This window comes from Lactuca serriola, chromosome 9 (assembly GCF_051521515.1).
Source record: "Lactuca serriola cultivar US96UC23 chromosome 9, Lser_US96UC23_V15, whole genome shotgun sequence".
Taxonomy (NCBI): Eukaryota; Viridiplantae; Streptophyta; class Magnoliopsida; order Asterales; family Asteraceae; genus Lactuca; species Lactuca serriola.
Genome location: NC_136416.1, coordinates 156,319,802 through 156,463,980, shown reverse-complemented (window position 1 = coordinate 156,463,980; position 144,179 = coordinate 156,319,802). Strand labels below are relative to the sequence as shown.

General features: G+C 38.7%; 4 protein-coding genes and 1 pseudogene across 4 annotated transcripts; 3 read left to right on the top strand and 2 right to left on the bottom strand.

Moving 5' to 3' along the window:
* Positions 1-6,296: 6,296 nt before the first annotated feature.
* LOC145076185 (uncharacterized) lies at positions 6,297-8,291 on the top strand (annotated as a pseudogene).
* Positions 8,292-76,210: 67,919 nt separating this feature from the next.
* Positions 76,211-78,308, top strand: LOC145074386 (putative amino acid permease 7). Its single transcript, XM_079020772.1, has 6 exons — positions 76,211-76,373; positions 76,462-76,789; positions 76,888-77,102; positions 77,208-77,341; positions 77,434-77,661; positions 77,780-78,308. The coding sequence occupies exons 1-6, from the start codon at positions 76,301-76,303 to the stop codon at positions 78,179-78,181; spliced, it is 1,380 nt and encodes a 459-aa protein (XP_078876898.1). The 5' UTR covers positions 76,211-76,300; the 3' UTR covers positions 78,182-78,308.
* A 12,590-nt stretch (positions 78,309-90,898) lies between these two features.
* Positions 90,899-93,795, top strand: LOC145072686 (putative amino acid permease 7). The gene is made up of 8 exons (XM_079019151.1): positions 90,899-91,282; positions 91,392-91,454; positions 91,550-91,783; positions 91,898-91,991; positions 92,074-92,288; positions 92,373-92,506; positions 92,907-93,134; positions 93,330-93,795. The coding sequence occupies exons 1-8, from the start codon at positions 91,207-91,209 to the stop codon at positions 93,729-93,731; spliced, it is 1,446 nt and encodes a 481-aa protein (XP_078875277.1). The 5' UTR covers positions 90,899-91,206; the 3' UTR covers positions 93,732-93,795.
* Positions 93,747-103,186, bottom strand: PA200 (proteasome activating protein 200). The gene is made up of 34 exons (XM_079019150.1): positions 102,786-103,186; positions 102,048-102,150; positions 101,870-101,982; positions 101,587-101,709; positions 101,407-101,508; positions 101,164-101,329; positions 100,948-101,064; positions 100,781-100,848; positions 100,561-100,662; positions 100,249-100,465; positions 99,933-100,166; positions 99,715-99,842; positions 99,525-99,642; positions 99,217-99,435; positions 98,988-99,143; positions 98,826-98,902; positions 98,523-98,731; positions 98,228-98,435; positions 98,051-98,130; positions 97,853-97,970; positions 97,598-97,768; positions 97,302-97,470; positions 97,167-97,210; positions 97,040-97,082; positions 96,798-96,940; positions 95,697-96,681; positions 95,342-95,605; positions 95,161-95,256; positions 94,884-95,062; positions 94,723-94,804; positions 94,498-94,622; positions 94,318-94,410; positions 94,063-94,216; positions 93,747-93,951 (listed from the first exon to the last, which is right to left on the bottom strand). Exons 1-34 carry the CDS (start codon positions 102,944-102,946, stop codon positions 93,910-93,912), a joined length of 5,409 nt encoding a protein of 1,802 aa, XP_078875276.1. The 5' UTR covers positions 102,947-103,186; the 3' UTR covers positions 93,747-93,909.
* A 15,077-nt stretch (positions 103,187-118,263) lies between these two features.
* LOC145074156 (uncharacterized) lies at positions 118,264-124,149 on the bottom strand. Its single transcript, XM_079020567.1, has 2 exons — positions 123,008-124,149; positions 118,264-118,314 (listed from the first exon to the last, which is right to left on the bottom strand). Exons 1-2 carry the CDS (start codon positions 124,110-124,112, stop codon positions 118,280-118,282), a joined length of 1,140 nt encoding a protein of 379 aa, XP_078876693.1. The 5' UTR covers positions 124,113-124,149; the 3' UTR covers positions 118,264-118,279.
* Between the last annotated feature and the right edge of the window lie 20,030 nt (positions 124,150-144,179).

The window sequence follows — 144,179 nt, the reverse complement described above, 5'->3', positions numbered from 1 at the left end:
TTTAAAAACATCAATGCATCATCTCATTAAAAACTACAAATTTCCTCATAAAGCAATAAACTCATCAGCTCATTAAAGTGAATTTCTACATCTCAATATGAACTTCAACACAAAAACTTGCATATTGTTCAAAATGTGAGGTAATCTTCAACTTAAATATTCATTAAATCTCAGAGTGTTTATAAATAAGCTCAACAAATTATACATATCACATTTCAAGCAGAGTTAGAATCATAAAACTTGAAGTTAAATCCTCACCCTTGATTGCTCCATTCACCAATTCAATTTTACCCCCAATAATATAAACTTATAATAAATGGATGGTGTAGAGTTGTGCCTTTCAAAAAATAATTGCTCGTATCTGTATGCTCAATAAAATATTGCATGTGTCAATTTTTAAATTAGATGTTAGAAAGTTCTCAAACCTACGAGCTACTTTTATTCACGATTAAAAACACAATATGTGAACAAACCAACAAAAAAACCAATTGTTTTGATTAAAAACACAAAATGCATACCTTGCTTATTATAGATTATTGAACTTCGATATTATATTGACAACATAAGACTTTCATTTACACCAAAACAGAGAATAAAGGATCACTAATTAGACAAAAGAAGTATTTTGTTTTCGTTTATGATATTTGTTTTTCTTATAGAAGTAAGTATTTATAGGCTAACTACATTTGTGTGAAAGGAATTTCAAAAGTCAAATTAAATCCTATAAGTTGAATAGTCTTTGAAGTTTCAAATGAATGAGATTCATTACTTTGAAGGTGAAATGTGTGGAGGTTTCAAATGCATGAGGTGTTGGCAAATTTTTGTGGGGGTTTCAAATGCATGAGATTCACGGAAAAATGCTAGCTTTATAAGTATGTATGATATTTGATTAGAATTTATTTATTTTGGTGTTACTGCTACTAGATATTCCGGTGTCTGGCGACAAAGAGGGGTGTCAAGGTTACGAGAAAAATTCAACATAATGCAGAAATTAAAAAAAAAAATGTAACGAGTCATATGAACATGGTATGTTTCTCATGTTTACCATTTATCTTTGATTCCTTCAATGAAAAAAAAAATCCATGCATGAGACATCTTTTATACTTATTTTTTCCCACTGGAATCTTCACCTCTAAATATAAGATAGAGTAAATTACAAAAATGGCATTGTGGTTTGTTTAATTTACAGTTCTAGTCCAATCTTTCAAAAATTGACAGATCGTGTCCCAATGGTTTTAAAAAATTGCAACATTCATCCCTGATTCATATAAAAAGACTATATTATCCTTCGTGTTTGTTTTTTCTCTAAGACTACCAAATATTACCATCCTTCCCCCATTTTAATTCCCCTTATTCTATATTATCATCGTTCATCTCTGCTACATGTTTACCATTTATTTCTACCACATTTCTATCGTTTCTTTCTAATGCATCAATGCTTTTGCTTACACCCATCATTTTCCACTCAACACATTCATAGACAACTTGCGGTGGTGGTGCCAATTAACACTATCATTACTAAATTCTCTAAAACTCAATAAAAATGATGGATTTTTTGCTTGTTTTTGTTCATCACAAATTTTGTTGTGAGAAATTTGATTGATCTTGTCAACTATGGTTTTTGGTACTTTTTTTCTTTCATCATTAGAACTAAAATTTGTTAAAACAAAATCCCCACTTTCTTCGTTCAAGATAGATTAAGGTAACATGTTGTTGTGGATTGAAGATCAAATTCACGCATGTCTAAACAGACTCTCCTGGTTGTTTTCGTTGAGTTTAGAAACTTCCTTTTTTATGATTAATGCAGTGACGAAAAACAACCGGTGATAGATTTATTGAGATTGATTTCAATTTTAGTTCTAGAGATTGATTTCAATAGATATTTATTTATCCTAAACAAAATCACCCAAAGAACTGGAGATCTATTTCAACCTTTGTCCAACCCATCTATAAAAATTTAAAATTTTCACAAGATCTCCATCTTCTTCCTTGTGAATCTAACATAAGATGAACATTTTTCTATCAAGAAGCACTATGTTTTTTAGCTACCTGTTATTGGCAACAATCAGATTGATATGGTGCAGTTGAAATAATAAAAATGGTTAGAAATCGGCGATAAAGATGACCAATTGTGGTGTGTAACAACTAAAATTTTAGACCAAAATTTTCTATTTTTAATTTATCAAAATAAAGTTTCACAAACCAAGTCATCATACACATAATTATCAAAACAACCATTATCACAAAATATCCGAGTTTCTGAAACTGTCCCAGTAATAAATCTCCCAAAGAGTGTGTACAATCAGACCTTCGCCTTCTCGCAATCCTCAGTAGTACCTGAAACACATGAATCAACAACTACAAGCAAGAAGCTTAGTGAGTTCCTCAAGATACCACATACAACACAACATACATAAACAACTATGGGTTATCATCAACCATGGGAACTATCAACAGTCCCATTGGGCAACAACACATCCTATGGGTTATCAGCAACCCTGGAGACTATCCACATTCTCAGTCACAGATAAACAACAAAATAAAGAATAATAGTTAGACCCACCGGGACATCACAAATACAACTATTCTACCACACCTGTAAGAATAAGTGAGGAGACTCACCTGATACTAACGACAAGTAAATCTCACACCCGAACTATCGGAACTAGACTCTGTCTGAAAAAGATGCACAATGAGGAAAGGTTTCTATGTAACATCCGAGATCTTGAAGAGGAATTGTTGAGAATAACCCTATTTTTGGGTCAACTCAACGAGTTGGAGGGACCAACTCGACGTGTTGAAGATGGAAGAATCACGGGAATTAAATGAACCAACTTGACGAGTTGAGGAGCCTTAACTCGGCGAGTTGGCAGATGGGAAGGAAACCCTAATATTTAGGGTCTTGCACCCTATTTAAAGGCCTTAAGTCCTTTTCCTAGCCTCCTTATCACCCTCAATTGTTATTAAAACCCTAAAACGAGTTGTAGCCTCCATTGTCAAGTTTTTGAGCCTTGGAAGGAAGTTTGGTGTTCATATTATGCATTGTGAAGGAATTAAGAAGATCTTGAAGTTTCTAGCTTGGAGAAGTAAGTCTTGGATCCATAATCACTCCATTTCTTGCAGTCACTTTAAGTTATCAAGTTCATACCTTGATTTGTAGATGATTAGATCTCCTCATTTTGGGTTTTGTGGTGTTTTGGCCTCTTTTTGGGGATGATGATGGAGTGAAGTCATTTATGTTGGATAAGGTGTCTAAGTCAATAACTATATTTAGTATGTACTTGACCCGATTTGGCATGGTCCATTTGGGTTGCATGGCATCATAACAATTGGATAGACAAAATGAGAATAAGGACACTTATGGTTTGTTAATATATTATAAGTTCTAATATATTAATATGAAATCATATTATTTAATTAGCATTGATCAAGAATTAATTTGGAATTAATTTTGTGATCAAAAAGAGACTAATTAAATATATGGGGATTGATTTGTAAATCATTCATTCTTATATAGTGGGCTTATGGTCCATGATTCAATAGATTGGGCTAGGACCCATTGGGTGCTCCATAGATGCTCCATCGAGGTTATAACCCATGGATCATGGGGGAAATGAAAAGCCATGTACATTAGGGTTTACATGTTGTAACCCTACCTGTGACACACTATATAAGCAACCTCATATGGAGCAAAATCAGCACGAAGACAAGAACAAGGAGGGCTAGCCGATTTTGAGTGAAAGTGTTATTTTCTCAAGTTATTCCAAGAGTTATGGTGTTGTGTGAAACATTTGAGGCATCACATTTGGGGTTCTAGGCTCACAAGGTCTTAAGGAATCCAAGCTACAAGAAAGGTATGTCATTCTACTAGTTTTTATATTACAATTACCCCATGTCATGCTAGTTAGGATGAAAACATTGGAAAAATCAAATTTGCATGAATATTAGAGAAAACATAGATCCAAGGTTTCTAGGGTTGCATGTACACCATATGAGTGTTAGAATGCTCGAAACCCATCAGTGGTATTCGAGCATAGGCTTGTTTTCTTTGTATTTGATGATAAAACCTGTTTTTGATGGTGTAATGATTATGCTAATCCATTTTCAATGGTTATTATCAAATTTTCAAGTTTTATATATGTTTATATGATTCTTGAAATAGTTGATATGAATGTTCATGCTTATGAGTTTTAGTAAGATCATAGGAATTATTTGCAAATTGTTTGATGATGTAATTCTTGATCTAAATGATATTGATGGAGTCCATAATTTGTCCTCAAGTTATGGATTTCACTACTAGAAAAATAGCCTTTTACGACGCACGAACCATGACACACAGTGATTTATGATACGCAAAGGTGAGTGTCTAAAAAATAATGTCATCTCTTCCAAAATTTAAAGGATTTCAGATGCGCATTTTTGCGTGCCCTAAAATTAGCGTCTAAACAAAAAAAAAAAAACACGGAGGGCACCTGCGTGTCGTCTACGACTGTCGCTTTATAAATTTTAATAGAACACGTGCGTTCCATCCGGGGAAAATGAAATCCCAAAAACTTAAAATCCCCGCCTTCCTTTTTTTTTCTCCCTCCACTTTAATTTCCATAGTAGCTAGGGCTTTTTTCAAGAACTTGCCCCGATTATGCCCTCCTGTACTGCTCGTTCTCTCTTCAACTTCGCTTTCTCTCCTTCTCACTTTGATAAACCCTTTCTCTTCTTCTCAGTTCTCGACGTCGACAGCTTCTCCCACCTCCGACGTTTCTCTTGGTGTTGGAGCCTCCCACCTCTGACCTCCATCTAGCCCCGCCCCACCGTCCAACGCTTTCCAGCGTCACCCAGCCGATGGAGCCCCTCATCTCCGACAATCTCACCTCGCCTGCCCTTGCCAGCAACATTAGGTTTGGTGACCTTAGGGTCATTGCTTTTACTACTCAAATTTACAAGCCCTATATCTTATTAAGGTATGTTTTTCTTGATTCTAACTTCTCATACCCATCTTCAGCTACTAACAAACTACACCCACGACCTTTCTTTCTCTAAACAAAAATCTCCCAGCCTTACTCTACAAGCTCTCTTCCTCTATATCTCTCTCTAAACCTAACACTCCTCGACCATCTTCCCATGATTACTAAGAAACAACACACAGAATGAACCGATTCAATACTTTCAGTCATATTCTTTACAAAAGAACCTCAAATTTTACATGAACTTGGTTTCAATAGTTTCATTCATACCATAATCAGTGTTCAGAAAGGAAAGATGAACCGATTAAGAATACAGAAAAAGTGATGTCTCCTACCAGGGTCCAACCTTGAGATCGAGGGAGTTCTTTAGGGAAATCACATATAATCGATGCCTAAGGAATTCGTCGTCAATGACAGCTGGAAAACGACAATGGCGGTGAAAGATTAGGAGTATGAGAATCGCTTTCATTATCTTCAAAGATTTCGTTAGTCGTCTTTTCTCATTTTTATTTCTCATCTCAAAAATCTATGTTTGTATGTCTATATTAGGGTTTTATTTTGCGTGTTATTCAACCCCACTCTTGCTCTTTATCCACTCAGGTAAGCTACAGTTTTATTGCAAAAACTACTATGTGTTTAGTACGTAAAATCTTTTGATCATTTGTTTTTGGTGGAGTTTAAAATTTAGAAATCATGTCTTGAGTTGCTGGAATTCTCTTTACCCATAGTGCTTTGGCTTAATATTGATATTTGATTGTGCTATTTGACCATATACCATCACAGGTTTTCATAGGTTCACTAATGTGTGATCAGATAATGAAAGAGTTTTAGAGGCTACAGTTGTTTAAATAGTTCATACAATGGGCTGATGTGTGCTATTATAGAAAGAAATAGACATCAATATTGAGTAATTGATTAGCTTATGGTGAGGATGTTAAAACATGAAATAAAACCTGATAAATCTAGTGCATCATCTGTCCACATAAATAAATAAGTTCTTGTGTCTTCTTAGCTTAAATATAAATAAGTATCAATCTCTTTTCATGACATATACAGTTTCTTTTTACAGGTATAACAAAATGTCTGGAAGGAATCGAATGCCATGGGGCCCACGTGAGGGCCCAATACACCAGGCCCATGGTCCCCTCCCCAAATTACCTGTTGTGAAAGGGAATTAACTATTGTGAAAGATGAGATTCATATATTAGGTTAAATCATCCCCTTATTATATGCTGAAAAAGATGCAAGAGCCTTTGTGTTGGTTGTTATCTTTTCCTGTAAAATTAAGACAACTCTTTTTCAATCTTACACTTCAGAAGCTTAAGTACAATAGACATGAGGTGAAATTGACATAAGCATATATATATATATATATATATATATATATATATATATATATATATATATATATATATATATATATATATTCCTTTGTGTTGGTTGTTATCTTTTCCTGTAATGAAGTTGTTTGGAAAATATTGGTTTTAGAAATATAATTATTTTTCCTGTTCTATGACGTATAAGTACACCCATACTAAAATAATATTAATATTTTTTTATTGTTGTTTAAAAAGCCGTAGGAGAGGTTTTAGATGGGATGAAGCCAACCTTGGTGAAATTGAAGCAAATAAACATGTAAGACAGAAAATCACAGAACCCAAAGCTCCATATCATCCTATGATGCATGATACTGATGGTATTATACATATCCCACATTCCATTAAATTTAAATTAATTATTAATTTGTTATGTAAATTAATTCAAGTGTTGTTGACTATTTGTAGGATCTTTATCTCCTATTGGGGGCTCTGATAGTTTCCTTGAAGGAGATGATAACAGCAACATCAGACTGAATGCTGATGCAATTCGTTCAACACTGAATGAGATGGCATCTTCTAGTAGCAATAGTAACTCCCATTCTGGATGGACATCTTAAGATGATGAAGATGAAGCAGATGTCATGGATCATGATCTAGGTTCTTCCTACTTCCTTCATCTTCACCCTTTTGCTTTTCTTTTATTCAAAAAAAATTAAAATTAAACTGATGATATGATGAGGGTTCAGATGATGAAGGTGGGAAGAGTGCAAGAAGCTTTAGGGAGAAAAGAAAGGCGCACTATGATGAATATCGCAAAGTGAAAGAGTTATAGAAGAAGGAATCAATGAAAAAGGATGATGAAAAGCAATCCATTGTTGATGGTGTGGGAGATATAAATATCAGTATGCACTACAAAAGATAAGGACACGCAAACATGTTCTTTATTTCTCATCTTATTGGATTTATTTATAAAATCATTATTAAGTTATCTGATGAGCTTATTTTGTACATCATAATGCAATTCACATATGAAATTCGAGAGGGTAGGAGAAAACGGGTTCTCTCGGCTGCAGGGAGTTTGGATGCCGCGGGAGATTGTGATCTGGATTGTGATGAAGATACTAACAGCTCTGTGTTTCCCTTATGTGTTGTCACGAGGGGTATTTACGGTATTTTGTTACCTGTTGGTGGTGAACTCGGGTGTTTACAGGTTTGCATGGGTGGGGTGTATGACATTTAGTATGGTAATCGGTAAAAGGTAAAAGGTAAAAGTGAGTCGGCATTATATCATATCATATTATCATATATTGATATGTTATCATATATGAGTGGCTATTTGATCAATGTCAATTGACACAAATATATAAAAGTGGGCTCACTCTATTTTGATCTTTTTTACTCAATTGTCACATTACGTTTGGCCCAAAGTGAGTAGGCTTCAACAAATATTAATTTTTGTTTTTGTTTTATATTTGGGACAATGTTATTAAATATTATTTGTATTTTTGTATTCCCATGTTATTAGGTCCAAACCATGGATATTTGAATTTGTTGATTTTGGAGGTGAAATGAGACGAGATATATTTGCGTGTTTTCCAATCGGGTGACACTGAATTGGGTTTGTCATCAAAGTAAGGTTTGATTTAATCTCTTCAATCCTTAACACATTGATATGTCATATGTTAAAGTTGACTCAATCAGTTCTTGTTTTTGTTGTAAATTGTAAATTGTAATTCAGGGGATTCTTGGTCCATGTGCATCACTTGAGAAGGTTCATATAGTATTTTAAATAATGTTGACTCTTTGTTGACTTATTGTTGTTTTTTGTGCAGAAATGTGCTTTATGTTCTGATACTAGTATTGGTCAAGGGGGTACTATTACATGGAAGGTGCTTCAATACACACTTGCTTACTCCATTGTACACAAACTAAGGAAATAGGAAAACACACAATGGAAATTGGAAAGCGAATGAAAATGACAAGTGATTTTGTGTTGTGTTTACAGGGTTGATGAAAGCGAATAGCTCTCGAGTTAGAATTGGAAAAGAAAGCTCAAGCCGAAAGAGATAAGATGCTGAAAATGCAAGTGTTGTATTCTTCATTTCAATTGTTAGTATGAAACATAAAGTAGATTAGATGAATGCAAATTTATATATTGTAAGAAATAGAATTGTATGACATTAAAGTTTATTCAATGGATTGTATTTTTTTGTATATGGTATTTTATTTCTATTATGACACATTAAATGCAAATTTAATTTAAAAATTAATAAATATATAAATATATATTTTTTTAAATATTTAAATTTACGATACGCAAAAATGTGTGTCATCTTCATTTATGACATGGCCTTTCTTGACAGAGGCTTTCTTGATACGCATTGCATGTCATTAACACGCGCGTCGTAAGGTTACGACACGCGAATGCGTGTCGTCTTCCTTTATGACAGGGCCTTCCTTGATACGCATTGCGTGTCGTAAACGCGCGTCGTAATTGCACGTCGTAAATGAGCGTCGTAAATGCGCGTCGTCTCTCTTTATGACAGGGCCTTCCTTGACGCACATTTGCGCGTCGTCTGAGCCTTTTACGACGCGAAATGAGCGTCGTAAAAGGCTGTTTTTCTAGTAGTGTTTCCAAAAGTCATTTCTTTAAAGAGTCATTAAAGAACCATAGGTTACATAAAATGAAGAGTCTTCATTTTAATAAACCACTAAACTCATAAGTTATGAAGTTGAAAAGTTTTGAAGAGTTTCAAAACTTGCCCTCAAGTTTTGGAATTTGTAAAGTCACTTGAGAAAACCTTAATTCCAAACCCTAGAGTTTTAAAAGTTAAAATTCAACCCTTATACTTTATAGTATTATAAGTTAATATATATATATATATATATATATATATATATATATATATATATATATATATATATATATATATATATATATATATATAAGAGCAAGTCAGTTTTCCCGTTAGTAGGCCTCATTCACGAAGCCAGTCTATAAAAGGGGGGGGGGGGATAAGGTTGTTGCTTATAAAATGGCAGCTTAATGGGTGTCTACTCTCACCCACCGCTTCCTTGACTGGTGGAGGATCGTTGGCCGAACGGGTAAGACAAGGACTATAATTCTCATTAAAAGTATAATGATAAATATAAAGTAACTAAACTTTTTTTTTTTAAATTCCCATTCTTAGTTACTTTAGGAAAATGTGAAATTGGTGCTAACCGATGACATTATACTTTGTACCTTACCAAGTCGTTGGTGGAGCGTGTGTGGGTAAGCGGCACACCAACATGGACTAGTAAGAGTGGAAAAGGGTGACTTAATGTTTATCATAGATTGGTGGAGTGCGTATGGGTAACCAGCACACTGATTAGGTGATAAAGATTAAGGATACCAAGTTAATTTGCATGGTTATTCACACCTTGTTTGTGATCCTCGGCATCCCAGTCACAAAATTGAGAGGGCACAATCGAGATTTAAACATGCCATTGAAAAGTTCAATGAATCTCAAAAGAACCTAGGAGTTTCAATCCAATTAAAACTTAATACCTATTTCGTTTTTCTGATGGAAATTGGTAAATCGTCATTCACCTACATTCAAATCTTTTATAGCTTGGATTACGACATCCCTCTTCCAAGTTATAAAGTATTGTGTTTGGTCGTAGACTTAATATCACATTTGGGTGTCTTATTAAGGGTCCAATATCTAATCTAAACTTGTCTTTCTTCTTTTCAGATGTCATCCAACAATGCTGCTTCTAGCTCAAAACCTACCGACTCCTTCTCTCTCATGAACCTTTGTGGGAGAGTCATCTTTGATGGTTCAAAATTTAATGATTGGATCAGGAACATCAAGATGGTTATACGTTACGAGGACAAGGAATATGTCCTAGACAAGGAGCTAAAATAAATTGATGAGTCTACTGCTACTCCTGAGGAGATCGCCGACTTTAGGGCACATGAGAGAGATGCTACCAAAGTGGCATGTATCATGTTGGCCACAATGACAGCTAAACTCCAGAAGTTCTATAAGGACTTTTATCCTTTTGAGATGCACATGGACTTGATAGACCACTACCATTAAAGTGCTCGTCAAGAGAGGTATGAAATCATCTCTTCCATGATAACAACCTGAATGAAGGATGGTGAATCCATCACGGGCCACATGCAGAAAATGCAAAGTTTTGTGGACCGTTTGCTGAAGTTGAATGTGAACTTCCCCGAGGAGTTGAATGTGAAATTAACGATAAAGAAGTATTGTTAATTTCCCTCTACTTTTTGTTATGATTAGTTCCGAAGACCTATCACATGAACAAAGAGGAGTTCACACTCAACAAGTTTCAAGGACTTTTGAAGACCGCCAAAACTGGTCTCAAAGGTAAATCGATTGTTACTGCTCCTACTCTTAACACCGCCCCTGTTCTGGAAATCGGGCAAAGTAGAGGGAAGAAGAGGAAGACCCCTTCGAAGGGTACCAAGGGAAAGTCTCTTGATGTATCCTCTTTAAGTGGAACCAAAGGTTTTTTTGTTACTCCTTCTTTCGACCCAAGTAGAAACGAAACGAAACTGCCCCAAGTACCTGCAAGATGTTAAGGATGGGAAGGTTAAATCTATCCATGCAGGTATTTACACTATGTTGTCTAATAACTCACCGCATACTAATTCTTGGGTCCTTGATACAGGTTGTGGTGTTCATATATGTTCTGATTTGCAGGGCCTAAGAAGAAGTGAGGATGTGGAGTACGGAAAGATAAACTTGATCATGGGGAATAGGAAAGCTTCACCTGTCACCAAGATTGGAGTTTATTCTTTGTTGCTAAGTAGTGGGTTAGTGTTAGATTTGAATAAGTGTTGTTACTGGTCCAAAATGGCGAGAAATATTATTTCTTTTCACGGTTTGTACAAACAAGGATTTACTTTTTCATTTGATAATGAATGTGGTGGTAATAATGCTTTTTATAATAATGTTCTTTATTTTAAAGCATTACCTTGTGATGGTGTATATGAAACTGTGTCGGTTGTAAATAACTTAGGAAATAATGTGTTACATATCGATTCTTCCACTAGTTTGGATAAAGCATCCTTGTGGCATTGTCGTCTTCGACATGTTAACAAGAAACACATGGGCCAACTCCAGAAGGCTGGAGTCTTGGAGTCATTTGACTTAAGGTCAGATGATAGTTGCGAATCTTGTTTACTTGGAAAAATGACTAAGTCACCCTTCACTGGTACTTGTCCTAGGGGTGAAGGTTTGTTGGACCTCATACACACAGATGTGTGTGGACCATTCAGAACCGCCACAAGGGATGCTAATCGCTTCTATGTGACTTTTTACTGATGATTACAGTAGATTTGGTTATGTATACTTAATTGTCACACCCCCGAACCAGACGGCGGAAACGTCCGAGGGCTATTGTGACTCGATTGAATACCATCACAATGAATATACATGAAACATAACATCATACAATACCAAGCATTGGAATATTACAACTGGTAGTGTTTACATTCAGTACATTGATCCATAATATTACATGCTCAAAAGTAAATTGTTCGGTACTAATTAAAACGACAGCAAGACATTACTGAGTACATTTTTCCTTTTCGGTTTACCTGTACCTGAGAATACAAGTATTTTGAAAAACGTCAACATATGAAATGTTGGTGAGTTCATAAGTAATGTTTGAAAATATAGTGGTTTGTATTGTTTTGAAAATCACCAGAAAATCCGATATTTTCTGAAAAGAACTTAGTATAAAAAGTGTGAAGATCCGTAAGTATGCTTGTTTGTTTCTATAAATGTAAAAGTACGATTTGTAAAACTCGGTATGTAACTCGTAGGTGTATTAATTGAAAACCCTAGGAAAACCTGATGTTATCCTAATACTTTGCATCAAATGATTTATGTCTTGTTATTTCGTTACGACAGGTGTATTCGTTGAGTCCCGGTGACGTTGGATTAATTATGGATTGTGAATTGTTATAAACACACATTAATGAAAATGACTAGTTTACAACCATACAAACGATTCCCTTAGGTGTCGCTCGCACTATTCACTTAATCCAAACACTCGGACTTCATGTAGCCCCACAACCGAGGAGGAAAAGAGGGTGCGAAGCCCCGATATTTTCCGTAAGTCGTTCAAGGCTATCGTGAATGCGAAGGGCCCTTAGCCCGACTCGCATTTGGTGAATTCTCGACTTTACTAGCAGCACCAGAGGGCCCTTGGGGTCCAACAGCACAAAGCCTGTAAAAGTCCTTTTACACGAAATTAGGTCATATAAGACCCAACTACATGTAAGCGAGTTTCCTTCAGGCCTAAAGATCATGTCATTGGGCTAGCTAGGCCCAACAAACACGATTTGAAACTTTTGGGCCCAAAGATGGTGTATCGATGTCTGGTGTATTCTCACGTGTGTATTGACTTCCCCAAATTTCCGCGTGTGTATTGAAGTTTCGTCGTGTTAGTAATTTCGGATTCATTATTGATTCGAGACCGAATCAATTCGTTTGATAACGATTTTTGGTGTTGAAGGTGTATTATAATTTGCCGATAGTCGAGGTGCTAGTATTTCATCATGACGGATTTATTGTTTAAAACATTAGGAGGTTTCATTATTGCAGCCCCTTTCTTTTGGATAATTTACACATTTAACCCTTTGTATAAAATAAGTTTCTATTTTAGTCCTCAAACCATTTTTCTTGACACTTTAGTATCAAAACTTGTAGAAAAGTTATTTTTCAGCCCAAAGTTATTTGAAAAACAGTTTTAGTCCACCAAATGAAATTTTTCTCGACTGAAACCCTTATGTTCGTAGTTTTTACACTTTTGGCCCAAAATAGAAAATTTTTGCATTTTTGGTCCCTTTTAAATATGAAAAGCATATTTAACCCTTGAAATGGACTTGGAGCACTAGTAGTCCCCTGTTTTACAGAAAATCACAGTTTCAGCCCCTCTAATTTGAAAATCTCGCATATTAGGCTTTATTGGGCCGAAAAATTCATTTTTGGCCCATTATGCTTAAAAATTTCACATTTAATCCTTCAAAGAGAATATTTCCAGAAAAATACCTTATTGAAACTGTTTTGACTCATTTCATCCATCAGAATTTGTATTTTGTCATTTTGGGCCCTTTATCCTTATATTTTTAACATTTTGAGCCCCAAAATGGGATTTTTAGCCCAATGAGTTCATATTAGCCAACTTGGTTATTTTTCTAGAAATGATTTGTGTGTAATAATATGTTTAACACTTGTTTCATACATCCTAATGCAAATCTTGATTTTAAGGACTTTTTGACTAGTTTCAACACCATAATCACATAAGAACATGTAAACAAACATAGAAATCATACAAAGCATACATTTACTCATAGATCTACACATTTGCTTGTATTCCCCCCCACCCCCACAAAACTTATAAAAACCGAAAAATAGGGGGTATGAAGCTCACCTTTGGGTGTGGTTTCGGTTTTGGAGGAGAATGGAAGAAGTTTGATGTTGTTTTCGGCCCTAGCAACACCTTGATGATGATCTCAAACTTGAGGGGATTCTAAGGGTATGATTACCACAAATGTTTAAGAGAAGGGATCTAATCATGAGAAAAGAGTTATAAAATCCTTGGATATGTATAACTTACCAAGAAGTGATGATATTTTCTTGAAATCCTCTTAATGCACAAGCAAAATTTTGAGATTTTGAAGTGGGAAGGAGGAGAATATTTGAGAGAGTTTGGAAGAGTTTTGATGTTGTGTGTGTGTGGGGGATCGGCCGAGAATCAAGAAGGAATGAGAGAAGAGAGAAGTATGAAAGGATGGTGCATGGAAGTCCCTTGGATAATTGTGAGGTGTCACTCACAAAGTCAACCCCCTCTTCTTTTGGGCTTGGGCTGAGAATGGGGAGGGTGAGAGGAGATTTTTGGGCTTTTGCCCTTAAGCCCATGTTATAGCTAGGTTGGATGATTTTTGGCCTAAAAAAATATAAATATGATTTTTATGACCCATTAGGTTATATTAGGTTAATTATGGTCCAAAATGGTTCATATAGTTAATCTATCTCTGTCTAGGCCCAATATGGCCCAAAATATTGAGTTAAATGGAATTGGGTCCAATTAGAGCCCATTTAAAGGTTCTAATCCCATGATAGTCAAATTGGAAGCTTATTGGTCCAATGGGTCCAATAAGGAAGTCCTAGCCCAAAATAGACCTAATAAGAACTTCTAGGGTTTCCAATTGCTTGTTGACTATTTGTAGTACTTGTATGGTGTATTGGATTGAAGTTTTGTTGTCATAGAGTAAGCATCATACATGCTCTTAAGTTTTTGATTCTACATTTTACTTGAGTGTAGTGATTACAAGACACAAAATTTCTAGTTGTGACATTAATCAAGCATAAGTCAAAAAATTTTGAAAAGTTCAAAGAGTTTAAACAGGAAGCAGAGAATCAGCTGGGCAGGAACATTAAGATGCTCTGATCCGATCGAGGAGGAGAGTATCTTAGCACAGAGTTCCTTGACTATCTTAAGGAATGTGGAATTGTTTCACAATTGACACCTCCCAGAACACCGCAACTTAATGGTGTGGCTGAGAGGCGCAATCGAACCTTGTTAGACATGGTTCGTTCCATGATGAGTCAAGCTTCGTTACCAATCTCATTCTGGGGGTATGCCTTAGAGACTGCCGCCCATATCCTAAATCTAGTCCCTACCAATAAGGTTGCCAAAACACCTCACGAGATGTGGACTGCGAAAGTTCCCAATTTAGACCACATCAAGATTTGGGGTTGCGAGGCTTTCGTGAGACGTGAGAGTCACGAAAAGATTGAACCTCGTAATGAGCGGTGTGTTTTCATCAGCTACCCACAAAAATCCTTTGGTTATCTCTTCTACAGACCCAGTGAGAATGTGGTCTTTGTGGCAAGAAGAGGGGTCTTGAGAGAGAGAGAGAGAGAGAGAGAGAGAGAATTTATAAGCCAAGGAAACTGTGGGAGGTAAATTGACCTTGAAGAACTTCAAGAGTCAAGCGGTGAAGGAACCTCAAATCCTAGAAATCAACCTGAGGAGGAAACTCTTGTTGATGAGTTCGTACCTCTGAGGCGTTCCACAAGAGTTAGGAATCCACCTAAGCATTACTATGGTTTTCATATTATTGCGGAAGGTGATGCATTTATCAGTGATAATACACTGGTAAATTTGGATTAGCCTAACTACTTTAAGGAAGCCATGGCAGGCCCTAAGTCCGCCAAATGGAAGGAGGCCATGAACAATGAGATTCAGTCCACGTATGACAATCAAGTTTGGAACTTGGTTGACAATGTACCGGGCCGTAAGACGGTCGGGTGCAAATGGATCTTCAAGAAGAAGACCGACATGGATGGGAAAGTGCATACTTATAAAGCCCGACTGGTTGCGAAGGGATTTACTCAAACCCTGGGAGTTGACTATGATGAGACCTTCTCACCAGTAGTGAAAATTAAGTCTATTAGGGTTATGCTAGCCATAGCTGCATTTCATGATTATGAAATATGGCAAATGGATGTCAAAACCGCTTTCCTTAATGGAAAGTCGGCTAAGGATGTTTACATGAGTTAGTCAGAGGGTTTTGTCGATGCAAAGCACCATAATAGAGAGTGTGTAAGCTTGAGAAATCCATCTATGGGTTGAAACAAGTATATCGCAGATGGAATCTTTGTTTCGATGAGAAAGTCAAAGAGTTTGGTTTTTCGAGGAGCGAAGATGAGTCTTGTGTATATGTTAAGGCTAGTGGGACTATAGTTAGCTTTTTGGTATTGTATACTACTCAGAGGAAATGACATCCCAACCTTGCAGGAGGTTGAATCCTGGCTTAGGAAGTGTTTCGCTATGAAGGTCCTTGGAGAAGCTGTCTATATCCTAGGGATAAGAATATTGAGAGACAAGAGTAAGAGACTAATTGGACTTAGTCAAAGTACCTACTTGGATAAGGTGTTGAAAAGGTTCAGTATGCAGGATTCCAAGAAAGGTGACTTACCAATCCAGAGTTGAGTAAGACTCAGAGCCCGAGCACAGAGGCTGAGATAGCTGAGATGATTCGAGTACCATATGCTTCCGTTGTAGGCTCGATCATGTATGCTATGACTTGTACTCCCCCTGATGTGGCTTTTTCTTTGAGCATGGTCAGTAGATACCAAGGGAATCGAGGAAAGGCTCACTTGACTGCGATGATGAATAATCTCAAGTACCTACGGAGGACTAAGGACTAGGTCCTTACCCTTGGTGGGAGAGATAACTTGAGAGTTGTGGGTTATAGTGACGCTAGCTTCCAGACTGATAGGGATAATTTCTGCTCTCATTCGGGCTGGGTCTTTACCCTAAACGGAGGAGCGATTACTTGGAAAAGTTCCAAGAAGGAAATAGAAGTTGATTCAACTTGCGAATCAGAGTACATAGCAGCAAACGAGGCGTAAAAGGAGGCTATATGGCTAAAGAACTTCATTGGAGACCTTGGAGTTGTACCAGCTATTAAGGAGCCTATGGAGATTTTCTGTGATAATGAGGGTGCAGTTGCCTTAGCTAAGGAACCAAGGGATCACGGCAGATCTAGGCACATCGATAGAAAATACCATTTCATTAGACATCGGATAGAAGAAGGACTCATCGTGGTAAAGAGGGTATCATTGGATGAGAACCCAACAGATCCCCTCACGAAGGGACTATGTAGGGTTAAGCATTTGCAGCATGCGAGGCGCATCGGGCTGAAGGACGATATCAGTTTTACATATTAGATAGCTATATCTGAAACTTGTAAAATGTAATTGACATTTGATGATTAAATAAAGGTTGTTGTTTATTTATAAGTAAAGTGTTGCAATCTTGTGTCAATTGGTTACTATTGTTTCAATTTTGCATGTTTTGACTTCCAGAATAATTACTTTATTCAAACTCTCCACAGTCAGTCATATTTTGTAAGTAGGTATGAATAAACACTGTCATGCATTGGGCTTGTAGATGTCCAAGGTGTTAGACATAGCAAAAGTTGCTACAACATTCATGAGTGCTCATAAGTTCTGAGTATTGGATTCAACCCACGCTCACTTGTATCACTTCATGGAATTTATCTCGAGTGATCGTGAGATGGCAATATCATATAAGTCTTCAAACCTAGAGATATGAGTTGTTGATTATGAGTTGGTTGTGCATTGATTGTACGAAAACGCATCGGTAACTCGATGTTATAAAACATGCTTTTGTGTATGATTCAACAAGTAGTTAGTACAAGCATATGAGTCGAAGTGTATTTGTTCCTTCTAGTCCTTGGAGGATCAGAAGCGATATCTGGGCCCCTCGATGATTTTGTTTTGACCTATGTATTGGTCCCGATCAGAACCAAATTGATGTGTTCAGTTTAGTTCTATGTCAAAGAAATCGGAAATCGGGAAACAAACTGGTGGACAATAAGTACGACATTGTTCCATGTATTTTCCGGATGTTATCTAGAACAGAGGATTATATGATCATTATCTTAAATGGCGCATCATGTTAGTTCCGTGAGACTTTGAAAGAGCTATGATTGCTGGTCGGTTCTGGAAGTCATACCTGTAACTATAGTTATTAGACTTATCCAAGTGGGAGACTGTTGGATAAGGTGTCTAAGTCAATAACTATATTTAGTATGTACTTGACCCGATTTGGCATGGTCCATTTGGGTTGCATGGCATCATAACAATTGGATAGACAAAATGAGAATAAGGACACTTATGGTTTGTTAATATATTATAAATTCTAATATATTAATATGAAATCATATTATTTAATTAGTATTAATCAAGAATTAATTTGGAATTAATTTTGTGATCAAAAAGAGACTAATTAAATATATGGGGATTGATTTGTAAATCATTCATTCTTATATAGTGGGCTTATGGTCCATGATTCACTAGATTGGGCTAGGACCCATTGGGTGCTCCATGGATGCTCCATGGAGGTTAAAACCCATGGATCATGAGGGAAATGAAAAGCCATGTACATTAGGGTTTACATGGTGTAACCCTACATGTGACACATTTTATAAGCAACCTCATATGGAGCAAAATCGGCACTAAGACAAGAAGAAGGAGGGCTAGCCTATTTTGAGTGAAAGTGTTCTTTTCTCAAGTTATTCCAAGAGTTGTGGTGTTGTGTGAAACATTTGAGGCATCACATTTGGGGTGCTAGGCTCACAAGGTGTTAAGGAATCCAAGCTACAAGAAAGGTATGTCATTCTACTAGTTTTTATATTACAAGTACCCCATGCCATGCTAGTTAGGATGAGAACCTTGGAAAAATCAAATTTGCATGAATATTAGAGAAAACATAGATCCAAGGTTTCTAGGATTACATGTACACCATAGGAGTGTTAGAATTCTTGAAACCCATCAATTTAAGGGGTTGTTCTTTTAGATCTGAGTTGGTTTTCATATCCTTGAGCAAAAAGGTGCAAACTTTATGAGGATTTTGGTTTCATGCATGCATTAAGTCAATTATTAAGTCCATTCTAAGCTTAAGAGCTTCATTTAGATATGCATGAACGTAAAGTTGGCACCTTTATGTGGTCTTCCAGCTCAAGGAAGTCAGATCTATGTTTTGGAGTCATGTCCTCAAGGATTAAGTGCTTAATGTATTAAGATGTGGGTTCTGGTGAACTCGACGAGTTGGCTCGGTTTTCCTCGAAATTTTCAGATTGATAGAGGAACTTGGCGAGTTTGTTGGTCAAATCGGAGAGTTGACTTGGTTTTTCCTGATCTATGCAGATTGATGGAGAAACACGATGAGTTGAAGGACAACTCAACGAGTTGGCTCAACTTGGACCGTTGACTTTGACTTTCGATTTTTGTATTTGACCAAGTTTGTCCCAAGGGGTACTTGAAGTAATCTGAATTGTAATAAGGAAAACTATGGGCTTAGGATAAGGCCCATATGGGGTTGGACCCAATTTGGAAAATTAGGCAATAAGTGGGCCTTTATGGATCTTTTGGTTTTGGGCCTCAATTTTGGTTCATGTTGGGTCTGGGGTAAAATGGTCATTTTACCCCAAGTAAGGATTATGGATTATAGTTTGGGACCCAATTGCTAATTGGGTGCATTGTTGGTATTGATAGCTTGGGAAGCCGGTAGGGCAACAACTAATGATTTCTTTCAGTGAGTTTCCGCATTTGAGGTGAATCTCTTCATTGTTCTATGGGTTGAAGGCACCAATGCCGACCCATTTGGTTTATGTATGGTAGGAAGACCCGGGGGTGACCCTTGGCCTTTTGTATAAAAGACTAGGAGGCGGCTCCTGGCAATTTGTATGAAAGACCAGAGTTTGAACTTTGGCAAATGTTAGTTAAGTAGTTGTAGATTGTATGCTAGTTGTCTCTATGATACTTGGATGAAGGACCAGGAGGTGGCTCCTGGCACTTGTCTGTAAGACCTAGGATTGTGGCCCCCAGCTTGGCAAAAAAGACCATGAGGTGGATCGTGGCATAATGCAAATACTATGGTTGGCACATACCACTCTTATTGATTATGTTTATGCATGATATCTATGGCTTATTATTATGAATGTTATGTAAGGCTCGTTTGACATGTATGGTATGTGGTATTTGGGGAACTCACTAAGATTCGTGCTTACAGTTTTGTTAATGGTTTCATGTATTTCTGATTTGGGGAACTCACTCCTTCTTCTTTAGCCTCCTTCAACAATACACACCAAAATCACATAGTAAGCTCCCAAAGTCACACGCATAACTTAGACTCGGGATTAGGGTTTGAGGTGTAACGCCTAGTTTCTGAGGTACATTAATTAATATTATAATTTGAATTGTGTTGAGGTGACTCGAAGAGTTGGTGCTTAGACTCGTCGAGTCAGGTCGCGAATGGGTGACGTAGAAGAATGATTAGACTCGACAAGTCAGGGGAGTGCACTCGCCGAGTCAGAGCTGGCGAAAGAAACCCTAATTTCTCAGGTTTAGGACCTATTTAAGGACCCTTATAGCCACCATTTGCGGCTACCAGACCCTTGAGAGAAACCCTTAGAGTGCTTGAGCGTTTGTGAGAGGGAAGAAGCCATTATTTAATCTTTGTGTGTTGGTTTTGCAAGAAGAAGGTGGTTCCAGCTTAGAGGAGGCCAAGGAGGTTGCATACCGGTGGATCTCAAGCAAAGAACATCATCCTTGAGGTAGTATATTGATCCTTTTTCTGTTTTGTTGAAGAATCCATGGATCTAGGGTTTTCTATACCCTTTATGGGATGAGTTGTTGGAAATATGGTCCTTTATCATGTTTAGGCTTTGGATCTGGACCCATAGTAGTCCAGAGAGCCTTATCCATCTTGCTTTATGATGAGTTATGGAAGAAATGGACTTAGGATGTTGTATTTGGGGCTAATTCTTCAAGTAGAGTTATTTGGACGTTGCATGAGTATCAAGTTCGAACCTTTACGTTTTTATTGAGCTTAGGAAGGTCGGATCTATGGATTAGAGGAACAGATATGACCTCAGAAGGCCATTTGAGTTCGAGCATGGAATGAACTCGCCGAGTCCATGAGTAGACTCAACGAGTCGGACCGGGTTGTCCTGTGACTCACAGTTGGTGACTCGCTGAGTTGGGGGAGTGACTCGGTGATTCAGTTGGGATTTAGGGGACTTGAGTTCATGTCTGAACTCGCCGAGTCAGTGCCTGACTCGACGAGTTGGGTCAAAGGGTGGCCATTGACCAACGTTGACCAGAGTTGACTTGTGTTGACTTAAGGGCTTTAGTCAAACTAAGTCGAGGAGGTATTAATTAGAGATGTATTTATGCTATAGGAGGAAGCTAGGTCGGAAGATTGAGCGCGAGTGATCATCCGACATCTTCGAGGTGAGTCTTCTCACTATACCTTACCCGATGGGGTAATTATGTGTGACCGGAAGGTCTTATGTGTATGATGAATATGTGATGTATGTTGTATATGTAATATGTTATGATATGAGTATGATGATGTGGACCGGAAGGTCAGGATGATGTGGACCGGAAGGTCAACAGAGTATGGACCGGAAGGTCAATAGAGTTATGGGAAGGAAATCCCTTGAGACACTTGGATCGGAAGATCCCATAGAGTTATGGCCTGGAAAGGCGTATGTGTTGTACGCGGTATTTTGGGGAACTCACTAAGCATTTATGCTTACCATTTGCGTGTTATGTGTTTCAGGTACCAGTGATGATCGCGGGAAGGCGCCGACATGATCAGTACACACTTGCAGTGGAGATGTTTTGAGATTCTGGGGATTGTGATTTGTACTTACGTTCTGTGAAAAACAATTGATACACGTTTTTGAGAATTGTGATTGGAGTATTTTTATTAATTTAAAATGAAAAATTGTTTTGAAATTTCACAGTGTTACAAGTTGGTATCAGAGCCTTAGTTTGAGGGATTCAGATTCATCTTTGGGTGTATTTGAACTCAAACTGAGGATTTGAGAAAGTTTTCATTAATAAACAATTTTTCCTAAAAGAATAAAAAGGAATTGAGGAGACAGAAGAAAGTAGTGTGTACGATCAGCCAGCGCCCGAACGGTGATTTCCCAAATTTACCCTTACATTATGTGTTATGAGATATGTTGTAATGTGTTATGCATGCTAGAGTAGGCTAGGTATTTATATTAGGACTAGAGTGGCATGATTTGTGATGCCTTAGCCTAGGAAGATTTCTGCTGCTATGAGATGCTTGGGAGTAAATAGGTAGCCATGAGGTGCTAGGAGGATCTACCGAAGGGTAGCTTATGTGTGGCAAGAGATAGAGTACTTGTGACTTGGGATCCTTGGAGGGTGACTTGGAATGAATAACGATACAGTATGGAAAGTAGTATAGGGCCCGTACTACTGGAAACACCATATCAGTGTGCAGTCCAAGTAGGAATCCTTGGGATACTAGGAAACAGGTAGGGTTGAGTTATCGAGTGCGAGCACGCTCGAGCGAGTCCCTGATATTTTTATGTTGTATTTCAGAGACATCATGGTTGGGACACGCCACAGACCGGGGACTAGTGAGGGAGGCATGAGCGATGAGGAGCTCTGCTATATGATTCATGATGAGGTGGCTGCGACCATCCGAGATGAGATACCAGAGATGTTCGGGTCTATCAAGACCACGTTGATTGAGACCTTTGATGAGCGGTACGCCGCTCTTACTGATGTTGTTGTTGCTGCGGCTACCGTAGCCGTCGCTGCTGCCAGGCCGCAGGGAGGTGACTCGTTGCTATATCGGGAGTTCAGCAATATGAAGCCACCGAAGTTTGATTGGATGCAGGATCCGATTGTTGCGATGAGATGGATATCTGATATCGAGGGATGCTTCTACACCTGTTCGTGTCCAGAGCATCTGAGGGTTTGGTTTGCACTGAACCAGCTTCGCTTGGGAGCGAAGGATTGGTGGAAATTTGTGACGACACATCTCACTTCGGCGGAGATCTCAGCAGTGACCTGGGAGAGGTTCACCACTATGTTTACAGACGAGTATGTTCCCCCGGTGGAAAGGGAATGGTTGGCCCAGGAGTTCTTTACCCTCAAACAGGGTATTGATTCAGTTACTGTGATCACCAGGAAGTTTCATGAGAGGGCGATGTTCAGCCTTGAGCACGTGTCATCTGAGCAGGCACGCATGAGCCGGTACTTAAGCATTCTGAGGAGGGATATTCGGGAGTTTGTGGCGAACTCGACTTACCGAACATTTGCCGAGCTCCAGGAAAATGCATGGAAAAGGGAGATTGATCTGGATACTCAAATCAGGGAGGAGGCCGAGTCACAGAGGGTGGAGAGGCGGCCGTCATAGTCTCAACCGGCAGCCAAGCGGGCAAAGCCCGCCGATTCGAGAGCTGGAGGCCAGAAGGGACGCACTTGCGAAAAGTGCGGCAAGGGACATGAGGGGGTCTATCGATCAGGTGCTTGCTACAAATGTGGCAAGGAAGGGCATATAGCCAAGGATTTCCCCAAGGGATTCATGGTTTGTTTTCATTGCGATCAGACGGGCCACCCGAAGGCTGAGTGCCTGCAGCTGCGGGGGACATCGCAGGGGGCACAGCAGGGATCTGCCCCTGCCGCTGTGCGAGTTACTGAGGCTCAGCCGGTGAAGGCCGAGGCACTGAAGGCTCGCGGGAGAGCCTTCCAATTGATAGCGGAGGAGGTCCGCACAACGCCCAACGTCGTGGCTGGTATGTATTCCGTTATTATTTTTTATGTTGAGATTTTGTGTTTATATTATGATATGCGTACTTACTTTCCTTGTGAATTCTGTACCTGCATTGGTGTTGTTTGAATCGGGTGCGAGTCGGTCGTTTGTGTCATTAGCATTCAGTAGACACATCAATATCCAGCGAGAGGCGATGAGTCGACCTCTACGAGTTTCTATAGCTGACGAGTGAGCAGTTTATGCCATGGACGTGATTCAAGGGTGTGTACTTAAGATCTTCGGCGTTGGGTTTCCAATAGATCTAGTCCCGATTTCGATGGGGGGTGTATGTGTTATCGTGGGCATGGATTGGTTGAGCCAATTTGGGGCTGTGATAGACTGCGAGCAGCAATTGGTGACGATTCGAGATCCTAGTGAGGGAGTGCTGACAGTCTATGGCGAGGGAACTTGAAGCGGGTCAGCATTCTATTCGGCTGCCAGAGCGAGGCAGAGTTTGCAGCAGGGCTGCAAGGAGTTTGTAGCTTATGTGATGGATACCCGGGAGGCCGCGGGGAGGCCAAGTTTAGTTGATAATGTTCCAATAGTGTGAGAGTTCCTGGATGTATTTCTCGAGGAGTTGATGGGTGTGCCTCCCAAGAGGCAGGTGGAGTTTCACATTGATTTGGTTCCGGGGGCAGCGCCTTATCGCCTTGCACCGCCAGAGATGCAGGAGTTATCCTCACAGCTTCAGGAGCTGTTGGGGAAAGGGTTTATTTGACCGAGCAGCTCGCCTTGGGGAGCGCCGATCCTTTTTGTCAAGAAAAAGGATGGTTCGCACCGAATGTGCATCGACTATCGGGAGCTGAACAAGTTAACAGTCAAGAACCGTTATACGTTGCCGAGGATTGATGATTTGTTCGATCAGCTTCAAGGTGCATCTTGGTTTTCCAAGAAAGACTTGAGGTCTGGATATCACCAGATGAGGGTGCGTGATGAGGATATCCAGAAGACGGAGTTCAGGACGCGATATGGTCACTATGAGTTTGTGGTGATGCCTTTTCGGCTCACCAATGCACCAGCAGCATTCATGGATCTCATGAACAGGGTATGCCGGCCGATGTTGGATCGATCGGTGATCATGTTTATTGATGATATTCTAGTGTATTCTAGATCCCGAGAGCAGCATGAGGAGCATTTGAGGGAGATCCTTAAGGTATTGAGGTCAAAGAGGCTTTAAGCCAAATTCTCGAAGTGTGATTTTTGGTTACGAGAGGTCCAGCTCGTAGGGCATCTTGTTAATAAAAATGGGATATTGGTCGACCCAGCCAAGATTGAGGCGGTGATGAGTTGGGAAGTGTCGAAGTCCGCCACGAAGATCAGGAGTTTTTTGGGGTTGGCTGGTTATTATCAGAGATTCATCCAGTATTTCTCCAAGATTGCAGTGCCACTCACTAGGTTCACCCGGAAGGGTGTTGCTTTCTCATGGGGTCTGGAGCAGCAGACCTCGTTTGAGACTCTTCATAGGAAGTTGTACGAAGCCTCGGTGTTATCCCTTCCAGAGGGAGTTGAGGATTTTGTGGTATACTGCGATGCATCGATATCAGGGTTGGGTGCAGTGCTTATGCAGAGGGGGCATGTGATAGCATATGCATCGAGGCAGCTGAAGCCTCATGAGGCGAGGTATCCCACTCACGATCTGGAGTTGGGAGCGGTGGTGTTCGCTCTCAAGATCTGGCGCCACTATTTGTATGGGGTTCAGTGTACCATTTACACGAACCACAAGAGTTTGAAGTATTTGATGGATCAACCCAACCTGAATATGCGGCAGAGGAGATGGTTAGATGTGGTGAAGGATTACAAATGTAAGATCCTGTACCACCCGGGCAAGGCGAATGTGGTAGCCGATGCCCTGGGTCGTAGGGCAGAGAGTGCCCCGATACAAGGCATGTGTAAGAGAATGACCGTGATGGCTCCGGTGTTAGATACCATTCGTGAGGCCCAGGCAGAGGCTGTGAGACCAGAGAACCGAAAGAAGGAGCGAGTGATTGGGTAGGTATCTGAGTTTTTGACTGATAGCCGAGGGCTTATGACTTTTCATGGTCAGATTTAAGTGCCGTTTATAGGCGGGGCACGTAGTGTTTTGATGGAGGAGGCACATAGATCGAGATTCTCGATCCATCCCAGGGCCACTAAGATGTATTTGGATCTGAAGAGAGATTATTGGTGGCCTTTTATGAAGAGAGATGTTGCATGGGTTGTAGAGAGGTGCTTGACCTGTCGTCAGGTTAAGGCCGAGCACTAGCGTCCGCATGGCAAGTTGCAGCCACTTGAGGTTCCCCAGTGGAAGTGGGAACAGATTTCTATGGATTTCATCACCAAACTGCCAAGAACCCCAAGGGGTGTCGATGCAATTTGGGTGATTTTGGATCGATTGACGAAGAGTGCTCACTTCCTTCCTATCAGTGAGAGCTCTTCTGCAGAGAAGTTGGCAGAGATATATGTGAGGGAGGTGGTGTCTCGGCATGGGGTGCCGATCTCGATTGTGTCAGATCGAGATGTACGTTTTACTTCCAGGTTCTGGAAGAAGTTTCATGAGGAGTTGGGTATGAAATTGCATTTCAGCACTGCTTGTCACCCTCAGACCGACGGTCACAGTGAGCGGACTATCCAGACACTCGAGGACATGCTACGGGCATGTGTATTAGACTTTGGAGAAAGTTGGGATACACATATGCCTTTGGCTGAGTTTTCCTATAACAACAGCCACCATTCGAGCATCGGTATGCCTCCCTTCGAGCTGTTGTATGGAAGGAGGTGTCGGACTCCCATTTTTTGGGGAGAGGTAGGGCAGCGTGTGATGGGTAGTATAGAGATAGTGCTCCAGACGACTGAGTAGATTCAGCAGGACAGGCAGAGGTTGCTGACGGCTCAGAGTCGCTAGAAGAGCTTCGCGGATAGGCGTCGCTCAGAGCTCGAGTTTCAGATTGGTGATTTCGTTCTCCTGAAGGTATCACCTTAAGAAGGTGTGATTCGATTCAGGAAGAGAGGCAAGTTTGGGCCACGATATATCGGTCCATTCATGGTGACAACTAGGGTGGGAAGAGTAGTGTATCGTTTGGAGCTACCTCCCGAGCTAAGTCAGATTCATGATACCATCCACGTCTCTCAGTTGAGGAAGTGTATCGCCGATGAGTCAGAAGTGGTTCCATTAGAGGACGTTCTGGTGGATGCGAGCCTGAACTATGTTGAGAGGCCGATTGCGATCCGAGATAGGAGGACCAAGGTTCTGAGGAACAAGGAGGTGTCCCTTGTTCAGGTCCAGTGGCAACATCGGAAGGGGTTCGAGCTGACGTGGGAGCCGGAGTTACAGATGCGGGAGCAATATCCAGAGTTGTTTGCAGAGCGAGACTTCGGGGGCGAAGTCTGGTTCTAGTGGGGGAGAATTGTAACGCCCGGTTTCTCAGGTACATTAATTAATATTATAATTTGAATTGTGTTGAGGTGACTCGACGAGTTGGTGCTTAGACTCGACGAGTTGGTGCTTAGACTCGTCGAGTCAAGTCGCGAATGGGTGACGTGGAAAATGATTAGACTCGATGAGTCAGGGGAATGCACTCGCCGAGTCAGAGCTGGCGAAAGAAACCCTAATTTCTCGGGTTTGGGACCTATTTAAGGACCCTTATAGCCACCATTTGCGGCTACCAGATCCTTGAGAGAAACCCTTAGAGTGCTAGAGCGTTTGTGAGAGGGAAGAAGCCATTATTTGATCTTTGTGGGTTGGTTTTGCAAGAAGAAGGTGGTTCCTGCTTAGAGGAGGCCAAGGAGGTTGCATACCGGTGGATCTCAAGCAAAGAACATCATCCTTGAGGTGGTATATCGACCTTTTTCTGTTTTGTTGAAGAATCCATGGATCTAGGGTTTTCTATACCCTTTATGGGGATGATTTGTTGGAAATATGGTCCTTTATCATGTTTAGGCTTCGAATATGGACCCATAGTGGTCCAGAGAGTCTTATCCATCTTGCTTTATGATGAGTTATGGAAGAAATGGACTTAGGATGTTGTATTTGGGGCTAATTCTTCAAGTAGAGTTATTTGGACGTTGCATGAGTATCAAGTTCGAACCTTTACGTGCTTATTCAGCTTAGGAAGGTCAGATCTATGGATTAGAGGAACAGATCTGACATCAGAAGGCCATTTGAGTTCGATCATGGAATCAACTCGCCGAGTCCATGAGTAGACTCGACGAGTCGGACCGGGTTGTCCCGTGACTCACAGCTGGTGACTCGCCGAGTTGGGGGAGTGACTCAGTGATTCAGTTGGGATTTAGGGGACTTGAGTTCACGTCTGAACTCGCCGATTCAGTGCCTGACTCGACGAGTTGGGTCAAAGGGTGACCATTGACCAACGTTGACCAGAGTTAACTTGTGTTGACTTAAGGGCTTTAGTCAAACTAAGTCGAGGAGGTATTAATTAGAGATGTATTTATGCTATAGGAGGAAGCTAGGTCGGAAGATTGAGCGCGAGTGATCATCCGACATCTTCGAGGTGAGTCTTCTCACTATACCTTACCCAATGGGGTAATTATGTGTGACCGGAAGGTCTTATGTGTATGATGAATATGTGATGTATGTTGTATATGTAATATGTTATGATATGAGTATGATGATGTGGACTGGAAGGTCAGGATTATGTGGACCGGAAGGTCAACAGAGTTATGGGATGGAAATCCCCTGAGACACTTGGATCGAAAGATCCCATAGAGTTATGGCCTGGAAAGGCGTATGTGCTGTACGCAGTATTTTGGGGAACTCACTAAGAATTTATGCTTACCGTTTGCGTGTTATGTGTTTCAGGTACCATTGATGATCGCGGGAAGGCGCCGACATGATCAGTACACACTTGCAGTGGAAATGTTTTGAGATTCTGGGGATTGTGATTTGTACTTACGTTCTGTGAAAAACAATTGATACATGTTTTTGAGAATTGTGATTGGAGTATTTTTATTAATTTAAAATGAAAAATTGTTTTGAAATTTCACGGTGTTACATGAGGAGGGCATGGTGGCTGATAAGGATAGTCCAAAAGAGATATAAGGTTGTTTAAATAAGGAGCAACCCTTAAAATTATGCTTTAATGACTGGGCTAGTACACTCGACGTACATCACGTACGCCCAACGTACTAGCAGAACATCCGCGATTTCCACATTACACGAGTACGTTGCGCGGACCCTCAATTACACCCCGCGGACGACCAAAATGCGAAGCTTTTTCCACAAGGGACCATATGTGCAACTTTTGATAAAGTTAAGATATAAAATAATAAAACCTGATATTCATATGTTACAATCCCCTCCCCCTCCCCCCCAATTAGAATTAGACTTCTCCCTCGAAGTCATCCTCAGGAAACAATTCAGGATAGGTCTCACTCATCTCGGACTCGGGTTTCCACGTCCACTCCGAGCCTTTCCGATGTTGCCACTGAACTTTGACCAAGTTCACTACCTTGTTCCTCAAGTTCTTCACTCTTTGATCTAGAATTGTCACGGCCTTCTCAACGTAGTTCAGATGATCGTCGAGCTTAATGTCCTCCAAAGGGACCACAACTGTCTCGTCAGCTATACATTTCCTCAGCTGGGAAACATGGAAGGTATCATGAATCTGTCTCAACTCCTGGTCCAACACAACCGAAGTTGGCACTCCATGCCAAGCCACCACCACACGGACATAAATCTCAGCCAACTTCTCTACAGAAGAGCTCTCGCTAATGGCTAGAAAGTGAGAACACTTCATCAAACGATCCACTATCGCCCAGATAGCGTCAACACCCCTCGCCGTCATCGGAAACTTAATAATAAAATCCATGGTGATCTTCTTCCACTTCCATAGGGGAATATCTAAGGGCTGCAATTTTCCATGAGGGCGTTGGTGCTCGGCCTTGACCTTCCAGCAGATCAAATGTCGCTCTACAAACCAAGCCACATCTCTCTCTTCATACATGGCCACTAATAACTATGCTTCAGGTCGAGATGCGTCTTGGTAGCCCCTGGATGATTGCAAAATCTCAAATTGTGGGCCTCCTCCATTAAAATCCGTCAGGCCCCAACCGCATACGGTACCCATACCCGCCCATGAAGAGTCAAAAGCCCTCGGCTGTCGATATTAAAGGATGAAATATGGCCGATCACCTGCTCACTTTTCCGATTTTCTTCTTTTATGGCCTCCGACTGCGCTTCTTTGATAATCTCTAAAATTGGGGTCATCACATTCATCCTCATGCACACATCCCGAATCGGGGCACTCACCGCCCTCCGACTCAATGCGTCGGGCACTATATTGGCCTTGCCCGGGTGATACAAAATCTCACAATCGTAGTATTTCACTACATACAACCGCCTCCTTTGCCTCATATTCAGGTTAGGCTGATCCATAATATATCATAGGATCTTATGGTCCGTGTAGATGGTACACCGAACACCATAGAGATAGTGGCGCAAAATCTTGAGGGTGAAAACCATCACCCCCAAATCCAAATCATGTGTGGGATACTTCGCTTTGTGAGGCTTCAGTTACCTCGAAGCGTATGCAATCACGTGCCCCCTCTGCATCAACACAACACCCACCGCTGCAATGGATGCATCATAGTAGACTATGAAGTCGTCAACTCCATTAGGGAGGGCAAGTATCGGCGCCTCACACAGTCTCTGGCGAAGAGTCTCAAATGATGCCTGTTGCTCAGGCCCCCAACTAAACACAACATCCTTCCTTGTCAACCTGGTGAGAGGAAGATCAATCTTGTAGAAATCTCTAATGAATCTCCAATAATACCCTGCTAACCCGAGGAAGCTCCGAATGTCAGATGGAGATATCGGCACTTCCCACCGCACCAACACCTCTATCTTGACTGGGTCGACCAAGATACCGTCCTTGTTAACAAGGTGTCCTAGAAACTGAACCTCGCGCAACCATAAGTCACACATGGAGAACTTGGTGTAGAGCCTATCTATCCTCAAAAACCAAAGAATCTCGCGTAAATGCTCCTCATTTTTCTCTTTGGTCCTCGAATAGGCCAGAATTCCATCGATGAAAATGATCACCGATTGATCCAACATAGGTTTGCACACCCGATTCATGAGACCCATGAATGACGTCGGTACATTAATGAGCCTAAAAGGCATCACCACGAACTCGTAATGCCCATAGCGAGTTTGGAATGATGTCTTCTGAATATCCTCCTCTCGCACCCTCATCTGATGGAAGCCAGACCTCAAATTGATCTTGGAAAACAAAGATGCCCCTGAAGCTAGTCAAAAATATCATCAAACCTCGACAACGAGTAACGGTTTTTCACCTCATCTTGTTCAACTCCCAGTAATCGATACACATACGGTTTGAACCGTCCTTCCTTCTGACGAAAAGGATCGGTGCTCCCCAAGGAGAACTACTCGGCCGGATAAACCCTTTTCCTAATAGCTCTTGTAGCTGAGAGGATAAGTCCTACATCTTAGGAGGTGCAAGACGGTATGGTGCCTTGGTAATCGGCACCGCACCCTGAATTAGATCGATTTGAAACTCCACTTGCCTCATAGGAGGCACATCCGGTAACTCCTTGGGATAAACATCAGGAAAATAACGTACCATAGGAACATAAAAAATGGAAGTAGATCCTTTCTCCTCAACCTGAGTATCCACTACATATGCCAGATAACCCATATACCCATTCTACAAACTCTGTCTTGCCCTGGTGACAGAATAGAAGGTTGATCCCGACCTAATACTGTCACTGTAGATAGTCATCACTTCCCTACTAGGGTATCGAATTGTCACCCTCTGATGCTCACATTCAATCAGGGCCCAAATCAGCTCGACCAATATATACCCACGATCACAAAGAAATCTCCCATCGTAATAGGGATAAGATCTATCGGATAACCAAAACCGAAGATCACTAACACACAACCCCGTTAGATATCAGTAGCAGAGATCGGATGCTGATCAAGTATAGGGACTCTCAAGGGCTTTCTCAAAGTCTCTCTCGCGATACTAAAACAATGATAAAAGGATGATGACAAAAAAGATCGGCTCGCACCCGAGTTAAACAACACAAGCGCAGACACATAATTTACAAGAAAAGTACCCACACAATCAATAATATAAGCAACATAAATAAATCAACAGAATAATAAAAAACACATACCAGCCATGACATATGGATCTACCCGAGCCTCCTCTACTGTCAACTAAAATGCTCTCCCTTTAGCCCTTGGTGCCTCGGCCTTCCCTTGCCAGCCATCAATAATACAAAAGGTCACGGGGATCGGAGTCTGAACTGACCTGGGTGCAAGGTGAGGACACTCGACCCTCATGTGACCCATCTGGTTTCAATTGAAGCAAACCCGAAATCCCTTAGAGAAATCCTTAGCCAAATTCCCCTCCTTGCCACACAAGTAGCAATCCGATCCTAACTGATAGGGTCCCTCATATCCCTTGCCTTACTTTCTGCAAGTACGAACCTTCTGGCCTCCATCTCTCTGATCAGCAGGCTTGGGACACTTAATTGCGACTGCGACTGTACAGGCCTCCTATCATTCACTTGGGTCTCCATCTCCTCCCTAGCATGGGTCTTCAACTCAATCTCTCTCCTCCTAGTGTTGGTCTATAGCTCAGCTAATGTTCGATATATAGTTTTCGCCACAAACTCACGGATATCCCTCCTTAGAATGCTCAAATATTGACTCACGTGTGCCTACTCCGTGGACACGTGCTCAGGGAAAAACAAGGCCCCTCATGAAACATCTTGGTGATCTCAGTCATCGTCTCTGTCTTCTACTTGAGAGACAGGAACTCCTGGACCAATATTTACCCCTCAACCATGGGTACAAAATCATCCTTGAACATCTCAGTAAACCTCTCCCAAGTCACCACAGAATGCTTTGCAAAAGTATAATCGGCTATCACAAACTTCCACCAATCCTTCACTCCCAAGCGAAGCAGGTTAAGCGCGAAACGAACCCTCAAATTCTCTGGACAGGAGCAAGTGTAAAAACATCACTCGACATCAGAGATCCATCTCATAGTAGCAATCGGATCCTGGGTCCCATCAATGTAACATCCCAAAAATTCAACAAATTTAAAACTTTTCAAAACAACCGTTTTTACTACTAGAGGTGTTACAAAACCTTTGTTCTCCAAACCATTATTTAAAATCAGCGTCTCCTAATATCAAATCAGTTGAAAACCAAGGGTGTTTCTGGTCACGCCTTCGCCTTGCCATGGTCCACTGAAGTACCTGAAACTATAAACCAAATCTGTAAGCACGAAGCTTAGTGAGTTTTCCCTTAAAATACCATCGGACAAACATATAACATATACACTAGCATGCTCAAATACTCATGCCTGGTCCAATCAACCTCGCGCTAGAATACCAGGCATGTCTACGATGGGCCAAGTCATCCTTAGGATGGAATACCCTCACGTCATAAACAATTTGGTCCAATCAACCATCGGGTTGGATTACCAAACATGTCGGGCCCAATCAACCATCGGGTTGAAATACCCTCGGTCTATTGACTGAAGCACAAAGCAGTCCAGTCTCACCACATACCATACAATAACATCGGGTCCAATCAACCATCAGGTTGGAATACCCAATGCCCCTCGACCATCAGGTTGGAATGCCAATACACAACAGGTCATGTCATCCTCAGGATGGAATACCCTCCAACCCACTCAACCATCAGGTTGGAATGCCCCTGGTCTGTTGGCTCACACACAAAGTAGTAAAATCTCAACCACCAACCAACATATAATCAATCAACTGACAATCGGGCAGATCTACATATCACTAAGTGTAGCATCATCCTATATACTAGGATATCGATCTAACAGAGCACAATAGAACAATAACTTACTATCACATAATAGAATATCTAATCCAATAGGCTAGCCTTGGTGTCTTCGACTCCTAAGTACAGTGAGAAAGGCTCACCTCAATTTTCTGATACTCAAATGCCTGCCCAAGTTGCTGAACCTGTGACATCCCCAATTTCACGGCCAGAAAAGACCGATTTGTTTATGCTTTGTTTTATAAATCAGAGTAATCATTTAAAGAAAACGGTTGCGGAATTTGTTCCCAAAACAAAATATGATAAGAATTTATCAAAGCATTTCTTTAAAGAAACGTATTTTCATTATTTAACAAAATCTCGGGATATCATGTTCAATACAGACCAAAATCTGGTGAGCATATAGGGTTTTCAACCCACAATGTTATATCATATATATGTATATAATTTCACTATATACAAGCAACTCTTATCCCACCCCATCGATCCTCACAACAACACGATCTAAACTCTCGTATCTAAAATTTTCCTCTTTACCAGATCCCTACTCACGGATCTAAAACTAACCTTTTCACCTGATCCTTACTCACGGATCTAAAACTACCTGATCCATACTCATGGATCTAAAACTAACCTCCTGATCTGATCCATACTCCCGGATCAATAATTGTACCCAATCAATACTCCCAAAATAGGGACAATTAACTATACCTTAATCTTGATCTGATCCATACTCCCGGATCAATAACTGTGCCCAATCCATACTCCCGGACTAGGGACAATTAAATTAGTCTTAATCCATACTCCCGGACTAATAACAACTTATCTCTTTACCTGATCCATACTCCCGGATCTAAAACTAACCTCTTAGTCTAATCCATACTCACGGATCTAAAACTAGCCTCTTGATCTGATCTCTACTCACGTATCTAAACTAATCTCTTGATCTGATCCATACTCACGGATCTCATCTACCCATGTCCTACCCAACATATTTGTAGTTACAAAATACATATACAGTTTAACTCATTAAAACCTATATAGTTCATGCATTCCACTAACATCTCAAATAAACAACAATATCTAAACACATAGCACGTATTTCATAGCAAATACTTAATATTTATGTGTTAGAAGAAAGTGACCACACACTCACCTGATCAGAAGATGATCGGACAAAACTATGGCTTGCAAAAGTAGTATTCTTCGGTGAAACCGGGATCACTTCACACACCGGGTTTCTCGCGGGCAGAGCTTCGGGTCAGAAACTCTTTTCTTCTTGGGATCTTCGGACTTCAGGACTTGCTTCGGGTCTCGGGATGATATCTGGGCTTTGGGGGTACTACTTTGCACATAAATCGAGGAAATATGGGTGAGAGAGAAGAGATTTGGCAACCACAAACAGCTGCCCCTTCAAATCTATTTTAGGGCAAAATTTGCCCTTGCCACGTCGTGGCACCTTTTCCACGTCGTGGGCTTGGTCGTCACTGCATGCGTCATCGCAAGTTGCGTTTGGGGGATTCCAGGAGGCATCAGAAGACTTGCCATGTCGTGGCACTGCTTGCCACGTCGTGGTATCTGACAGTTTTGGGGTTTCGCGCCCCGAACTTCAGAAATTCATAACTTTCGCATATGAACTCCGTTTTCGACGTTCTTTATATCGACGCGTAGTTGAGATTATGCTCTACAACTCTCGTTTAGACTCCGTTGGATAATTTTGACTTTATTTTTAATATATTATAAATATATTACTTATATATTATTTTTTGTAGTCCAGGACAGGAAAACTCCGTTCGAAATTCATAACTCCTTCATCTGAACTCCGTTTTCGTCTGTCTTTTTGTAGTTGGACTACTATCGACGAGATCTTCGACTCTTGTTTAGATTGTTTCGGCTAAAAAACCTCTGGATCTCAAATCGAGTATTCAGCGTCGTGCCGATTCTATCGCGAAACTTTGGCAAGTCATAACTTCTTCGTTATAACTCGGATTTCAGCGTTCTTTATATCTTTGGAATCCTTATCACGACCACTACAACTTAGTTAAGATTATCCACCATAAATAATCTTCTACCAAAAAGTCATTTTTGACGATTGTCATCTCTAAATTGACTAGCCCTGATCTACGGGTGTTACAGAACCGGGTATCCTCATGCTAACTAACAAATACAATCTTAATCAATAATTATCCCGATAATCCAAAATGCATGGCCCAATCCATAATCCAACTTCGTAAAGGGTAAAAGACCTTTCTAACCTTTTCCATACTTGGCCCGAAACTGGGGCCTAGTACGACATCTCAAACACCATCCAAAATACCCTTGGTCACACTTCGTCAAAAAGTCAATGGTCAACAGGCCCTCATGACGTGACCATCTATGGCCCACGCCGTGAGCTGCTATAGGACAAAATAATAGAGGCTACAAACCTCACGACATGACATGCATCTTCCTCACATCGTGAGATCCGTCTGTACGCCATTTTGGTCCAAAAACCTCTTAATCTGTTAAGCTACCAATTCATCTTTTCCAAAAGGCTTCCTAACACTCCTAGGGTCATAAACGTGCAAGATACAAAAGAATGGGTAGCACCGCTATCAAACATAACAACAGCGGGCTCGGAATCTAGCAAATAAGTGCCTGATTTACCACATACAATCATGTAAACAATTCTAACTACCATTTATTAAATAATGCTAGGAGGGAAAAGAAAAAAAATTACCTGCCACTGTCGCGATAATCACCGGCTCATCCGCAGTCATCTGGTGAGCACGACCTCGTGTCACCATAGTGAGTCCCTTAGAAGACGATGCAATTGCAGGATTTGTACCCCCACCTCCTTTACCAGCCTTCAACTTCGGGCATTCGGGCTTCTTGTGTCCTGTGTCATTGCAGTGATAGCAGACGGGAGCAGCAGAAGTAATCTGAGGAACTGCACTCACAGGGGGAGCCCTACAATTCTTCCAATGATGCCCTAGCTTTTTGCAGTTGTAGCATATCAACGGATTTTTCTCGCCCGGACCTGAAGACGCCCTGTACTCATACCTTGACTTACCACCCTGCTTTTGCTTTTTCTGGGCATCTCCGGATGTCTTGGAGGAGGTGTCATTGGCCTTCCTCTTGGACTGGGTTTGCAACTCGATTTCCCTCCTCCTCATTGCATCCATGATCGCGGATAAAGTCGGGAACTCCTGCATGCTAACGAATTCTCGAATCTCGGTACGTAGAATGGCAGTGTATCGGCTGACCAACCAGGCCTCGTTCCTAGCAAACGAGGGACAAAAAGATAGCATCTCCAAGAACTTGGCGTTCAAGCCGCTAACAGACACGACAGTTTGCTGTAAGGCCATGAACTCTTGCTACATCCGCTGCTGCTCCACCTTAGGCACATAATGTGCCTCGAACCTCTCCACGAATTGGGCCCAATAAATGGCCCTCACTTCTTCTTCGTTTAATAGAGCGGTGATGGTGTTCCACCATGTCTTTCCCCATTTTCGCAGCTAATTCAAGGCGATCACAACTTAGTACTGGTCCAGACACCCAACAGTCATGAAGGCGCCCTCAACATCTGACACCCAGTGCTTAGCAGCAACTGGGTTAGATTCACCGTTCCAAAGAGGAGGGCTACACTTGGTGAACTTCTCGAAGTAGTATGTCGAATCCCGAACGGGCGGAGCCGGTAACGCTCCCTCGGGAATAGCTGCGAGGTGCTCATCCAGAAGAGCATTGACCTGGTTGATTATGTCATTGGTCACACCCAGGATTAGTTCGTTGAAAGCTTTATTGAATTCCTCAGCGACAATATTCCTAACTTGCTCCATTTGGAGCTGATTAAGTCGAGCAGGCGGAGCCATCTATATCCGTAGAAGGAGGAAAATATTTAGAAATAATTCAGCCTAGATATTTCTAGGAAGACGAAACACTTAGCTTGCCGAAAATTTTTCAACCTTTCCCCAACCCGAAACCGGCACCGATGTTTCAAATACTAGGGGCCCTTCTACTACCTTGCACACAAGTTCCAATTTCACATTCGCGTCTAGTTTCAAAATTTCCAGCTCGCTCTAGCCGTTAATTTTACAACTCTCTCACATGTTAACATTAAATAAGTGTGTAATCTAACATTTTAAGACTAGTAGAATGCAATTCATAGTCAACAATTTAACATAAACATTTAACATAAGAAATAAGGCTTACTTGGCTAGCCGACTGGCACACCGCGACATCTTCCACTACTAGTCTTCAGAAATTTTGAAAAATCCTTTAAAAAGAAAATAAACTCTTATAGAGCCTCAAATTTGAGTCTAGAACATCCACAAGAATGCCTAGTTCCCTCAAACCTGGCTCTGATACCAACTTGTGACACCCAAATTTTTGCAAAAATTTTAAACTTTTAAACCCATCTTAAATTCAATTAAAACAACTGAAATAGTCATAACATAATCCATCTACTTAATAATCATATAAAATAAGTGCGGAAGAAATAATAATAATAAGGTCCCAACAAAGATAACTAGTAGCGATGACCCGGTGCTCCTTGTCAAGCCTTAGCCTCTTTAATCTTAACACCTGAAAAGTTATAAGGGAAACCGTAAGCACAAAGCTTAGTGAATTCAAACACAGACATTGTACTAACATTCATATTTACTAACCCTAATCCATTTTCCAATTATAGTTGTATAATAAGGGCAAAGAACGAATCAACACCAACAATACAAGAAGGACTTGTAGGTTTGAGTCGCACCGGGAAGATCCCATATCACTTGGCCCTAATCACCGCACCTCACGATGAGTATTACGTTGGTGATCTTACCTACCCACCGCACCGGTAAATCCGTATCCTTTGGTGGTGTCCCCATATCCATGATTAGTTACATACAGTTTACATGTACGAATTAAAACAATACTTATATAGCATGCTTTTATAATAAATTCAAATAATCACACACGAGCTAACTAGCAAACACAATCATCAATACAACGGTGTGAGAGAACTCACCTTGAGTGAGTAGTAAGGATAGCTAACAATCAAATAATGCTACCAAGCTTGAGCAAACTTCAAAACCTCACCTAAGAAGGACTAAAGGTTAGGAAGGAGAAGTAATGAAGCTATGAGTTGAGAAAAGAGTAATCACAACAAGGTCTCTAAAACAGACCTGTTGTTCAAAACGGATTTACTCCAAAATCTAAAACAGAAACATAGCTTCAACTAAATTTTATAGGAAACTATGATTGCTCAGGATTCCACAACTATAAACAAATCATTCTAACTCCAAAAGATGAATTAAATATGAATTTTACAAAATGGTGTATCACTTCCGTCTCCAACAATACAGTCAAGTGATGTTGGCCAATTCTACCCAACTTGTGAGTATAATTCGTCCAAACCAAAATTAAGAGACGTAAAGGACATACAAATGAAAGTCTCAGATTTGGAATTGAATGAAAAGCATCTCCCAAACTCCAGATATAAAATTCACATTGTGGACAATCACAGCACTAGCAAAAGCTGGTGACTGCTCACTGATCTGGAGTGTGGATCCATTCTAACCAATTTATAATTGGAAATAACACACCATTTGCTCCAGATCTTAAATTCATAATATAAGGAACATATATATAGAAACTTGGAATCACTCTGGATCCTTTTCCAAGCCTTAGAAAGGATGAAAACAAAATGACATATCAGAATAGACCCGGATCAGACCTAACAGCAAAGATGCCATCTTTCCCATAGATAAAGTCCTTATCAGTGAGTTTGGCCTTATTTAGAAAGTTAGCCAACTAAATTTGTGAACTTTTGGAACAGGTTTGGGGTCCGTTTGAGTTCTAGAGCTCAATATATGAGTTTTACAAAATGACTACAGATCTGATGGAAAACAGAATCGTAGCCACCTGTGATTCCTTTTTGGATTATCCATCCTTCTCCCTTTGAAACACCTTTTAAGATGTGTTCATCATCCCAATTTAGTCCCCATGATCATGGTGGTACTAAAAAGGGTTAGGTATCATTAGGATTTCATTTTGCCACAAGATTGTAATAATAATCAACATGAAAATGAACATAAAGCACATAAAATCACCATTCTCCCTTTTAGGGTTTCCATGATCTTTTGCCACATGTAATCCCCTAGATCCATCATCCACTTGATATGATGTATAACATACAATTACAAATCAAATAAGAAGGAGAAAAAGTGAAGATGAAATCATAAAACTAGAACAAGGTTATGAATCAAGTTGTAAGAAATGATAAGGAGGTTCATACCAATATGAATCAAGGCTGGAAATGAACAAGAATTAAGCTCCAAACAACAGCCCCTTGGCTTCTCTTGATCCCAAAGAGAGAGAGAGGACGATTTGAGAGAGAGAGAGAGAGAGGGTTTAGAGTGTTTTTCTTGTATGTGTTCCAAATGAATCAATTAACACATTAAGTACTATTTACTAGATGGACTTTGCAAATAGGCCCATAGCCCATGGACTTCAATAAAAGGAGTTTACAAGATGATCAAAAGAGTCCAATAACATAATAAATCAGACATTGGTTAAATAAATTAACCCAAGGTTACAAGGATAATTAAAATAAAATAACCAAACATACCGAGAAAAACCGGGGCGTTACAACTCTCCCCCACTAAGAACGAACTTCGTCCTCGAAGTCAACGCCTAGAAACAGATCCGGATAATGAGCCCGCATCTCGCATTTCGGTTCCCAAGTCCATTCCAAACCCTTCCTATGTTGCCACTGCACCTTAACCAAGATTATAGTCTTTTTGCGGAGAGCTTTCGCCTGTCGTTCTAAAATAGCGATTGGTTTCTCAACATAATTGAGACGCTCATCAATCTGTATGTCCTCCAGTGGTATCACAACGGTCTCATCAACAACGCATTTTTGTAACTGAGACACGTGGAACGTATTATGAATTAGACTAAGCTCATCAGGCAGCTCTAAACGGTAAGCCACCTTTCCCGCACAGGCTATGACCTTGTAGGGTCCAATGAATCGGGGTCCGAGCTTTCCCCACTTACGAAATTGAATCACACCTTTCCAGGGGGAGACTTTAAGCAACACATAATCTCCCACCTGGAACTCAAGATTGGAGCGTCTTTTGTCGGCATAACTTTTCTGAAGAATGCTCGATGTGACCAAATGATCCCGAATCACTTGGATTTTCTCCGTAGTCCGTAGCACGATATCGGTACTCCCAAGTACCCTCTGCCCATCCTCGCCCCAACAAACGGGCGTCCTGCACTTCCTCCCGTACAAAGTTTCATACGGAGGCATTTTAATGCTCGAGTGATAGCTGTTGTTATAAGAAAACTCAGCTAGATGTAGATTGTCATCCCAACTACCCCCAAAATCAATCGCACATGCCCTAAGCATGTCTTCCAAGGTCTGAATCGTCCGTTCACTCTGCCTGTCTGTCTGCGGATGGAAGGTGGTGCTAAAATGTAATCGTGTGCCCAACTCCTCTTGAAACTTCCTCCAGAACCGAGAAGTAAATCTGGTGTCCCGATCGGAGATGATAGAAACGGGCACCCCATGTAATGAGACAATCTCCCGAATAAAGATCTCGGCTAATTTCTCCGCCGATGAGCTCTCCTTTATAGCCAGAAAGTGAGCACTCTTAGTCAAACGATCAACAATCACCCATATTGTATCGGCTCCTTGGGCAGTTCTAGGAAGTTTTGTAATGAAGTCCATGGTTAGATGCTCCCATTTCCATTCAGGAATCTCCAATGGTTGCAACTTCCCATGCGGTTTCTGGTGTTCCGCCTTGACCTTCCGACAGGTCATACATTCTTCCACAAATCGAGCCACGTCATTCTTCATTCCATGCCACGAGTAAGCCTCATAAAGGTCCCGATACATTTTAGTAGCACCAGGATGGATAGAAAATTTTGACTTATGAGACTCATCCATTAGGGTTTTCTGAATTCCCCCGGTATATGGAACCCAAACCCTACCGTAGCGAGTCAGCAAACCCCGCCCGTCTCATTCCATCTTAGGCAAATCTTTCCCAATCTTCTCACGCCTGAGGTTTTCCTCCAGTATTGCTGTCTTTTGGGCGTCTCGGATTAGATCTAACAAAGACGACACCATCGTGATCCGGAGACACTTAGCTCTAATCGGTTCGGCAGATTGTTTACGACTGAGAGCATCAGCTACCACATTAGCTTTACCGGGGTGGTAGTGAATTTCACAATCATAATCTTTTACCACATCCAACCATCTGATCTGCCTCATGCTCAAATCCTGATGCTCGAAAAATATTTCAGACTCTTATGGTCAGTGTATATGATAAACTTCACTCCATAGAGATAGTGTCTCCAAATCTTAAGAGCGAAAACAACAGCCCCAAGCTCCAAATCATGAGTGGGGTAGTTTCGTTCGTGGAGTTTCAGCTGTCGCGAGGCATAGGCTATCACCCTATCTCGTTGCATTAACACGGCACCAAGACCCTGAAGCGATGCATCAGAGTAAACCACCATATCCTCAACCCCATCAGGTAAGGCCAAAATCATAGCATCACACAATTGTTCCCTTAACTCATCAAACGCCAGCTGCTGCTCCAGGCCCCAAGCGAATTTCACTGATTTCTTGGTCAATTGGGTGAGTGGTAAGGCGATTTTAGAGATTTTTCAATGAACCTCCGGTAATAACCGGCTAAACCCAAGAAACTGCGAATTTCAGAAGGTGTTTTTGGACTTCAATAAAAGGAGTTTACAAGATGATCAAAACAGTCCAATAACATAAGAAATCAGACATTGGTAAAATAAATTAACCCAAGGTTACAAGGATAATTAAAATAAAATAACCAAACATACCGAGAAAAACCGGTGCGTTACAGGAATGTATAACATATGGGGAACGACCTTCCAGATAGGGATCAAACCAATCTTAAGAGAATCCTAAATTTCAGCTGAAGACCTATGAAATTTTCCAATCATAACCACTTAACATCTAGGATCTCACACAAAATCATAAGCAAATACCAACTTACGATCCAAAACGCATAAACGTACATAAAAAGTACGTCCAAATCTGACTTCATATGAGGAAGTTATGATTTTTCCAAGATCCGGATATAGCAGTAGACAGCTAAAAACTCGAAATAGATATCGAGAGACTTTTGGCCGAAACAACCTAAATGAGAATTCAAGGTCTCAACAATATTAGCGCAACGGTAAAAAGTCTGACGAAAACGGACATCAGATAAAGAAGTTATGGATTTTTAACGGATTTTTCGTGTCCCGGCCCGTTAGAGATACATAATTAAAAATAAAGTCAAAATTTTCTGATGAAGTCTAAATGAGAGTTATAGAGCATATTTTCACCTACGCGTGCATATAAAGAATGTCTAAAACGGAGCTCGTATGCGAAAGTTACGGATTTTACAAGTTCGAGACCCGAAATCCGAGGATGTCAGGCTTGCCACGACGTGGCACAGTTCGTCGCGACCCGGCCAGTGACTGAGAGCGTCCAATCAACAGAAGAGGATAAGGCTGACTCACCACGACGTAGCACACCCTCTTCTACGACGTAGCACTCAAAAAATGGCCCTATAAATAGATTTTAAGGGCTCCGAGTTCCATTGCTCAGTTCCCTTCTTTCTCGCGCCGAAACTCTGCGTTTAAGCCCCCTGAATCCCTCCCAAAGCCCCGATTTTCACCTTCAAGTCCCGAAGGAAGGTTTGTATTCCCGAGAATCCCGAGATTTTCCCGCGTTTTCAACTGTTCCTGTCGAGGTTCTGCTCGATTCTTCTCTCGACTACTTCAAATCAACCACTTCAATCATGTGAGTTCATACCCCTATAAACTACTCTTTCAAATAATTTATCAATGCTTTTTATACACTTTTAAGGGGGGAATACAAGTAAACACACGGTTATCCCCTTGTGAAAGACATAAATCTTTGTTATACTTTTTGGTTATATAATCAATCACATGTGATTTATAACTAACATACAATTGGACTTAATACACTTTTAGCCGTTTCACCAAATAGAATACTTCAAATAGCTTTCTCAAACGTTTTTACATGTTAAAACACTTTTAGAAACTATCTTACAAAATGTATGTTTCCTTTTTGAATCTGTTATAGTTGTGCTTCAAACAAAGGTTTTCTTACACTTAAACTGTCTTGTCAACTGTTTTTGAATTGTTTTATAAACTGACATCAAGTCATAAATTCTTATTTATTAAACTTTTCAAAGGTTTTACAAAACCTCTTTTATACTTTTATATTGTTAAATGCTTGCCTATATATGTATGGTTAAATAAGAAAGGTTTAAAAGACTTGGAACAACTAGCAGGCCTTATTTCTTTTTCTGTTCTCGTTGGGATGTGGCCTTAGGGTATCAGTTATTCGTCTAAATGTTGTCTAAATATTAGTTATAGAGATCATGTATACCTATATAAACATAAAAGTTCCATCAGTTAGTTCAGTTCCGACACTCTTGGGTAGCAAAGGTGTATAAACATACTTGGACACTCATCAATTACATTCCAGTAAACTATTATAGGAATAGTTTAGGGGAAACAAAACATTATTCCTATTACAAGGAATCACGCAAGATTCAGTTCATTCATGAGTCTATACCAACATTTTATTTACAAGCATGCATTCTTCATAACAAGGATAATCTTTTCATACAAAAGGTATTTCATTATATTACTCGTGAACTTGTTGTTAGCAATCATGTGATACGTATGGCTTTGTTAGTACCAAAACGAAAGTCCCCATCTTTAACCAGAGTCTCCTGGAGGGAGAGCGCGAATTTGTGTATAGATCTATACGGGGTTGACGAACCCGCACCTAAACTGTAAGCTCCAGTTAGACCGGTAGGTCTGGGGTGACAAATGTCGACATTAGTACCACGTCTAGTATGGTTATGAGAAACTTACAAACAGCGGAAACAACAACTTTTGTACGTAGTAATGTACATTTAACTCAATCATGCTCAGGGGGTAATAACTATACCATGGGATATTATTAGCATATTCACGATTCGGGATAAACACCCTTTTAACCAGTTTTACTTAAACAAAAGACTCACAGGGAGTATTAAAAACATATTCGATATAGATAAACTATTTTCCTTATTACCTTTATATTGTGACTCATACACATAAACGACGAGGTAGACTATAACTTTTATAATAATAGTTAAACAAGGGAAAAACCGTCACATCTACAGTGATGCTTACTTACAAAACAGTCAAGTCTTGGTAGAAGACTACTTTTATACTAGTAGGAAATATAGGATTTCCTAGGGTTTTCAAACGTTTATAATTACTTACAAACATTTTCCAACTTTTTCCAAAAGTTTACAAGTCTTTACTTCACAGTTTTTACAAATCAAAGACACATTAATGCTTATGAATTCACCAGCTTTATTGCTGATACTCGTTTTCAAAATAACTCATATTCTCAGGTCACAAATAGACAGGTACGACGACCAGGTTTTGTGAAGATGGAGAAATCAAGACTCCTCTTTTATTTTGATTAGTTATCATGTTGTCTTATGCTATGAAAGAACACACTTGTAATTTATAATTATACTATTAATGCAATGGATGATATTGTTGCTTGTTTACTACTTTACATTGTTGTGATACATTACATGACGTCCTGCGCCCCAGAATGTTTCCTCCGTTCTCGGTTTTGGGGTGTGACAGGTGGCATACTCATCAACACTCATCTTCCCTTTCTTCATGTTTTGAAACTCGTTGTTTAGGTCTATCAGATCTATCTCTGAGCAGCACTGCATTTTCAACTGTTCCAAAAACTCTTCCCATGACATCCTTAGGGCTTCTCCTCGTGGCATCGTATCTGCCAATAGCTTCCACCAGCTCAAGACTCCAGTTTTCAGTTGTCTTACTACGAAGACAGTCTTCTGTTTCTCGCTACAGTTGCAGCTCTCAAACACCATCTCCATCTCAGAGATCCAATCCATAATCTCAACCGGCTTCGGGCTTCCAGAAAGACTTGGTGGCTTGGCACCCAAGAAATTCTTATACAATCACCCATCTTGGTCATTTCCCCTCTCTGGTCCATTCCTCCTTGCCCCTTGGGTTTCAAATTGACTTACTGTACGGCTATAATTTCCCTCCTCCGATTGTTCAGCGATCAACTCAAGTTACACAATGGGCACAGTAGCTTCATCCCTATTTTCATGCAACATCTGCCTCATATCTTCTCTTTGCTCAGCCATCATAGCCCAAATCATAGCTTGTACTCCAGCGACTGTAATTAGCTCAGGAGCGGTTGCTACAATAGGTATTTGCTCAATCACTGGAACTTGATTTCTATTTCCAGTCGCGTTTCCACTTTGGGTTCTTGCCATCTTGATCTATACACCAAATCAGACGTTCGGTGCAAAATGACGAGAATTAAGATAGGAAAGATTTAATTTACGATCGACGTGTAAATCTCCTTATCACTCCGAAAAATTACATGCCAGTTCTAATACCGTGTTTAAACGTTGAGAAATCTGAACACATAAAGTTTCCAGATCCGGTCGGCAACAGACCATAGATCCGATCAAACAATAACATAAAGCATCACAAATCATTTAGCATATAAAAGCAATTTAGGCATCTTCCCTAAATGAGCTAGTGCTCGTGTCTATTCAGGTGTACTTCCTAAAATATATTAGACACATTCCTCACGATTCATCGCTTAGCATTCTAAGTTTAAGTCTAGAAATAAATCCTTATTCCTAGTTTACTTAAACTAATGCTCTAATACCAACTGTGACATCCCCATTTTCACAGCCAGAAAAGACCGATTTTTGTTTATGCTTTATAAAGATCAGAGTACTTCTTTTAATAAAAATATTACGGAATTTGTTCCCAGAAAAACATGATAAATGTGTTATCAAACCATTTCCGAAGAAATGTATTTTTATTCCTTTTAAAACCTTGGGATGTCATCGTCAATACAGAAACATAAGCATAAACAGAACTTACATTCATTTACACTAGTGATCTACATCTCTTTTAAATCTCTCAGTTTAAAGTAGCTTCGTATTGACACTTGTGATACAAATAAGCTTGAGTGGGTCAGGTTGGGAAACATGGTGAGTACATAGGGTTTTCAACCCGCAATAATATAATTATTATGTTTAAACATCGACAATCAACCCAACTACCCATCCCCATTATCTTCCTTACTCTTAAGGATCTACCCTAAGAATCATCTATCCTGCATTCGTTCATTTCGAAGCCCATTGCTTCTAGGGTTTATATGATAGGCACTAAGTCTATAGCTGCCAATGCTTGTTCATAAAGCACTAATTCCATAGCTGCTAAAGTTCATTCATCGGGTACTAAATCCATATCTACCAGTGTTCATCTAATAGGTACTAAATCCATAGCTACCAATGTTTATCTAACATGTACTAAGTCCATAGCTACCAACGTTTATTCAATTGGCACTAAGTCCATAGCTGTCGGGGTTATTTATCAGGCACTAAGTATATAGATGCCTATGTTCACTCATATCATCCTTCATCTCTCATCTTTCATCTACCCATGTTTTACCCAGCATATTCATAGATATAAAATACATATACAGTTTAAATCATTTATTTAAAACTTGTATAAAATCGTTTATCCAGCATAGATAGCAAGTATACAGATAATATACACACATAGCACATAGTTTATATAAAATACTTCATATCTATGTGTAAGATGAAAGAGAATATGCACTCACCTGAGAAGGTGGTGACTCGGCACTCGGACAGCACTTCGTTACTCTTAACATAATTTTCCTCGGACAAAACCTAGTATAATTACCATTAGAGTTTAGTCTAATATTCACCGAGACTAATTAATAGTCTAGCTATTATTAATATTATATAAGCGTTAAACGATACTTATATAAACCATAATAATAGCCCAATTACTTATTATAAGGTCCTAATAACATTACTATATTAAAACATAAGCTATACTAAAGATAGGTTAGGCGTGGCTCACTTACAACGGGTTTTTCTCAAAAGCAGGCTTCGCTAGAGCAGCATTCCCGAGCCGAAAGGCTCTTTTCTTGGGGCTTCGGGAGCCTTGGGGCTTCCTTCGGGTGCTAGGGGGTTTACCTAGACTTTAGGGGGCTTAAGGGAGGCTAGAGAGAGAAAGTAGAGAGAGAAAGTGAAGTTGGAAGGTGTGAGAAATGAGGGTGCCCTAGCACTTTATTTATAGGCTGGAAATCACTAAAACTCGTCGATTTGGCCTCCAACGCATTGATTTCCAGGCCAGGTGTCACCATCTGGTGGCTAGCCTTGGGGAGGAAGCAACGGCTGTGATCGCGCCACGTCACCCAAACTCGCACAACACCCATACGAGCTCCGTTTTCGACGTTATTATATCCACGCATAGGTAAAAACAAGATCTACAACATTCATTTAAACTCCGTCGGCTAATTCTCGACCGATATTAAATTTAACAGTAGGAGGAGATTATACTGTTAAATGTCCGCGTAAAATTCATAACTTCTACATACGAACTCCATTTTCTTCTGTCTTTTTATCGTTGAGTTCCTAGTAATGAGGTCTTCAACTCTCATTTAGGTTGCATAGGCCAAAAACCGCTCGAACTAAAATTCGAGTTTCAGGTCGTGCACTGTTATGCTAAATCTTAGAAAATTAATAACTTCCTCATACGAAGTCAGATTTGGGTGCTCTTTTTTGTACGTTCTCGGTTTAACATATACTACAACTTTTGTTTAGATTTCTAAGGATAAAAATTCCTCCATCGTAAATTCACTATTTACGTCTCCTGGTGTCGTGCCGGTTTTGCCAAAAAATTTCGACGGGCCATAACTTCTTCGTTATAACTCGGATGTCGGCGTTCTTTATACGTACGGAACCCTTGAGACGTATTCTACAACTTGGTTAATATTATTTATTCTAAATAATCTTTTGTCAAAAAGTCATTTTCGATCCCTATTATCTCTAAATTGACTAGCTCGGATCTACGGGCGTTACAAGAAATGAACCCTAAAACCGAGTTAAGGGGATTTAAATACGTGGGAAACCCAAACACTTGGTGGGCTTGGGCTGCAGCGAACCTCATGTCGTGAGCTCTTATTACTCACTTCGTGAGCCCAGTCCCGAATAAAATCTTCATGTGGCCCTCCTCACGTTGTGAGCCTCCATGCCTAACGTCGTGAGGACACCTTTTTCACAAAAATCTAATCTTTTGACCCAACAAAACCCTTCGGTATCTTTCAACCGGTAATCGGGGACTATTTCACCCCCTACCACTACCACATAAAACCCTGGCATATAAACATAAATCACATACTGCCTAGCATATCTAGGTGCTGGCCTACCCCTTCGGTCATGTCAACCGGTAACCCGGGACTATTTCACCCCCTACTACTACCACATAATATCATATCACATATATCATAATCTGACTAGCATGGCTGGGTACAAAACTACCTCTTCGGTCCTATCGACCGGTAACCGGGGACTATTTCACCCCCTACTACCCCTATCACATAACATCATAACATGCTAGCACATAAAACATAACAGGTAGCCGTAAACCTAGATGAATATCACAAAGACAATCATCTAACATACAACTCTTACTAGTGGGCCGACATTGTGGCCGTAGACCCACCGCTACTGGAAGGTAACTCACCTCACACTGCTGAAGTCCCGTAGACACAATCCCACGCGCCTGAAGTCCCACAGACTCAACCCCAACTACAGGATGACAGATTCCCGAACTATCAACACCAAAATAATACCCAATTAATAATTGGGTTCCACTACATAACCATAAGTATGTACTTGGGGTCATTACTACATTACCCCATGCTTGGCTTTATTCAAGCCCAAGGCCCAATCCAAAGGCCCAAAAATCAACTATGAGTCAAAGCCCATCATATGGCCCAATTTTCCAAATTGGGCCCAAACCCTTACAAGGTCTTACCATAAGGCCCAACCATTTAGTCCAGTCCAACATTCAACATTCTAATGGCCCAATATCACATAATCATAAAGGACCAAACTATGGCCCCATCTATGGCTTAATTTTCCAAATTGGGCCCGACTCCCCATATGGGCCTTACCACAAAGCCCATTAATTATTCTAGTCCATTTGCTTGATCTTGGATGGCTCATTAATAACCCAATCATCAAGGCCCAACAATAAACCCAAGTGAAATTAGGGTTTCTCATAAAATGATGATTAGGGTTAAGTTTCCTACTTAACCCATTAAGGACTTAATCCATTAAGTCCCACATGGCCTTAGGTTAATTTGCAATCATTAATAATGAATATTTTAAGTTCATTAAATTATTCTGATGCGGTCCCGCTAAGTCCCAAATTTGGGTTTCATGGCATTAGGGTTTTTCAAACCCTAATTAAGGTTTCCAACCCATCTTAGCGCAATAGGCCCGATAGCTAGGTCCTTAAGCCCATTAGGGTTACTAAGGTCAATTAGGGTTCATTAGACCCATTAGACACATGTTTGGGTTTTAATGTCAATTAGGGATGCATTAGGCCCAATAAGGTTTCACTAAGCCCATTAAGGCTTCTTTGGGCCCATTATTGTTTTAAGCACCCTAACCGAATCGAACTCAACGAGGCAAGCACACCACCACCCGACACGGCGGCCGGTGGCGGCAGGAGACGACAGCCACCACCCTATTGTGGTGGTTTTAGCTTTCTTTTCATTATCCAAATTGTAATTTACACTTTACAATGCTAAAACTCAAAATAAACACACACACTAAAAACCATAAACACACACACACAACCACCCTATGGTGGCCGGTGGTGGTAGAAGGTGGCAGCCACCACCTCACGGTGGTGGCGATGGCTGTTCTCATTTTCCGACCAAGCTACACATACACACCACTCATACGCAACAGAAATGCATACACACCGACGATAACTTCTTGCAAGAGAATTCGGCCACCCTCCTGGTGGTGGTTGACGACGCGGGAGTACAAAACCACGACAGCAGCGGTGGCACCACTGGTGGTCATCGCGCTTGGCAGCAACCCACATCAGTGGTGGCGCACATGCTCGACGGCACTGATGGGGTATATGGATGACAGGGTAGAGGAGGAAGATGGTGGCGACACCCACCGGAACAACAGCAATGACCTCCACAGACGCTCCTCTGACTTCTCGCTGCCACGTCGTTTGGCTTGTCGGCTTCAGTTCACGTCGGCAGTAGTGGTAGAAGACGGCGTCGAGGGAAAAGGAAGGAGAAGAATAGAGGAGGCTTGGTGGTCCTTGGCGACGTAGCAGCAGCGAAGTTCAAATCCTCTGGCTTCATCATCATCGGCGGTGATTGTGGTTGTGGGGGCTTCGGTGGCGAAGTAGCAGCAGCCAGGTGGCGATCAACTCCCCAACGCAGTGGCTGGAGGTATCAATGAGAGGGTGAAGGCTAAAGAGCCCCGATGATGGCGGCTGCACTATGGGTTAAGTCTAGGGTTTCATATCGCATATATACCCGACACACACAAACATATTTCCATAATGGCAGGATAGGTCCCTCCTATCTGATTTCCTTTCAATATTAGGCCATAATTTACAAAGCAGCCCCCCAACATCTAAAAATTCTTTCATAATCAGTCCATAAGTTACCATTTTAATCCAATATTTACCATTAAATCCCTAACTTCGAAATCCCTTACATATTACGTCCTAATAATTACCAAACGGACTTCAACCTTCAAACTTCTATACAATTTAATCCGAAAATTACGTTTTAACCCCCAACTTCTATAATTATGACATTTAACTCCTCGAGACCAACGTCGTGCTCAATTATTATGGATTTTAGGGCTACTTTTCGTTCATTAATTTATTTATTTATCTAATAAATAAACGGGGTGTTACAAATCTCCCCCACTTAATTTAGATTTCATCCTCGAAATCATTCCTTACCATTTCTTGTATGCCAAACCACTCAAGTAACATGATCGTCATCATGGGCGTGCCCCTACCTTCCCAGGGTAGCCGTGACTAATCTTCGCAAAGCCCTAAAATCCGCAGATGAACGAATTCCTCACAACAAAATAACATCTACTCGATCTGAAATCTGTTGTCTTGAGATGGTCTAATTCACCGACAGACCACTTATACTGAATCATTATCGTTGAGTCCAGTTCGTCTATCCCTCAACTGACCACCCAACTTCTAATAACCCGAGGTTCCCACTACAAAACAGGATCACCAACCCAATTATCCCTGCAGGTCACTTAGCATAACCCATGCAATCTGTTATTTCGTCCGTACTTGCAACCTAAAACGCAAATACTAACATTTCCCAAACGCTGGAACTGCCTGAACACTGAATTTCCTGAAGCAGTATGCTGCTACATAACTATTTCCCAAAATCTATCGAGACCTTCTTGGTCTCAATTCACCTGTCAGTCATCTGAAATACTGAATCTCAGCCCGGCTGCGGAGCCAAAGGATTCCCAATTAGTCGCCTCACACGACTTCTGAACGAAATCCTTCTGTGGAACTAGTTACCACTAGTTATCATGCCACTGTGACTCTACTAGTTTCTGATCTAACTGATCGGGTCCATGCGCCGAATCCTGTCATCATCAAATCCAAGACAAAAAGTGATTGCTACCTAACTAATGGTAGCCATATCTCACACGTCCTCAACCAGTCCATTGTTATCCCTGATCCCATAATTGTAGTGGCACTCCTACAATCGTATCACTTGCTCAAACTGATCTAATCCTTCTGGGTAAATCCGAAATCCAATCTGTGGATTTCCATATCCTCAATGTTGCATCCGAACTGGTGCATACTACTGTTCATTCCGCGTCCTAACAACGCGCTCATGTTATCTGTCATCCAAGTGAAGGCTATGGCTACACTCACAGACTTACATCACCCAAGCACTATCTACTAACCTTGTGAATGTTACGCCTACACCCGCAAACCTACAACACGCTAACACTATCTGATCACTAGTGAATGTTATGGCTACCCCAACACTCTTACAACACTTCCATGCTAACTGACCGCTAGTGAATGCTACGGCTACCCCCGTAGTCTTACAACACTCCTCACAGTATCTACCAACCTGGTGAATGCTACGGCTGTACCCGCAGACTTACAACACCTACCACGCTAACTGACTGTTAGTCAATGCTACGACTACCCCTGTAGTCTTACAACACTTTCCATACTAGGTCGAACACGCACTCGACCTAACACACAACTAAACTTGAGTTCTTATTGGAATCCCTAACCTGGTTCCCGAAACCTGCTATCATGTGACCCCACTGTATCAGTACCGCACCCATGCCCGTGATCAAAGCATCACAGTAAACCACAAAATCATCTACACCCTCTGACAGGGTGAGAATTGGTGCTTGGCACAACCACTTTCTGAGAGTCTCGAAGGCTGTCTACTGCTCAGGCCCTCAACGAAAGGCCACCGACTTCTTGGTCAGTCGGGTCAAAGGAACCAAAATCTCGGAGATGTCCCGTATAAATCTCCGGTAATAACCTGCTAGACCCAGGAAACCCCGAATCTTGGTTGCAGACCTCGGAACATCACGGCCTTTATCTTGACCGGATCGACCAGAATACCCTTCTGGTTGACAAGGTGCCCAATAGGTTGCACCTCGCGCAACCAGAACTCTCATTTGGAGAACTATATAAAAATTCTCTCCCCCACTTATATTCGACTAAGTTTTCACTGGACGTGCGACTTGAAGGATTCCTAATCCTTCTTACTTCACAATAGTCCATTGCTGACAGCCTGTGCCTACCCATGCTAGCGATCACTTACCAGTTGAACCTTAAGATCGCCCATCCTCTGAAATCTTTAAGAGTATTCTTGAATCTGGTACATTCTGACACCTCAGACTATCTCCCATGTTGTTCACTGAAGACCTTAATCTTCACTCTAGCTGACGAATCCTCGTTTCCACTTCCAATCTTGCAGCACCACTGAACTCTAACCGAACATAGCCCACGCGGGAAATCCAATTCTCTTGAACATCCAATGACCAACCACTTATGCATCTAACACCCGCAACTGACATTACCATCTTCATGCTACCGGTCCTTTCCTAGCAACGGTAGTGCCTTGAACTCCAAAGTTCATCCACAGACAATTGTCGACCATATCTGAACCATGATAGAACCACTGAACGCTAACTTCACTGGAGAACTATCGCTCTAACCCTGACCGAATATCCTCTAAATAATACCTGCACAGATCCTGACAAAGATCTGTAATGATAACGGTACATGAGGAACCCACTCCGTAAAATGCATCCCTCTGTGGGTTCATCAAGGACTTTTCGGCATGCAGGATGGCATATATGATCCTTGATAATCCAAACACTAGCAGGAAACTGACCCGAGATTTAACTTATCCAACTCACTCATAACTCCAACGTGATACGTATCCCCAACATCCATCTAGTAGCAATAGAAGATGACATACCCACAATATCTAGAGGAATACTAATCACCTTCTGCTGACATGACCAACCCCGCTACCCTATAGCAGCCTAAACCCTCGGAGCGACAAACTCCCTTGTGCACTGTCCTGTACGTGCTGCACTGACTCAGACCCTGTTAGCCTTTCACCCGATGATCAGAAGTCATGGGTCTCTTCCTGGGACCCTCTACTATAAGCACCTGGCACAACCCTCTCTTTCCAGGGTGCTCCAAATCGATCTCGCATCTGAAACTTCCTGGAAATCATATCCTTCAGGGTCTGACACCCTGCCACGCTCACTAACTCACTTGCCAATGGCTAAGCTGCAACAACTAGAACATCCTTTGTCCCTAAACTGGGTCACAAACTCTTCCTTGAAGCTTCTCAGATTCTCCAAGACTCTCACCAATTCGAGTATGGATCATGTGCTTTCAGTAGTACGGGCCTAATACTACCTTCCACATCTATCCATACTTTCCTCAACAGTCCTCCCGGATCCTCCAAGTCACTTCCTCAACTGGTACACCCAAGTCTCACTGAGCCTCACTACTAACCCACTGAAACATATCATAGGCTTTCCTAGGGTCCCGTACTCACCCAGTCCTCAGCTGCTGAAAGACTTCCCACTAATGTCAACTAGCTACCTCATGAATATAGCCACATGCAACAGAGATCAGATAATCCTTCGAGTAAAATACCCATACCTAGAATGGTTGGACTCAGACAAAAGTTGCGTAATAGGGTCAAGTCCATCACTCTGAGATTATCCGGCATGTGTCCCATGTGACTTAGCATATTCACTTAGTAGCTAACTCACATCACTAAGAGTCCCACAAAGCACAAAGCAAACATCATTCAGACAATGGAAAATCTAAACATCATATTCCAATCAAATCATTCTATCCTCTAATCAGGAATCTGTACATGCAATTCAAAGGCTCATACAATCAGACATAACCTAAACATGTTATCCAATTACTGACTGATCAGTACTAGCATAGAAGTCTACAAGCACATACAATAGGCATATAAGGCTTCCTCCTAGATCCTCAACCCTAATCTAGCATGCAGTTCTCATAACCATATCATATCATATCATAACATAACATGTATGGGTATCTTGGGCAAAACTTACTTGAGCTCGGCTGATTGCACACATCATACACTTTGTTCTTTTCAAAGTTTTGTTCTCTTTTCAAACTTCTTTTTATAAAAATGGTTTAACTTTTGAAAATTTTCATACCAAGTCCTTAGTTTGAGTTCAGACACACCTGAGAGTGTACCCGAATCTCTCAAACCAAGGCTCTGATACCAACTTGTAACATCCCAAAATTCAAGGCCAAAAATTTCATTTTTAAATAAGTTATTACATAAAACCATTAGTATAAAAACACTCATAATGATATCTCGTGTCAAACCAAAGCGTCAGTAATCAAAACATATTATCATAAATTAATATCAAAGTGTAATCCCAAAGATCTCATGTGCGGAAAACATAGTGTGATGCGTTGCGATCAAGCCGACTCCTTTCCTTTGAAAACGAGTACCTGAAACCAAAACTGTAAATCGTAAGCACAAAGCTTGGTGAGTTCCCCCATCATACCACATACCGTACAAACACATATAACTTACATACTGCCAGGCACATCTGGGTGCCCGACCTACCATTTCGGCCCTCTCGACCGGTGACCTTGCCTAGTATATCTGGGTGTTGGCCTACCCCTTCGGTCCTCTCGACCGGTGACTGCCTAGCATATATGGGTGATGGCCTACCCCTTCGGTATCTTTCTACCGGTAACCGGGAGCTGGCCTCCCCTTCGGTATCTTTCAATCGGTAATCAGGGACTATTTCACCCCCTACCACTACCACATAAAACCCTGGCATATAAACATAAATCACATACTGCCTAGCATATCTAGGTGCTGGCCTACCCCTTCGGTCATGTCAACCGGTAACCCGGGACTATTTCACCCCCTACTACTACCACATAATATCATATCACATATATCATAATCTAACTAGCATGGCTGGGTACAAAACTACCTCTTCGGTCCTATCGACCGGTAACCGGGGACTATTTCACCCCCTACTACCCCTATCACATAACATCATAACATGCTAGCACATAAAACATAACAGGTAGCCGTAAACCTAGATGAATATCACAAAGACAATCATCTAACATACAACTCTTACTAGTGGGCCGACATTGTGGCCGTAGACCCACCGCTACTGGAAGGTAACTCACCTCACACTGCTGAAGTCCCGTAGACACAATCCCACGCGCCTGAAGTCCCACAGACTCAACCCCAACTACAGGATGACAGATTCCCGAACTATCAACACCAAAATAACACCCAATTAATAATTGGGTTCCACTACATAACCATAAGTATGTACTTGGGGTCATTACTACATTACCCCATGCTTGGCTTTATTCAAGCCCAAGGCCCAATCTAAAGGCCCAAAAATCAACTATGAGTCAAAGCCCATCATATGGCCCAATTTTCCAAATTGGGCCCAAACCCTTACAAGGTCTTACCATAAGGCCCAACCATTTAGTCCAGTCCAACATTCAACATTCTAATGGCCCAATATCACATAATCATAAAGGACCAAACTATGGCCCCATCTATGGCTTAATTTTCCAAATTGGGCCCGACTCCCCATATGGGCCTTACCACAAAGCCCATTAATTATTCTAGTCCATTTGCTTGATCTTGGATGGCTCATTAATAACCCAATCATCAAGGCCCAACACAAAGGCCCAACAATAAACCCAAGTGAAATTAGGGTTTCTCATAAAATGATGATTAGGGTTAAGTTTCCTACTTAACCCATTAAGGACTTAATCCATTAAGTCCCACATGGCCTTAGGTTAATTTGCAATGATTAATAATGAATGTTTTAAGTTCATTAAATTATTCTGATGCGGTCCCGCTAAGTCCCAAATTAGGGTCTCATGGCATTAGGGTTTTTCAAACCCTAATTAGGGTTTCCAACCCATTTTAGCCCAATAGGCCCGATAGCTAGGTCCTTAAGCCCATTAGGGTTACTAAGGTCAATTAGGGTCCATTAGACCCATTAAACACATGTTTGGGCTTTAATGTCAATTAGGGATTCATTAGGCCTAATAAGGTTTCACTAAGCCCATTAAGGCTTCTTTGGACCCATTAGGGTTTCAAGCACCCTAACCGAATCGAACTCAACGAGGCAAGCACACCACCACCCGACACAGCGGCCGGTGGCGGCAGGAAACGGCAGCCACCACCCTACTGTGGTGGTTTTAGCTTTCTTTTCATTATCCACATTGTAATTTACACTTTACAATGCTAAAACTCAAAATAAACACACACACACACAACCACTCTATGGTGGCCGGTGGTGGTAGAAGGTGGCAGCCACCACCTCACGGTGGTGGCTATGGCTGTTCTCATTTTCCGACCAAGCTACACATACACACCACTCATACGCAACAGAAATGCATACACACCGACGATAACTTCTTGCAAGAGAATTCGGCCACCCTCCTGGTGGTGGTTGGCGACGACGGGAGTACAAAACCACGACAGTAGCGGTGGCACCATTGGTGGTCATCGCGCTTGGCAACAACCCACATCAGTGGTGGTGCACATGCTCGGCGGTATTGATGGGGTATATGGACGACAGGGCAGAAGAGGAAGAAGGTGGCGACACCCACCGTAACAGCAACAATGACGTCCGAAGATGCTCCTCTGACTTCTCGCTGCCACGTCGTTTGGCTTTTCGGCTTCAGTTCACGTCGGCAATAGTGGCAGAAGACGGCGTCGAGGGAAAAGGAAGGAGAAGAACGGAGGAGGTTTGGTGGTCCTTGGCGGCGTAGCAGCAGCGAAGTTCAACTCCTCCGGCTTCATCATCATCGGCAGTAATTGTGGTTGTGGGGGCTCCGGCGGAGAAGTAGCAGCAGCTAGGTGGCGATCAACTCCCCAAGGCGGTGGCTGGAGGTATCAATGAGAGGGTGAAGGATGAAGAGCCCCGATGATGGAGGCTGCACTGTGGGTTAGGTCTAGGGTTTCATATCGCATATATACCCGACACACACAAACATATTTCCATAATGGCAGGATAGGTCCCTCCCATCTGATTTCCTTTCAATATTAGGCCATAATTTACAAAGCAGCCCCCCAGCATCCAAAAATTCTTTCACAATCAGTCCATAAGTTACCATTTTAATCCAATATTTTCCATTAAGCCCCTAACTTCGAAATCCCTTACATATTACGTCCTAATAATTACCGAACGGACTTCAACCTTCAAACTTCTATACAATTTAATCCAAAAATTACATTTTAACCCCCAACTTCTATAATTATGACATTTAACTCCTTGAGACCAACGCCTTGCTCAATTATTATGGATTTTAGGGCTACTTTTTGTTCATTAATTAATTTATTTATCTAATAAAGAAACGGGGTGTTACACGGCCTCTCGGGGTCGCTGGAGCCTAAACCTCGGGTAACCACCATACTTAAATTAAGGCTAAAGCGCATACACCGACACCCACACACTCCTACAAGTTCCTTAGTTCCTTATGGTTCCTTCTTGAGCAGGTTACAGATCCAGTGATTCCAGTAGTACGTGTCCAATGCTACTTTCCACACTAACCTGTATTTGTCTCAAGCTGTCCTCTCAAGACCCTAAGTCAAAAGGACTCTATATCCTCAGATTAGCAATAGGCTCGCCCTTTTGGTTCCTTAGAACCACGATCAAGCATATAGAAACTACTTCTAGATTGGTCCCCGTAACTGCTCCACCTCACAAGATCTTCGCTATCCTTGCCATTTGCTTCGCACATGCCAAATGTACACAATACGTGACTTGATTGACATTCGAATAAATGATTCTACCTAAAATCCACAACCAAACAAGGAACAGGAAGAAAGGTCAAATCAGGCATTCTAAGGCTATAAAAATCCTAACTATGTAAAATTATATAGCATACACAAAACAAATAGCAATGACATATTCAATCTCATAAGAATGAACTACTAAGATAAAAGCATTATAAATCAGGAAACACTATCACACCATTCCTACAGGATCCTCAGACTACCACTTGCTAGCATACCATTCTATCAACTCATAAAATATCAACTCTACATTACTCATATTATAAATTATGGTATTTTGGGAAACTGTCGCTCGAGCTTTAATTGATTGTACATACTGCTTCACTGGGTTTTTCTCCCATAAAAATCTTGCAACCAACAACTCCTTCTTCTCTAGCATCCTTCTTCAATAATATGCACCAAAATCACTTAATAAGCTCCCGAACTCACACACACAACTTAGACTCGGGATTAGGGTTTGAGGAGGGAATGGTGGCTGATAAGGATAGTCCAAAGGAGATATAAGGTTGTTTAAATAGGGAGTAGCCCTTAAAATTAGGGTTTAATGATTGTGCTAGTATGCCTGATGTACCACACGTACGCCCAACGTACTAGTAGAACATCCACGATTTCCACATTACACGAGTACGTTGCATGTACCCTCAAGTACGCCCAACATACGACTAAAATGCGAAGCTTTTTCCACAAGGGACCAATTGTGCAAATTTTGATAAATTTTAGAGCTAAAATAATAATACATGATATTCAGATGTTACATGGTGGTTGATGTTATTGCTACTTCTGTGATGTGTTTCGTCGTCAATGATGGTCATGTACAAAGAAGAAGCAGACAGAGGAAAGAAAAAAGGAGATTAAGGTTGTCGGTTGGCATGTAAGTGGGAAATGGGGTGAGGTTGGTCTTTTTCCAATTTTCTACAATTAAATATGTAATATCCCAAAATCCAAGACCAAAATTTTCATTTCTAATTTAATAATTCATAAAACAAATTATTGGAACATCATTAAGTTATTTCATATCATAAAAACCCATATGCCACGTGGCTCAAAACAAGTCATAACAATGTCATAGTACAAATCCCAAGAACATCATAGTGCGGAAAATCGTGGTATGATGCGCTGCAGTCATGTCGGCTCCTTTCCCTTCGAAGAGAAAGTACCTGAAACCAAAAATAAAAACCGTAAGCACAAAGCTTAGTGAGTTCCCCCATCATACCACATACCATGCAATAAACATACTGTCTAACATATCCGGGTACTAGCCTACCCCTTTGGTCTCTTTCAACTGGTAACATGCATAGCATATCAGGGTGTTGGCCTACCCCTTCGGTCTCTTTTAACTGGTAACTTGCCTAGCATATCAGGGTATTGGCCTACCCCTTCGGTCCTTTCGACTGGTACCGAGGACTATTTCACCCCCTACTTCTACTATGTAATCTCCTAGTACATAAACACATAAGTCACATACTGTCTAGCATATCAGGGTGTTGACCTACCCCTTCAGTCATTTCGACCGGTACTGGGGCCTATCCTACCCCTCCTACTACTTTCACATAATGTAATAACATAATAGCACATAAAGCATAACAGATAGTGGCATACCAGATAATTATCACAAAGGCAATCATCTCTACTATAATTCTTACTAGTGGGCCGACATTGGTGCCTTCGACCCACTTCTATTGGAAGGTAACTCACCTCGATAACTGGGAAATAGCTGTAAAGGCTCATGCTCTGAAATCAATCCCTCTCAGACTCCTACACATAAGCATTTTCTTTAATTACCCTTTTTATACTCATAACCCCTCTAAGGGTCAACTTTGGTCAATGGTCAAAGTCAAAGTCAACATCTAGGTCAAAGTTAATATCCTGGTTGACTCAACTTGCCGAGTTGGTCCATCAACTCGTCGAGGTCCATGATCCATAAAACCCTGGAAATCTCGATCCAACTCGTCGAGTTCTTTCATGACCTCGTCGAGTTCCTCCTCATAACAGAGTCGGGACATTTCACTCACAACTCGCAGAGTTCCTCCTTGAACTCTTCGAGTTCTTCAATCTTCAAAACCCAAAAACCATGGCCAATTCGCTGAGTTATCTCCTAGACTCGACGAGTTTGCTCAGTAACAGAAAAGGTTGGGGGACCACGACCCAACTCGCCGAGTTGGATGAACAACTCGTCGAGTCCTCCTTAGTCTAAATCCATCCAATCACTTCCAATCTAGTTCAATGCTCCCAAACCATAGATCTGATTCTCTAGGACTAAGTTACCACGTAAAGTTGCTAACTTTACATTCATGCATGGTGTCATGAAGCTAGAAACACCAAAACTAAGCTATATAAGAGATCTAGGGCATGGGGAAGGACCAAGGTTTGATAAAGCTGGCAACTTTAAGCCTCATAAGCTCATGAGTGCCTAGATTTGAAGTCACAACTTCATGATACACTCAATTCCAGAAAATGACTTCAATATGGCCCAAAAGTGACAATATACAACCCTAAATGAAGATCTAAGCAATAGAAAGCCAACGTATCAAGTTTATACCTCAAATGAGTTAGAAATGCAGCTCAAACTCCGGATCTACTAGCTTCCTCTTGAATCCTCAAGCTTCAAAATCACAAAGAATGCAGAATATGACTCTAAATTCTCCAAAAGTGGATTAGGGTTGCATGGCTAGGGTTTGGAGTGATGGAGGCTACAAATGAGGCCACCCTTTGGAGGTTAAGGTGTTTAAATAGGATGCAAACCCTGAAAGTTAGGGTTTCATTCTGGCAGCCCTACTCGTCGAGTTGAGTCCCTCAACTAGTCGAGTAGACTTTAAGTTCCGCGTCCAATTTCCGTTCCTACTCGACGAGTTTGGGCCTCCAACTCGTCGAGTTCCTGTACAAAAATGAATAAATTTATTTAAAATAAATACCAGGAACCGGGTGTTACAAAATATTTAAACGGGTATATATATATATATATATATATATATATATATATATATATATATATATATATAAGGTTAAAGTAATCTTTTTTATATGTACAATGTGATAATTTGTTAAAAGTATAAGAATGCAACCTATTAATTTTTAAACTTAAGGACTAGACAACATGAACCATTTATGTAATTTGAACCATTTATGTAATTTAATCTATAAAATATGTTGTTATGTTGTTTCAATCAATGACATACTTACCAATTTTGGCTAATATTATACGTACCCCTAATTACTTCATATGCCACATGTGTGAGTTGTACGCCCCATAATTTACCTTTTAATGTGAGTATCTACCTTAATAAATGAAAATGACTTTGCCACATGTCCTCTTTTCATTCATTTGGACACATGGCATTTTCTAGAAATTTTAAATTTATCTATTTTTCACTTGTCATTTTATTGTATTTTTGATTTTATTAAATTAAAATCCACATTTAATATATAAGGTAATATATATGTAAGGTATATTATTAGAAATGGTTTATATATGTAATGTATCTAATGCATTAAAGTCTCATTAATTTTAATAATTCAAAAAATTTCTTATTTTTCTTATAAATTTAAAGTTTTCAAATTATTAAAATTTTATATTTAATTTTTTTTAAATAAACCCATGTAATACATGAGTCTCACACCTAGTGAGGTAAATATAGTAGGATACTTGTTTTTGCGTCCCTTGAGTCATGTCTTAAATCTATACAAAATCAATCATATGTAATTAGATATTTTAGAGCCAGTACATTATGAAAACAGGAAATAAACAAAATTGCTATTTCTTGAGTTAAATGCAAGGAAAATATAAAGAATGTTGCTATTTCATCCTATACTTTTTTTACCGAATTAATTTTTGTGTTAAATGCTAGAAATAAACAGAATACAATGCTATTTCTTGCATTCAATTTATTTGTTGACCAAATTATTTTTTTGGGTAATTTTTTAAGTAGTTAGCTAATTTAGGAAAAACCAATAAAAGTATGGTGTTTTTCTTGCATTCTAACCCTCTCACGCTAAATTTTCAAAATATCAGGAACGAATGTTGAAACTAGAAAAGCAACGACCAAATATTTTGCAGAGCCTGTCACGATTTCATTTAGCATAGTGCATATTAGTTAGGTAACATCCAAGATAGATGGAATGCATCCTCCCTCATGCATTAGGTAATTACTATTTTCCAGTGAAAAAGAAATTCATAAACGATGTAAATGTAAGTTATAAAGTATATAAACGAAGAGACAATACATGCATTATTATTAAATTTCATCATGTATTTTTTATATATATAAAAAAAGTGAAGTCTTTAGTACGTCATGCATAAATCTTCGTTTTGTTGGTGAAAATCTTTTTGTATGCCTTTATTATTATTATTATTATTATTATTATTATTATTATTATTATTATTATGGAAAGTGATCAATTTTGACTAAATTTTGAGACATGCATTTTACATAATAGTATCTTGAAGCAATGACACAATTCATATCAGTTATTTAGCGAAAGTTATTTTACTTTATTCTTGACCAACAAAACTTCTACAAAATAATAATTGTATTTTTTCATCTAACAACTAGTTTATAACTTGTGAGAACTACGGTTATAAAATTAATTAAACTTTTATAATAAAAACTTAAAATTATTAATCAATTATTTTAAATAAAATAGTTTAATTCAATTATTAATTAAAAGATATTTTTTAGTTATATAAATTTATAATCGTTGATTTAAATAAATATATGAAATTATATCTCCTTATAATATATATTAATTTTATTTTATTTTTTATTCTAATGTTATTAATTTAATGTAATTAGAGTGTAAATTTAAAATGAAGAATCAATTATTAATTTAATGTAATTAGAGTGGAAATTTTAAAATTTAAAATTTAAAATGAAGAATCAATTATAAATTTAATGTAATTAGAGTGGAAATTTTAAAATTTAAAATTTAAAATGAAGAATCAATTATTAATTTAATGTAATTAGAGTAGAAATTCTAAAATTTAAAATTTAAAATGAAGAATTAATAGGTTGACATGTGATATTATATGTGACATATAATATTAATGAGGATTTCTAATATTATAACATTTGTCAATAAGAGAATAAACTTATTCATTTATTTGAATAGAAAATAAAAAGACTTAAATATTTTTATTTGATTTTCAGTTATTTTATTATTAAATTCCATACATATTTTCATTTTCATCACACATTTAATATAACTAACAATCATATATTAAAAGTATACAAGCATCCATCATATGAAAAATCATACTCATTTTTATTATTAATATATAAAGACAAAACTTCAAAAATGGTCCCTGTGGTTTCCAGAAATATCAAGTTTAGTCCCTAAGTTCAAAAAACCTCACAGATGGTCCCTGTGGTTTCAAAACTTTTAACAAATGGTCCTTCCGGCTCACTCCGTTAGCATTTCACCGTTAACTCATTTTTTAATAAAATATTGCAGGGGTAATTTCGTCATTTCAGTTGTAACCTCCTCTCTTTAAAAGAAATTGCATGTCCGATTTTTGGGCAAATCCTTTAGCTTCATCAGTCGATCATCTCTCCTCCTTTCCACTGTTGCTCGACCGTTGCACCCTTCACAACATCCAATCGCTTCTGATTCAAAGATGGTGACTTGCAGATGTGGGAATGAAGCAACGAAGATCACTTCATGGACGGATCGTAACCCTGGAAGGCAATTTTGGAACTGTAAAAGATGTGGTTTCATTCGATGGTCTGATCCCCCTATGTGTGCTAGGGCATTGGTGGTGATTCCAGGTTTGATAAGATCAATGAATCGATTGGAGGAGAGGGTCGCCATTGTAACTGCAGAATTGTGGAACTACCAGCTGATGTTGTTTTGTTCATGGGTGTTTTTTTTTTTTTGGTATTATTTTAATCTCTAAGTATCTTCTGAAGGTTTGGATGGTAATGGAGTTTTGGTTTTTGGTTTGTAACCATTGCAGGGTTTTTTTTATTTTAATCGGATAGGGGTTTTTTTGCTTTCAGTTTATGTAGGTGGTTTTGGAATTGGTGTTGTTGTATTTGGTTTATGTATCAGATTAATGTGTAATGCAGTGGTAATGGTAATGGTAATGGAATGTAGTTTGTTATAGTTCATTGTTCAATTTCTTGAATGTTTTTTAAATGTAATTGTTAAGTGTATTGTAATTGCATCTTGAAGATGGTTTTCATTTGCAATTGAAATGTACATTGTTATTAATTGATCTGTGAAGTGAAGGGTAGTACACAAAACATATTAATTCATCACCAAAAAGTGCATACACACCATTACATTCAAAGTTATAAAGTTCTTAACACAACCATGATGCAAATTTTTAAAAAGACCTACAACACAAGCATTACATGCAAAGTTTTCAAGTTCTTAACACATCTTCAAACAAGTACACATTACATAAGTTTCTAAATACCTACAACACCAACATCCTAATAACCACTAAAAAGTCAATTTTCAGCCTCCTCCAACTTCACCACTGCCTCCCTGCCCTTTACATGTTCTGGAATTGTGCCCTTTGTTATGACACTTTGAACAAGTGACTGCCAAATATTTCCTGCTCAATCTACCAGCTTGGCTGTTTGGCTCATCAACACCCCTTCTTCTCTTCTTCTTAGGCCTCCCAACCTACACATGTTGATATACTATAGTTAAAATTGAATTCATTCCATGTTCACATGTATACTATATATTTTGTGTACTTTAAATACAAACCTGTGTCTTATGTTTTGGTTGAAGTAAAGTGAATGGGCAGTCACTTTTAGGCCACATTGTACGTCCATTCAATGGATCAATTTTGTTGAAATACATGGCTTTCCATGTTGATAACCTATAGCAAGGATGGACCCATTCATCAACATGTGGGGCATTTTCACCATTTTCAATTTTGTCCCATATAGCACAAACAACATGTCTACATGGGAAACCTGTAATCTCCCAAAACCTACAACTGCAACTGTGATCATTCAAATTTACCACATATTGGTCTTGCCATGTGCTTGCCACTTGGTACTTCCCTGCCCCATTGTATTTAGCCACATACTTTGATGCATCAGCCTTAATCTTTTCAAACAGTGTAGTTGCAGTAGGGGTTAGAAGTCCTTCACACTTATCTATTTCCTTTTGCACCACACATAACCTCTTCATGAGATACTCTCTAATATACTCTAAGCAAGTGATAATAGGTTTATCCCTACCTTCATCTAGCTTTGAATTGAATACCTCACAAAGGTTATTCAACAAACAATCAGTATGTGCCCTTCCTGAATAATATATATTAACAGAAGACAATTACACATATAGTAAACACACAAAAGGGAAGATTAACAATTCTCAATAAATTTCTAGAAACTTACCACTAAAGTGAGATTTAGCCCAAGTGTTTGCTGGGATCTTAGACACCCAAGCATGAGCCTCTGCATTGATCTTCTTCAACTCATCCATTGCTCTGTTAAAATGATTGACTGTTGTTGCTCTACCACACTCCCAAAGCTGGTCACTTAAGTCTTTTCCTTTCCATTGCTTCTTCATGTTTTCCTGGATATGCCTCAAACAGAACCTGTGTACTGCACTAGGGAATACTTTCTCCATTGCTGGTATTATTCCCTAAACAAAAGTCAATGTAATCAACATTAGTTAACCAAATGTATTTAGTAAAGGTAATAAAAAAGTTAGGTGGTACACACCTTTTGTCTATCTGAAATGAAGGTAAAGTTTGAATTTGGTCCCAGATCCAGATCTTCTCCTAACAGTTCCAAGAACCAGGTCCAGCTACTTGTTGATTCTGTCTCTACCACTGCATATGCTACAGGGTATATGCCATTGTTTGAGTCCAACCCTACAGCAGTTAACACTTGCCCAGGGTAAGGGCCCTTCATGAAAGTACCATCCAGACCTAGAAAATCTCTTAATCCAGATTTGAATCCTAACTTCAATGCACCTAAACAGACATATATTCTTCTAAAAGTTCTTGTGGTAACAGACAGGGAGGTTTCTGGATACACATCAATCCGAACTGTTGTACCAGGATTAGTGTTGAGTAGCTCCAACACATAATCCCTCAAAAATCCATACTGTACTTGGTAGTCCCCACTAATGATACGCTCAGCCATTGACTTTGCCCTAGCGACCTTTTGCAATGACATTCCTACCTCCAGTTTCTTGCACAACTCTTCGTGTAAAGCTTTCACTGGAATTTTAGGGTTACTCTGTATTTGTTGAACAATTAAGTTTGCTACGTATCTGGAAGTGCAAGCTTTAACCGCCCTTGTTTGCAAACATTTATGCTCATCCTGTACTGTTTTCACCAACCAATCCTGATTTTCATTAGCCCTCGATTGGACTGCCCATGGACATGTACCTTTATTGGCAATTACATCTTTACCCTTGCACTTTGCCCTACTTCTGGTTGAGGGCCCTCCACTATCAACTCCTGTAGAAGGCTTACTTACAACACCTTTACATTTCACCCTAATCCGGATTTTGTCATTTTTGGCTAGGTATAAAGACCTCCTTGTTGCTACAGCATGTGAGTTCATGTAGTTTTTAACATCAACCTTGGTTTTGAAGACCTGACCAATCTGAAATGGTTTAACATGAACCTCTCCATGTGAGCATGTACTTGACTTACTCAACTCTTTTAGCAGTCTCTTCCTATCATCTTCATGAAATCCTGCAAATTGATAATCATCAGTGGCAATAACTTCCAACTCATTATCAAAGTCAACCACTCCAATCCCATCATCTTTTGAATGATTGTTCAAGATTCCATGTTCATCTACATCAACAGCATTATGGAATTCACTCATGTCTACATCTACATCAAATTGTATGTTAGACTCATCCACATTGTATTCATTGTCATCAGAATCATCTCCACTATCCTCAGAACCATGGCCACTCTCAGAGTAGAAAGCATCTCCACTATCATCACTCACCATACCCTCTAGATAATCCACTTCTGGTTGTTTTTCAAATGAAGTTTGAACATTAAACTCAGCATCATAATCAACATAAAGTGAGTAATCCTCTACAAATGGTTCATAGTCATCAACTGTTGTAGTATTAGCTCCATTATCAGCTTGGCAGCTTGGTTCCTGTACATGGTAAGTTCCCAATTGTTCTTCAGTTTCAACTGCACTAGTGATCACTTCTTCTTGAGTTTCAATTTCATGATTCACCACTTCCTTTTGAATGACATGACTTTGTTTACCTTGTGACCTTATAAATGGTAGAATACTCTTTGAGTAATCATGGCCTTCATCAACATCTAACACTTGTGACTGCTCATAATCAGGGTTCATAGACTTGTTTAGATCAAGCTTTCTACTACATGAGCCTGCTTCTCTCCTACAAGGTTTCTTTCTATTCATTTCAGGTGACACACTATCAGGCTCCAACTCTTCAATAACAACTTTAGAAGGAGACTTGTAATAACTACCTACCCTTGTCTGACCAGTTTCAATATACACCCTAATAAGTCTGTGTTTAGGGACATATGATACCATTTTAAGTACATCTTGATCATTACCTAAAGGAATTAAGCCATAGTCCAAAGGGTATTCAGGGATACAAAAATGGTAGTAAAGGGTTTGCTCAGTTTTGTACCTAGTTCTCGAACCATGTCGTCAAGCTCATGAACTGAAAATAAATCAGTGTCAACATAATCTACATATGCTACAACACCATCAACGTATTTCCTTCCAGGTGCTTTGGTGAAGACACCACTGTAGTGTATCTTCAACGTGAAATAGTTCTCATAACCTTCTGTAAACACAAAAAAAAAAAAAAGAAAGAGTAAAATCAATGATTTCCTTACGTCAACACAATAGACCAAGAAAAAACAAGTTTTGTTGTAGTATTGTACCGTATGTTTTTCCTAAGTCCTCCACGGTTACAATTTTTTCTCGAAAACACCATATTGATAGCACCATTGCAATTTCTGCAGCTTAAAACCCTAAATCCCAATTTATGTTCTTGCTTCTACGATGGGAATGAACCCGATGACTAAGCCTGTAACTGGTTATCTTCTTGGGAGAGGGACGGGTAGTGATGTGCAAGCAAGTAATCATTTCATATTAAAGAGAGGAGGTTACAACTGAAATGACGAAATTACCCCTGCAATATTTTATTAAAAAATGAGTTAACGGTGAAATGCTAACGGAGTGAGCCGGAAGGACCATTTGTTAAAAGTTTTGAAACCACAGGGACCATCTGTGAGGTTTTTTGAACTTAGGGACTAAACTTGATATTTCTGGAAACCACAGGGACCATTTTTGAAGTTTTGTCATATATAAATATAATTTGTTATTTAGTTTAGGATTTTGTACCATAAATATCCGCTAAATATAAATAACGAAATTTATTTTCAACCCTAACACAAGGTCAGGTCCAGTCCAGACGGTGGGCAACCCGGGCGGTCGTCCAGCGCCTACGTCTCTATAGGGCTCAAAATTCTTTGAATATATAGTATACTAGGTTATAACATAAAACAACTTTTAAACTTAATACACATAATAATAGTTAATTATAACACACTCATATTAGAATTTGTGATGTAAATATTCGAAAAATATAAACACGCTTTAAGGATAATCACAAAAAATATGAACACATATCAAAGCATGAGCTAATGGAAATTAAACTAACAAAATATGTTATTTACAACAAAATAACAAAATGATTACATTTGATGTGAAATTTAAATTAACAGACAATGATATGTTTATATATAAACAATCCAGTCATATCATCACGAATAATACCATGGTGGCACAAATATTTTTAAGATGCATGTCATAAATCATGTACCATGTAAAAAAAGGAGCAGTTTCTTAAGGTTCTCTATTTTAACCCCGACGTGCAACGTTAAATGGACAAAAAATTTATAGGGGCATTTTCATCTTTTCATCCTGACTTGGAAGTAAATAGATATTTCACATTAAAAATATGTAATCTTATCAGGTATCCCTATCTCTCCACCACCTAACATATGGCTTGGGATAATTAAAGTTATGTCAAGTACTCTTGCAACTACCACATATTGCAAACATGTAGTGAAGCTGAGCATCGGCTCATCGCCAACAAAATCTTTTAACAGAATACAATAGCGATGGTGCGGATGTTGAAACATAACTATGACATGTACATCGGTGAACAATCACTTCATCCACTAAATAAAACCATTTTCTGTATGGTAATTCCACAATTGAAGGGCTTGACATCATGAAGTTGCAGTGTTTTCCAGCATGGCTATATGACACAAGTCAAAGATAAATATGATGTACAAAAATAATGCAATTATAAAATTGAACTTCTATAGGGAATCATCTGTTTTTTTCATTTATGTACTATATAATTAAAAGTTGCAGAGTCATTTATTCTAACAAATATATAAAACATATCTCTAAGGTACTACTGTACAACTTTGAATCTTGTTTGACTGTTTCTTCAACCTCGATGAATTCATTAACCATGAAAACCTGAAATTATGAAACCATTAACTGTGAAATCGTAGGAGAAATCAAGACCAGATATGGTAAAATCGTGAAATCATAGCAGAGAAATTAAGTAAAAATCCAAATCTTACCAATAATAACCGATGTTGAAGCGACGGTGAAGGATTAAAGTTTTTTGATGTCTTTAGGGCTCTATTTCATAGCTTCCTTTACTTCATCTGTGACAAAAAATTTGATTAAAAAAATCGGCATTCAGATGTATTGAAGCCATAATCCATCAAATACAAAATTTGATACAATTTAGTTGTTGATTTCTTGCAATTTAGAAAGAAATTAATTTCATTATATCCCTGATTTTATGAGATTACGGTATACCAAATTTCTGGCTTTATTTGTTTTCTTATTTTCAAGAATGAAAATGAAGATTGAAGAGCATGAGGCGAAGATGTCGAGTTATGACTTTTTGTTTAATTCTTTAATAATGATTTGGGCGGGAATAAATTTCTAAGAGAAACAGCCACGTTTTTTTTATTAGGAAGAGGGATATATACAGAGAGAGAAAAAAAAATCAATTTATCTAAAAATGTTAGTAATTTCTTTTTTTTGTTTTTTAATATCTAAAAATGTTAGTAATTTCTTTTTTTTTTTTTAATATTAATAGTAAATTTTATAAGGATTTTTGCTTTTTAATAGTGAATTTTATAAGAATTTTTCTATTTTCTGTTTTAGAAACTTTTTTTTTTTTCGTTCTAGGCAACTGTATTTTTGGACCGGCTGCACAAGGTAGATATATTTTTAAACAAAAGCACAAAACACTTGTATTTGTTTTGCATCACCTATTCCCTAAACCCAAATCGCAAAACAAAACTATTCATCAAAACAAACAAAACTATTGACTAAAAGAAATGATTCACTGGTATCCAATATCTTTTACAACCGTTTTTAAAAGAAAATAAACTTAGTTTTTTGGAAATATTTTTACAACTTATTAGTTTATTTATGTTTTTTTCTTTATATAAAATTAGTTTTCTAAAGATCTATATTTTAGAACCTTCGTGTGCTTTCGTTTATATGTATTATTAGTTTATAACCCGTGATAACCACGGTTATAAAATTAATTAAACTTTCGTATTAAAAAATTAAAAATATTAATCAATTATTTTAAATAAATTATTACTTAAGAGATATTTTTTTAGTTATATAAAATTATAATCGTTGATTTAAATAAATACGTGGAGTTATATCATTTTATAATTTATATTAATTTTATTTTATTTTTTAATCTAATGTTATTAATTTAATATAATTAAAGGAAGAAATTTTAAATTTTGAAATTTAAAATTAAGAATCAATTATCAATTATTAATTTAATAAAATTAGAGTGAGAAATTTAAAATTTGAAATTTGAAATGAATAATTAATAGGTTGACAAGTGGCATGATAAATGATATATAACATTAATGAGAGGTTCTAATTACATGACACTTATAAATATGAGATTAAATCTATTGTTTTATTAGAATAAGGAGATAAGGAGACTAAGGAGATTATTATTATTATTATTTTCATGTTTTACATCTTTGTTTTTATGTTTTCTTTAAGAGTTTTTTTTTCACAAATTGTTTTCTTTTTACCTTTCAAGTCTTTTTTTTTAATATTCGTTTCAGTCATGAAGTATTGTAAAAAAAATTTATATATTTCTTCTTCACAAACTAAAAATATACCAAATATAATTACATCTATTACGATTGTAAATTATATTTTCTCTAATATACATGAATGACCGAAGTAATGCATTAGACATGCTACACTGTCTTTTTAACAAAATCCAACTAGATGACAATTTACAACACGACCTGTAACACGACACGAATACATTACAAAAATAAGTGGATTTGTAAATGATATCGCGGGTTGACCTATAAACACATTTATTTTATTAGATTATATATATATATACACACACACTAGCCGTTTACCCGTGCCAAGCGACGGGTGCGAATGGTTTCTTTCAGCAGTTATTTCAATTCGGAAAAATATATGATTGGGCATCCAACTTTGACACAAAGGTAATGAAAAGGTAATCTCATAACAATGAAATCTAATTTGCTTTGGAAAATAGTAACTTGTAACTTCGAAACTAACCCATGTTCTTTAAGTCAAGAAAAAAAAAGGAAAAAAAATACCATGTTTTCAAGGACTGTCATTAAATGAAAAATATAACCAAAAAAATGTGATTTTATAGCCTAAAATAAAGTACAACCATTTAAACTACATGTTGGGAAAGATATTGTGTTGATCCGACTTCAAAAAAATTATTAATGACATTTTTAAAAAATTCACGGATTATACCTTTTTGCCTCTTCGTTCACTTTGAAATCCCCCACCAAGTAGTTAGTGGTTCCCTTGACTAAAGTTTCATCGAAACAAAACCAAGTAACTATCCATCTCCAAAATTTAGAACTAATAAAATAAAATAAAACAAACAAAATACTTTCAAAAGTCGATAGAAAATGGAAAAGATAAATTGATTGAGTGTAGAGTTTCTATGAGACATTTTGTCAAACACTTAGAGTCCATGTTTTGCAAGCCTATAAAAAAACTATAACCAATCTTTTTGAATTAACTTGGGAAGTGAAATAAATTTTCTAAAACCGCTCCTATAATACTAAATCTTCATCTAACACACCACAACAACTAAAAACAATAACAGAATCCAAAGTCCAAACCAGACAACTTAATCTTACAAAATCTACATGATCGAATTAATAGTCAATCAAAAAATAATATCATTTACAAAAAAAAAAAAAAACCTTACAAATAAATTTAATTAACTAATAGAAATACTAAGTGACGTGATTAATTTAAGTTTTAAAACCAAAAAACATCGAACAAGATAATAATGTTGAACCAATAACCATCACGGTCTGCTCTCCCTTCGATGTCTGCAAAATAGAAATTAATGGAAATTGCAACCTATGACAAAAAGATGAGTGATGACTTTCTTGTGGTCGTCACTTATCGTTGCTATCTCTTTAAACAATCTTGGCTTCATCCCTAATAATAGAAACTCAGATCAATCAAGAAGAAGGATTAGGGACCCTAACATGACACCCAAGTTTGAGAATGAAACAAAGTAGGTTGTTATTCAAGATATACTATTAATGTCCTCCATGAAGCATCTTTCACCACAACATTTGGATGGTGAAGCATTGAGACTTGAGAGAGTGTCAACTTCTAACCATAACTTTATTATCCAGAGTAAAAGGAAAATAGAAACAATAATGAAAGAAAAATGGTAAGGTTATAGATGCTTTTGATCAAACTGTACTAAATATCCTAAATAATAATATGGTATACCGACCCAAATGTCCATAATCCATTTTCCATGGTAAACTGTCACAAATATCATGAATGGTCTTGACTAATTAGTTAATTATAGAAAAATAATACTCCCTCCGTCTCAAATTGATAGTCCACTTTTGACTTTTTAAGTCTTTTTTCTTTAACTTTGACCTTAAATATTTTTATTTTTATTATATATTACTTGATAAAACTTATAATAATGAAAAAACATTTAAAATACAATCCATTCATATATTTTGCATCAAGTATTATCTATCAAAAATAAAAATATTTAAGGTCAAAATTGAAGAAAAAAGACTTCAAAATTCAAAAGCGGACTATCAATTTGGGACGGAGGTAGTACAACAAATACTGAATATACCTATTAATGTCATGAATGGTCCATATGTGGCTTGATGTACTTGAGCTATTGAGGCAATACATGTTAATGTCTAAAACTCATATCACAACTATCTTTAGCATTAATCTAAAATCAACATCCAAATAATCTGTGAAAAAAAAAATTAAACACACAAAAAAATTGTTAAAAATTAAAAAATAGAGTGTGGTGCAAAAAAATATTAAAAGGATGAAATAAACCAACAAAAAACATATAAAAGAGAAAAGTAGGAGGATGGAGTGGTATAAAAGTCGGACCTGTGTGTTAAACATTCTAAATACAGTTTAGATATGCAAGGAAAAGATAAGATAGTCTATAAGTCAGATAGTAAAAAAAAGTAAAAATAACTACTTAAATCACATGAGTTTTAGTGAAAAAGTAAAAATCACACATCTATTTTCCTAACACACCTGCATTTGCTTAGAGATAATGTAATCTTATGCTAAAAACTGCATCTAACAACAAACAAAACAACAATTAAAAAATCCACTTTTGCAGTAAACATTTGAAAATAACTTTGCCCCTTACAAATTTGTTCTAGCTTCTGAAGTTTAGTCTCTATGTTGAATTATATTTTCTCTTACAGTCTTTACTGATGGTTAAAGCAACCCACCACAACTCCATAACCACTCGTGTACCAACCTTCATAACAAAGAGCATTTCAAAAACTAACATAAAGAATTTAGAAATAAAGTGGTTTTTGTGATTACAGAGAAGAAGACAAAATATAGCTTAGAAATCTACAAAATAATCAACGTGGTGATGAAAGATTGACGTATTTTCCGGCCACATCTAGCTATCATAAAGTGAAAGATGAATAATTGACATATTTTCTAGCAAAATATGCATATTACCTTTGAGAACATAATTTCTCATGTTGACCTCTTTTAGCGACCTTCGTTTAGTGAAAACCCTAGTACATTAGTGACTTAGTTTGGTAGCAGGAGACTCTAATTTTCCGAGCAAGTTTCCTCTTTAACAACAAATGAAAGATTTATTGAAATATGTGATATTAGGCTGCCAAAAAATAGAATAGATAAGCAACAACTGGAGGACAATTTTACAGAGAGAAAAGAGATGGAAAGTTGGCAAAAATCGGAGTACCAATTCTTCAAGCTACACACCTGCATAAACACACAAATGTCTGAATCAAAAAAGGTAATTGAGAAATCATGGTAGAGAAATAGAAGATAGAAGATTTCGAGAGTGAGAGACAGAATTAGTTGTTGTGTTGGCTATGGTTTGTAGACAGTAGCGACAAGCCTCTATATATTATGGTGGTATTAAAGGGAGTGGGAGAGGATGCTGGTGGTAACCGGTGATGGTGGCGGCGTGCCGGAATTGGATGTGGGTGGTGACTGTGTGAATTGGGTGATGATGCTATATAAAGTGTATGTTTAACCGATTTCTTTGGCGTACCAAGTCAAAAGCCGTGATATTTGCCCAAAAGAAATTATTGTTGGGTAAACGAATCCATTCTTATCTTGACTAATTCAACTGTTGACCGTATAGGAAATTATCTATTCTATAATGCATAAAGTTATTGTATATATTGTATAATGCATTAGATATTATAAATTGTGTTTAAACACTTGAACGTCTTAAATCTATTTTTAGAAATAATAAAGTTTGTATAATAATATAGTAATATATATATATATATATATATATATATATATATATATATATATATATATATATATATATATTAAATAAATGAGAAAGTAAAGACTAAGAAGTAAATATACAATATTTAAACTTTTTTGTAGTGACCATGAATCTGATTATGACTCACGAACCTGAATCTAACTTACAAATATCTGTATAACTAAACAAAATTATGGAGGTTGACCTGTATGACTAATAAGAATTCATTTTAAGTAAAATAACACAAATATTTATAAAAGTTGTTTAGGAATTAAACTTTTATGATCCACCATCACAACTACTACAAACGGACATGATTATGATATCAAAAGATTTTAGCCGTGTATTTATTTTTTAATGTGGATAAAATTTTGTTCAATGAATAATTTTGAAACTCAAAATCAAAAAAATATATACAAATAAAGAAAATGTTGGGCATATATATCTAAACCGCTATCCTTTGTACTTTTATATTTTATTGGAGTCGCATGAGTCAACAAGACCTGATAGTGCACCAAATGGACCATTTTTAGGCGAGCATATCCCATCATACGCTTCCAGATTTTGCAATTTAGAATCCTTGGTTCAGTGCCTATATAGCTTTGCCATGTGCTTCATTCTGTCTCTTTTATCTCACTAGAAAACATCTAACAATAATTATTAGTTTCTGCACGAAATTCCAAACATGTTTTAAGAAAATTGTCGCTAATGACAACGAAAAGGGACCAAGAATCTTGACACATTTGCTAGACAACAGCAAAGAGCCAACGACTTACGACTCCTTATTCAAACAAAACAAAACCTTATAATTACTTCAGATCCGTTGAACAGAATCTGACTCTCCAATATGGCGGTAGAACTTGAACTCCAACCTCTGGATTCCACCAACGACAAAGACGACGACAACACAATAAGAACTGGTAAAAAACAGAGTAAAAAACACATTTTTTGTGAGTTTTTTGGATTATTGAAAAGGGTGTCTGAAACTATGAATCTAATCGAAACCAGGCACGTTATGGAGCACGATTGCACATATCATAACAGCGGTGATTGGCTCCGGTGTATTGTCGCTGGCTTGGAGCACGGCGCAGCTTGGTTGGATCGGAGGTCCGGTTGCGTTGTTCTGCTTTGCGTTTGTGACGTACGTCTCTGCCACTCTTATGTCAGATTGCTACCGGTCACCTGATCCGATCACCGGAGCTAGAAACCGGTCTTTTACAGATGCTGTCAGAGTTATCCTCGGTGAAAAACAAGCATGGATATGCGGTTTGCTTCAGTATGTGAGCTTTTATGGAACTGGGATTGCTTATGTGGTGACAACAGCGACGTGTATGAGGTAAAAAGTAAAAACTCTCCTAATTACGTTTCATGTTCGTTCATGACAATTCGTGTGATTAATTAACGTCGTCGGCGACTTTTCTTTCTTCCTACAAGGGCGATTCGTAAATCGGGTTGCTATCATACACAAGGACACGATGCTGATTGCGACTACAGAGGCAACATTTACATGTTGTTGTTCGGAGTGGTGGAGGTTGTAATGTCACAGATACCGGATTTCCATAGCATGGTGTGGGTGTCTGTTGTTGCAGCGGCGATGTCGTTTTGCTACGCTTCTATTGGTTTCGGGCTTGGTTGTGCTCAAGTTATTGGTATGATATGATTAGATTAAGACATTAAGTGATTAATTAACAACAAACGCCTTCATAATTCATATTTCAATCACAGTTTTGATTTATTTCATGACATGAAAACAGAAAATGGTAAGATCGCCGGGAGCATCACCGGAGCTCCGGCTGCTAGTGTAGCTCACAAATTATGGATAACTTTTCAAGCACTTGGGGACATAGCATTCGCGTATCCATATGCTATTATCCTTTTAGAAATTCAGGTTAGAATTTTCGCTATGAGAGATGATAATTAATCATAAGATATATATATACATGTTACATGGTGTTTGATGAAATAAGTTGAAACTTGAAGGATACTGTGAAGTCACCACCAGCGGAGAACCAGGTTGCAAAAAGGGCATCGGCGATTGCGATTCTGTTGACGACTTTTTTCTACCTTGGATGTGGATGCTTTGGATATGCAGCCTTTGGGAACGATACACCTGGAAATCTTTTGACAGGATTTGGATTTTACGAGCCTTATTGGCTTGTCGACTTTGCAAATGCATGCATTATAATACATCTGATCGGAGGATATCAAGTAAATCTTCATTTTCTTAGTGACCTTAAAAGTCAAATTGTTTCTTTTTGTAAAGTTAAATAAGAGTACTCGTTGACTAACACAAGTAAACAACTTTTTGTTTTTATTGAAACAAAAGCTATTCAGCCAGCCAGTATTTGCGTTTTCCGAGAGATGGTTCACCGGAAAGTTCCCCAACAGTGGATTTCTGACGAAATTTTATGAACTGAAGCTGCCATTATTGCCGGCTTTTCGATTAAATCTGTTCAGGCTATGTTTCAGAACAGCCTACGTGGCATCAACCACCGGAATTGCGTTGGTGTTTCCATACTTCAATGAGATTTTGGGTGTGTTAGGAGCATTGAACCTGTGGCCATTGGCCATATATTTTCCGGTGGAGATGTATATAGTGCAACGAAGGGTGGAATCTTGGAGCAGAAAGTGGGTGGTTCTTGAAATATTCAGTGGCGTTTTGATGGTGGTGTCGGTGGTGGCTCTGGTTGGATCCGTAGCTGGACTCATTGAAGCAAAATCGAAGTAGCTGAAATCGAGTAACCTCATTATAGTAAATCAATTTCATAGGTTTAGATGCATATTTATAAATGAAAAGAAAATTGTTAGATGCATATTTATGTGCTTTTTCCAATGAAAATTATATATTTTGGGCCTATTTGTGGAGATATTTAACATTCTATAATTTCTTATATTTGTTAGGGATATTTACAAAAATCTCTATCAAAAAAAAATCTACAAAAATGGTCCTTCTAACTTATAAAATAGTCCACGTTTTAATAGAAAGTTACAGAATAGGTTCTATGCAGAATTATTACAGGAATGGTCCCTATATTTAAAATATATATATAAATGGTCCTTCTATAATGAAAATTTTAATAAATGGTTATGTTACATAAAATTATATATATATATATATATATATATATATATATATATATATATATATATATATATATATATATATATATATATATATATATATATATATATATATATATGGTCCCTATCTATTAGCAAATTTACATAAACTGTCATTGTGTTTCAAAAAATTATAGAAGTGTACCCTGCTTTTCATAAAATTACATAAATAATTCATGCCAAAAGAAAAATTACAGAAATTATCCTTGTGTTATACAAAACTAAATAAATGATAATTGTCTAATAACAAAATACTGAATGTTCATGTGGAAGAGAACGTTATAAAATTATATGAAAAATATAAGATTAATAAATCAACGAAAGGCGTGAGCAAACCCACTAGTTAACTAATATATTCCATCGGCACTACATTTCAAGTTCGATAGAAGTGAGATTCATGATTGACTCAGAAGACATAATCATATCTGATTTAAGCAATTGAACATATGTTATCGTTTTAGAATACATATAAAAAGGTATTTGTAGATTAAAAGTATGAAATGTGACAAAAACGAATGTTTTAAGTCCAAGTATTGCTCAAGAGGGAGTATTTATGTAACTTTTTTATATACGGACCATTTGTATAATTTTCTCTTACATACAAGGACCAATTCTATAAATCTTACATGAAGACCATTACAAAGGCATTTCTTTAATTTTTGTCTTAGACGGGGATCATTTTTAGATTTTTACACCGACTATTTCTAAAGTATTTTCTCAAAACAAGGTCCATCATTGCTAATTTTAAACGAAAAATCTAGTGAGAGACCATTTTGTCTTAAGGATTGTTTTCGTAATTTTTTTATATAAGGATTACTTTTGAAATTCTTCACAAAAGAGGGACCATTTATGTCATTTTAAAAAATTTAATATTCTTTGACATGACCTTATGAACAATGAGTTATGTAGAATATCTTTGTCATGAGAATTATTTCCACACATATATATATATATATATATATATATATATATATATATATATATATATATATGTGTGTGTGTGTGTGTGTGTGCGCGTATGCACGTGCGCGCTATTTCAAAAACTTTTTCTCAAAACACGAACCACTTCAGTCATTTTATAAAAGTTATTGTTCATTGACATAATGTTTAGAAATGGGTTAACCGATAAAGATACATTTACTTGATGCTCTGCCTAAGAGAGAGACCCAAGTTCTAGTAGCCTCGCTATGTAACATTTATAAAATGTCATAAAAATTTAAACTTTTACAAACCAATCAAAAATCATAATTCTCTACATAATAGTTTTCAAAACATGTTTATCATTAGAGTTTTTCCGAAAATCACAAAACATAACATGAGGAGGTGCACGATCACGACTTTGCCTTTCCGCGATCCTCTGAGGTACCTGAAACACAATCCAAATCTGTAAGCCCAACGCTTGGTGATGTAATATCTCGATTCCCAAGGATGAGAATTTTATTAAAAAGGCAAATTTTTCCCTTGGAACTCGTCAAGTTGATGGCCTCAACTCAACGTGTTGAAAGTCTTTGTGTCGCGGATCTTCTTTGGACCAACTCGACGGGTTGGTGAGGAAAACTCGACGAGTTGATGGCTGATTAAGAAACCATAATTTTTAGGGTGTTGCAACCTATTTAAAGGCCTTAAACCCTTTAGGTGGTCTCCTTACTCGTCTCCCCTGTCCAGAAAACTCTAACTCGTGCAATCTCTTCCATATTTGTGTGTGAGAGAGCTTGAAGAGTGTTTTCTTGGTGTTCTTTTGAAGAAGCTTGAAGGTTGAAGTGGTTTATGTGGAAAGGATGCTATAGATCCAGAATCTTCTCTCTTGTTGCAGACATTTGGATGTATAAATCGACACCTTGCTTATCTATAGCTTAGATCTCATTCCTTGAAAGTTTATTGTCATATTGGCTCATTTTTGGTTCTGTTCTTGGTTTGAGCATGTCATGAAGTCATAACTTCAGATCTGGATGTCTTGTGGCCTTATTGGGCTTAAAGTTTCAATATTTATCTAGATCTAGGCTTTCTTCATGTACTAAGTCCCTTAATAAGCCTTCTTTGAGTGTTTTAGCCTCTTTGTGTCATGCATAGACGTAAAGTTAGCAACTTTACGTGGTTTTTCAGCACTTGGGTTCCAAATCTACATTCTAAAGCGTTACACTTAATGAAAAAGGATTGAATATGTTAAGATGGGAAAACTCGACGAGTTGTCTAGTCAACTCAACAAGTTGGTTGGGGTTTTCTAGATTCTCAAATTACCGAAGGAACTCGATAAGTTCGTAGGTGCACTCGATGAGTTGGGTCTAAAGGGTTTTGAGAATTCTAACACTCTTATGGTGTACATGCAACCCTAGATACCTTGGATCTATGTGTTCTCTATTATACATGCAAACTTTTAATTTTCCAAGGTATCATCCTAACTAGCATATTATGGAGTATATACAATACAAAAATCTAGTTGAATGACATATATTTTCTTGTAGCTTGAAACCTGAAGCCTTTAAGAGCCTAGCACCCCAAGTGTGATGCCTCAAATGCTTCACACAACACCACCAACAATAGAGGAACTTGAGAAGAGATTACTTGCACTCACAAAATCGGCTAGCCCTCTTGTCTTTCACTTAAGTGTCGATTTTGGTAGCTATAAGGCTTCTGTGACAACCCGAAATTTCCATTCTGTACAAACCATATCAAGCCAATAGAAGTAGAACAGTTTCAGTGAAAATTCAGACTTCGAGTATAAGTTTGGCAGTTTTTAGGATTTACCCTTAAGGAGATGTTAGGAGAGTGGATGCACTAGGGTTTTGTGCAACACTGTTATTCCAATACTCTAGGATATTAGAGTTCATTCTGAGAATAGAAATATTTTCTGCCAAAAATCCCAGGACTATATAAAGAAAACTGAACCAAATAGTTCATTAGTTACATTTCCAATTAGAGAAAAGCCAAAATTCTCTCTCACGGATCTTCGGGTTTTTATCCCAAATTGTGAGTAACTCTTTCTAGTAGTGTTAGAAATCTTTAAAGGTGTTCATAACATAGATTACATAGCTAAATCATTCGATTTAGGAGTTTACTCCCCAAGGTGTTCTTGGGCGGTAAACTCCCGAAACCAAGCCTAGATTGTCCCCCGTGATATACTACTGTCTTGGACTTGTATAGGGGTGTATTAGGGACATGAAATCAAGCAAGAACCACCCACGTTTAGGAGTTCACAGCCCAAGAGTATCTTAGGCCGTAAACTCCAAAAAACATGCTCAAAATGGTGCTTTTAAGGCACCTAAGGCCTTAGACTTTTACCTAGACTTGTTCCCATTAAATCAAGGGCCTTAAACACACAGAAATCACCTTACAAAGTGAGTTTACGGCCATGACATGGTTCATGGGCCATAAACTCATTAAAGGGGCACCAAAGTGTGTCAAGAGTCTTCATATGTTTGGAATAAAAGCCTAGAACTTATACCACTTGTGCATGAGGCTTGAAAACACCATAAACACCCTCCCAAGGGAGTTTACGGCCGTAAACTCCAAGGGAATATGGTCCCAAGGTCGTGAACTCCTAAATAGAGTTAAAAAGAGGCCCAAACACTTGTTTAAGACTAGAAGCCCTTCACCACTTGAGTTGTATTAATTCTAAGCTTCAATTAGAGACCTAGTTGAGAGTTTACAGCCAGGAGTTTACTCCCCTGGGCCGTAAACTCCAAAGCATATGGTCATTTGACCATAAACTCCCATTAAGGGCATTGCACTCCTTTGTTACAACCCATTAGTCTCCTAGCACTTGACCAAAAGTGTTTTCCTCGCGTTAAAATGTTTATACTTGTATAATTAGTGTTTTAATCACTAATTATTTATATACATATGTCTTCATATGTAATTAGGATCATTGTGTGTGTCTAAAGTCTTCACTTGACACCAAGCACTTGCCTGATCCTTCCTTTCGATAACAGTCCGTTCAATTCCAGTCACTTACTGCAGGTGAGTTCATACCCCTTAATCAATGTTTTAAACTGTTTTTAAATGTTTTATGGGGGGGGGGATACAAGTAGAATTATGCTAATTATTATATCAATCACATGTGATTAATAAGCAGCATTCAAATGATTGGCTACTCATTAGCCGTTTTACCAAACAGTTTCCTTCAAATGTTTTTCATAAACACTTTATGTGTTTAAAAACTCCTTATTACACTATACATTTTATTATGTATATTACATTTCAAACTTATTTACAATTGTGTTTCAAACAAATGTTCTTTATACTAAACTGTTTTATCAAACCCATGCCTTCGAAACCATTTTATAGATCGACATCAAGTCAATCTTTTCTTAGAAAATATTTATGTTCAAAGGTTTTAAAAATCTTATTTTCTTCTTTTATATTATAAATTTCATGCCTCTATATGTATAGTTATATAAGAAATGTTTAAAAGACTTAGGAAGGCTATCCACCCTATTTCCTTTTCGCGCTTGAGATGTGGTCTGGTGGGATATCGGGTACTCGTCCAAAGGTCGTTTAAATATTAGTTATATATCATGTGTACATATATAGTCATAAAAGGTCCTTCCAGTTCATCCCATGCCCTTGGGTAGCAAGGGTATACATCCATGTCCATACGTACCAGTTAGATTACTAGTAAACTACCATATGGGTAGTTTAGGAAGATACTAGGACTATTACTAGAACACAATATCATACTATGAGTCGGTTCATTCATGAGTCAATACTTACTACTATGAGAACATATACAACTATACTAGGGAAGAACATATACAACTATACTAGAGAAGAACATATACAACTATACTAGGAAGAACATATACAACGATACTAGAACGAGTACATTACTATACTTGCTAGGTAGAGAGCACGTACATTACAGCTAGAACAGTTCATTACATTACATATATATGAATACGTTAATTATTGTGATATGTATCGGAGCATGCCTTAAATGTCATGGCCCGAGTTGTAACCAGAGTCTCTTGAAGGGAGAGCATGAGTTTGCGTATAGATCTATACTGGATTGACTATCCTACACCTTGTTGCTAGCTACAGCCGGACCTGCAGGTCTGCTGGTGCCAAACGTCATTCCGTTTTTACGACCATTCGTATGTCGTTGTTACCAGTCAATAGTATGGTGCAATTAATCACATTATGCCTTAATATAAATCCAGTTTAAGGTAGTTAGTACAGCAGTAGTTCCTATAATACAACACTACAGTACTACATTTATTTTCCCTTGCATATATTTAGTGATCTTTTCACTTAAACATTTAATATAAAAACTATATTTTGATAATGATAGTTACACTTGGGAAAATTACACACGTTTACAAGAAACGAACATATAGAACAGTTAGGTCTTGGTAGAAGACTACATTGAGAACATTTAGGTATTGGTAGAAGACACCCTTATATAATAGTAGGAATCATAGGGAATTCTAGAGTTTTTCAAACGCTTACAGTTGTTTTACAAACATTTTTATACTTATAGTTCATTTACATTTTCCATACTTACAGTTCATTTACATTTTCCATACTTACAGTTCATAAACTTACAAATTCTTACATACAAATTAAGACACTAAAATACTTATGATCTCACCAGCTTCAAAGCTGATACTCTCTTTCAAAATTACTTGTATCCTCGGGTCATCTTAGACAGGTACCGATGCAAGGATTAGGGAAGATGAAGCTCGTTGAAGACTCATCTTTCATTTTGATTTATGCTTTAGTGTTTATCAAAATTTGACAGAACACACTTGTATAATAATTATATTATTAATGCAATGGATGATGTTGTTGCTTGTTTACTACTTTTCATTGTTGTGATACTGTACATGACGTCCTCCGCCGCAGAACGTTTCCGTCGTTCTTGGTTTTAGGGTGTGACAGCTTCTTATATAGTGTGACATAACTAGGGTTACACCATGCAAACCCTAATGTGCATGACTTTTCACATTCCTTATGCTCCATGGGTTTTAAACTCCATGGAGTATCCATGGGTCACCACATGGGTTTAGCCCAACATAAGGAACTATGGATCATAAGCCCACTTTATAAGAATGAATGTGTAACTTCCCAAAATTCAAGACTAAAAATTTCTTTTAATAAAACATTACTTTAAGCAAATTCATCATTTCAAAACATAAACAGAGTATTAGTTTCCAAAATACATGTTCGTTATCAGAGTAAACATTCCCAGGCTGTTTAAACTATGGTGTGTGCCATGCGATCACCCCGAGCTCTTCCCTCCGCTACCGGAAGTACCTGAAACCAAAACTGAAAACCGTAAGCACGAAGCTTAGTGAGTTCCCCACCCTAACACATACCATGCTTAACCACATACTGCACATACTGGGCCACGCCCGTTATCCTGGGCCTCGCCCCCTACCTCGGGCCTCGCCCGCTACAACGGCCCCGCCACTCCAGGCCCCGCCTGGCTTCGAGCCCCGCTCGGATACAGATCTGTTTCACTTAGGCCTCACCTGTCACAGGGCCTCGCCCACTAACATATAATAGCACGTAAACATATCACATCACATCACATAATCTAAACACATACTAACGGATCTTGTCCTAAGGCCTCGCCTATCTCTGGGCCCCGCCCTTGTCCTGCTACTGAAGAGTCATGGAACCCCGTCCATACTCCTGCTGATAGTGAGGTACGGGCCCAGCCCACCCTCACTCCTTCCCTAACTTGGGCCTCGCCCCTAATCTGCTGCTACTGAGATGTGGAACACCATCCACATTCTGCTATTGGTGAGATACGGGACCTCGCCCACACTCACCTCCCTACCAGGCACATACAGGTATCACACAGACAACAAGTATAAACTATCACATAAACCATTCCTTGGGCACCCTCCCTCTATCATTGGACCTCATCCCGTATATCATACTAGCATACTGTGCCTAGGTCTAACCCCCGGGTCTTCTACTCATAACTACATGGGCCGGCATTGTGGCTGTAGACCCATTCATACAAAGGGAAACTCACCTGCACTGGCTGAATTAGCTGATGAACCCACTAGCTACTGCCCGGCAACTCTCTGAACTCCTGCTTCACTCGCTCCCCGAGCTGCCAATGTCAAAACAACACTGAGTCTAACTGACCCCCGAAAGACAACCAATTCAACTCTGGTCAAAGTCAAAGTCCTGGTCAAAGTCAACCTTCCAGGTCAACCCTACTCGTCGAGTCACCCTATTGACTCGCCGAGTTCATATGTCCAGAGTCCTTCTCTTTGCGACTCGACTCGCCGAGTCAGTCCATGACTCGCGGAGTCTACCGATTACCGAGTCCTGACCTAACCAACTCTCCGAGTCTCCATTCGACCTAACTCGTCGAGTCCAAGAACAGACTCGCCGAGTCCAGGACAGCCTTCAACAGACTCGCCGAGTTGTTCATCCAACTCGCCGAGTTCCTGCCCAACATCATTTGACTCGACGAGCTGTTCCTCCCACTCGTCGAGTTTCTCCAAATCTTCATGCTACTCGCCGAGTCCACTCAAAGGACTCTCCAAGTCCATTCAGATCTCCAAACATGCAGAGGACTTTTGAGTCATGCAGGGACTCCAAACCATAGATCCATACTTCCAAAGCTCAATCCCCACGTAAAGTTGCAAACTTTACGTATAACTAAAGAGATCTAGGCTCAAAACATACTAGGGTTTGGTTTAAGGACAAAAGGGCTTTACCAACTACTCATCTCCTGATGCTTTATGACATATTGGACCATCCCAACACTAGATCTGAAGTGGCAACAACATATCTAAGCCCCTAACTCGAATTGGGTCTCAATCAACCATAAAACCCCCAAATCTCATAACAAAAATAGATCTAGATGCAAAGAAGGGAAAATGGCAGCTTAATACCTCCAAGATGAACACAAACTGAAGTAGATCTCAGATGTACACCTCTCCTTTGAAGCAACCTTCTTGATCTTCAAGTTCCTTTCCAAAATTTCCTTCCTCCAAAGCTATTTCTCTCAAATGATGGAAGCTCACATGAAATCTAGGGTTTACAGGTTCTCTAGGATGATATGGAGGCTGAGGGAGGGACATAACACCCTTTATATAGGATACAACTCCCGGAATTAGGGTTTTCCTCGTACAGACCAGACTCGCCGAGTCTCCTTGGCTGACTCGCCGAGTCGGTCACTTACTCCTTGACCCGGATCCTGCTCGGACTCGCCGAGTTCCTCCTTGGACCCGCCGAGTCACCCCTAAAAATTAGGGTTTTCTTTCCTTTCTTGGCCTTCAAAACTTGGGTGTTACAGAATGATTTACACAATCAATCCCCATATATGTAATTAGTCTCTTTTGATCACAAAATTAATTTCAAATTGATTCTTGATCAATACTAATTAAATAATATGATTTCATATTAATATATTAGAACTTATAATATATTAATAAATCATAAATATCCTCTTCTCAAAAATCCATCCTACAAATTATTTCGGTGTCATGCAACCCAAATGGACCATGCTACTCTCGGGTCAAGTACATACCAATTATAGTTATGCTCTCATGCTGCTGCTACCACACTAAACACAATCAAACCAACCCTAATCACTATAGGGTAATAATCCATAACTGAAGGTCCAAATCATAATCCCTATCACAAAGGGTAAAAGACCCTTTTACTCCTCCTACTCTAGGCCTAATAAGCCATGGCCTAAGGCCTAACTAACCTAAAGCCCAAAATGACCCAAATAGGCTTCAGGTGAGTATGTCGTGCGTACATAATGCCTATGCCCAACATATTGGATCTAATCTGAAAGCGGAAAAGGTCACGTCCCATTACGTCGTACGTTCCAGGAGGCTACACCCAATGTACTCATCAGGTGTCCAAAACTTAACTCTAAGTACTTAATGATTTAAGACCAATCATCTAAACAACAAATTTTGCTCTTGGGGGTGTCTTAAATGATAACGTCAACAACTTGATGCCTTTACATGGATCAATAGGGCAAAAATCTAAACCCTAAGGCTAAAGTATGCTTTATTGTCTAAGATCTCATGCATGGATGAATGGAGTGTCCAAGCTCCCAACTTTATGACTTTATAAGCTCACAATGATCAAAAATGATACTCAAAATGATTAAGAACAACCCTAGTCTCAAAAGTCCAAATCTTGGGACCAAAACACAACATAACATGGTCAAAATCTAGATCTAGAAAAAGAAGGATAAAGGTACAACCTTTATACCTCCACAAGCTTGCAAGGATGATGGAAGTTTTGGATCTAAGAGCTTGACCTTCTTCAAGCTTCATTGGTTGACTTCTTCTTCTTCTAAGAGCACTAAAAACCCACAAAAATACTTAAATGTCTCAAACTTTGCTAAAGGGGGCTAGGGTTTCGAATATCAACTTTGGGGTGAAAGGAGGTTGAGAATGAAGAGGCTACAAGGGGTCATAAGGTGTTTAAATAGGGTCAAAACCCAAAACTATGGTTTGAGGTTTTCACGAGTATATCTGACGTACCTCCACGTACACCCAGCGTACTAGCCAGAGTCCGGGTCCAAAAAATAAAAGAGTTACACATGGTGTAGCTCCCACGTATACCATGTGTAGGGACTAAAATGCAAACTTTTTGGATTGTTAAGCTTAAAATGACAAGTAGCTGAAATTGAATGTTATAATTCTCCCCTACTTGAATCGGACTTCATTCTCGTAGTGCACCTCCACAAACAACTGTGGATAATGCTCTCTCATCTCCTCATAAGGCTCACATGTCCACTCCGAGCCTTTATGGTGTTGCCACCGCACCCTCACTAAGCTTACTTCCTTGCGTCATAGGGTCTTTGTCTTCTTATCGAGGATCGTGATCGGTCACTTAATGTAATTCAAGCGCTTATCCACCTAAATATCCTCCAAAGGAACCACTACGAAATCATCAACCAAACACTTCCGCAACTAAGAGACGTGAAAAGTGTTGTGAATCTGACTGAGCTCCTCAGGTATCCAAACGATAAGTAACCCTGCCCACCCAAGCAATAACCTTGAAAGGACCGATATATCTGAGGCCCAACTTACCCCGCTTCATGAACCGGATGACACATTTCCATGGTGACACCTTCAAGAGTACCATATCCCTAACCTAAAATCCTAAATCTGACTGGAGTCTATCAGCGTAACTCTTATGTCGACTCTACACGGTCTACAATCTCCCATGTACCTGTTGGATCACCTCGGTAATCTGGAGCATCACCTCCATGCTACCCATAACTAGTTTATTGACCTCACCACAACAAATCGGGGTCCGAAATTTTCTCCCATAAAGCATATCAAAAGGAGTTCTATCAATACTAGTGTGGTAGTTGTTGTTGTAAGAAAGTTCAACCGATGGAAGATATGTATCCCAGCTACCGCCAAAATCCAATACACTTGTCCGAAGCATATCCTCCAAGGTTTGGATAGTCCGCTCACTCTGATCATCAGTCTGCAGATGAAAAGTTATGTTGAAGTGCAACCGAGTATCCAACTCCTCATGGAACCTCTTCCAAAACCTAGAAGTGAACCGAACATTCTGATCTAAAACCACCGAGACGGGAACCCCATGCCATGCTACAACCTCCTGGATATAGACATATGCTAACTTCTCTGCATAAATGCTCTCCTGAATAAGGATGAAATGCGTAATCTTGGTCAATCGAATCCACCCCTCGCATGGTCTGTGCTAGCTTTGTGATAAAAATCCATCATGATCTCTTCTTATTTCCAAACGGGAATAGAGCAGAGAGACATGGATGCATCACCAATAATGGAGGATATGTTTCGGTGAAATAGAGCGGAGAGACAGAGAAGCAATGTCGGTGATGGAGGGTGGCTATTAGAGCTAGGAGGTGATTTAAGTGTGATGTGAGGTGTTTGAGGGTATGAAAAAACATCATGAAAGAAAAGGTTAGAGCGAGGGTTAAATTTTTTTTAGTAAAATTAGTTTAAAAAATATATAAAATAAATAAACAGTTAAAAAATCATTTTATATGGGTAAATTCTCAACTAGCCAAGAAAATAAAACCATAAATACGAAACATGTTTTGATAGTTGTCCGCACCATATCCATCATAAAGACCAATAATTTTGTCTAAAAAAAATAGTTCTTTGTTTTTTTTCCCACATCATCTAATAAAACCAATGTCAATTGAAATATATAAAATGATAAATCTAATAAAACCAATGTCAATTGAAACATATAAAATGATAAACTTAATATCAACTTTAAACGTGTAAAATGACAAAATCAATAATAAAAATAAATGCATGAACAAAATTTAATATAGTGGTTTTTTATAAGATTGCGGTAATCACTTTTATTTTGCTAATTTTGACATTTTGATAGTCACAAGAAAACTGCAAAAAAGGAAAAAGAAAATTAGAATTTCAATGATAACGTAGAGGTTTCTTGTTAAAAAAAAATCAACAAATTAATTGATAAGGTAAAATGGTAAATGACATATAATATGATTCTTTTATATTTCAATCTTTTTTTTTAAATTAAAACAAAACCAGGAAAATAATATATGAGGTTGGTTCCGTTGAGACTAAAAATAAAATAGAGATCTCGAGATTCAACATCGGCCATATATTTCACATCTGTCGCTCTAACCCTTCGGCGTACCGGCACGGAAAGTCTGGTGTAATCATAAACAGTGTCACCCTTTCCTTTCTCCTCCGTCACCATCCCCACCACCGTAACCGCCACCGCCACCACCACTACCATCACCTCTGACACCAGTCGAACCCACCATTATCACCTCCATTACTTATATCACTGTCACCTCTGTCACCACCACCTCTTCTGTGACTAACTGTAATAATCATTTATGATTACTCAATCTATGAACATACACATATGTATAATCATTTATGATTATGCATATACGTATAAACATATATAATCTTGTATGATTCTACCTCTCTGTCATATAATCATTTATGATTAGGCATACGTCGTTGCTGCTGGTACGCAGGAGTATTAGAGCGGCACATGCGAAATCTGTGGTTGAGGTTTAATCTCAAAATCTCTATTTTTTTTTTTTAATCTCAAGTGAACCGTCCCCAATAATATATAATTCATTAATATTTTGGTATTTGTCCTTTTTAAATTGAAACAAACATTCACTTGTCTACTCCTATATTTCTTATCTTTTGTACCAATGTAAATAGAACCTTAACATTTGGCAGAAAAGAACAGTCAACTTTCGATACCTGTGGGCCACAAATGTATATTTTATATTAAACCAAAATCAAATCATGTATCTGTCCCATTACTTCTCAACTTTTGTAATACGCAAACATATCTTAATAACATACCCCTCTATTTTTAATAACCCAAATATTAAGATAATAATGGAGCTACCGAAAGTTAAGTTCTTCAAAAGATTCCTTTTAAATTATAATCAATCAGCCAAGATTTTGCTCCCAAAACAAGAACTGAATCTGCAGCATCTGATCACTAAGATTTCATTTCTATACGCTACTTGTTCGTCTACAAATTTGTTTGTCACTGGAAAAAGATAGTTTGACCATTATGCAGGGTCTTTATTTGTCAAAATCTGGATGATCAATACACCCACCTAACAAAACAACTAAATCGCTCCAAGATTCATCAAAGGTCTAACAATTTTTGGGTGAACAAGCAAACATGATCGAAGGAGAAGATAATTATGAAGAGGAGGAAGAAACTCCCATGTTGGGGTTATCTTCTTTAAAGCTCACTGGTTTGCTCCGTTTGATCTTCAATTTCTTCTCCTCTTTTTGTGTGTTCTGACTTCTGTTTCTGTTTTGCTCCATGTTGATTTTGATTTCGATATATCATATACGTAACAGTTGAACAAGAGCTCATCAATGGAGTTTCTGCCACCAATGATCACAACAACACAATAAGAACAGGTTAATCCAAAGTCAAACACCCTTTTGTGTTTTTCCAAATCCATTTTCAATCAAACAAATCATAACTCTGGATAGATTAATTTCCTTGGATTCAGGAACACTATGGAGTACAGTTGCTCACATCATCACTGCAGTGATCGGATCCGGTGTACTTTCTCTTGCATGGAGCATGTCACAACTAGGTTGGATAGCTGGGCCTATCGCATTGTTGTTCTTTGCATTGGTCACGTATGTGTCTGCATCTCTTTTATCAGATTGCTACAGATCACCCGACCCCATTAATGGAACTAGAAACCAAACTTATACAGAAGCAGTTAGAGTCATCTTGGGTACTACAAGTCTACACTACACGTTCAAAGTTTATAATATAATTAATAATCTAATCTTTCATGTACGTATTTGTACGTAGTTTCTACATTTAAGTATTATTATTCGGTCAACAGGTGAAAAACAGGCGTTGCTATGTGGTTGGCTTCAGTTTCTTAACTTCTTCGGGACTGGTGTTGCTTATGTGGTTACAACCTCAACTTGTATGATGTAATTAATTAACTATGCCTCTTTCTCAAATGTTTTCAAAGAAATGTTTATTGTTCATGTATACAACACTTTATCCATACAGAGCAATTCAGAAATCAAATTGTTACCATAAAGAAGGGCAGGAGGCTACATGCGAATATTCGGGCAATCTTTATATGTTTTTGTTTGGAGTTATACAGATTGTGATGTCACAAATACCTGATTTTCATAGCATGGTGTGGGTGTCCATTGTTGCTGCTATCATGTCGTTTTGTTACTCATCCATCGGTTTAGGACTTGGTGTCGCTAAAGTAATTGGTACGTATATTATATTAATAGAATAATTGTTGAATGAAGCTTGAGTTGTTAAAAACAGTTTCTAATAATTATGCCCGAAATCAGAAAATGGTAGAATAGATGGAAGCATCAATGGTGTCCCAGCTGGCAATGTACCTCTAAAGCTATTGTTAGCTTTTCAAGCGCTTGGCGATATTGCGTTTGCTTATCCGTATTCCATAATTTTTCTTGAAATACAGGTTGGTAATCTGTTAAGAGAAATTAAATATCCTCTTACATTTTCTTCTTACCTATCATCATATTCATATTAAATTGTGACAAGTTGATTGAAATATTATTAATTTTCATTAAATGTGACATATGTCAACATTTGACATGGGTAAGAGTATGAGTCAGAAAAAAATATAAAATGATATTTAATTTCTTATCTGTTAATTGGCTAAATAAAGCTTCAATTCTTGGGAATTTTAGTTTCACCATAGGATTTGAATCATTGTCTATCTATCCAATGATATCTTTGGAAGGTGTGATTGTTTGAATCAGCACAAGCTGAGTGTTACTGAAAGAATAACTTTTTTGTTAAAAAGATCTGCTAAATGTTTGTCGATAAGTAATGTTTTTTTTTGTGTGTGTTTTAAGGATACCATTAAGTCGCCACCACAGGAGAATAAGACTATGAAAAAGGCATCGGTTATTGCGATTATAGTGACTACATTCTTTTACTTTGGATGTGGATGCTTTGGATATGCAGCATTTGGAAACAGTACACCAGGAAACCTGTTAACTGGATTCGGGTTTTACGAGCCTTACTGGCTTATTGACTTTGCTAATGCTTGCATCATTCTACATCTAATCGGAGGTTACCAAGTAAATACTCTCACTACTCAATATTCATTCTACCATTTTGACTTTTCAAGTCACGTCAACGACTTCCCAATTCCCATATCAAAATTAACATACGAATCTATTTATAAATATCTTGATTCGAGTATTATTGCTTCTTTTGACCTCAACAGTTAATATTAACGCCTGTTTCTTTCTTTCTTTTTTTGGTAAGGAAAGCTATACAGTCAGCCGGTGTTTGCATACGTAGAAAGATGGATAACTGAGAAGTTTCCAGAATCTGTATTTCTAACGAAAATCCACCACTTGAAGCTTCCATTTTTGCCAGATTTACAACTGAATCTATTCAGACTATCATTCAGAACAGCATACGTTGTGTCAACAACTGGAATCTCAATGGTGTTCCCATACTTCAATGAAATACTGGGTCTCTTAGGGGCTTTGAATCTATGGCCATTAGCAATATATTTTCCAGTGGAAATGTACAAAAAGCAAAGAAAGGTGGAAGCTTGGAGCACAAAATGGATTGTTCTACAAATTTTTAGCATTGTTTTAATGGTGGTGTCAGCAGTAGCTTTAATTGGATCAATTGGAGGAGTCATAGAAGCAAAAACTAGCTAACATGTATCCAAAATGTAATCAAACACTGCTTATTTTATATCACAATATCACATATAACCATAAATACAGTTCCTATCAGACTACTTATCAAATTTACTAGCTTTGTAGTTCTAGTTGTAGTTGTAGTTCTTCTATTTGTTCCTCACTTTAAAGTGGGGATAGAATCATAGAATATAAATCAAGCAAAATATGATGATGAAGATGATGTGTCTGCCAAAACCTGCAAGTTTTTTTCACCATGATTGTTATAATAAAGTCTACTGATTTCAATTGATTTTCTTGGAAAAGATTCAAAGAAGATGATGATTATTATAATTATGATATTATTTACCTCAAGCTGTTCTTCAGTGAATGAATCTTTCTGAACACTCCAAGTGTCTGCATGTGTTCTACGAAACTCTGCAACTGCTTTTGTAACAGTGGATTTAACTGGTGATGATTCCCCAACAAATCGAGCCAATAATGTTGCATGTTCAGGCAACCAACTAAAAAAACAAAAAAAAAATCAAGAAATGAAAATTAGAGATACCCTTTTTGGATATAATAAAGTAGAAGAAATATATAAGACCTTTTAGAGTTTAATTACCTTGGCATATCATAAGGAACTGATAACACACATGCAACAAGAGCAAGAACACAACCATGTACAGAAGCAATTGAAGGACCAGAACTTGAGCTTCTGAAGAAATAAAGTAAAAAACAGCTTGATGAATCTTGTTTTGAAGGAATAAAAGATTGAAATTTTGTAAAATCGATAAAAAAAGACCTTTGTTTTCTTCTTTTCTGAAGCTTTGTAGCCTCATTGTAAGCTCTTTCACGGAAATTCTTTGATAGTTCTCCATCTTCACCCTTCATTAAGCCAGCTAAAACTGCTGCAGCATGTTCCCTTACCTGTATATATATATATATATATATTAAATTAATAATAAATATCTTTATTTTATTCAAACACAAAACAAAAAAACTAAACTAATTAAATAACAAAACTTGCCTCCACTTGGTTATCTGTAAGTAGCTTCTCAACTGTTTTCCAGATTTTCTGTTTCTCATCATTGGAGAGGATGAAAGTGTGCCTGTGAATGTGAGAATAACTTAATATCAAATAAAATTATGAAAAAAAATTATTAAAAGAGCTTATGGATGCATACATACCTGTACATAAAGCTTCTTAGAAAAGTCAAAGTTGCAGATCTAGTCCTCCAGTTGGGATCTTCTGCTGAAGATAAAAGAATGGAAACTGCCTTTCTGAGATGAGCATCTGGAAATATTCTCCATTTTAGCAACTCAAAAGCTGCCTTTGCTAGTATTGACAAATCTTTATTTGAAGTTTCCTTCAAAAAAACAACAATAATAGCATGTAAAAACAATGTGGAAAAGAAAAAGAAAATCTCAAATTCCACATAGGCATAAATTTATAAATATCACATACCTGTAAAGAGATCACAGGGTAAAGAAATCCCACAAGCACATCTAGTAGGAATGCAGATCTTCCAGACTTCATTAATGAGATAACAAAATGGAACAACTACACAAAAAAAAAAAGAACAAATATTAATTTTTTTATATAATCTACAACAGTGAAACAAACACAATTAAAAAATAATAATTACCGTTTCCATCCATTGAACATCATCAGGTGAGTTGCTATCTGAGAGGGTGTTTGTTTCTGATAATTTCTCCAAATTGTCAGAAGGATTTGCATTCTGAATTGACACCACAAGTTCAGTTGCACGTTTTTGTAAAACCTGATCCCAACTATCTCCGTGTTTTCCATTTCCCATATTACCCTTCTCATAATAGTCTACATTAAAGGATGCATGTAGTCTGATATTTGAACACAACACAGAAAGGGCAATAGCAATTGCTTCTCTCACCTGTTTTGAAATACAGAAAAAACCAATATGTTAAACTTGAACAAATTAAACGCCAATTATGTACTCAAGGGTAAAATAGTAAAAAACCCACATGGGCAGTGGGATGGCTCATTCTATCCAGTAACTCCTGGAGCAACTTATGATGGAGTTCAACTTCTGATAATGGCATTCTTGGAGGTGATACTTCTATCAAAGCAGCAGAAAGGAAAGAGTATCTTTTGGCAACAACGGTAGTGGTTACTGTTTGAGGTAAAGGCTGAATCAAACAATCCAAGATTCTTTGTCTTAAAAGAGGAACTCTTGTTCCATATTTACCCTTCCCAGTAACTGCATATCTTATACAAGCAGCCCATTCTGGAATAGATTCTACTGAAGGTGCAAGAAGAATGCTCTGTAATTGGACATTCATCCAGCTGTCCCATGCTTCTACAAGACCGATGACATCAGCATGAAGCAATCCTGCAAAAGCTTCAGCAGCAACACACTGTTTGGACCTCTCTTTTGCATTTACAAATTCCTCTAATGCACTTTTCAGTGAGTGTAAAACAGGGACACCACATTCTTGAACTAATCGTTTGAATATTCGAGCAAAACTTGAGTAAAAAGTATCACTTCCAAAAAAGGAAATCCAAGAGGGTGTTCGAGGCCATGAAGATGAAAAGTCAAAGTAGAAACGGGTGATGGATTTGTCAGCTAAACTCTGGAATGATGAATTCCCATGTCCACTTCTTGAAGATGAGTTTTCGGTGTCACTGATGATGTGGACATTTGAAAGACTATCGAATGTTTCAGTAAAGAATCCTTCCTCTTGAAAGATATTACTCAAAGTCCCTTCAAGTGAAGACTTTGTGTTTTCTTGTAAATCCGATTGTTCTTCATGTGATAACTTGTAAGGTGACTCTTTTAGTAACATATTCAAAGCAGAAATGGCTAGGATTCTTGTTTGTGGAAGTTGACTTTTTAAATTCTTTAGGAAATGACCAGCTGCTTCACTGAGAATCTTTGATGATAAACTCGGTTCATTTCTAGATGACATAGCCAATAACAAGAGAACCCTATTTGCCATCAAGTTATACCTATATGAAACAATTAAAAAAAAATAAAATAAAATAAAAAAAATTTAATACATGTTTTGCTGAGTTGAAATAATCATATATTCATGTGTGTAAACTGTATAAGCCAGAATGTTTACCTCCAATGTAAATTAGTTGACTCAAAACTCATAGAACTTATCTCAGAAACCAAAGCTGCAAAATCTGTTCCAGAATTGTTCTCTGATTTCCAGAAAACGTTTCTAGAGATCCCCGAAAAATAGATGTTGTATTTGACAAATAGCTGTTGATAGTTGCAAATTGCAAAGATTAGGTATTCAGTTAGCAAGAAAACACACAGAAAAGTAAGCTATTGAAAGTTGAAACATCTGTGAACATTTACCTCATTGATAGCTTTCTGGGATTTCAAGGATTCATGATGAGAACTGCAAGCATAAACATAATGTCACACTAGATTCAATACGTATAATTCGAATGATATAGTAATAATATATACACAAGACACTTGCCTCAAAAGAATTCCAAGAAGGAAAGATGAGAAAGATTTTGGCTCCTGTGTATAAATAGGAAAAGAGAATAACTCATGACTCGTGTAAGAAAAGAAAATGGAAGATAATATGACACTATAATTAACAACAGAATACCAATGTGAGATGCTTGAGAACAGTTTGAGTTCCAAGAACAGCACAAGAACCTAAAACCATGTATTCTGGTGTGTTTGCATTTCTAAGATTTTCAGTGAGTGTATGCACACACTTTGCAATGAGAGAAGGCCACCTTTTGATCATTTTCACTAGAGATCTTCCAGCAAGTCTGAATATTAATATAAAAAATAAAAAAATAAAAAAATAAAAAAAGCTTATCAAAAGGGGTACCAATGAAAACAAAACACTATATTAAAAGCTTAACACAAGAAAGTAAAGAAAAGTAGAAAACTCACGTGCGAACAGTGTCATAGCTATGAACAGAAAGATTAAGAAGATCATCCAACAAAAGATTCACACTCTCTGAAGGAGAAATGTTTTTTATAGTACGAAACAAATGGTACGATGATTGTGATGTTCTCCATGTATTGTGCATGTATGCTTTGTCAATGAGGGCCCACCTTGGTCTGAAGCAACAAATCAAAACTAGGAATTAGGAAAAGAAAACATTTTGTCATTCAGAAGAATCAAGAATATATATATGTATATACCTTTTCTTCCCTTTAGAACGTGAAGGCATAATGAAATTAACAGGAGGTTCTATTATGGCAACAGATTCCAATTTCCATGCTTGCCTATGATTAGTCCACTCTTCATATTCAGAACTTCCTGTATTAAGTTAGTTAAGAAAACAGGTCTAAAAGGTAATATTGAAAGTCATATTGTTGAAGGGTACATTAGTAAATTACCATAGTTCCCTAAAGCCTCGATGATACGGATGAGGAGTAGCAATAGAATGCTGTCATCTGATTTTTTCTCAAGTAAGTATCTGCAAGAGATGTGGATATTTTACTTTTTGAATTTTGAGAGATTAGAAGATAGAAAAAAGTGAGATGAAAAAAAGGAGACAAGATTTATTTATTTACTTTGAGGCTACATGAACAATATTAGCAGCTTTTTCACGCAATTTAATGCTACCAACACTTGAACCCGTTGCTCCAGCAATCAAGAAAGGTGGATTTTCAACTTTCCCATTTTTAAATGAAGGTATAAAATCAGGCAAACATGACAAAACACCTTGTAATGAGGAATCAATGCGCAAAAGTGTCACTTTCAGATGATCTTTTTCATTTCCTGTAGATCATAATTGATATATAATAAGATAAACGTGACAAATTATCATATTATTTTATTCAGATAAACATTTTTACACAGGTATACCAGGATCAGAATGGATTTTATCTTGACATATTTTGAGAAGCTCATCTAAAGCTGATTCCAAATGCAGATTTAAAAGCTCATTGGCAAATTGAATTTCTTCCTCACTAGGGATATGCCATTTGGGGCCTGTAAATCCTTCAGTGTTTGAAAAATCTTTGTTACTTATCCATTCCTCAAGAGGGGTCAAAGATGAATTGGCTGAAACAGACCTGTGAAAAGCAAAAATTCACATTTTAATGAGCTTAAACAAGTTACAAAAGAATCATTTGTTCATCATAAGAAAAAATGGCAAAAGAAACATACTTGTATTGATCAACAGGATAATAGAGAACAAAACTTCCAAGAAGGGATCGAAGGACTTGATCACCAGCTATGTTAACCTTTCAAATTATAAAGTAGCAACAAATTAAGATATATTTGAGAACAAGAATCAAAGAAACTATTAAATCAAAGATGTAAAGAAACCTTCCAAGATGGGGATTCAAAAGCAGAATGTATTGTCTCTTTGAATTGATCCTTGTAATGAAGAAGTGAAGGACCTCCATAACTTATTGCAATTGACAAAACCTTCAGCTGATAATCAATGGATGTTTCTAGAGCTGGAGAAAGTGTGGCTCTTTCCTATGAAGATTTATCAAAGAGATTAATCAGCAACACAAGTTGCATATGAAAAATAGAATTGTAAAATAAAAACCTTATTCAAAGATTGGCTAGTGAAATTCCCACTTCCTCCAAAACCCGTGAGAGGAATTCCTTTTAAAGATGATATAACAGAAGATAGAAGAGGTTCAACAAGATGACTAATAGCAAGCTCTGGATTTGAATGAATACATGCACAACAAAGAAGCCCAACTTCAGCAATAGCTCCAGGTAGAATATTCGTCTTCAAAAACTTGGAAACTTTTTTAATGGCCTGAAGGGTATATATGGAAATCTTATGATTATGAAATTTGAACAAGCTACCTCAAAATAATTGATTAATTTGGAGAGAAAAAGTTGAACCTGATTGTACAAAGATCTTGAAAGTCTTCCAAACAATATTTCCAACATGCAAAAATACTGAGGTCCATCCTCAACAAGGAATGTTCCAGATGTTGCAGGTGAATGGGCATCTTCATTTCTGCACCAAATTACAGGGATTAAACATGTAAAAGTTCCAAACTAGAGGGACTAAAAATGTAAAAGTACTTACAAAACACTACTAGGTTCCAAGTGTTGCAACAAAGAAAAAAGGCGACATAAGAACTCATCAAGCCACTCTGAAAAACGTTCTGCAGGCATGAATGACAAATTATCTGTATCATCATCCAAAGTTGCCATCTGAAATTGGCACATAACTCGGTTAATTAATACATGAAAGTACGAAACTTTTCTTCAAAAAAGACACAATTAAGAAAATTTTATGATTACATTGGAAAATATGGAGCCAATGAGTTGCATTGTTGCTAGGGTTTTGGGTGGATCATTGGCATCCATTCCAAGTAAAGCATTGGTAAGTGATATCATCAGAAGATCTTTGAACATGTCAGCATCATTAACATCATCTGTTTCCATTGATGATGAAGATAAAGACATCAAAAACAGTGATCTCCCTGAAAAAGCTACAGATGTGACAGCTGTCTTCAACTGATGTGTAGCTGTCATCTAACCATTGATGAAGAAGAAGAATATTAAGTCATAAGAATGTCCAAATTAACTCCAAAAATTAAAAAATGTTATCACAAACCGTTTCTAGAGCCATGTGGAAACGAGAGACCAAAAATGGCAAAACCAATGAAGGCTCTACATAGGATAAAATAGAAGTTGCAGCAGCAACTGTTTCAGAAAGGTGTTCATTTTTACTATATTGCCCTCGATCTATTAACTTCAAAACAGTAGTGACAAAAGATTCCCTTTCTGGTTGTCCTAAACAGAATTCAATCTGTTCACTGCTATCTGGATTCCTGAATTTATAACAAATCATATTATTATACAAGTTAAAAAAGAAAAGTTAGTCAAAAGTGTATGAAAAAACAAAAGAATGAGATGATGTTCTTACTCTTTCTCTCTTTGTAAACGTTTTTGAAACGTATACACCAAATGAAACAAAAATCTTTCAAGTGAGTATGTCCAACGACCACCATTAGAAGGATGATAATATCTGCAACAAGTATCCAATCATGTATTTTATAAATATAAATACACATCACAAATCATAAGTCATAAACCACACATATATCATTTAAAGATTGCAATAAACAAAAATCTAGAAAACAAACTGTTCTAAGAGGTTGACCAATTTCTCAAAGTGTTGTTGAGCCAAGCTACCAGGCCTTAATAAATAAACCTACAACGTATTAGAAACATACATATGTTAGGGACCAAAATAAGAATTAGCAAAAAGAAATCTATCAACTATGACTAATCATATATATATGGATATTACAATCGATTTTGCAATGGCTTTTGATGGAGTGTGTGATCTATTGGAGAACAAAAATCTTGTATTTCTTGGGACATCAATAGAGAAAGGATATGATCCACCTCCACTTGCCACAGGCACCTATAGAAATGAAATGACCACTTTTCAATATCATGTTGTCAAATTGAAATCTTTAATGATTAATGATTTTGATTCCACTTAGAAGAAACTAGAAAGTACCTCAAACATGTTCAAGAATCGACTAAAGATCTCTGGTAAAAGATCCTCCCAATCCTTGGATTTGTAGTTCTTAATAACACGAGCAATGATAGCTGCCCATTGGCTGTTCCAAAATTGACAATTTGGTATAGAATCCCATTGAAGAATACATGCATTGATCCACTCTCTGTAATCACAAATAAAGGTTATCAATTTGCTTCAATAATTGTATAAAGAAAACAAACATCTATAAATTATAATTACCTTGAATAGAAATCCTTGTTATCGATATTTGTAGGAAGGAAAAGTCTCACAAATCCAGACCCTTCAAAAGCCGAGTTATGCCATGGATTTTCAAGTAGAGATCTGCAAATTGACAACATTATAACTTTATAAGTTATATTATCAAAAAACTATCTTGAATTATCATTATTAGTAACTTACTTAAACTCAGACCATATCTCTTGAGCAGAATTTGGAGGGAAAAACCTTCTACATGAACGAACAAGAGAAGTAACTGTCTCAAAATGTCTTTGTCTTATCCTCCATCCCTCTGGTCCTGTGTTTCTGTAGCATATATATATATATATATATATATATATATATATATATATATATATGTCATAAAAAAGTTAATAAAAGAGTATCAATGACACTCAATGAAAAGAGTAAAAGACAAGTGGCTTTGATATGCATTATAGTCATCATATCATCAATAGAAGTATACCTTGTGAAGTGTGTTTGAATCATTGTATCATAGAAAGGGCGCCAGTCAACTTTCAAAGTCAACTTTTTGCGGAATTTATTCAGCAAGCTCACAAGAACATTACCCCATCTCACCTAAGTGATTTCAGTTTCAGTATCAATGTATAATTTGGGAGATGTTTTGTAAGACAAACAAATACCTGAGCATAGAGTTTGTCTTGTGATGAATGAAACACTTGAAGCCCAAATTCCACAAGAGTAGAAACATCTTCCAATGATACTTCACTTTTTGCCTTTACAAACCTGCATGATTAATTGAGTGGTAAATATAAACAATAAGCTACAGAGATATAAGATACAAAGAATGAAATTAAGCATGTAACCTTAATCATCTGTCAAAAGTTAAGCATAAAGAACATATCAAGACTTATGCATATGTACTTTTATAGAATGCCTGTATATAGTTTGTTTGTTTCAGAAAATTCAATATAATAAAGACTAAAATAGCACAATTCGTTCAGGGTTTTGACCAAAAAACAGATGAAGCCTCAAGATGTCAATGTTTGGGGATGTTAGTCCCCAATTACATCATAGTTCTGAAAGAACCCAATTCTTTAACTTCGTGGATGGGATTAATTAGCATTATTTCATCACATTTGGTTCTTGCCTATTTTACAGAAACTAAAATGTAAAGAAAAGATTAATAATACTCAAAATTGAACTGTTGGCGCTACTAATAGTTGACCTGTCCGAGTAAAGACTCGAGATTTCATTAAAACATTCATCAATGATCAAGAAACAAGTAAAAGATCGAAAATTTATAGTAAAATTAAGTATAAACTAACATAGAAAGAAGCGATCGTTGTTACTTGCACAAGAATGCACATAAAAGAGTGAATATAATAGCGAATTGATACTGTAAAACAATTGGAACTTACAGGTCAATGACTGATATCCATTTGAGAGTGGAGTAGACAGATTCTGGATCACCCTTAGTGTACGATTCTTTCACGGATGATACAACACCAGCGAAGGATTCTTTCTCTTTCTTGGTGGCGTCGGCGACCGGAGGCGGGAGCCAGGCGTTATAGCGGTGCATTTCTACCTCTGGGTATCAGGGTATGTATAATTTGTATGTGTTTCTCGATGGTATATGTGTATATATAGAGGGGTTGGTCTTTTTCTTTCTGAGCAAGACAGAGATTGGAAATTTAGAGCAAACGGGGGGTAATTGGTATGAGTGGGTAAGGAAGGGAACGGGTGACCGGCAACCCAAGTCGGCGGTGGAAGGAGCTTCGGGTGAAGTTGATTTGCAACAACAATCTTATTAAGGTTTTGGTTTTGGTTTTGGTTTAGCAAGAAACCGTCGACTTTGGGGTCTACGTTCTCTAAATCCCTATTGGAAAAGAAATTTTATCTTAACATGCTTTTTATTAAAAAGATTAGAGTACAAAAGCACAACACTAACACAATACCAATTATCTTATATCATAATTTAGGGAAAGTAAGTAATATAACCACTTTATAATGCTATTTAAAAATAATAATAATAAAAAATAAAATTTTTATTTATGTAAAATGACCATTTTGTCCGAAATGATCCATTTTAGACCCGAATTTCGTATTCTGTAAATGGGTACAGGATCCGACCTGGTAATGATTTCCCCTATAAATAACATTTTGAATTCATTTCGGACTTAACTTCGAACTCACTCATTTTGGACTTCATTATGGACAACATTTCGGACATCAATCCATAGCAAGGACGAGCACCATTTTTATATGTAAGTTTCAATTATCTTTATAATTTTATGTCTTTAAATTAGGTTATATGTTAAAAAGTAGATAATATATGCAATTATATATATGTTGTTTGTTTTCCTTCAGTTTTTAGTGGTTTTTAGGCTATTGTAGGATTACATGTGGTTATATGTGTATACTACAAATCTTAAATTTTTCTAATTCTAACTTGTCCAGAAAATGTCTGGAATGCGTAGAACATGTCCGGAATACGTCGAACACGTTCGGAATGTTGATTTGGAATTTGGTTTTGGAATATGTTGATACGGAATTGTGTTCCAGAATGTCATCTGGAACATACAACAAATGCATAATTAATTATTCTTTTGATTGTAGCATAACATAACATACGAAGTGGTTGTGACTGTAATCTACAAGCATGAACTCGGGCGGAAAGTCATGGCCCGGTTACAACACAGACCACTTTGTGCTGCCATGTTTGGTCATCATGTTTTGGTGATTATGTTAACATGTCGATGGGTGTCAAATATCACCCTTTACTCTATCACTATCTTATGTGCATGCAATATAATACTTTTCCTCTAGTTGACATGTACGAGCTTATATTTCCGACACACAACAATCTGGTATGCTTCGACAGGAAAGCTTTTTGTCTTATGATTGGTTTGTGGTTCAAGGACTATTTATACCCTAGTTCTTGTGTTGCGCGGTTCCACCAACGTGTATTTCAATTTGTCTTGCATTCACTTTAACCTTATATATATATATATATATATATATATATATATATATATATATATATATATATATATATATATATATATATATATATATATATATATATATATATATATATATACATATTGTGAGATCCCCATTTTCACAGCCAGAAAAGACCGGTTTTGTTTATACTTTATTTCAAAATCAGAGTAACCTTTTAATAAAAGAGTTGCGGAATTTGTCCCAAAACAATAATATGATAAAGATTTATCAAAAGCATTTCCTTAGAAATGTATTTCATTAAAAGACTCGGGATGTCATGTTCGATACAGTACATAAGTATAAACAATACAATATAAGCCTTACTACATTATTTCATATCTACAGGCCTATATCCGTAATCTCTCATCTCAACACATCACAACTATGCTCGAGCGCCACTACCTGTAATACATAAAACTGAGTGGGTCAGGCTTGGGAGCCTGGTGAGCACATAGGGTTTTCAACCCACAATAAATAGTTTATTAATTTCATCAACCAACAATAACCCGATTACCCGTTCCCGTTATCCTCACATTACGCCCCTAAATACCTCTCATAAGGGACCTATCCTAAGGATTATCATCGGGATGGACACTACTGCTAAGGGGGTTCCTTAGCAATAAATGTCCTAAAGGCAACCATGTGGGGGATGGAGTACACCGGTGAACACATCGTTCATAACACCTATAGGTTGCGAGCCTGCCAGCGTTCCACTGGGCTGTCTAGAAGAGTCTGTGGTTGTCATCTATACTCCGCTAGATGACTGGATCAACAACAACAACATCGAGGTCTCTCATCATTTTATCACACATCGTCTTATTACATCTACCCATGTTTTACCCCAACATTATTGTAGATATAAAATACATATACAGTTTAAATCATTTAAAACTTGTATAAAAACATTCATCCAGCATAGATAGCAAGTATACAGATAATATACACACATATCACGTAATATATAAAATACTTCATATCTATGTGTAAAATGAAAGTAACTATGCACTCACTTTAGTAGCGGGAGTAGATAGAATCTAAAAACGGTCAACGGCTCGTGATCGTCGGGCTCGGGACGCGGAACGGCTTCAGAAAACGAGAGAGAGAGAGAGAGAGAGAGGGAAGATTTGGTGTAAGAAGTGAATGAGGTCGAACTTGTTATTTATAGGCTGATTTCGGCCCATTCACATCGTGAGAAGTCATTGCTCACGTCGTGAGCCATGGATGAATCACCTCGTAGCTTCGACATCTGCATTCTAGGCTTGAATAGTGTCTGTTTGACTCCTCACGTCGTGAGAATTCACTACTCACGCCGTGAGCTTTTGAGTTACTGTTCCCGTAGACTTATACCTTCAAAATGTGACTTTTTGACTCCTCACGTCGTGAGTCCAGTCAATTTAGGGTTTCTGACACGTGTCATGCTCTTAGACAACTGTATCTTCGAAAGGTCATAACTTTTGCATACAAACTCCGTTTTTGACGTTCTTTATATCCACGCGTAGGTAGAGACGTACTCTAAAACTTTCATTTAGACTCCTAAGGATAAAAAGTAGTTTATCATAAACTAAATTTTTACGTTTCCCAGTGTCGTGCCGGTTTTGACGCGAAACTTCGACAGGTCATATCTTCTTCGTTATAACTCGGATTTCGGCGTTCTTTATATCTCCGGAATCCTTGTCCCGACCACTACAACTTTATTCATAGATATTGGACCTATCTATTATTTTATTTTTGATGCTTATTTGTAATCTTAACTTATTATATCTTATAATTAAATATAAGGCATATAAAATCCTAGAAACATGGGTGTTATATATATATATATATATATATATATATATATATATATATATATATATGTGTGTGTGTGTGTGTGTGTGTGTGTGTTGTTTTATGCATTGTCCCCCTAACGAGTTGTTGGAGCCTACTCCTCAAGAACTTGCTGCTTTGTGGTAGACTAAAAGTGTGCCATAGATAGATGCTTCAAATTACCTTGAAATTTGAGTTATGGTGTTTATTTTGGGTTTGTTTTAAATAATTTCTTTATCACGATGTAGCATAAACAAGTTTATTTTGTGTATGTTTTAAACAAGTTTATCTGACCGAATAATAATTTTAGAATGTGTAAATCAATACAAGCATGACTACGGTTTATTTAGATCAATGATAACATATTTTTTATTAGTGTTTTGAGTAGTTTTGACATTAGATCTATTCTTTGACTCGACCTTACTTTTGACACTTGACTTAGTCCTACTTGAAGATTCAGTTTTTGTTGAATCTGCGGGAAACCGAGCGTCACAGTTTTGGTTTGTGTGATCGATCCTTTGGCAACGACTGCATTTTTTTGAATCAGACATTCGCCCCAGGAAGGGATACATTTATGATTTTGTAGTCGCCCAACTTGTCGATAGTCTATAAATGGTGGTAATAGAACCATGACTTCATCTAGTTGTTTGTATTCAACTGGAATTGACACAAGAAACACAACCTCTATATATGTTGATCGATATGTTTCCATTATAAAGTATGATGACACCCATATACCGTAATGTTGATATCTCAGTTCCTTGAATAACGACATACCATGAGAATAAGGTATACCAAACAGTTGTTATTTCCCACAAGTGCATCAATGATATTCCAAGTTGACTATACCATTTTTCATTTGGTGAATCACCTCATATCTACTTAAATCAATTAGGTATACACGAAAACCGTAGGATTTGGTGATCTTCCTTTCGATAACCTTCTCAGCATACTCAATAATATCTTTTTTGCTTTGAGCTATAAAAAATTATGTATATTTTGTCATGCACAGGAAATTATAGTAAATTACCATCAAAGTATTATAATTTAAATAAATACCTCCAGCATTACGTCGTTGACACCACCATTGTTGCATAGTTGCTCGAAAGAAGTCAATCAACATTGTTATGGATAGTTTTTGTGTGTCTTTTGATAACGTATTGATGGATTCGGCGTTGTTTGATGTCATTATATTATACCGAACCATAGGGAAACACAACCTTGCCCATTTGTTATGATCGATTATGTCTATCCATGTACGACAGTCTTCGTTTAGGGCATAATGTAGCCTAGCCAATCTTTCTTTGAAATCAAACTCTCGGTATGCTTTTGCAGCCTCCTAAAACAAAATTTCGGTTCTCTCTTGTTTTTCGATCTTTTTTCTCATACTCAGCAACAAATGGCGACGACAGAGTTCGTGATATGCATTCAGAAACAAGTCTTAAATGGTCATTTCAATTGAATTGGCTCTATCAGATATGATAGCTAAAGAGGGCATGTCCCCAATACATTCTTTGAGTCTTGATATAAACCATATTCATGAATCCTCACTTTTAGTTTTCCCAACATTAATTGCATTAGATAGGATTTGGTTATTACCATTCATGACTACTGGTAGGAACATCGTGCCCAAGTATTTCCTTTAAGGTATGCTCCGTCAATCATAATAATAGGACAAAAACATGTTTGAAACTCTCGAACCCACACAATAACTATTAATAGATTAGTCATTAAAGCAGACACACATGTAACAATAATTACAATAACTCATTATATAAGAAATAATACTACGCAACCGATAGCCATAAAAAAGTATTCAAATTTGTTTTCATAACTTGTTTTTATATGTGTAACCGTCCTTGGATTCTTTTTCTCCAAGCTGTAACAATATAAAGGAAGTCTTTGTAACAACTATATTTTTCTCATACTTTATAAAAAAATACACCCAAAATTTATCTAATATTATACATCAAAAATCATTGAGTAAGTATTTACAAACATAAGTAAGTATGAACAATACATACTAAAACTGCACCCAAGATTTGTTTGGTGTCATAAAGTTTTATGCAAAAAGGATGTTAATTTTTATCCAAATTATCTTCTACGTTTCATGATTTTCTTTCCCTTGCTTTGGTTTATATTTTATGCTTAACACAAATCACACTCACAATTAAGCATACACTAAATGAAAATTTAATTATATCATGTTCGAATGAAAAAAAATGAAAAACATATCTAAAGATCTGAAAAATGGTGAAATAGATCTTGATAGATCTTGGCAAGAGCCTAGCGGATATGGATAGATGGTTGTAGAAATGGACAGATCTGAACAAACCTAAGGTGAAACGCAACAGATTTGAGCATAATTTGGGTTAAAACGAGATTGAGACCGAGCGAGATGGTAGTTATTCGCTCGATGTCCCATGGATGGCGCTAGTGATGCAACATTATAATCCGGGTATCGGGTCTTATGTGTAGGATTCCGATCTTGGATCGGAGATAAGATTCGTTAGTTGGTTCAAACAGGATTCTTAGCTGCAACGGGTAACAATACCCTTAGAACCGCCCCATGGAATGTGCCTCGGGAGCAGGCTTCGACAATCAAGTTAGATCGGTGTGAGTGAAGAGATGGTCTCTTCTAGCCAGAGAGATCAATCTAGGTGTGATGGGTAAGTGTATTGTGTAGTGATCCTATCTATGATGACAAATGCAGAATTTGAAATGATTTAGTGAATCATATAAAATCATGAACACGAAGAACACAAGGATAATAATCTCGTTTTAAGCTCTTATTAGTCTAGAAAGTATTACAAAGTGAGTTATGCAAAAATACTCTCTCTAAACTAATATCTCACAAGTTCTTAAAGACAACTCATTACAGACATACAAAAGGGTGAGCAACTAGAAGCATCCAAGCATGATTTTGCACCCTAAAATTCTCCCTCTCAAAGTTAGGATTAGATGTCATGACTTCAATTTCTAAACGAGCTCGCGCGATCAAGACCAACTCCCCCTCGAAGTAATACTGGTCTTCAAATCCGCAAATGAATACCCAAGAAGCTTCGAATACCATTTTTTCATTCTCCCCCTTTTTATAATCAACAAGTGATTATAAAAACACATTAAGGTTGAGAAGCGTCCGAGGAATAAACTTCACAAATCTCCCCCTCGATGTGTGCCAAACATGAAACCGCGAAAAACTTTCATGAAAAACAATCACAAAAAAGTCATGAAAATTTTCCAATTTTTTGACTTTTGGATGAGAGTTGTAAGAATTTCGAAAATCCGGGTAAAAGCTGCCAATATCAGAATCCTGCAGAGACCCACTGCGCCCAAAACAGTCTAAGATGCGAAACTTTACTCCAAATGCAAAACTAGGCATAAAGTGCTAATTCGCATATACTACAGGGACCTGATACGTAAATTCGTCCATTTCTTAGAATTTTCAACCCAATGGCGAAACTGGGTAAATTTTGCCAATTTTTCGAAACTTCAGGGATACGAAATTAAAATCCTGCATTCTTCACGGATTTTTTCCCCATTTCAAATGTGGGTAGAAATTCCCAAGTCTTTGATAATTGAGGGATTTGAATCGACACAACTTGTTTCTTCTTCATCTTCACTTCGAATCAGTTACGATCAGGGACCTTTGAACCTAGCATGTCGATACCCATTTCGAACCCAGTCGATCCTCCCATTTCGAGCCATCGATCTCAATCTTCTCATACGCCATACTCAATTTACCCATTCAAACCTTAAGAGTTCGATTCCAAATCACTTACAAATAAAACTTCGATTTCAGCCACTCTACCTCGATCCCAAATCTTCGATTGTCGTTATAACCACTTGATCTTGACTTGAACCAATAACCTTCAATATCAGTCAAATGCAGTTGAGTGTCGAGTGTAACCCAAACCTTCGAATCAATATCAAGTGACATTGAGTGTCAACTCCAATACACAATTCGAACCCAAGACATAATCAACAATATCATTGAAATCGAGTTAATCGACTCTTGAATCAAAACACATACTCCGTCAAAATCGACGTGCTCGACTAAAAACACATACACCGTCGACTCCAAACAAACTGCTTTCGTTATTAGTTCTAGTCCATCGAACCACAATCAAACCATAAATCCAACATCCTTCACTATTATAATCACTAACAAAGTCCAAACTTCTCAATCAAAGTCAATAATCGAAGTCTACTTTGACTCCAAATCATTTGACTCCTTGTCATTCTTTCATCAGGTCGAATATGACTTTGACACAGTAGGAACGTTCGACCCCAAATCAAGTCAGTCGAAATTATTTTCATCAAATCGAAGTCATTCCGAGACGAGATTTAGATCAATTACAAGTTCAAATTCCGATTTCAGTCGAACCTTCTTCAATCTTGACTTTTTATGCTCTTTTTCTTTGACTTCATCCTTCAACAATCGATTCCAATACTCCAAATCAGTCAAAATCACAAAATACAAATCGACCAATTCCAATAGAGAAGTTCAACAACTTCAATCCAAACCACATTTCGATTCCAGCTCCTCTCGATTCGAACTAATGGCCTCCTATGAACATTCCAAAAATTACCAGATGCGAAATAATATATGAACAAAAGTCAAAAGAGAAAAATCACTTTCAACAACCCATCGATTCTATTTCAATCGATATGAAATCGAAAATAGAGCTCACAATTCTATTTGATGCAATCTCCAGTTAGAATCGAGTTTTGAAAAAACATTGTTTGTAATGTTTTATCCACTGAACATACAATCAAAAGAAATTTGGGCTTAATTGAATGTACAGTGAACAAAATGAATTGTTTGGCTTACGAATCGAATCACATGAACATTGAAGAAAAATGATTTTGGGCTCAAGATTTAATCAAAACAAAATTAATGTTTATTTTGGGCTTAATCTAAAAAAAATTGTTGGATCAACAATGGGGTTGAAACGGAATAGATCCAACGAATCAAAACGATAAAAAATGAAACGCACGAATCGAAATTAAAATTGTATTTCGATAAAATATGGATCGTTCTTCATTGGATCATCAAAAATCAAGAACATTTTGGAATCCATTTGAGTATTTGTGACACCTTCTTGATGATTCTTTTTCCGTTTGAACACACGAATCAATCATTGATGATCTTGGTTCTTTTGTTGGAACAAAAAAATCAGCAAATTGAACATTGTACCAACCCCGATGCGTGTTGTACGACTCATTTCTCCAAGAACAAGCTCTATCATCATGTTGAATTCGATCTTCAATGATTTTGGATTTAATATTAAATTCCACAACCAAATTTGATGATCTATCCTTGGGTAACCAAATCATCTTGGCTTTGATCTTCTTCTTCTTCATCATCTTTTTGATCTTTTTGGGTCTTGATGAATTGAATTCAAGAACAAACCCACTTCCCACAACTTCAACTTTACAAGTTTTGATCATATCTTTTGGAGTTTGATACTTGTGAATTTCTTGGATTGATGGCTTTCGATAAGGAATCATTCCTTCAAACGAATCACAAGAACACAAAAATATCATTGATTTGAACTCCAATCGAACAAAAAAGTTTTTCTTCTTCATGAAAATCAACTTGAATCTTCTTATCTTGAACTTCAAGAACATCATGAATGTAACGCCCGTAGATCCGGGCTAGTTAATTTAGAGATAATAGGGGTCGAAAAAGAATTTTCGACAAAAGATTATTTAGAATAAATAATATTAACCAAGTTGTAGAATATGTCTCAAGGGTTCCGTAGAAATAAAGAACGCCGAAATCCGAGTTATAACGAAGAAGTTATGACTCGTCGAAGTTTCGCGACGGAACCGGCACGGTATCAGGAAGCGTAAATAGTGAATTTACGATAGAGCGACTTTTAGCCTTAGCAATCTAAACAAAAGTCGTATAAAATGTTAAATTGAGAGTGTCCATAAAAAGAACGCCCAAATATGACTTCGTATGAGGAAGTTATGATTTTTCTAAGATTTGGCATAGCGGTGCATGGCCCAAAACTCGAATTTTAGTTCGAGCGGTTTTTGGCTTACGCAACCTAAATGAGAGTTTAATATCTCATTAATAGGAACTCAACGACAAAAAGACGGACGAAAACGGAGTCTGTATGTGAAACTTATGAATTTTACGCGGACATTTAACAATGTAATCACCTCCTACTGTTAAATTTAAAATCGGTCGAGAATTAGCCGACGGAGTAAAAAGGAAAGTTGTAGATTTTATTTTTACCTACACATGGATATAAATAATGTCAAAAATGAAGCTCGTATGCGAAAGTTATGGACGAAGCTTAGTCTCTATTTTTCGAGCGCGACAAATTCGATACAGTTTTGTAAATCCGAGATAGAATGAGAATTAGCCAACGAGGTCTAAATGAAAGTTGTAGTACTCGTAAATACCAACGAGTGGATATAAATATCGACAAAAACGGAGATTGTATGCGAAAGTTATGGACGAAGCTTAGTCTCTACTTTTCGAGCGCGACGAACTCAATATAGTTTTTGTAAATATGTGATAGAAGGAGAATTAGCCGACGGGATCTAAGTGAAAGTTGTTGTACTCGTAAATACCAATGCGTGGATATATAAAGCATAGAAAATGGAGCTCGTACGCGGAAGATACGGACGAAGCTTGGAGACTACTTTACTATAAAATTCCTATAAATAAGATATGAACTCTTCATAATTTCTTCACACCATAAGCCTTTCTTTCTCTCTCTAACTTCTCTCTAACCTCCTTAAACCCCTCCCAAGTCTAGGGAACCTCCCTAGCATGAGAAGAAAGCCCCAGAGCGGCCGACGGCTCCGAGAAGAAAAGCTTTCGGCTCGGAAACGTTGCTCCAGCGAAGCCCGTTTTTAATAAAAACCCGCTATAAGTGAGCTACGTCTATACTATATTTAATATAGTTTTTATTTAATTATAGTAACATTATTAGGACCTTAAAACAATTATTTGGGCTATTATTATGAGTTATATTGAGTGTTATTTAACGCTTATATGATAGTAATAATAGCTAGACTATTAATTAGTCGCGGTTAACGTTAAAAACTAAACCCTAGTGGTATTGATACTAGGTTTTGTCGAGGAAATTTGTTTTGAGATAATGAAGTGTTGTCTGAGTTCGGAATCACCACCTAATCAAGTGAGTGCATGGTCCCTTTCATCTTACACATAGATATGAAGTATTTAATATAAATTACGTGCTATGTGTGAATATTGTCTGAATGCTTGCTGTCTATGCTGGGTGAAATATTTTTATACATGTTTTAAATGATTTAAATTGTATACGTATTTTATATATACAAATATGTTGGTTATGACATGGGTAGATGAATGATGAGAGATAAAAGATGATGTGAGTAAACATAGATAGCTATAGACTTAGTGCCTATTGGACAAACACTGGTAGCTATGGACTTAGTACCTGTTAGGAACTGGTAGCTATGGACTTAGTACCTGTTAAGAAATGGTAGCTATGAACTTAGTACCTACTAGATATACACTGGTAGCTATGGATTTAGTACCTGTTAGGAATTGGTAGCTATGGACTTAGTACCTACTAGAAACACTAGGGATGGTAGATCTTAGCATTTTTAAGGTTCCTTATGCATAAAAATGCAATCTTGATGTGTTATATTGGACCATGCATGAGTTAGGGCTCTTATTATGCGTTTTATTGGTCAAAAACAAGTATTGGGTCCCATTAAGGTATGAAAAGGAGTAAATTTGCCAACTTTACGTGTTAAGACATCATTTAGGATCAGATCTGAGAAGTTAACTTAGTGGCTTAACCAATTAAACACTTAATGATGAGTTTAGACTACTGTGGAGTACGGTGGGCGTACCAAGATCTTACACAGGGCATACTGGCCAAAGGTGGCATACGTCGGGCATAAGTCTGAGTACGCTGGGCGTACTCAGCAGCTGTCGACTTTTGTTGACTTTTGTGATTTGGGCCATATTTGGACTATTAGGGTTTAGGGGCTTGTTGGGACATTAGTCTTTCTGACTTTGGGACATTTTTAGGCTTTGGTCCTTCTAGGATTTGGGTCTGTAATGGGCTTTGGGTATCATTTAGTAATTTGGGTTGTATTGGGGTTTTGGTGCCATTGGGTTGGGCCTCGGTTATTGGGCCAAGTGAGGAAAGGGTAAAATGGTCTTTTACCCTGGATTTTGGACAAATGAACAAGATTCCTAATTATGGTTCATGGCCCAATTATTAATTGGGGTTTTATTTGATTGATTAGCGTGGGAATTTTTCGGTTCAGCAGCCTGATCATTTGTTTGACTGACAGCAAACTGAGGTGAGTTTGCTCATTATATTGTAGGACACTTGGATATGTTATGTGTTTGTAGTCTTTGTGACTCCTATTGTATGTGTTATATGCATGTGTGCCTGTTTGCTATATGTATGTGGGGGTGAAATAGACCCGGTACAGCCTTATGCTGACACATAAGTTGAAATAGACTCGGGGGTGAAATAAACCCGGTACGACCTTGGGCCGACGCATGAGTTGAAACATACTCAGGGGTGAAATAGACCTGGAAGAACCTTAAGCTAGCAGATATGTATGGCATGCGGTATTTTGGGGAACTCACTAAGCTTTGTGGTTACGGTTTTCAGTTTATGTTGCGGTTACTTCAGGATCAAATGGGAAGAGCTCGGGTTGATCACATTGCACACACACCATGATTTTTACCTTACTTGACTTTGATGTATTTTAGGATGTTTGATTGACATACTCTATTTTTTTATGGTTTTATAAACATGCTTTATTGATGATTTTATTATCATGAAAACGAAATTTTTGGTCTTAAATTTTAGGATGTTACAAGTTGGTACCAGAGCCTTGGTTTGAGGGATTCAGGCATACTCTTGGGTATATCTAAACTCAAATTGAGGGTTTGGCATATTTTTTTTTATAAAAAGAAATGTTTTATAAAAAGAGTTTATTTAATAAAAGAAAAGGGTGTGGTGCATGCAATCGACCGAGCTCAAGTAAGTTTTCCCAAAATACCCATACATGTTTTATGTTATGCCTTGATTTGTGAATCTGTGAAACACATCCTAGATTAGGGCTAAGGATTTTCTCAAGATTGCATAATAGAATTCTAGGAGAGATATCTTTATCTGCATACTGTATGAGCATGTAGACTTGCCTGCTAGTACTCATCAGTCAGTGATAGGATGGCGTGTTTAGGTTATGCTTGATTCCGATTACTCGATGCTCAAATGTTGCTTGCTTTGTGCTTTTTAGAATTTCCCATTAACATTAGCTAACAAGTAAGCGAATATGTTAAGTTACATATTATTAAGACTAGATAATTTTAGAATATTAGGTTTTAACTGTATTGTACACCTCTTGTTTGAGTCCAACCGTTGTATCGTGAGGCCTTTCATTCGAAGAATTACCTGGTGTCGGTAGTATGTAATTGTATTCGTAAGCTAGTTAGAGGGTGTTAGGGGGAGTTCCTTCTGCAACTGATGGTGGAGAGTGGTGTGGTGGTAGCCCTAGGAAAACCTAGGAGGTGATTCGGTGTTGAGAACCTTTTTTATTGAGGATTGTTTGGATAGATAAGGGAGTGACATGGAGGAATCGGAGCAATCCTGGAGGAAAGCATGGATAGAAGTGGAAGGTAGTATGGGTCCATACTACTGGAAGTAGAGAATTCGTACTTGAGTCAAGGAAAGCTACGATGAGGTCTATTTTCAGTATATATATATATATATATATATATATATATATATATATATATATATATATATATATATATATATATATATATATGTTCTGATGGTTTGGGTGGTCTATTTTCAGTATGGTGGTCACTCGATGAGGTTCTAGTAGCGGCTCTGGTGCCGGTGATGGTTCGGGTTCGGGCTCTAGAGCCAGGATTATGGATGATCAGATGCGGGAGTTCATTTCAGTAGAGATTAGCCACACTATTCTTGAGTAAACTCTTGTGATCTTTGGCATGGTCAAAGAGGGTATTCGAGATCGAGAGGCCAACAGGGTTGGGGCCACTGCGGCGAGACGTACGATGGAGCTTGCAGGGGTGGTGGTTCAGGCTGCTATAAGTGTGGCAAGACTGGGCACTTTAGTCGGGATTGCATAGCCACTACCTAGGGATCGAATTTGATTTGCTTCCATTGCAATCAGAGGGGACATAAAAAGGCTGATTGTCCGAGTCTAGCAGCGGCGGGACCAGTTGCAGCACCCGCTATGACGACTTTGATGATCATGGATGGCTGCCAGGGCAAGCCAGATATGCCTGTTGTGAGGAAAAAGGCTTTTCAGCTGATGGTCGAGGAGGATCGTGCGGTACCTGATGTGGTGATGGGTATGTATCTTCTCCTTATCTATTTATTTATGTTGATTTTTCTGCTTATATCTGTCTGTTTTGTTTTAGGGTCGTTCCTTGTGAACCGTATCTCTGCTTTGGTATTGTTTGATTCGGGGGCTACCCGATCCTTTGTATCTCTTGCGCTCAACAAGAGGTTTGTCGATGCTCTAGGGGAGTTGGATTGTCTATTAGAGGTTAAGATTGCTGATGAATGTCCTATGCGCGTATCAAGGGTTCATCGGAGTTGTTTCTTGAATTTGTTCAGTTGGTGGTATTCGGTTGATTTAGTTCCTATTCCACTGCATGAGATCAAGGTTATTATGGGGATGGATTGGTTGAGCCCCAATGGGTCAATGATTAATTGTGAGTAGCAGTTGGTAGGTTTCCAGACCCCAAGTGGGGGAGTTGGTGATTCAGGGAGAGGATGCTCAACGTAGGCCGATTTTATGTTCAGCAGCTAGGGTCAGACGCTATCTTCAACAAGTTTGTTTTGGATTTATGGCCTATGTGATGGATACCCAGGAGAAGGGTATGGTGATTTTGGATGATGTACCAGTTGTTCGAAAATATTTGGATGTATTCCCTGAAGATTTTCCTAAAGTGCCTCTTGAGAGGCAAGTGGAGTTTCGGATTGACTTGGTTCCTGGTGCGTCTCCGATAGCCAAAGCACCTTATCGATTAGCACATTGAAAGATACAAGAGTTGTCTACACAGCTATAGGAGCTATTAGACAAGGGATTTATCCGACTGAGTAGTTCGCCACGGGGAGCGTCGATCTTGTTTGTGAGGAAGAAGAATGGGACGCATCGGATGTGCATCGATTACCGGGAGCTGAATAAGCTAATGGTGAAGAACTGTTATCCACTCCTAAGGATTGATGATTTATTTAACCAGCTTCACAGTGCGTCCTGGTTTTCCAAGATTGATCTGCGACCGGGTTATCATCAGATGAGGGTCAGAGAAGAAGATACACAGAAGACGACCTTCCGGACTCGTTATGGTCATTATGAGTTCGTGTTAATGCCCTTCGGGCTCACCAATGCTCCAACCACATTCATGGATCTCATGTATCGCGTATGTAGACCCATGTTGGATTGGTCTGTGAATGTGTTTATCGATGACATCCTGGTCTACTACAAGACCCAGGAACAACATGTGGAGCATTTGTAGGAGGTATTGGATACTCTAAGGAGGGAGAGATTGTATGCAAATTTCTACAAGTATGAGTTCTGGTTACGCGAGGTGCAATTTTTGGGGCAACTTGTCAATCAGAACGATATTCTGGTTGATCTGGCTAAGGTCGAGGCGATGATGACGTGGGAGGTTCCGAGGTCTCCATATGACATTCAGATTTTCCTTGGATTAGCAGGTTACTATCGGAGATTCATTCAAAATTTCTCCAAGATAGCAATTACTTTGACTTGGTGGATAAAGAAGACCATCACGTTTCACTGGGGGCCTAAGCAGCATGCAACATTTGAGACTTTGAGGCAGCGATTATGCGAGGCTCCGATTCTGACCCTGCCAGAGGGTGTTGAGGATTTTGTGATATATTGTGATGTGTCTATCACAGGTTTGGGAGCAGTGTTAATGTAACAACTCAAAATTTTCAAACAAATTTTTCAATTTTAAAACATAATTGTTTCCTTTAAAAACAAGGCATAAATAGTTAATTATTCAGTCAATACAATTATTCAAAATCCCAAGATCATAAAAACCATCTTCAGTGTGTATCGATCATGCCGGCGCCTTCCCACGGTCCTCGCTAGTACCTGAAATACATACATACACAACAACTGTAAGCATAAATGCTTAGTGAGTTCCCCAATATACACTTACACACATACGCCTTTCCAGGCCCTGACCTTCCGGTCCGCAATACAACGCCTTCCGGCCCATAACATAATTGCCTTCCGGCCCACATATCATACATAGCACATATAACACTTAACTTACCACATATAGCATACATATCACATAACATAGTCGACCTTCCGGTCACACGGTCAAACCCATCCGGGTACAGTATAGTGAGAAGACTCACCTCGTAAATGCTGAAAGCTAGCAACTCCTGAAATCACTCGTGCACAATCCGACGAGCTACAACCTTCCTATAATCATCACATATCTCATTAACACTTATAACTTCTAAGGGTGACTATCCCTAAGAAGTCAGACTTAGGTCAACTCTGGTCAACGGTCAACGGTCAGCTCGACCGGACTCGGCGAGTCCCATGGCGACTCGGCGAGTCTAGACGTCTTTCAACTTTCTGAGATTCCTTATCTACTCGTCGAGTACCCTCCTCGACCCGACGAGTTACCCTTGAAAGAATCGCGGGGCCACCCCGACTCCACTCGCCGAGTCTGAAGAACAACTCGGCGAGTCCCAGTAAATCTTCATGCTACTCGCCGAGTCTGAAGAACAACTCGGCGAGTCCATGCCATGCAGACGAGCAACTGCTTCCTGAATTACGTATGGTCCCAAGATATACAACTATGGGACTCTCTGGACTTCTAAACATCTCATTACAGAGGGTATAACATCTGGGTAATGACATAATACCCATCTAATCACTAAATGGGTTTTTCATAAACCCTAGGTCCATAAACACATTAACTAACAGAATTGATCCGAGTATTACCTGAGAACGTTCCCTCTGTGTTCCCCAAACCTCAGGACTCAATCCTCCTTGATATTCCTTTGGCCAATTCCTTCTTCTTCTTGCCTAGCAAGTTCCTCCAAGTTCCAAAAGCTTTCTCTCCTGCCCTAGACGTCCACAACGATTAGGGTTCCTTTCAATTGATCAAAAGACGGAAAATGACGGCCTAAGAGGCGTTATATACGATTCAAACTGAACGGTTAGGGTTTCTGCTGAACAGCGTCGACTCGCCGAGTCCATATCTGGACTCGTCGAGTCCAGTCGCGGACCCGCGACCAAGTCTGCGATCCTACTCGGCGAGTCTTGGCCCCAACTCGCCGAGTCCCCTCTTAAATCACCTCAAAAACATAATTTTAATAATACCTGAGATTCCGGGCTGTTACAACTCTCCCCCACTTGGATTAGACTTCGCCCTCGAAGTCTCACTCTGCAAATAGTTCCGGATGCTGCTCCCGCATTTCGCGCTTCGGTTCCCAAGTCATTTCTGATCCCTTACGGTGTTGCCATTGAACCAACACCAGAGGTACTTCCTTGTTCCTCAGAACCTTGATCTTCCGATCCCTGATCGCCACTGGTCTCTCCGCGTAATTCAGGCTCGCATCCACCTGAATATCCCCCAATGGAACCACTGCCGACTCATCGGCTATGCACTTCCTCAACTGCGATACATGAAAAGTGTCATGGATCTGACCCAGCTCCGCTGGCAACTCCAACCGATAGGCTACCCGGCCTATCCTTGCAACCACACGAAATGGTCCAATATACCGGGGCCCCAATTTGCCCCTCTTCCTGAATCGAATCACTCCTTTCCAAGGAGAGACCTTCAGGAGAACGAAGTCGCCGACTTGAAATTCAAGCTCGGATCGGCGCCTGTCTGCATAACTCTTCTGTCGGCTCTGGGCAGTCAATAACCTTTGTCTCACTTGCTGAATCTGCTCTGTCGTCTGGAGTATGATCTCCGTGCTGCCCATCACTCTCTGTCCCACCTCTCCCCAGCAAATGGGAGTCCGACACCTCCTACCATACAACAGCTCGAAAGGCGGCATACCAATGCTCGAATGGTGGCTGTTGTTGTAGGAAAACTCTGCCAATGGCAAATACGCATCCCAACTACCCCCGAAGTCTAACACACACGCCCGGAGCATGTCCTCCAGCGTCTGAATTGTCCGCTCGCTCTGACCGTCTGTCTGGGGATGGTATGCGGTACTAAAATGCAATTTAGTACCCAGCTCCTCATGGAATTTCTTCCAGAACCTGGAAGTGAAGCGCACATCGCGGTCTGACACAATCGAGATCGGCACCCCGTGCCGAGATACCACCTCTTTCACGTATATCTCCGCTAACTTTTCCGCTGAAGAACTCTCACTGATGGCAAGGAAGTGTGCACTCTTCGTCAACCTATCCACAATCACCCAAATTGCGTCAACTCCCCTAGCAGTCCTTGGCAATTTGGTGATAAAATCCATAGTGATCTGTTCCCACTTCCACTCGGGGATCTCCAATGGCTGTAACTTGCCATGCGGTCTCTGGTGCTCAGCCTTAACCCTACGGCAGGTCAAGCACCTCTCAACGAACCATGCCACGTCTCTCTTCATACAGGGCCACCAATATTCCTTCCTTAAGTCCAAATACATCTTTGTAGCACCGGGATGGATCGAGAATTTCGATCTATGAGCCTCTTCCATCAACGTAATACGCGTACCGCCCACGAACGGTACCCAAATCCGACCCTGAAACGTCATAAGGCCTCGACTATCCTTGACAAACTCTGAGATTAACCCCACAACCCGCTCTTTCTTCTGCATTTCGGGTCGCACAGCCTCTGCCTGGGCCCTACGAATATCATCCAATACAGGAGTCATCACGGTCAGTCTCAAGCATACATCTCGCAATGGAGTGCTCTCCGCCCTGCGGCTCAATGCATCGGCTACCACATTAGCCTTGCCTGGGTGGTACAGGATCTCACAATCATAATCCTTGACCACATCCAACCACCTCCTCTGACGCATATTTAGGTTGGGTTGATCCATCAAATACTTCAAACTCTTATGGTCCGTGTATATCGTACATCGAACCCCATACAAGTAGTGACGCCAAATCTTGAGAGCGAACACTACTGCCCCCAACTCTAAATCATGCGTGGGATATCTCGCCTCATGAGGCTTCAGCTGCCTCGACGCATAAGCTATCACATGACCCCTCTGCATCAACACTGCACCCAATCCCGAAATTGATGCGTCGCAATATACCACGAAATCTTCCATCCCTTCTGGGAGAGCTAATACCGGGGCTTCGCACAATCTCTGGCGAAGTGTCTCAAAGGAGGTCTGCTGCTCGGGCCCCCATGAGAATGTAACACCCTTCCGGGTCAATCTGGTGAGTGGCACTGCGATCTTGGAGAAATCCTTGATAAATCTCCGATAATACCCTGCCAACCCAAGGAAACTCCTGATCTCAGAGGGTGACTTCGGCACCTCCCAACTCATCACCGCCTCAACCTTGGCCGGATCGACTAATATCCCTTTCTGATTAACCACATGTCCTAGAAACTGGACCTCCCGCAACCAGAAGTCACATTTGGAGAACTTTGCATAAAGCTTCTCCGACCTCAATACCTCGAGGACCTCCCTCAAATGCTCCTCATGCTGCTCTCTAGATCTCGAATACACCAGAATGTCGTCGATAAATACGATCACTGACCGATCCAACATCGGCCTGCATACCCTGTTCATGAGATCCATGAACACAGCCGGGGCATTGGTGAGTCCAAAAGGCATCACCACAAACTCATAATGCCCATATCGCGTCCTAAACGCTGTCTTCTGGACGTCTTCATCCCGTACTCTCACCTGATGGTAACCTGACCTCAAATCGATCTTGGAAAACCAAGATGCTCCCTGTAACTGATCGAATAAATCATCGATCCTCGGCAACGGGTAACGGTTCTTGACCGTTAGCTTGTTCAACTCCCGGTAATCAATGCACATCCGGTGTGAACCATCCTTCTTCTTGACGAACAGAATAGGTGCTCCCCATGGCGAGCTGCTCGGCCGAATGAATCCCTTCCCCAGCAACTCCTGGAGTTGCGAGGACAACTCTTGCATCTCTGGAGGTGCAAGACGATAGGGCACTTTAGCAATAGGTGCTACCCCCGGAACCAGATCGATATTAAACTCTACTTGCCTCACAGGCGGTACTCCCGGCAACTCCTCGGGAAAGACATCTGAAAACTCACGTACCACAGGGACCTCCTTAACTGTCTTCGGTTTCTCAGAAACCTCCCGCGTATCCATCACATACGCCACAAAACCCCTACAGCCCTGCTGTAGACACTGCCTCGCTCTAGCGGCCGAACAAAAAGCTGATCCTGAACGGGTACCCTCACCGTACACCGAAAGAACTCCCCCACTATGGTCTCGTATAGTCACCAACTGACGCTCACAGTCGATGACAGCGCCGAACCGGCTCAGCCAGTCCATGCCCACGATGACACAGACATCCCCCATCGCGATAGGAATCAGATCAATTGGGAATCCAATCCCGAAAATCTCTAGTACACATCCCCGAAGAACCTCCGTAGCACAGATCACCTTCTCGTCAGCTATAGAAACTTTCAAAGGTCGACTCAACGACTCACGACTAACGCCGATATGCTGACTAAAGGCTAAGGACACAAAGGACCTACTCGCACCCGAGTCAAATAACACTAAGGCAGGCACAGAGTTCACAAGGAAAGTACCTACGCATATAATAACATAAGCATAACATCTTGACATTAAAAATAAATACATGAATTACAACATACCTGCCACAACATCGGGCGCAGCGCGGACCTCCTCCGCAGTCAGCTGAAAGGCTCTCCCACGAGCCCTCGGGGCCTCGACCTTCACCGGTCGAGTCTCAGTAGTCCTGGCAACAGGTGCAGATCCCTGACGAAGCTGAGGGCACTCGGCCTTCCGATGGCCGGTCTGGTTGCAATGAAAGCAAACCATAAATCCCTTGGGACACTCCCTAGCAATGTGTCCCTCCTTGCCACACTTGTAGCAAGCACCGGCTCGACACGCCCCATCGTGACCCTTACCGCACTTTACGCAAGTGCGGTTCTTCGAACCTCCCGTCCTCGAATCGGCGGACTTGATCCGCTTGGCTGCCGGCTGAGACTGAGCCGGTCGCCGGTCTGCCTGCTGAGACTCGGCCTCCTCCCTGGCCTGAGTCTCTAACTCGATCTCACGCTTCCTGGCATTCGCCTGAAGCTCAGTAAAAGTATGGTAAGTGGAGTTTGACACAAACTCCCGGATCTCCCTCCTCAGAACACCCAAGTACCGGCTCATCCGAGCCTGCTCTGTGGCCACTAGCTCGGGGCAAAACATCGCCCTCTCATGGAACTTCCGCGTGATCGCCGCCACCGAATCAGTACCCTGCTTGAGGGTTAAGAACTCCTGAACCAATCGTTCCCGCTCCACCGGGGGAACGTACTCATCTCTGAACATGGTAGTGAACCCCTCCCATGTCACTGCCGCAGTCTCTGCTAAAGTGAAGTTCGCCGTCACGAACTTCCACCAGTCCTTGGCTCCCAGACGGAGCTGGTTCAAAGCGAACCGTACCCTCAGGTGCTCCGGGCATGAACAAGTGTAGAAGCACCCCTCTATATCTGCGATCCACCTCATCGCAGCAATCGGATCCTGCGTCCCATCGAACTCCGGTGGCTTCGTGTTGCTGAACTCTCGGAACAGCAATGAATCACCCCCCTGTGGCTTAGCAGCGGCCACAGCTGCGGTAGCTGCAGCGGTTGCAGCCTCAGTCAATGCGGCGTACCGCTCGTCGAACGTCTCCATCAGGGTGGTCTTGATAGACCCAAACATCTCCGGGATCTCAGCCCGGATCGCCGCCGCCACCTCCTCGTGGATCATCTGACGAATATCCTCGTCACTCACACCGCTCGTACTTGCTCCGTGACGCGGTCTAACCATGATATCTCTGAAATACAACATAAAACTATCAGAGATTCTATCAAGTGTAATTGCACTCGATAACGCGACCCTACCCCGTCCCCGATATCTAGGGATTCTTACTTGGGTCTCCCACTGACCCGGTGTCCTCGGTAGTACGGGCCCAATACTACCGACCACACCGCATCAGTGTTCATCCCAAGTCCTCCTCCCCAAACTTCGGATAGTGAGTACTCTACTTCTGATATGCACTATCTACCCGCATACTAGCAAAACATCTCATATAAGCAAACTTCCCTACACTAAGGCATCACAAATCAGGCCACTCTAGTCCTATCATGAATACCTAGTCTTCTAGCATGCATAACAATTCATATCATATGATATTGTAAGGTATTTTGGGGATCTTTACCGCTCGGGCGCTGACTGATCGTACACACTGCTTCTTTCTTGCTTACCCCAAAACCATTTACAAAAGTTTATGCCTTTATTTGAAAAGTTTCCTCAAATCCTCGGTTTGAGTTCAGTTACCCCCAAAGGTGCACCCGAATCCCTCAAACCAAGGCTCTGATACCAATTGTAACAACTCAAATTTTTCAAACAAATTTTTCAATTTTAAAACATAATTGTTTCCTTTAAAAACAAGGCATAAATAGTTAATTATTCAGTCAATACAATTATTCAAAATCCCAAGATCATAAAAACCATCTTCAGTGTGTATCGATCATGCCGGCGCCTTCCCACGGTCCTCGCTAGTACCTGAAATACATACATACACAACAACTGTAAGCATAAATGCTTAGTGAGTTCCCCAATATACACTTACACACATACGCCTTTCCAGGCCCTGACCTTCCGGTCCGCAATACAACGCCTTCCGGCCCATAACATAATTGCCTTCCGGCCCACATATCATACATAGCACATATAACACTTAACTTACCACATATAGCATACATATCACATAACATAGTCGACCTTCCGGTCACACGGTCAAACCCATCCGGGTACAGTATAGTGAGAAGACTCACCTCGTAAATGCTGAAAGCTAGCAACTCCTGAAATCACTCGTGCACAATCCGACGAGCTACAACCTTCCTATAATCATCACATATCTCATTAACACTTATAACTTCTAAGGGTGACTATCCCTAAGAAGTCAGACTTAGGTCAACTCTGGTCAACGGTCAACGGTCAGCTCGACCGGACTCGGCGAGTCCCATGGCGACTCGGCGAGTCTAGACGTCTTTCAACTTTCTGAGATTCCTTATCTACTCGTCGAGTACCCTCCTCGACCCGACGAGTTACCCTTGAAAGAATCGTGGGGCCACCCCGACTCCACTCGCCGAGTCTGAAGAACAACTCGGCGAGTCCCAGTAAATCTTCATGCTACTCGCCGAGTCTGAAGAACAACTCGGCGAGTCCATGCCATGCAGACGAGCAACTGCTTCCTGAATTACGTATGGTCCCAAGATATACAACTATGGGACTCTCTGGACTTCTAAACATCTCATTACAGAGGGTATAACATTTGGGTAATGACATAATACCCATCTAATCACTAAATGGGTTTTTCATAAACCCTAGGTCCATAAACACATTAACTAACAGAATTGATCCGAGTATTACCTGAGAACGTTCCCTCTGTGTTCCCCAAACCTCAGGACTCAATCCTCCTTGATATTCCTTTGGCCAATTCCTTCTTCTTCTTGCCTAGCAAGTTCCTCCAAGTTCCAAAAGCTTTCTCTCCTGCCCTAGACGTCCACAACGATTAGGGTTCCTTTCAATTGATCAAAAGACGGAAAATGACGGCCTAAGAGGCGTTATATACGATTCAAACTGAACGGTTAGGGTTTCTGCTGAACAGCATCGACTCGCCGAGTCCATATCTGGACTCGTCGAGTCCAGTCGCGGACCCGCGACCAAGTCTGCGATCCTACTCGGCGAGTCTTGGCCCCAACTCGCCGAGTCCCCTCTTAAATCACCTCAAAAACATAATTTTAATAATACCTGAGATTCCGGGCTGTTACAGTTAATGCAGAGGGGTCATGTTATTGCTTACGCTTCGAGGCAGCTGAAGCCTCATGAGGCGAATTACCCTATGCATGATTTGGAGCTGGGAGTTGTGGTGTGTTCCCGAAAGATTTGGCAACATTACCTCTATAAGGTCTGTTATACTATCTATACAGATCACAAGAGTTGGAGGCACTTGGTGGACCAATCGAATATGAACATGAGGCATCATAGATGGTTGGATGTGGTGAAGGATTATGATTGTGAGATCCTTTATCACCCAAGGAAGGCCAACGTGGTGGCCAATGTTCTCAGCCGCAAGGCGGTCACGACTCTGATCAGGGATATGTGTTTGAGGATGAAATTGATTACTCCATTTTTAGAGCAGATATGAGAGGCTCATGTTGAGGCTATAGAGGAATAACACTGAAAGAGTGAGCGCATAGTGAGTCGGGTGGCTACCTTCGATTCAGTGGGCGTGGGTTCCATATTCAGCTGGTGCGCACCAAGTTTTGATGGAGGAGGCGTACCACTCGAGGTTCTCTATTCATCCTGGAGCAACAAAGATGTATAGGGATCTGTGACTTGACTATTAGTGGCCATGTATGAAGCGAGATGTGGCCTGGTATGTTGAGAGGTGCTTGACTTTCAAGAAAGTTATGGTCGAGCATCAGCGACCTTATGAAAAGTTGTAGCCGTTAGACATTCCTATTTGGAAATAGGAAGAGATTACTATGGATTTCATCACGAAGTTGCCACGGACTTCGCACTGAGTGTATTCGATATGGGTCATCATGGATCGATTGACCAAGAGCGCACATTTCATTCCGATTAAGGAGAGTATCTCTATAGAGAGGTTGGCTGAAATTTACATCAGGGAGGTTGTGGCACGACACGGGGTGCCGATTTCACTGGTTTCAGACAGGGATGTCTGGTCCACTTCCAGGTTTTGAAAGTGGTTTCACAAGGAGTTAGGTACTCGTCTTCATTTCAACACGATTTTCCACCCGCAGACTGATGGAAAGAGTGAGCGGACTATCCAGACCTTGGAGGATATGCTTTGAGCATGTGTATTGGATTTTGTTGGGAGTTGGGATATGTATCTCCCTTTGTCGGAGTGTTCGTATAATAATAGTTATCACATCAACATTGATCGACCTCCTTTTAAGATGCACTATGGGAGGAAGTGCAGGACCCCGATATGTTGGGGTGAGGTCGGTTAGCGAGTCATGGGGAGTAGTGAGGTTGTACTCAAGACTACTAAGTTGATTCAAGAGGTTCGGGGTAGACTTCAGACAACACAGAGTCGGAAGAAGAGCTATACCGACAAGCGCCGATTAGATCTAGAGTTCCAGGTTGGGGACATGGTTCTCCTGAAGGTGTCACCTTGGAAAGGTATCATCCAATTTAGGAAGAAGGGCAAGTTGGGCCCCAGGTATATCAGTCCTTTCATGGTTTTGGCTCGGGTGAGCAGGGTTGTTTATCGATTGGATCTACCTAAGGAACTTAGTCAGATCCATATCACGTTTCACGTCTCTCAGCTACGGAAATGTTTGGTTGATGATTCCGCGGTCGTTCCATTGGAAGATACTCAGGTGGATGATCGACTAAATTACATTTAGAGACCGGTGGCGATCCTTGGCCAAAAGACAAAAACCTTGAGGAACATGGTTGTGGGGTTGGTGAAGGTACAATGGCAGCACCACAAGGGTTGAAAATGGATGTGGGAGCCTGAGGTTGAGATGAGGGAGCATTATCCGGGGTTGTTCGCAGTGAAGGACTTCGAGGACGAAGTCTGATTCAAGTGGGGGAGAATTATAACATTTGCATTTCAGGTATTTTTCCTTTTTGCACTTCACTTATGAAAATTCTTGCATTTTGGTCCCTGACCAGTATGTTGGGTGTACGCTAGGAGTACGCTGGGCATACTGAGTCAATAGCTTAGTTGCAGAAGGTATCCACGTAGGCTAGGCATACATGGAGTATGCATGGTGTATGACTGCCTGGGAAACCCCTAATTTTTAGGGTTTGAGCCATATTTCAACACCTTAAGTTGATCTTGGACCTTCTTATGACCAACCTCCACCTCTCTAAACCCTGAGAATGAAACCCTTATTTCCATTTGAGTGTTTTGACCTTGGAAGTGATCTTTGAGAGTGTTTTTGGGGATCTTGAAGGAAGAATAACTCTTGGAAGTTGCATTAGTGTGGTTGGAGCTTGTGGATCCATAATCATCATCAACTTGGGAAGCTTTTGGAGGTATAAAGCTCTTAACTTGATGGTTCATTATCTTAGATCTAGTTAGGGCTTGTTTTTGTGCATTTTATGGTCCCTTAAGTCATGCTTGAGAGTATGAGCTACTCTAGAAGCTAAGGATGGTAGATCTTAGCATTTTTGAGGTTCTTTGTGCATAAAAATGCAATCTTGATGTGTTATATTGGACCATGCAAGAGTTAGGGCTCTTATTATCGGTTTTATTGGTCAAGAACAAGTATTGGGTCCCATTAAGACATGCAAAGGAGTAAAGTTGCCATCTTCATGTGTTAAGACATCATTTAGGATCAGATATGAGAAGTTGACTTAGTGGCTTAACTAATTAAGCACTTAATGGAAAGTTTGGAGTGTTGGCACCTCTCAACACAAGAGAGAATGGTATTGATAACTTGTTCTCTCAAAAATAGAATTCATGGGGTTAACTAAGCTCACCTCTCAACCCATCATATATGCTCTGGTATTAATAGAAGAAAAATGGCAATTCTCCAACTATTATAGATCTAATCCAACCCTTAATTGATGAGTTTAGGGATGTTTTCTCGGAATATATTCCACCTATCTTGCCCTTAATGAGGGTAATTTAACATTTCATAAATGTTTTTATCAAGCTCCACTATCCCAAACCCACCTACCGCTTGAATTCGAAAGAATTTGAAGATTTACACCGACAAGTCAATGAGTTACTTAAGAAGGGACTAATACGTGAGAGTATGAGTTTGTGTGTCGTACCAGCTTTGTTAGTTCGAAAACAAGGGGTACCTTTCATATGTGTATTTATAGTATATATGTCAATAAAATAACTATTAAATATTGATTCCATATTCCTCGTTTTGAAGACTTAATCTATCAATTGCTTGGTTCAATGGTTTTCTCCAATATTGACTTGCAGAGTGGGTACCATTAGATTCGAATGCGACACGAGGATGAATGTAAACCAGACTCTAAGACACATGACGGGCTATATGAGTGGTTTGTAATGCCCTTTGGCTTATCAAATGCACCAAGTACTTTTGTGCGTATCATGAACCATGTTTTCAAACCCTTTATAGGCCACTTTGTTATCATTTATTTTGATGACATTTTGGTTTTCAGCAAGGGTGTCGAGCAACATGTGTCACACCTTTGACAGGTTTCTGAGGTCTTACAGGAGTAGAAACTATACGCTAATGGGAATAAGTGTCATTTTCTTACTAAGGAAGTTGTCTTTCTTGGCTACTTAGTTTCAGGTGATGGAATACGAATTGATGAATTGAAGGTTGAAGCCATCATGAGCTGGCGTACTATGATCCATGATATTCGTAGTTTTTATGGGTTAGCCTTTCTTTTACCGATGTTTCATGCAAAATTTTAGTACTATCATCACCTTTATGACAAAGTGTATTAAAGGCGGAAAGTTTTATTAGACTAAAGAGGTGGCAAATGTGTTTGATGAATTAAAACGGAGGGTCGCACATGCTCCTATTTGAGTTTTTCCTAATTTTAATGAAGTATTACAAGTTGAATGTGACGCTTCGGGTCTTAGGATCGATGGTGTGCCAAGTCAAAATCAGAGGCCGATAGTTTTTTTGAACGAAAAGTTCAATGAAACGTGCTACAAATAATTTTCATATGGCAAGGAGTTCTATGACATTGTTAGAAGTTTTGAGTATCGACATCACTACTTGATAGCTAATAAGTTTACTCTCTATTCTGACCACAAGGCACTCAAATATATCCAGGGGCGACAAAAGCTTAACCCTCGCCATGTCAAATGGGTCGAATTTTTACATGCTTATTCATTTGTCATCCGATACAAGGGTGGGTCCTCAAATACCATAGTTAATGCTCTAAGTCGAAAACACATGCTCACTTCAGAGATGAAATTCCAGTTTTGTAGCTTTGATACTATCTGAGAATTATACCAAGACGATCCATATTTTTGAACTGTTTGGAACAGTTGCCAAGACAAGCCTCTTTGCGATATTTCATAACGTGAGGGTTACCTTTTAAGTGTGCCCGCTTATGCGTCCCGGTGAGCTCATTACGGGACTCAATTATATTAGAAAGCCATGTTGGAGGTATTGTAGGTCACTTTGGAAGGGAAAAGACCTTGGTCTTATTCCATGGTCGTTTTTGTTGGACCAAGATGAAGCGAGATGTTTCCCGCTTCATTGCATGATGTCGCACATGTCATGTAACCAAAACCCACCACACCAATTGGGTTTTGTATACGCCATACATGTTCCTGTTTGTCACACCTTTCCCGACCGATGGTGGGAATTGATTGGTGATGGTACATAAATTACCCAAATCACAGAGCGCAAACCACAACTCTCTATTAAACAAAACCTAAATGTCTTAGAGCTGATAATCCCTTCTTTGTCTTGATATTTACACCATCCTAGGAACACATGTGATTTTTGAAAAAGTCAATTTGATGTTGGTGAGTTCATAGGTTTTGAGGTAAATGATAATAAACTCTTTTGTAAACTTTCTAGAAATTTTATGATTCTTAAATTCCTGGTTTCCTATGTTTTATTATATCACCTATCAAATTGTTATCTTTTTAGGACATTCTGCTAATCCTATCTTGTTATCTCTATAGGATGCTCTACAATTCCTAATTTACTATCTTTGTAGGATATATAAAGATTATATCTTATTATCTTTTAGGATATTTTATTAATCTTAATTTACTATCTTTTGGGATGTTTTACTAATCCTAACGTATTTTATCTACCACTCTAACGCATCCCTCTGGGTAGTCGGACCTCTAAGGTGGTTGTAATGTATTACCATGAGCCCCCATAACCGACACTGTTTGACTAGTGATAACCTGCCCACGACGCTTCATCGGACATCGAATAATGATTAATAAGAAAGTTATCCCGTCGGAAGTGTAGCTAGAAATCGCAGGTGAGAGGTGTCAACCCCCGTATAGATCTATACATATCTTCTTAGCTCTCGCAAGATTATCAATTATAGGTTTGGGGGTAACCGAATTTAATCGGGCAAGGATGAATGTTAACAGTTCACTAACTCATTAACCTTAGGTATTTTATATTTTATATTTTATCTTTCTTAGTGATTTCCTATAACTATCATAATATAAACCCCTTTAATTTTATATTTGATAATTATATCTATTAGATCTCATAATTATTTAGTGTGTGTCTATATATATATATATATATATATATATATATATATATATATATATATATATATATATATATATATATATATATATACCTTGATTATGGTTAATTTGATAACTTAATATTTGGATAGAGTAACGATTAGGTACAATGCATATCTCTATATTTGACCAACATTACTTCTAGGTACTATGTTATCCTAGGGAGTTGGCCATTATAACATCTAGGTATTATCTCTTCCTAAATTATCAAGAATCATAACTCTTAGGCATAATATCATAGTTTACAACTAGGCATAATATTTATGGCTACGTTATCCTAAGGTTTTAAGCTTTTTAAAACGATTGATATTCATGGATATAAATATATTTTGATAAAGCAATTTGATAAACATGTATCCCCCCCCCCCCCCCCCCGGTAAAACATTTAAAATAGTGAAATTGGGGCCGTGAACTCACCCTAGTGGCATAATCGGAAGTATCAAAGCTATTGCATCCGAAGCTTCACATCATTGGGAGTATTTCTAAAAAACCTTGAGAGATAAAGAGAGAGTTTTGGATATGAGAAAATCAGAAAGTGAACACCTTTATTTATAGTGGTTGTGTGCGCGGTGCACTTCACGCACGACGTGCACTTGACTCGTGGCTCCATCTAGAGTTTGCCACATGTCACACTTGTGATGGTCCATGTATACCTAATCTCGACGAATGTGGATGTCATACGTTCATGTCGAACATGGTGTGCAACTCTACATATTTTATAAAAATTCATATCTTCCTCATATGAATCTTGTTTCTTACACTACTTATATATTTGTGTAGCTCTCTACTAGTACTACAACTTTCCTTAAAGTTGCGTTTCCAAATTTTAACTTTTACTTTTAACCCGTATTTTGTATTTTTCTAAAAATCGTATCTCCTTCATATGAACTCTGTTTTTTTTTTTGACATTTTTCCTTTCAAAGTTCTTATCTTTTATAAAATCATAACTTGTAACGTTATTAGTGCGGTTGGTTTTTTATCTTTTAGTGACGATAACTCGGAGTAACTTGGTTGCTTTTTTATCATAACTTAGAGTACTACAATTTTCCTTTTAGTGACGATAGCCAAAACTCAACCAATTTCTTTATGCTATTTTGACATTAATAGTGTTATTAGTGCGGTTAGTTTTTTTTATCTTTTATAAAATCATAACTTGTATCGTCCCAAAAATAAGACCCAAAAAATTCATTTTAAATTTAATAAAACCAATATCCCAAATACATCATCATAAAATCTAAATGTATCAATAAACATATTAGATCAGAGTAAATCACAAAATGCGGAACGAGGTAGTGTGTGTTCTACAATCATCCTGAGCTCTTCCCTTTGGAACCAGAAGTACCCGAAACATAAACAGAAAACCGTAAGCAAAAAGCTTAATGAGTTCCCCAACATACCACATATCAGACATACATAACACATAACGGGCCCTGCCCCACACTTGCATAACGGGCCCCGCCCAATGAGTATAATGGGCCCCTCCCAAACTCGCATAATGGGCCCCGCCCACATATAATTCATAGAAGCATAACATGTAATAGCATATTGAATAACCATAGGGACCCGCCCGGTTAGCATACAAGCACATGCACATACAAGAGTCACACAGACATCTAGTATTCTAACATAACATATCATGGGCCAGCATTGGTGCCTTCGACCCGCTAAACATGGTGAGGAAACTCACCACGAACTGCTGAATCACACTGATAAATCTCTGGCAACTAGTCCGACAATCCCCGAGCTATCAATACCAATAACATCCAATTAATAATTGGTCCCTAACTTATACCAAAAGCCTATACTAGAGTAAAAGACATTTATATCCTTTACCCAACTTGGCCCAAAGCCTAGGCCCAACCCAATTTGTCACACCCCCAAACCGGAACGACGAAAACATTCGGGGGCAGAGGACGTCATGTTTAGTATCACAACACATGCATCATAGTAATCAAAGTAAGAAACAACCATTGCATTAATATTAAAATGTTTACAAAGTATGCGATTCACAAAAGATTGACTCCAAAAGTAAATAACAAAACAAGACATAAAGCTACTATACTCCTTCTTCTTAATCCCAGTGCACGTACCTGCCTACTAGTTTCCTGAGAATACAAGTTATTTTGAAATAGATCAACATTTAAGCTGGTGAGTTCATAAGTATTTAAGCGATGAAAAGTAAGTTCTTTAGAAAAGTTCGCCTGTTCCTCTAGAAAATCCTATATTTTCTGATGTGATGATAAGTAAAAATGACTCTACAATTCCTTCTATGAGTACTAAATGGATACAATTTATATACAATCTAGAGCAAACAGATAATCGATTGTGTGAATTTGCCCTAAACCCACAACCAAACAAGGAACAAGAAATGAGGCGGAAAGCACACATCCCATTGTTTGTTAGATCTTCATTGTATACAACTCTGGCCTATTCATTTGGTACTTACGGAGTTAACTGTAATAGTTCTTTATATTTGATGAAAACATTCTTTAAGAAAATCATATATTTCCTTTAGTAAAAATGGTAACCACAATAGTTCCTTCTATAATCACTTAGTTTATACTAGCTATATATAATCTAATATTGAACAGATAGTTAAATGGGTGAATCTACCCTAAGCCCACAACCAAACAAGGCACAGGAAGTAAGGCGGAAAGCACACATCCAACTGCCTACCGGATATTAATTATATATAACCCTGATGTATAAACTAAGGTATTATAGAATTAAACACTAAAGGTCCCTTAAGTTGTATTGGTTTAATAAAATGAATTAAACCTTTTACTGAAAAGTTTCTAGTTTAGCCTACTAAATGTTCTATCTGAAAAGTATGTTTTTGTAGTAGAAAAGCGGTATACTGAATTTGTATGCTATGACCTGACCCATACTTGTTACTCCCTATGATTTCTAGGTGTATACAGGATATATATATATATATATATATATATATATATATATATATATATATATATATATATATATATAACTAAGATCGAATAGATAGTAGACTAGGTGAATCTGCTCTAAGCCCACAACCAAACAAGGAACATGAAACGAAGCGGAAAGCACACATCCTACTGTAGGGGTGTCAATTTATGACATGGCACGACAAAAATACACGAAACGAAATGAAATCGGGACGAAATCAAAATTCGAATTCGTGTTCGTGTCGTGTTCGTGTCAAGATTAAAAAACACGATGTCGTGTCATGTCGTGTTCGTGTTCATAAAGCGACACGAAATTGACACGATTAAGCATGTGGTTGTCAGGTTTTTCATGTTTGTCGTTTTTATCGTGTTATATATCTTTAAGTATGAATGAAATATACTAATAGTTATGTAATATTATCTTTGTCGTGTCGTGTCGTGTTGTCGTGTTTCAATTGGTTTGTTTTCGTGTTAATGAAAAAAAAACACGACATCCTGTCGTGTCGTGTTCGTGTTATACAAAACTTTGTCGTGTCGTGTCGTGTCAGACAATAACACGACACGGCTTCCCGATTTGACAACCCTATCCTACTGTCTGTCAGACCCGATTAATATATATATCCCTGATGTATCTACTGAGGAATCATAAAGTTAGCATTATAGGCCCCCTTCTAACTGAATGTACTAACACTCGACTGTTCTGTTTGTCTTTTGTAATGATATATGTTTTCCCATGTTTAAGACTATCTTTACTAGAAAATAGTTTGCATTGCCTTTTATGTGAGAAGATCACTATATGAATGTAATGGGAAAATGAAAGTGTACATTAATGTTGTATAAAGTTATTACTGAAGCACTAACTACCTTAAAACCAATTTGTTAATTAAGGTTAAAATGTGAGGTGGTTATAACCATACTGATTGACGAGTGTTTAACATGACGACCTACTTGCGCCGTGTCACAACTAGCCTTTTTGGCTAGGAAATTTCATCCTGAAGTAAGCAAGGACTATTGTGAGACTTGTGCTAACACACCTAAGTGTTCAATATGAGTTCCTAAGGAGCCATATAGTGTTAGAAAGCAAATCTCTCCAATTATAGTGAATCTCTCCCAAATCTCTCCAAGTATGTGAAATCTCTCCAAAATCTCTCTAAGTATGCGAAATCTCTCCGAGTAAGATGAAATCTCTCCCAAATCTCTCCAAGTATGCGACATCTCTCCAAGTATATTGAATCTCTCCCAAATCTCTCCAAGTATGTGAAATCTATCCCTAATCTCTCCAAGTATGTGATATCTCTCCCAAATCTCTCCAAGTATGTGAAATCTCTCCAAGTATATTGAATCTCCAAAATCTCTCCAAGTATGTGAAATCTCTCCCAAATCTCTCCACATATCTCAAATCTCCCTAAGTACCTTCCGCAGTCGGAAACAACTCAAAACCGGAAGAGGAAGCCCTCATAGGACCCTCTTGGTCCGGAACCTCTTGGTCGGGACTCCTCTTGGTCCTGAACCTCTTGGTCCTGAACCTCTTGCTCTTGAACCTTCTTATTCCGGAATGCCTCTTAAGGAGCCAAGTTCCCCCATGCTTCGGAACCCCCCCCCCCCCCTTGGAATTCAATAAGGAATCTGGAAGGCCCATGCTTGCTTCGGACAATCTCGCAAGTCCGAAAGGGTGAGTCCGGACGAAGCCTCGCTCCGGAAGACCTTACCTCGCATTGCTTCGGAAGTCTACCTAGCCTCGCATCCTCGGTTCGAACCAACCCAACTCGCACCTGACTCCGGAAGTAAGGAATGACTCCGGATCTTTCCTGATGACTCCAGAACTTCTCCTAAGCACTTCGGAACCCTCATGTTGACTCCAGAATCTTGAGAAATGCTCTGGAAATTGAACTACAACTTCAGAATTCGCCTCTAAGCTTCAGATTTTAGACCATTTACCACTTTTTCATCATTTTAAGGTAGTTTGGCGCTGGGAATCACACCAAACTCGTATTTTTCCTATCCTAAATCCCTTAAACCTCCATTTTATGCTAAAATAAATTATTTTAAGCATATTTTTCATAAAAATAAATATTTGGGATTTTGGAAAACCTTATCCTAAATCAAGAAAATGACAAGGAAGTCGACTTTGTGATTTGATGAAATTCCTCATTTCCCATGCAAATCCTAAATAAACACACACTAACCTTAGGAAATAAGCTTTACCCACCAGTCCTCCAAGCAAATGTCAAGTCACTCATATCCCTCCACTTAGAATACGTGAACTCCTCTTCTTCCACTTTCACACTTCTCATTTTCACCTCTAGCAAACTTCTAAGAGTGCTCTCTAACTCCTTCAAGCTTCAAGTTTCATCCCTTCAAGAAAAATTCCCAGATTTTTGGTAAGTATTTACCTTCTGTGAACAACAATTCTTCACATTATTCTAAAATTTCATTATATTTACACAAAAATTATTCTTAGGATATTTCTAAGCTCAAAAAAACTCCCAAGTGTTGGAACTTGGAAACTCCTCCTCATCCCCTCAAATCACACAGCATGTCAACTAACGTGAGCTTCATACCCCACCTTTTTCAATGTTTTAATGTTTTTGGGGGAGAATACAAGTCAAATCTTGCCTAGATTCTTAAATGATTGCATATATACGTATGTTTGTATGTGTGTGTGTGAAATATTATTAAATTATTATTTAGTAATATACTCATGAACGAAGGATTTGACAATTTCATAAAGAACAGAGGATATTTTGTACCAAAGAGCGTCCCAACTATTGGGTGTGTCCAACTTAACCCCTTTATCTATGCTTTCATGTCTAAAGGTAAAAGTTATAAAAAGGGACGTCCTTACTAAGTGGACACCATTTCTAGTGATTTTCTAAAATAGGAACCTTGTGACTGTTTTGCAAACTACCAGGGAGTATTTTATAAATATTCAATAAAAAAGTTTGCGTCAAGAAATTACACAAATAGAGCCTTTATGACAGAAATACTTGCATGTCATAAACTGCTGTCGTAAAACCTCCAACAACATAAGTAATGTTCTATATGTCATAAAACAGAAAATGCGTGACATAATCGGCAGTTATAAATTTATACAAATTATAACTTGCCACTTTTTCTCTTGACTAAAATGACTCATTTTTCAATAAACGAAAAGGAACAAACACGAACACCTAGTTAACAAGCACAATCAACGATATGGAACGAGAACGATTTTTCTATTCAATGAGTACGAATTTCATTATTTATCTAACAAATAATGGATCCTTAACGATTGCTCAAAAGATTGTTAATATTCTAGTTAGACAAATCTCAAAAGTACCTAAATATGAAAATATTAGTGTATGTCCAAAGTCCTGTAAGGAGATATAGCCAAAGTCTCCTGGAGGGAGAGCGGAAATTTATGTATAGATCTATACGAGGTTGACACCCCGCACCTTCGCTGTTCGCTACAGCTAGACAGGCTAGTCTAGGGTGACAAATGTCTTTTCCAAACCGAGGGCGCTTGAGAAACGCCAACACAGGCCTCCGTGATGATTAGTATGGTTATAGCGACTCACTAGAATATGTTATATTAACTAGAAAATTATGTAAGGAAAACCTCATAAATAAAATTTGGCACGTTGTGTTGATTGTCCTATACGTGATAGGTGATGGTTCGCATTTGTTGCGTTGACTGTCCTTTCTTTTCACCATGTAGAATGTCCACAATTGCCATGATTCTTTCTCCTGACGAGTATAGAGTCGAAATACTACTATTTTACAAAGTAAAAAGCGTAGGACTCTATGGAAAATGATTTTCTACGATTTCGATAACGATAAACTAGAACTTACAAATATTTTATAACAAAAAATGTAGGATTTTATGGAGAAAACGATTTTTCTACGATTTCAATAACGACAAACTAGAACTTACGAATATTTTATAGCAGAAAATATAGGATTTTCTGGAGAAAACAATTTTTCTACGGTTTCGATAACGATAAACTAGAACGCACACTCAATTTTACTCAATAAGAGGAACAAGATTTTCAACCTTATTTCTTTTTTGAAAATAAGGAATTTTTCTTGAAATGGTTGACTATTACTATTTAAAAGAACTATTCTCGGACACCACTCGTTTTCACAAATTACAATACTTTTCAAAGATCACTCCTTATAAGGATGAACAAAAGTAATGACATGCACACATATAACCATGATTTTCAAAGCAAGACTTCAAACGATTTCATAGAAAATATTAGATTTTCTGAAAGTACAATGAGAACGATTCTAAACAATTGTAAACGATTTTATACAAAAATGTTTATGAACGCACCAACTTTTTAGTTGACGCTTTTCAAAACGACTTGTATTCTCAGGGATCTCGTAAGCAGGTAACAAGGGACGCTAATGCAAGATCATTTAGTTGTAGTCTGAAGTTTTCTACTTATGTATCTTTTGTGTAACTCGAAGAACAAATAAATATGTAAACAATGTAAGTTTGTTATCTCAATGTATGATGTTTGGATTGCTCTGTTTCATGTAGATTCAATTGTTATGATACTGCACAATGAAGTCACACGCCTCCGGACGTTTCTGCCGTCTGGTCCGGGGGTGTGACAGATTGGTATCAGAGCATTGTTTATAGTGAACTGGTATATCTAGCCATATGAGATATATAACTATGAATACAATGGGATTAAAACAAACTCTGCCTAAAAGTATACTTTAAGAATATAAGTATTTATAAAAGTATACATAATTAATAACCCAATATCATAACGAGAAGAGACCAAAAGTAACAAAAGGTTGAACGCTACAGTCAAACCTGGTCAGTTATGTAATCATATATGGGATCAATATAGCCTGATCAACTATATTTATTTGAGATATGACCAACATGTGCTTGGGAGTGATGGTGGTGTTGCAACAAACCTAAAACCTAACAACTATGCACACAAGAGAATACTAGAATTCAAACATCAAGTTTAAAATACTATAGGAGTATTTTAGGATACTATAAACCCCTCACACCTAAACTATCCTCGTATATCTCGAGCCGCGACTCTTGCACAAATGACGTAATTGAAATTCCTCACCCATACTTCTACTACCCTGTCACAATGATTTGTGGATGGGGAAAGGAGAGACCAAAAGAAGCCCAAGAGAAAAATCCAGAAGTGGATCCTAAGGAACACCAAGGGATGAATCGTGAAAGGGAGAATTCCGACTAAGAACCCAACAAGGATAAAAGCGCCAGGGAAACCCTTGACGAGCTTTACCCAACTGAGACTAAACCCAAGACCCCTTCACCTTTCTCTTCCCAGATACATATACACCCTATATAGGTACTCCTGGAATAGACATACCTAGAACCAAAACGATACCCACGCAAAAACAAGTCGAGAAATTGGCTCCTATCCAATTTACGGCGTATCTCCACAAAAGACAATCCAATCCACAATCAATGTGCACCGAACTCGATCCGATAGCCAACACCCTCACGAACCAGGCATCACCTCTGTCTAGAACGTAAGTACCCCAAAGTGACACTTGGTTTCCAACTCTTCGTCATGGAGTAATGGAGACCATAAGCAAAGCCCAATGTGCAACAATGTAAATCCGATCTCCCACAAGTAACAAGAACACCATTCCAAATGCCTTACGAAACCCACCAGTAGGACCAGAAAAAAACCATGTAGATCATGTGCACTCTTTAAAAGAGGAAATGGTCATTTGGAGACCACAACTCATAGCAATCAAGGCTAGGACAGCCTTAGCTGCGTAAGGAGCACAAGAAGGGCACCCATAATACAAGTGAAATGGCCAAGCACTTTGTGTGCCAAAAGAGGATCGACACACTACTCGCTTTAGGTTCATAATGCCTTTAATCGCAACCAGTAGTAGTAAACCAAGAGGAGTACATCCTCCAAGAATCCATACAACCGAATCCGTTAACCATATCGCTAGCCATGTGCTATGTGGAAAGACTTTACGTCAGATAATACATGTTCCCACCCTCTACCATAACTGCATCATGGGGATGTAGGTTGACCCGATTAACACCAGTACGTTAAGATTATACGAGTAAAATCACTTGGAACTAACTACGAGTACTCACAAGCTCACTTTTAGTGTGCAACAGAGTTGTGTCTTCTCATGAAGGTAACCAATACCCCGACCATGCGCCGGTCCAACGAATAGACTCCGCCACTTTCCAAGCCACTGTAACAGCGACCGTGGCAGCAGTCATGGCATACTTCAATGCCAACGACACAAGAGAAGTTGGAAGCATTGTCGGTAACTCCAACTATAACAACAACCAAGGAAACCAATGAAGGACAACCCACCCATGCACTAAAAAACCTAAACCTAAGAACAAGAAACGAAAGTTCGGGAACGAAAAAGGAGATAGTTCGACTTAGAGGCTTACTCAAAGGCAACAAGAGGGACTAGTCCCTACCCCTATTAACCCTACTCCTCCTACATCAAGACAATCATATTTTGGGATCAATCCACCCGACAACAAGTGCAAATACCATCATTGGGGAGCCTACCAGACATTTCGTTGTAAAAGGTGCAACAAGATGGGACACACCTCCAGCTACTGTAGGGCCCCGACCCCATGCGTCGCTCCGACATCAACTGTGACATCCACATTTTCATGGCCAGAAAAGACCGATTTTGTTTATGCTTGTTTGAAAATCAGAGTAATATTTTTCATAAAAGTGTTGCGGAATTTGTTCCCAAAATAAAATATGATAAACATTTATCAAAGCATTTCCGTAGAAATGTATTACATTAAAAAGACTTGGGATGTCATGTTCGATACAGATCAAAAGAATAAATAGTACAATATAAGCCTTACTACATTATTTCATATCTACAGGCCTATATCCATAATCCCTCATCCAAAACATCACATCTATGCTCGAGCACCACTACCTGTAATACATGAAACTGAGTGGGTCAGGCTTGGGAGCCTGGTGAGCACATAGGGTTTTCAACCCACAATAAATAAGTTTATTAATTTCAACAACCAACAATAACCCGATTACCCGTTCCCGTTATCCTTACATTACGTCCCTAAAACACCTATCATAAGGGACCTAGACTAAGGATCAACATCGGGATGGAAACTGATGCTAAGGGGATTCCTCAGCAATAAATGTCCTTAAGGCAACAATGTGGGGGATGGAGTACACCGGTGAACACATCATTCACAAACACCTACAGGTTGCGAGCCTGCTAGCGTTCCACTAGACTGTCTAGAAGAGTCTGTGGTCGTCATCCATACTCCACTAAATGACAGAATCAACAACAACAACATCAAGGCCCTCTCATCATTTTATCACACATCGTCTAATACATCTACCCATGTTTTACCCCAACATTTTTGTAGATATAAAATACATATACAATTTAAATCATATAAAACTTGTATAAAATTGTTCATCCAACATAGATAGAAAGTATACAGAGAATATGCACACATAGCATGTAGTTTATATAAAATACTTCATATCTATGTGTAAGATGAAAGGGACCATGCACTCACTTGAAAAGGTGGTGATTCCGAACTCAGACAGCACTTCGCTTCTTAAAAATAATTTCCTTTGACGACACTAGTATTATTACCACTAGAGTTTAGTCTATTATTCATCGAGACTAATTAATAGTCTAGATATTATTACTATTATATAAGCATTAAACAATACTTATATAACCCATAATAATAGCCCAAGTACTTATTATAAGTTCCTAATAACGTTACTATAATTAAATAAAAGTTGTATTAAAAATAGCGTAGGCGTAGCTCACTTACAGCGGGTTTTATAGAAAACCAGGCTTTGCTTGGAGCAGCGTTCCCGAGCCGAAAAGCTCTTCTTCTCGGAGCCGTCGAGCACTCTGGGGCTTCCGCCTCGTGCTAGGGAGGTTCCCTAGGCTTTTCGGGGGGTTTCGAGGCTAGAGAGAGAGTAAAGAGAAGAAAGAATGGGAAAGGTGTGAAGAAAGTGAGGGTGGGAGAGGTTCTATTTATAGGGTGAAATATGGCTGAACTTGGTGCCACATGTCACCATCTGGTGTCAAGACTTGGGGAGAAAGCAATGACCAAGATTGTGCCACGTCACCCATTTTCGCACAACACACTTCCGACTTCTAAAATCCGTAACTTTCACATACGAGGTCCGTTTTTGATGTTCTTTATATCCACGCGTAGGTAAAAATAAGATCTACAACTTTCATTTTGACTCTGTCGGCTAATTATCGATCGATCTTAAATTGAACAGTACGAGGAGATTATATTGTTAAATGTCCACGCAAAATTCATAACTTCTACATACGAACTCTGTTTTCATCTGTCTTTTTACTGTTGAGTTCCTATTAATGAGATATTCAATTCTCATTTAGGTCGTGTAGGCCAAAAACCGCTCGATCTAAAATTCGAGTTTCAGGTTGTGCACTGCTAAGCCAAATCTTAGAAAATTCATAAATTCGTCATACAAAGTCAGATTTGGGCGTTCTTTTTTTTGTATGTTCTCGGTTTAACGTATACTACAACTTTTGTTTAGATTTCTAAGGCTAAAAAGTCCTCCATCATAAATTCACTATTTACGCTTCCTGGTGGCGTGCCGATCCCGTCGCGAAACTTCGATGAGTCATAACTTCTTCGTCATAACTCAGATTTCGGCATTCTTTATATCCCAAGAATCATTGTTTCAACCACTACAACTTTATGTAAAGATATAGGGATTATCTCACACTTTAATTTTGACGCTTATTTTTATTCTTTATTAGTTATACCTTTATAATTAAGTTATAAGCACACAAATACATATAATTCTCATAGTATTCAAATATTTCATCTTTATTACTTCAAAAAGAGTTACAATAGTTGACCTAGATTATTACATCATCTAAAATGCTTAGCCCTGAAACTCGGGCGTTACAATTCTCTCCCCCTTAGGATGATTCCGTCCCGGAATCATGCATCAGCAAACAGATGCGGATAGCAACTCATCATGTCACTGTCTGTTTCCCAAGTGAGATTCGGCCCATTCGAATGTTTCCAACGGACTAGCACTAAGTCGACCATCTTGCGTCCTAACTTCTTAGTCTTACGATCAACAATTGCCTCGAGCTCTTCGATCAGCCTTTTATTCTCATCTATTCTTTACTCTGAGATCAGAATTATGTCAGGAACTTCTCCTGCGAGCTTCCTCAAATAACACACATGGAAAGTGTTATGAACACCATCTAGTTCTTCGGGTAATTCGAGCTTGTAAGCTTGGTTCCCAATCCTCTAAAGAACTTTGAATGGCCCAATAAACCTTGGACTCAACTTCCCTCGTTTCCCAAATCTTATATGTCCCTTGCACGGTGAGACTTTAAGCAAAACTAAATCCCCAACTTCAAAGGTCATCGGTAGTCTTTTCTTATCATCATAGCTCTTCTGACGATCCTGAGCTGCTAACATTCTTTCCCTGATCGCCTTCAACTTTTCAGCAGTCTCATGGACTGTCTCAGTGCCCATAAACTACTTTTCTCCAGCCTCAAGCCAGAAAGACAGCATACAACACTTATGTCCATACAAAGCTTGATAGGGTGCCATCTTGATGCTCGAGTGGAAATTGTTGTTGAAGGAAAATTCTACCAAAG

Excerpts from the sequence above, each read along its gene's own strand:
- LOC145074386 (XM_079020772.1), top strand. The coding sequence starts at position 76,301 with ATGGCGGTAGAACTTGAACTCCAACCTCTGGATTCCACCAACGACAAA. Across the intron at positions 77,103-77,207 it reads TGGTTGTGCTCAAGTTATTG|AAAATGGTAAGATCGCCGGG; the intron begins GTATGATATGAT and ends ACATGAAAACAG. Across the intron at positions 77,662-77,779 it reads ATCTGATCGGAGGATATCAA|CTATTCAGCCAGCCAGTATT; the intron begins GTAAATCTTCAT and ends TTGAAACAAAAG.
- LOC145074156 (XM_079020567.1), bottom strand. The coding sequence starts at position 124,112 with ATGATCCACGAGGAGGTGGCGGCGGCGATCCGGGCTGAGATCCCGGAG. Across the intron at positions 118,315-123,007 it reads TGCGCCCGATGTTGTGGCAG|GTACTAGCGAGGACCGTGGG; the intron begins GTATGTTGTAAT and ends TATGTATTTCAG.
- PA200 (XM_079019150.1), bottom strand. The coding sequence starts at position 102,946 with ATGCACCGCTATAACGCCTGGCTCCCGCCTCCGGTCGCCGACGCCACC. Across the intron at positions 101,509-101,586 it reads GAGATATGGTCTGAGTTTAA|ATCTCTACTTGAAAATCCAT; the intron begins GTAAGTTACTAA and ends GTCAATTTGCAG. Across the intron at positions 97,211-97,301 it reads TTCTCAAGCATCTCACATTG|GAGCCAAAATCTTTCTCATC; the intron begins GTATTCTGTTGT and ends ATTTATACACAG.
- LOC145072686 (XM_079019151.1), top strand. The coding sequence starts at position 91,207 with ATGATCGAAGGAGAAGATAATTATGAAGAGGAGGAAGAAACTCCCATG. Across the intron at positions 91,283-91,391 it reads ATCTTCTTTAAAGCTCACTG|TTGAACAAGAGCTCATCAAT; the intron begins GTTTGCTCCGTT and ends TATACGTAACAG. Across the intron at positions 91,455-91,549 it reads CAACAACACAATAAGAACAG|GAACACTATGGAGTACAGTT; the intron begins GTTAATCCAAAG and ends CCTTGGATTCAG.